Here is a 144,179-nt window from a genome sequence, read left to right as displayed (position 1 = left end):
CTAAAACCTACTGCGTCATTAGCGCTTTACTGAAAACCAATTTTGTGACAAATATTTTTTTTGTACTTATATCTGAAAATAAACATTAAAATTATAGTAGCATTTTGAACTGATGAGCCTTCAGCAATTAATATCATTATACATCAAATATTCAGTTTAATTTATTAGCTCTTTTTAAAGTTGTTAAAGACGAATATAGTTTCCCTAAAAACAAGTGATTGGATACTGCCTCCTTTCCTAACTGTAAATAAAAACCAAAAGCCTACTGCGTCATTGGCGCTTAACTGAAAACGGTTTACATTACAAATACTTTCTTTTCTAGTTCTTACAGCAGTAGTAACCTATCTTATACTCGTGTCACACACCCCTGCTGCCATCTACAATTTAGTCTAACTCTGTCAGCACACCAAATATTGGCATGGAATCCCCAGGGAGAATGATTGCATAATCGAAGTGGGTCAAGAACCTACATTTCCAAAGGTCGATTTATTTGCTGTTGTCGTTGTTTTGGCCATGTACATGCTTGAGGCGAATGTTATGCCGTCCAGGAATTAGGAAACAGTTAGATTACGTGTCTCTTTCTCAGCTAATCAGCGAGTTAGATATATCCCCTTTTTCAGCCAATCAGAGGCTTGATTGCATAAGATTTTCCCCGTTACATTACAATTCAACCTTGAGATTTCGTATATAACGGGAATGCATTGTAATTAAATTATCAGAAAGTATGGTGACTCAATGGATACAACTAAGAATATTATTGATGAGCTAGAAGCCTTGGCAACTTCAATTTACAATGTAAGTTCTGATTTAGTACATTTTCATTTTTTATTTTCAAAATAAAATTATTTTCCTTGGTCGCCCTCCAGTATATTCGGGTAAATCCCCTCCCCCTTCCACGCTAATACAAACATCACTATGCAATCTTTATACTCGCTAAAAAACATAAAATATGTTTTTTTTACCCTCAAAACCTAACCCCTTCCCCATTGTTTTACAACCAAAATTCTCGCAAATAGAAATAATTCCCTTTTCGATAAATTTTGGCTTTTCTCTATTGTGATTTAAAGTGTCCACTGACTTCTGTCAATTCTTTAGGCAATATGCCGCTCTGGTTTGACATAAGGCTCTCCAGCGCGAGATTATAATTAGCTCTGACCCTTTTTAAAGCACTTCCTGTTCGTTACCGTTAGCAGTTTAGTCAAATGTTTCTCAGATTCAAAAGGATGCTTAGTATATTTCGTGAAATTTTTACTTTTCGCTTTACTGAAATGAGATAAATGCTTTTCTAGACAAAATTATGGTTAGTGGGGATGGAGGTACTAGTTTTCCTCCTGTAAAAAGGGGGAATTATACCTTATTTTAACTTTTATTTAGCCCCATTCATATACGGAATACTCTTTGTTCATTTTAAATTTAAATGTCACTCCTGACATTCAATTAGAAAAAACTTATGTTTATTTATTGGATAACTGAGAAAGAACCACAACTTAGATCAATGCTTCGATGTTTGGCCAAATAAGTAAAGACTAAATATTCACATTTTCAACGTTTAGTATTAAGGAGATTTTCTTCAAACAGCTTAGAAACAAACTAGGCCGGCTTTTATAGGCTGAATTTTGAACGGCTAATAAGCCGTAATTCATTTGCATATGCAATATAAGATACATTAGTTCGTTCCTTAAAACACAATGAAAAATTAAATAAAAATTTTTGGCATTATCTTTTTTTTTCAAACTGAGATTTAATTTTTTTTTTTTTTCATGCTTATGGGATCAGGAAGGGTGTCTATGCAATATGGAGAACTATAAATCTCCAGGTTTAGACCATAGAAATTAGAATCATGCGTTTACTATGCTTCTCAGAGATGTCAGTCATGAAATGGCACCAAAAATGCCACCTTTGGTGCCATAAGGAACTATAAGGTGGCTTTATCAAGGTGAATCAAACAGTTTGCGGTGACGAACTGTAATAAGGAGCAACTCGGCCAAATACTAACTGAAACTCTTAGAAAAAGAACTTAAAATAATGCGTAAATATATGCGTTGCGTTGTTTGCGAAATTTTTACTTTTTGCTTTACTGAAATGAGATAAATGCTTTTCTAGACAAAATTATGGTTAGTGGGGATGGGGGTACTAATTTTCCCTCTGTAAAAAAGGGGGAATTATCTCTTATTTGAACTTTTATTTAGCCCCATTCATTTACGGAATAATTTCTGTTCGTTTTAAATTTTAATGGCACTCCTTAGTTTCAGTTACAAAAAACTTGTTTTTATTTATTGGATAACTGAAAAAGAACCACAACTTAGATCAATGCTTCGATGTTTGGCTAAACAAGTAAAGACTAAATATTCACATTTTCAACGTTTATTAAGGAGATTTTCTTCAAACAGCTTAGAAACAAACTAGACCGACTTTTATAGGCTGAATTTTGAACGGCTAATAAGCCGTAATTCATCTGCATATGCAATATAAGATACATTAGTTCGTTCCTTAAAACACAATGAAAAATTAAATAAAAATTTTTGGCATTATGTTTTTTTTCCAAACTGAGATTTAATTTTTTTTTTCATACTTAAAGGATCAGGAAGGGCGTCTGTGCAATAGGGAGAACTATAAACCTCCTGGTTTGAACATGGAAATTAGAATCGTGCGTTTATTATGATTCTCAGAGCTGTCAGTCCTGAAATGGCACCAAAAGTGCCACCTTTGGTGCCATAAAGAACTATAAGGTGGCTTTATCATGGTGAATCAAACAGTTTGCGGTGACGAACTCGGCCAAATATAAGGAGCAACTTGGCCAAATACTAACTGAAACTCATAGAAAACGAAATTAAACTAATGTGTAAATATATGCGTTGCGTTGTTCGCAAAATTTTTACTTTTTGCTTTACTGAAATGAGATAAATACTTTTCTTGACAAAATCATGGTTAGTTTCAGAAACATTACATATTTATTTAATTTAAGCACTTTTTTTTCAGATATAATAATGTTTGGTGTGATTGACACAGAATACATTGGTCTGAAAAATTCCTCACCTGGCATTATTTTCGAAGCAGCTTTCTTACTCCTAGACAATCAACGACGTGAAATTCATAGCCATAAATGGAACATCAGATACAATATGTATAATTACGAGAAAAACAGATTGAGTCCAACACTAAATTTTGTAAATCGAAATGGCTTTTACGTTAAAACCATAAGACCACATAATGAAAATGGCCATGAAATAAAACATATACAAGAGGAAATTCAGGAAATATGCAGTTTTTTCGGTGTGCAAGCTGTTTATGTTAAGGGAAACGTGCCAACTGATAAACTCATACTAAAAAAATGTGATAAAAACATAGCATTATTCAATTTAGAAGACTTCAAATGTGAGAAATACCTGCATTCAGTCCATGACTCAGAAGATGAAGTTAGATATTTCGCTCAATGGATACCGGAAAAGATACCTGACATGGAAAAATGCATCAGATATCCAAAGACCTAAACTTACTTTTCCTCATATCAATTGGATTAAGCTTCTTTTTTCTTTTTTTTTAAATATGTATTTTATCAAATGTTTTTAAATATGTTTAAGCAATAAATATCTTAAGCCTCAACCGTTTTTATTCTTTAGAATAGTCCATTCCCATGAAAATTATACTTTCAGATTCAACATGTCAGGGAACACACTTTCAAGTTCAGCATGTTGGAGAACTCTAAATAGTCACCCCTAAAAAGGTAAGTTAACTCTAAAAGGTTAAAGAATTTCTCTGAAATTACACTTTCAGATCCAACATATCAGGGAACAAACTTTCAGGTTCAGCGTGTAGGAGAACCCTAAATGCTCATCCCTAAAAAGGTAAGTTAATAATGGTTAAAGAATTTCTCTGAAATCACACTTTCAGGTTAGGTTAGGTAGGACCACGACCCCCCCCCCGGGCCCCCGTGGTCTCCCAAAGGGCCCCCAAGTGCCCCTGGGCCCAAAAGAGCCCGCCGAGCCCCCGTCACTCCGTACTTTCAGTTAAAAAAAAACTAGTTTTTTTTATTTAATCTATTAAAGCCCTAACAATTTAGGTTCTGCATAAATTCTTTTACAGAAGTTATTTAGTGAAATCACAAGACTTGATGCAATAAAAAAAGGACATAAAAAAATTGTCAGGTTTGGGGTTCGAACCCACGACCCCGTATGGGGACCAGATCCTAAGTCTATGGCCTTAACCACTCCCCCAACCTGCCTTGTAAACAATTCTCCCTAAAAATAAAAGTTGACCCTAAAATATTAAAGAATTTCTCTGAAATTACACTTTCATATCCAGCATTTCAGGGAACACACTTTCAGGTTCGACATGTTGGACTTCAACACCAAGCAATACTTTTCAAAGGGCATTTGAAGTACCCATCCTTTTCACCCCCAACATTACTTTACAGCTTTTTTGAATGCTCCAACACCAAGCAATACTTTTCAAATGCATTTCAGAACCAGCTCTTTTCTTAATGTCCCTCCTAAACCCATTTTACAAATTAAAGTACCCATCCTTTTTACAAAAAACTTTACTTTACTGCTTTTTTGAATGCTCCAACACCAAGCAATACTTTTCAAAGGGCATTTCAGAACAATTTCTTTTCTTAATGTCCTTCCTAAACCCATTTTACAAGATGAAGTACCCATCCTTTTCACACATAACTTTACTATACAGCCTTTTGAATGCTCCAACACCAAGCAATACTTTTCAAAGGCATTTCAGAACCAGTTCTTTTCTTAATGTCCCTCCTAAACCCATTTTACAAATTGAAGTACCCATCCTTTTTACACACAACTTTACAGCTTTTTGAATGCTCCAACACCAAGCAATACTTTTCAAAGGGCATTTCAGAACAATTTCTTTTCTTAATGTCCTTCCTAAACCCATTTTACAAGTTGAAGCATCCTTCTTTTCACACACAACTTTACTTTACAGCTTTTTGAATGCCCAACGCCAAGCAATACTTTTCAAAAGGCATTTCAGAACAAGTTCTTTTCTTAATGTCCTTCCTAAACCCATTTTACAAGTTGAAATACCCATCATTTCCCTCCTAAACCCATTTTACAAGTTGAAGCATCCTTCCTTTTCATCCACAATTTTACTTTACAGCTTTTTGGATACCTCAACACCAAGAAATACTTTTCAAAAGACATTTCGGAGCAAGTTCCTTTCTTATTTTCCCTCCTAAACCCCTTTTCCAACTTGAAGCATCCTTCCTTTTCACCCAAAACTTTACTTTACAGCTTTTTGGAAACCTCAACACCAAGAAATACTTTTCAAAAGACATTACAGACCAAGTTCCTTTCTTAATATCCCTCCTAAACCCATTTTACAAGTGGAAGCATCCTTCCATTTCACCCACAACTTTACTTTACAGCTTTTTGGATACCTCAACACCAAGAAATACTTTTCAAAAGACATTTCAGAGCAAGTTCCTTTCTTAATGTCCCCCCTAAACCCATTTTACAAGTTGAAGCATCCATCCTTTTCACCCACAATTTTACTTAACAGCTTTTTTGGATACCTCAACACTAAGAAATACCTTTCAAAAGACATTTCAGAGCAAGCTCCTTTTTTAATGTCCCTCCTAAACCCATTTTACAAGTTGAAGAATCCATTCTTTTCACCCACAACTTTACTTTACAGCCTTTTGGATATCCCAACACCATGAAATACATTTCAAAAGACATTTCAAAGCAAGTTGCTTTCTTAATGTCCCTCCTAAACCCAATTTACAAGTTGAAGAATCATTCTTTTTCACCCAAAACTTTACTTTACAGCTTTTGGATACCTCAACACCAAGAAATACTTTTCAAAAGACATTCCAGAGCAACTTCCTTTCTTAATGTCCCTCCTAAACCCATTTTACAAGTTGAAGCATCCTTCCTTTTCACCCACAACTTTACTTTACAGCTTTTTGGATATCTCAACACCAAGAAATACTTTTCAAAAGACATTTCAGAGCAAGTTCCTTTCTTAATGTCCCTCCTAAACCCATTTTACAAGTTGAAGCATCCTTCCTTTTCACCCACAACTTTACTTTACAGCTTTTTGGATACCTCAACACCAAGAAATACTTTTCAAAAGACATTTCAGAGCAAGTTCCTTTCTTAATTTCCCTCCTAAACCCATTTTCCAACTTGAAGCATCCTTCCTTTTCACCCACAACTTTACTTGACAGCTTTTTGGATATCTCAACACCAATAAATATTTTTCAATAGAAATTTCAGAGCAAATTCCTTTCTTAATGTCCCTCCTAAACCCATTTTACAAGTTGAAGGATCCTTCCGTTTCACTACAACTTTACTATACAGCTTTTTGGATACCTTAACACCAAGAAATACTTTTCGAAAGACATTTCAGAGCAAGTTCCTTTCTTAATGTCCCTCCTAAGCCCATTTTACAAGTTGAAGCATTCTTCATTTTCACCCACAACTTTACTTTACAGCTTTTTGGATACCTCAACACCAAGAAATAATTTTCAAAAGACATTTCAGAGCAAGTTCCTTTCTTAATGTCCCTCCGAAACCCATTTTACAAGTTGAAGCATCCTTCCTTTTCACCCACAAATTTACTTTACAGCTTTTTGGATACCTCAACACCAAGAAATACCTTTTAAAAGGTATTTCAGAGCAAGTACCTTTCTTAATGTCCCTCCTAAAACTGTTTTCCACGTTGAAGGTTTCATCCTTCTCACCCACAACTTTACTTTAAAGCTTTTTAGATACCACAGCACAAAGAAATGCAATCTAAAAGATATTTCAGAGCATGTTCCTTTCTTAATGTCCCTTCTAAACCTATTTTACAAGTTGAAGTTCCCATCCTTCTCACCCACAACTTTACTTTAAATCTTTTTAGATACCACAGCACAAAGAAATGACATCCAAAATGTATTTCAGAGCAAGTTCCTTTCTTAATGTCCCTCCTAAACCTATTTTCCAAGTTGAAGTTCCCATCCTTCTCACCCACAACTTTACTTTACAGCTTTTTGGACACCCCAACACCAAGAAATACTTTTCAAAATACATTTCAGAGCAAGTTCTTTTCTTAATATCCCTCCTAAACCCATTTTCCAACTTGAAGTACCCATCCGTTTCACCCACGACTTTACTTTACAGCTTTTTGGATACCTGAACACCAAGAAATACCTTTCAAAAGGCATTTCAGAGCAAGTTCCTTTCTTATTGTCCCTCCTAAACCCATTTTACAAGTTGAAGTTCCCTTCCTTTTCACCCACAACTTTACTTTACAGATTTTTTGGATACCTCAACACCCAAGAAATACTTTTCAAAAGACATTTCAGAGTAAGTTCCTTTCTTAATGTCCCTTCTAAACCCATTTTACAACTTGAAGTACCCATCCTTTTCAGTCACAACTTTACTTTACAGATTTTTGGATACCTCACCACCAAGAAATACTTTTCAAAAGGCATTTCAGAGCAACTTCTTTTCTTTATGTCCCTTCTAAACCCATTTTCCAACTTGAAGTACCCATCCTTTTCACTCACAACTTTACATTACAGCTTTTTGGATACCTAACCGTAGGCTAACCTAGCCTAACCTAAATTAACCTAACCTAACATAATCTAACCTAACCTAACCATACACCTAACTTTTTGCCTGTCTCTCACCTAATCTAATCTAACCTAAGTGATGCGTACGTAGGTTAACCTAAGCTAACTTAAACTAACCTTTTCCGGCGAGTATGGTTAGGTTAGGTTAGGATAGATTAAGTTAGGTTAGAATAGGTTAGGTTAAGTTAGCTTAGGTTAACCTACGTACGCATCACTTAGGTTAGATTAGATTAGGTGAGAGACAGGCAAAAAGTTAGGTGTATGTTTAGGTTAGGTTAGATTATGCTAGGTTAGGTTAATTTAGGTTAGGCTAGGTTAGCCTACGTACGCGTGGTTAGGTTAGGTTAGACTAGATTAAGTTAGGTTAGATTAGGTTAGGTTAAGTCAGGTTAGGTAAGTTAGGTTAGGTTAGCTAAGTTAGGTTAGGTTAGCTAGTAAACATCTCTCCATGTTTAAGTTAGGTTAGATTAGGCTAGATTAAGTTATGTTAGGTTAGGTTAAGTTAGGTTAGCTTAGGTTAGCCTACGTACGCGCGCGTACGTAAGCTAACCTAACATAACATAACTTAATCTAGCCTAACCTAACCTAACTTAAACATGGAGATAGGTTTACTAGCTAACCTACGCTAGCAAACTTAACCTAACTTAGCTAAAAGGAACTTGCTCTGAAATGTGAAATATGTTTTTGAAATCCCCCTTCCCCCCAAACTCAAAATTTTCCAATATTCTACTTCAGAAGCTTTTTTAAATATTTATAAAGCGCTAAGACATAGAACGCTACAAACAGCAGAATCGACTTTAGAGGACAATTTGTGTCATGGGAATTTGCTCTGTTAATGAAGCTTAGAGACAAAAATTTTTCTAAAGGCAATGGAAAAATTTATATAAATTAATGTAAAAGTATATAAAAATACAAAAGGTAATTAATTACAAAAACATACAAAAAGCAATTGCCTACTTCCAAATACTAACCCAGCAATCAGTTCTGCTGAGCAATGCCAAAGCGTTGGACGGATACTTTTTAACAGTATCGACAGTTTTGAACTTGGTTATCAGACACCAAAATATTTAATGCCTCTAGACTCAATTGTTTATAAAAAGTAGTGGATTATCAAAGTAGTTTGTTCAAAGTAAAACATTACAACTAAAATTAAGAAAATCAAATAAAATTTTTAATTCTATATTTTTAGAATACCAAACACCAATATATTTGACACCCTTAGGCTTCAGAAGTGTAAAAAATTAGATATTTTTTAAAGTGACAACTAGATAAATACAATCACTTCTGGAAAAAAACATGACAGTGAAACACAAAAAAACGCATCCGCTCAGTGGAAAAATACAAAATTCCCAGCATTTCGTTCAGGGGAAACATTTCTGATTATAGTGGCTTCATATATCAGCTCATGGGTAGTTTTTTTCCTTGTTTTTTTTCTGCAATTAAACGAACTTTCTGTGTATTAATAGCTGCACTAATTACTAATAAATAAATACATATTTAGGATCACCGTAAAAGCTGATTCTTTGATTGAATGTTATCAATAATTAGGTTCTTATACTTTCCTTACTGACAAGGATCGTTATTTACCTGCCATTCATTACTATGAAGAATTTGATTTTTTTATTGTTACTCCAACCAAGTCATATAGAAAAAATGTTTCTGAAAAACTGCAAACTGGTCACTCAGTCACAAATTAGAACTTATATTTTCCTTAACAAGGGTCAAAATCTATTGGGCAACACACATTTTTTCCATATTTTTCTTCGTATTCTGCTCTTTTTCCTTTAGTTTCCTTATAATTACTTTATAGTCCCAAATTTCCAGGAGACCATGCCCCCCCTGCCACCCCTTGCTGGTGCCCATGATCATCGCCTTCATAATTGAAACTTTTCTTTCTTTTCTGAAGCCTTTTATTTCAAAATTCTGTTGATACTTCCAAATCTTCTGCAACAGTTTTTGCCTGAACTAAAACTTGTTCAAATTTAGTATTTCTGTAGTTCTTTAGCCATTTTAAAAATTTTTCAAATGAAGAGAGTGCAATGGATACGTCTATAGGTTCACTTTGAAGTTTTTTGCTAGCATAGTTGACTTGGAACAGTAAATCGTACCAAAACCCCAGTAATACTAAAAAATTATAATCTTTCATTACATTTCCCAGAGATTTTGCTTCGCTTTTAATGTGTGAATCTTCGGAAATCTCTGATATTTCGAAAAGAGCATCAAAAAATTCACCTGCTGAATATTTTGTAAGCCTCTGTCAGCCTCTTTATTTATATATATATATATATATATATATATATATATATATATATATATATATATATATATATATATAAAATATATATATATATATATATATATATATATATATATATATATATATATATATATATATATATATATATATATATATATATATATATATATATATATATATATATATAACAAACTCTGTTAACATGAGACCCGGAAAAGGCTTCTCGAATTTATCACACATACTTTACAATTTCACTGCTTTTATGCTTTGAATTCGACATTCCCATCTGGTATCGCAAAGCGTCTTCACAGTATGGTCTTTTACACATATAAGAAGTACTAACCATCTTTTTGAAAATACCGAAAACAAAAGAATACCAAAGCTTCTGGGCAAATTTTTGCCACATCTCCCAATACTAGGTTATAATTGTGACAAACGCAAGGAGTAAAAAATGCCCTTGGATTTTCTTTTAAGAGTCTAGCTTGCACCCCGGAGACTTTTCCCTTCATATTCGAACCATTATCATAGCCTCTCCCTCTTATGTTGTTGATGTCATGTCATAAACCTTGTTTATCCTTTTTAATACACAAAATAGATTTTTTTCTCTGCTGCTCTCTACATGTAAAAATTTGATGAACTGTTCATATATAGCGATATTCGAGCCTGATAATGTCCCATCCGAAACATATCTGATGTTAAGATATTTGTTCCTGATGACTGATATCTGGAGTAGCCTACAATCAAGAATCACGGCAAAATATTTGCCATATTTTATTCTATCAATAATATTGGTTTTTACTTCGTTGCCTATTAAATTTATGATTTCATTTTGTATTGTTTTACTTATATTACTTTGGTTTATTTGTTTTGTGGCAATTCTTTGCATATGATCCTGCATTACTGGATCAAATTTTCCGAGGAATTCAAACTACCTAGAAAATTCCCTTTTCGTGCTTCGCCTAGGTTTTCGATGGCTCCTCTAAACACAATATTACGTTCTACTAGAAACTGAACTACAGAAACTGAGATTTTAAATACGAGTATCTTATCTCATCTCGTATCTTATGCAAACGAATTTTTTCTTGGTTCTACAACTTCTTTGCGGTGCCCGCATAATGCACCAGTACCGAAATACTTTTTTAAACAGAAAGTAAGGAGCATCATTAAAGATTAAAAAGGAGAGAAGTTGTTCTGTGTTTGGGGTGGGGGGTCTACCCCTCCCTAAACTCTCACTCTTTTCGCTAAAGATTGCCCTTTTGTCACATTTCCTTAAGAAAGACTGCTTAAACACAAAGACCGTTGAATTTTTATGACAAGTATTTTTAAATAGCTTTATGTCTATAGTGCAAAGAGCGAGGGATCAAGGAAGGGGTAGCCTCCCTCATATACCAAACAATTTCTGTTCGTTTTAAGTTTTGATGTCATTCCTTACTTATATTTGATTTTTTTTGTTTTTATTTAATTCAAACTTAAAGTGAACATAAATCCATCTTAAGGTCAATGTGTCATTTGCGTTTTACTGAAAACAAAATATATACCAGCTATTTTCTTTTAAAATAATATAAGGATATATAAAGGTAAAAATATAAGAGAGGGCACATGCCCTCGGCCCATGATAGACATCAATGAGTAACTTTTATTCGTTTTAAGCTTGAATCAATATACGACTTTATTTCTTTTCGTCTTGGGTTTCAATAGGACTCTTTACTTTTCATCGAAAAGCTTGTTTTTTTGAAAACATTTTTATGGTATTTTGTGTGCATTAACCAATTACACCAAAACTACAGGGTGGCCGGCTTCCCGCGATGCTTGGAAAGGTCGCCTGGGAGGGCAGGGGGAAGTTTCGCCCCCCCCCCAATAATATGAAGAAAAAATATAATAATTATCCCATGCCCCTTGACTATCCAAATATGGAACCCTCTTGCCCCCCCCCCCCAATAAAAATGCTGGAATTTCTCGGAGTCAGCCACCCCTCAGCTTAAATAGCCCACTTTGTTTTCAAACCACTGCAACTCAAATGTTAAATATCGATGTAAAGGGAGAAGGAAGGGATAAACATAAGCACAAGTGTTCCATTTCGAAACTGAATTTTTTTTCAAAATGAAAGAGTATACACGACCCAGGTTTTTTTTTCGGAGGGGGTTTTACTCAAAGATTTTTTTCGGGGGGGGGGGGTTACAGGGGGTTTTATTGTTTAAAAAAATAGATTTGTCAAAAAGAGTCAAGCTTTAGCGTAAAGAGTGAGAAGTTGAGGAGGGGACAGCCCCTTTCATATACTTAATAATTTCTGTCCGTTTTAAGTTTTAATGTCACTCCTTACTTTTAGTTAAAAAAAACTTGTTTTTTTTTATTTAATTTTTGAACGTTTTTTAATTAATACAGGTTTTGATTTTGGCTCACCGTAGATCAATAATTTAAAAAATTTGCATATTAATTTTATTTTTATTTTGTTAAATGACTTTCTCGAAAGTTGTTTGATTTTATTTACGAACGTTTTTATTAGTAATAAATATACGTAACTTAAGAATTAACATGGGTAACGAACTTCTACAATCATATATTTTTAATAAGTATATTAGGGGGTTCAACCCCTAGTCAATACTTTGCTCTTAACGCTGAAGTTCGAATTTTGTTCCAATTCTTTAAAAATTACCCCTTCATCACATAGGCCGTTAATTAGAATAAATAGCTCTTATGAAAGTACTACAAAAATCGTTGGCTTAAAGAGCGAGGTATTGACTAGGGGGCGAACCCAATCATACACGAAATAATTTTTGTTCGTTTTAAGTGTTGATGCTGCTCCTTACTTTCAGCTGAAAAACTTTTTTTTATTTAATTTCTGATCGTTTTTTAAATAATGCTGGGATACCCGATGCCCCCTTCATAGCAATGTCACTTCTTCCATGAAAACTTCTTCCATGGAAAGATTCACCCTCATAACCCCCCCTCCACCCCCGACTACCAGAAAAAATGCCCCCTTAAAATGTCTTATGCTTTCCAATAACCAATACTATATGTAAACACTGGGTAAAGCTCATAGCTTTCAGCCCTCCCCCTGGGAACTTTGGTGGATTAAGTTATCCCAAAAGACATAGTTATTATATTTTTGATCATGCTGAACAAAATGGCTATCTCAAAATTTTGATCGGGGGACTTTGGGAAAAAAATTAGCGTGGGAAGGGGCCTAGATGCCCTCCATTTTTTTTGGTCACTTAAAAAGGGCACTTGAACTTTTAATATTCGTTCTAATGAGCCCTCCCACGATATTCTAGCACCACTGGGTTAATACGATCACCCCTGAGAAAAAACGACAAAAAAAAACAAAAAAAACAAATAGACACGCATCCGTGATCTTTCTTCTGGCAAAACAAAATACAAATTTCCACATTTTTGCAGATAGCAGCTTGAAACATCTACAGTAAGGTTCTCTGATACGCTGAATCTGATGGTGCGATTTTCATTAAGGATTGATAATTTTTAGGGGGTGTTTCCACCTTTTTTCAAAAATAAGGCAAATGGGTAGGACTTAACTTGACGAAACTTATATATTTGAAATCAGTATTAAAATCTGATTCTTTTGATGTATATATTGGTATCAAATTTCCGTTTTTTAGAGTTTCGGTTACTATTGAGTCGGGTCGCTCCTTACTTACAGTTCGTTACCACGAACTGTTTGAAACATGAAGAAATTTTAAAAAACGGATCAAAATATGAAAAAGAAGAAAAAAAATCTCATTGAAATTCAGGCAAATGCGGAATGCTGGTAAAATTTCGGTCCCTTTTGTCTTTCTTTGAAAGTAGTTGAGGAAGCTGAGTGAAACTCTCAGGAATGAATCTAAGGCCTCGATGGTCACCTGAGAGGGTAATAACATCCCCTTCTCCCTCCTATAAGAGCGCAGACCCTTGATGACATTTTACAATCTTTCTGTTGTAAAAGCGACACCGAAAGAATTAAATGTACTGCTCGAATTAGGCACAAGAAAAGTTTGGGCATAATACCTTTGCTATGTCCTGAATTAAAATTTTTTAAATATTTGAAATTTATTTATTAAATTTAGGAAAAAATCTTAATATAGCCTAAAACCCTGCCGAAACAGTAGGAAAGGTATTTTCTACAGCTAGAGCTAATGAGGTAGACTAAAAACCCCCAATTAAGGAACTTTCTTTTGCAAAATTTAGATAGAAATAGAGCAAGGACGTATCCACAATTTTTACTTAAGGGGGAAAAGGGTTAAGGTGAAGTTTTCAAAGAATATTCAGGCAGATGTTTAACTAAAACAAAACGAATTATGAGCATGTAGATTTTCAAAAAGGTGACATAGCAATGTCTCAAGAGCGGCTTACATGATTAAGTTTGACCTTAAAGGGTAAGCTGTGCGGATTCTGAACCAGCCAGAAGGCAGTATGTGCATACTATTAATACTGAAACTACTGCTGCTGTTACCAATGATGCAGAAGTTATTAAGGTGAAATTTTTAGGAAACACTTAGGAGGGGGGCGGAGGGGGGGGGTTCAATTAAACAAAAAAACATATGCAGGCAGGTTTTTGAAAGGGCATTTAAGCAATATCATAGACAACGCAGTTCCATAATAGCTAGAAAAAATCATTGAAACTTTTGAAGCAGCCAATTTGACTGGAAAATAAAAGTTCTAGTTCCCTTTCTAAGATTCAAAAGAGTTTTACGGTAAGCTCCTCCTAAGCCCATTGATTTTCCAAACACATCCAGGCACAATTTTGAGACAGCCATTTTGTTCAGCATAGTAGAAGGGTTCAGTCATTATTTCTCTAGGGATATTGGGCAGGTCCACCCCCCACAATTATGCAGTTGGCCCATTATGCTTTAAAACTAAACGTCACTTCCTCTGACGGGGAATCTGACGGGGAATTTCCTCTGACAGGGAATCGAACCCGGGTCTTCCGCCTGACAGTCAGGAGTATCGACCGATGTACCAAAGAGACACAATTGTACTTGTATTTTTAGTATTTGGAATCTATTTTTGACGCAAGCAAATCCCCACAAAACTTGATATTTGGTTTTTGGAAAACAGGAGTGATCAGATTGAGCTGAAATTTCGAAGATAAGCTCCCAGGCCCCAGGAAAGCTTATCCTCTAAATTTCAGCCCGATCAGACAACGTTAAAGGGGGGCTGTGGTGGGAAAGTTTAACATGGGCTCTTATAGGAAAACGAGGTTTTTCGTAAATGTAAATTCGGGGGATAATTTTTTCGGTCTGAAAATATCAAAAGGCCCTAACAGGTCGAATTCTGCTTCGAATGAGTCCTCATTCAACCGGATCAGTTGCCAACTGTGGCCTGTAGGCGTGGCTAACAAAAAAAAAAGAGAAATGAGCATTAAGTAGCTATATCTGGTTTTTGGAAAACAGGGAAACAGGGAAGGAGTGATCGGATTGAGCTTAAATTTCGAGGATAAACTCCCGGGCCCTAGGAATACTTAACATCTAAACTTCAACCAGATCGGACAACGTTAAAGGGGGACTGAGGTGGGAATTTCGAAACTTCCGGCCCAGTTTACTCCATGAAGATAAAATGGGAGGAGGATGAAATTTTGCACGTTTCTTAGTTTGAGCTTGGGCTACAAAATGCAATCCCCGCCGTCTCTATGCGGCATCTAGGACCTGAAATCACTTAACACTGTGGTGGGTCGCCTCTTTATAGAGGCACAAGTGTGCCTCCTTGACAATGGCTTTCGGCTTCCAATAGTCAGGAAAAAGATCTATGTAAATATCAAGTATTGCTAACTGAAAATGAAAAGTTAGCAAAAGAAAATAATTAGATTCTTGATGATCTTTAATCAATTTTGATATCAATAGATGTACCAAAAAGTTAGCTTATTGTGCTGATTCCAAATATATGATATTTTTTAAGCACAGTGTTACCCATTATTGGGCCTGAGAAAATTTGCCAAATTTTCAAAAAAGGTGAAAAATACCCCATAAAAGTCAAAAATTTTCCATGAAAATCACGCCATCAGATTCAGCATATCAGAGAATCCCACTGTAAAGGTTCCATGCTCCTATCTATAAAAATGAAATTCAATAGTGATTGCCCGAAGAAGGGTCACGGATTTGTGTTTATTTGTTGTTGTTGCTTTTTCCAGGGGTGATCATATCGAACCGATGGTACTAGAATTTCGCAAGAGGGCTCGTTCAAACGAAAATTAAAAGATCTAGTTTCTGTTTTCAGTGACCAAAAATTTGGAGGACAACTATCCCCCGTCCCACGCCCTTTTTCCTAAAAGTCGTCTGGTCAAAATTTGGAGATAGCCATTTTGTTCAGTATTGTTGAAAGGTACAATAGATGTGTCTTTGGAGATGACATGACCCCTCAGAACCAACAGAGGAAGGGCCGCAAGTTATGAAATTTGCCCATTGTTTATATATAGTATTTGTTATAGGGAAGTATACCAACATTTTCCAAGGGAGGAAGAAGATCTTCTGGGGATGGATTATCTATGGGGAGAATTTTGCATTGGGATAGAGGTTTCTGGGGGTGAACTTTTCAGGGGAAATTTTACATGGGGAGAATTTACCAGAATTTGTATACATAATTTTTTTATTTGTCTTTTTTCTCGTTGTTGATCCCATTGTAAATGTAGAGACACTTTGAGGGAACTCTCAGGGGGAAGTTTTCAGCAGAGTTGGAATTCCCTAGGGATCTTTTTTTTTGGGGGGGGGGATTTTCCACGGGAGAAATTTCCATGGGGGAATTATCACCAGGGGATATCCTCCATGGAAAATTTCTGGGGGATAAACTTTCCAGGGGGGGGGTATTGTCCAAACAGGGATTTTCCCCAATGACCTTAAAGAGGATCAGAAACTAAATGAAAACAAGTCTTTCTTCAAATAAAAGTATGGTAAGGAGTATTTTTCAGGGAGAATCGTAAGAAACATTTTCTGGGAAGAATTCGCAGCAAGGATGGAATTGTCCGGGGTAATTTCCCGGTGGAAGAATTTTACAGGAGAGGATATTTATATAGAGGAATTTTTCATGGGGAAATTTTCCAGAGGGGGGGGGGGAATTTCCCGGGTTCATCTGAAAAACGATCAGAAATAACTACAAAAACTAGTTTTTTCTACCGAAAGTAAGGAGTGACATTAAAACTTAAAACGTACAGAAATTATTCCGTATATGACGGGGGCTACTCCCTCCTCAATACCCCCCTCTCTACGCTAATGTTCGACCTTTTGTCTCATTTTTTTAAGAATGAGTCTTGAACCACAGGGGCCGCGCTACCCTAGGAGCAAGCCTCCCCCTCCACCCATAGTGGAGAGGGACGGAGCCCCCCCCCTCCACCCACGTATTCATTTACTTCGATGCATCCAACAGAAATTTTTAGACATAAATTTTGTTAAAAATGGTCCAAACAACTTATAACAATGCCCTCAGCGTTTACACAACCCCTAAGACACCTGGGACAAGGGTTGTAAGTTATGCCCCAGGGGCATATAAGGTTCTGTGGAATGGGTAGTCGTATAAACTTCAGATGGGGCTCATTTGATTGAAGTCTAGTGCCCTTTATAAGATTCAAATGGTATTTGAGGGCAACCCCCTCCCCCTTCGCATCTATCAGTTCCGTAAACTAGCATCCAATCAAAACTGTATACATCTATTTTGTTCAACATTGTTCAAAGGTCCAGTAATTATGCCTTTCGGGATGTCATCCCCCTGATTAAAGGGCAACCCAGGTTACCTAGCGCTCCGCAACGTCGCTTGAATCCTGGATTGTACCTTATGACATGCGCAAGAAATACTCTGATTGGCAAGAAGCTACCAAAAGAAGTGAAAATGCTAACCCTCATGCCGAACATATTTGTCAAGCGGAACTCTCGTAGGAAGATGAGCCTTAAGCCCCCCAATTAGTTTTCTACTGTTTACATGTTTTTATAATTTTTGTGCTTTCAGACTAGTTCATTTTTTATGGATGTACTAAATGAATCTTTTTCGTTTTCACTACATTCGATATGTTAACTGACCACTTTGAAAGAGGTTTACAAGTCATTGAGACTAGTTTCTGAGATTTCAAGATGGACATATAATGAAGATATTATAGACAAATCATGGACATAATTTGGCTGAAAAGGACACATTTTTGGATGCTCAAGGGACATATTCATTGACCAAAAAGTTGGCAACTCTGCTGTAGGGGAATACCTTTTAAAACGTTTTGTTTTGCTGCGTCTTCTAAGAGTGAACTGCAGTCACGTAATTTCGTCTAAATCCTGGGAGGGGGGAGGGGCAAATTTGGAGCCAATTTGGTGCTCCTGCATTAAAAGTACTCTCTTACATACTGCTAGTTTGGTAAATAAAATAAAATAGGAGGAATATATGATAGTTTAGAAACAAATTTGGGCTATATATTTGCACATTATGGGGGGGGAGGGTGGGGAGTAACGCATAGCATATATTAATACTTAACCTAACCTAACCTAGGTGCCTTCCCCCCCCCCTACAAACCCCCAAAAACAACAGTTTAAATATCGTATACGCAATGAAAACCACGCTATGCATTGCATTACTCTATAGCAGTGTCTTGAATTAACCTGTCAAAAACGGGTTTCTCGTGACTGGTTCCCATTTCAGTATATAAAAGAGTATATTTAATGCAGAAGTACCGCCAATTTTCCCAAATCAATTGAAAATTACAATGAAAACTGAAAAATGAGTCATCATGGTTGCAGCGGTAGCTGCAACCTAGTGAAGAGTGAACCACAGCCCATAGTAAACAAAAGTTTATAAGTGCGTTTAGAGAAAAACTACCTAGTGAAAAAAAAAATTACCATCTGACTTTGATTCACGAATGGCAACTTTTATTTCGGTTTGTCTTGAAAGTAAAAGTTTATTGCGGAAAGAAATTTATATGGATTAAAAAAAAAACTACAACCCTTTTGGAAATGGCGTCAGATGAAAATGAAAATTGTACCATTAAAATCAGCATGGTCAAAAACCTTGAGTAAGTAAATTAAAGTCTCCCTCCTTGAACAACAAGGAAAATCACTTTTTTTTTTTATGGGTAGCACTTTTCTGTCTCCCGTTGTTGTTGTTTTTTTTTTTTTTTTTTGCCAGGGCTAGCGAAAGACAAGAACAACGTAGATAGATATTTAATGGCTCATTTGAACGGAAACAAAATTTGCTATTGCCATTTTAAGTGACGGAAAAGATTAGAGGGCAACTATGGTCTTTTTTTGAAATTTCGATTCATTTATAAGTAATGAGTGGCTTTTCTATATAGCAAAATAACTCCCTAAGCCTAAACGCACATGGATGCTGAGCTAGCAAAATTTTACAAAAGCATGTCGATATGCAAACCTGTCCGCTTAGTTAACGTTTTTTGTCGGAGCTGCTCAACTAGAGCTTTTTTCTTAAGTGCTACTAAATTTATTTTTTTAAACAAAGAATTATAAATCCATTTCTTCTTAAAAAAAAGAAGAAAAAAAAAAAAAGAAACGACACTATGTTTTGATTTTTCTTTCCACTCTTAAACTTATTTTTTCCTTCAATTATTGTACGGCTCCTTCATTTAGCTCCTTAATAAGGGTAGAGGTGTCTTATCTCCCCTAAATTGGAGTTGATTAGAAATTATATAAAAAAATAAGTTTTCAACTGAAATCTAGGAGCAACATTAAAACTTAAAACAAACAAAATTATTCCGTATAAAAAAAAATTCATGGCAGCGTTGTTTCCATGGGTGTAGGCAGCATCTTGTGTAGAGGGGGGCAGCCGCTTCTGAGATGGAGGGGGAGGGGTCTTACTAATACTTCCCGAGGTCCTTTGAATATAGGTGAAACTAGTTATTCTATATTTCGCTAAAACTCGGCCTTTAACATTTTCCATGTTCTACTTTTCCTGCAACAGTATAATATAAGAGACCCACTATCCAACTTCTAATTTCCAGAAAACATAAACACCAAAAAAGCGATTTGACACAAATCACATTATGGTTAGATAACACCTTCTTCTAAGAATTCAATTCAAAAGTTTACAGTTGGGCAAAATTAAATATCAACAGGGGGAGAGGCCTGGGCATCGGCACCATAGGGTCTCGGGGGGGGGGCAGTCGAGAGTGTGATGGAGGGCCTTTTAAAAACTGCTTTTCCAACCATCTCCTTTTTCAACCATATCTAATGTAAATTTGAAGGTCTAGGAGGGGGGGCAGCGCCCCCCCTGCCCCCCTCCCTACGCCCATGGGTATAGGGGAGACTGGCCCACGTTTAGCCAAAGCAAACAGTTTCAATATAAAAACCTATGGGGCTTCTAGTGGATTTTAAAAGCTCCGACAGATGGCAGTGTATGTTTTTAAAATGTCTGACCTTAATTAATACTTTTACCAAAAATATCAGATTGGATCACGTTTTAAGGTGATTAACTCTGAAAGCCTACGCCTAATTACGAATACTAGAAAACTCGCGTTGTAAACTCACATTGTATTCTCTTATTATTTGCCTGTTTTTGGCAGCTTCCCAGACTTCACCAGTTTGCTGTTAGTATTTTTTCATCCTGCGGGATAGCGAACTCCCATGTTCGGCCACAATACCTGTGGTAAATTCTGCATGCCGTACCAAGGTGTCCAAAAGTGGGCTATGCTTGTAAAGGCTGTGTAAGCAGCATATTTAAAGGTTGAAGTCAAGCTTAAAACCCAAAACTCTGTTAAATCTGGCGTTGTTTAATCCTGTCAGAATATTAGGTGAACTGAAGTTCCATTTTTTCCTGTTAAATTTCATTCAAAATAAAATGCTTAAAAGTAAAACAGAAGAGAAAAGAAAGAAAGATGGCTGTGATCCAGAAGAAAATAAAACAGCAATTTTTTCTGTCTTATTCTACAAGAAGTCAGTTGGATTCCTTAGAAGTGCCATGGCTGTCCCTAAAGGAACGCTGCAAGACTACATATAAAAAAGTTGAGAAGCTGAATATCTTTCTAAAAACTCTGGACCTAAGTTTCCTTACACCCTGTTACAACACATGATAAATATTTACAGAGGATTGAACAAGAAAAAGACTAAAAACCTATTTGAAAACGATAGCTGATATGCTTTTGACTGTATTCCCATAGAAGCGGGTAAATTTACATACACTTATGCCATTATTAAGAGCATAAAAGTACTGGATAACAGAACTGCAAAGGCAGTGGAGACAGTGGAGGAATTACAGGTAAAGATTGGTACCGTGGTTTTATGGATTGCCTTAAAACTCTATCAGTAAAAACACCAGAAAGTACAAGCCCATGACAGACAACTGCTTTCAACCGTCACAGTGTAGGAGCTTTCTTTAACCACTTGGAGCGAGGCCTATATAAACACATGTTCAGAGCACAAGACATTTGAAAAAGTAGCAACTGAAGAACTTAAGGTCCACTTTTGGAAGGATACTGGAGCAAGAGACTTTGTGATAACTGAAGAGATGGATATTGTCTTAAAGACAGAAGTTGAAACAAAACTGCCACCACTGACAGGCAGAACACCAAGATTAGCGGAGCGGCTTACTTTTGGTGTTGATCAGTCAATGTGTAATTAGAAATTAATACTCTTTAGTTTTTTTTTAACCTTAATGATATTCATTTTGTAACTTTTTATGCTGACCATATTGTTTCTTAATTTTATAGCCGAAAAACAAGCTTTAATGTTCCCCTGGTCACATTTCTTTCATTTTTGTCCGGTGGCAAAACATAAGCCAGAGACGGCCGAACCAGTGCCGGGATGGCCCAGGTTTGGCACTCTTGATCACTTGGATGGAGAGGCATCCAGGTAGAAAAATGGTGGAGTATTTCTAATTGTCTTTTGCAAGGATGGTATTGAATGAGTTACTTTTGCTTTGGCATGCTCAGCAACTTCTTATCGCTTGAATCAACTCATAGAGAATTATACAAGTCAAAATCAGCCGATCATGGGCCAGTCTCCTATCTATATATCGGACCGAAAATCAATATTGAAGATCGAAACGTAAATGTTGATATTGCAAACGATATTTGGAAATTTCTGTTTGTTTCCAGCTTTTTTAACCATCTACCAGTTAACATCCAACAAAAAATTCCAACATACGAAAAGTTCTAATTAATGTCTAGCGTAAATTTGAAGTTCTAGGGGGAACAGCTTCTCTCCCCTGCCCCCCTTCCCTACGCCCATGGTTGTTTCTAAATTAAATCATCTCTTTTGCATACTCCTTCAAATCGCTTTAGCTGAAAACATTGCTCCCAAATATTTGAATTTGTCACTTTCTATCTAAGTTTTCATCTTTAGAGTTACATTCACTTTTTAGTTCATCTCTCACCTTAAGGAACTTTTTTTAACTCAACTATCTCCTGCTTTTATTATATAATTAATTAAAAAAAAATTGGTGCTTCCGTATTAGCTAGCACACACTCGTGAAGTTTGCTTATAAGTTTGCTTCTGTAACTAGAGAAGTGAAGTCGGGTTAATCATAATGAAATATACCAAAATAGGATGAAAATATAATACTATAGAAACAAAATTATGATAACTACGACAAAGAATTATGGAAAGCAGGCCGCCCAGAACACATTATATTAAATACCTAACCTGACATAACTTAACTTTTTCCACAAAACAAGTTTTTCAAAGAAAAGTAAAGAGCTCCCTTAAACCAAAAATGAGCAGAAATAAAGTCAAATAATTTTCAAAGTGTAAAACTACCACAAATCGTTGTGAATAAATAAATGAAACGAAAACGAACAAAAATTACAATAAAAAACCGAGTCAAACTCAAAACGAGCAAAAATTATCATGAGTAGAAGTAACACCCCCCAAGTCTTCTCAAGACCACAACATAATTTGCACTTTACAGACAAGAAATTAATTTTAAATTTTTCACTTTTTCTACTTTAATAAATAAAAATTTTTTAAAACTTTAAGGAATAAATATCAGTGAAAATCCACGATCTTTTTTTTATCAGTAAAGTCCAAATTATGTTCTAGTCTTGAGAAGGTTCCATACGGGGGTTGTTAGTCTTACTCATGACAATTTTTGTTCGTTTGTACTTGGACGATAATTTTACTTTATTTTTGCTCATTTTTGGTTTAATGGAGCTCTTTAATTTTTTTTTGAAAAACTTGTTTTGTGAGAAAACTTTTTTTAAACTAATTTGTGTTCATTTTTTATTGGCATAGTCTTTTTCATGGAAAAAATATTTTATATCTTTTTGGTTTTTTGTATAAAAATCAATAGTTTGGCTTGCTATTTGTACGTTTGAGAAATTTTTTCAAGAATTTTTAATCCTAACACAAATAGTATTGTTTAATTCAATTTCATACCTCCTCAAGGTTACCAGAAAAATATGACTTAACAACCTGGACAACTTGGATACACTAGACTCTTTTGATTTATGTATTTTGTAAGGTCAAAAGTAGTAATAGTAGTAGTCCCAAAAGTTTAAGCTTAATACTCCCAGTTGTTTTCGACATATTAATGAGGTACCTTATTGGCAACCATACACACAGAGCCATTAAATTTAGTTTTAAAGTGACGTTTAGTTTTAAAGCATAATGGACCAACTGCATAATTGTGGGGGATGGACCTGCCCAATATCCCTAGAAAAATAACTACTGAACCCTCTTACTATGCTGAAAAAAATGGCTGTCTCAAAGTTATGCCTGGATGTGTTTGGAAAATGAGTGGGCTTGGGAGGAGGGCTGCTTACCCTTAAGTCTCTTTTGACTCTTAAAAAGGGAACTAGAACTTTTATTTTCCAATCGAATTAGCTGTTTCAAAAGTTTCAATGATTTTTTCTAGCTATTATGGAGCGGCGCTGTCAATGATATTGCTTAAATACCCTTTCGAAAACCTGCTTGCATATGTTTTTTTATTTAATTGAGCCCCCCCCCTCCTCCTAAACGTTTACTAAATATTCCACCATAATACCTTCAGCATCATTAGTAACAGTAACAGTAGTTGTAGTATTAATAGTATTCACATATATTCGTCTTCTGGCTAGTTCAGAATCCGCACAGCTTACCCTCTAAGGTCTAACTTAATCATGTAAGCCGCTCTTGAGATATTGCTTTGTCACCTTATTGAAAATCTACATGCTCACAGTTTGTTTTGATTTAGTGCAACATCCGCCTAAATATTTTTTGAAAACTTCAACTTAATACTCTAAGCTTGCATAGTAGCAACAGTTGTAGTAGAATTAATAGCAAAATACCTTTGGTTTCTTCAACATCCCTTTCGAGATACACTGAAAGTTTCAACTTAATACCATGAAACTTCCCTGAAGCATTTCTGAAATTTCCTGTAGCATTTCTTGACAACCTGTGTTGGCATAGTGTGTTTCGATTTAGTTCCATACAGTTTCAATATTTCCAAAATGTTTCGCCTTAATACCCTTAGTTTTAGTAGCGGCAGTATAGTACCAGCCATAACAGCAGTAGCAATAACATTTAAAGAAGTAACCTTAGATTTAGTGGCAGTAGTAGCAGTGGAATTACTAATAATAACAGTAGTAGTACTGTAAGTAGCAGCAGCATTAGGATGCAAATATCTTCTTTTGGTTAATTGAACATCCCCTACAACAAGCTGTGTTAGTTTCAACTGCAAACGCCAAATTGTTCCTAAGATATTGATGTTACGCTGTTTTGACTACCTGCACACAGTCGGTGTGTTGGGATTCAGTTCACCCTCACACCCTTTCCAAAAAATTCCTGATAATTTCAGCTTCACACCCTTAGGCATAGTTGTGCTACGAGTCATAGTAGTACTATTGGTATTACCAGTAGTAGTATTAATAGTAACACGATAGTACTAGTAGCAGCTGCAGTATTAATAGTTATCGTAGTATAGTTAACGTATTGCCTTTTGGCAATACACTAACTTAATCCCCTTGAAAACGTCTGTATACTTACCAATAACCAATACTATATGTAAACATTGGGCAAAGTTCATAACTTTCAGCCCTTCCCCCGGGGAGTGTGGAGAATTAAGTCGTCATCAAAGACATAGCTATCATATTTTTCGACCATACTGAACAAAATGGCTATCTAAAAATTTTGATCGGGTGACTTTGGGAAAAAAATGAGTTCGGGAGGGGGCCTAGTTAACCTCCATTTTTTTAGTCACTTAAAAAGGGCACTAGAACTTTTAATTTACGTTTAAATAAGCCCTTCCACGATATTCTAGGACCACTGGGTTGATATGATCACTCCTGGGAAAAAAAAACAACAAAAAAACAACAAAAAACAAACAAATAAACACGCATCCGTTATCTTTCTTGTGACAAAAAATACAAAATTCCACATTTTTGCAAATAGGAGTTTGAAACCTTTACAGAAGCCATTACCCTTTTCGAAGTTTCTACGACAACTCCTTGGATATGAAGTGCCATGGTCTAGAACAAAAAAAATAATAATACGTTGTGCCAACATCGTTCTTTACTTAGGCAGGGCGATTGCGCTGCCTATGATCACAGAATTGAAAATGAAAATTACACTTTTCAAATTTTACTCATTTAATTGTATTTATTATAAAAAGAATTTTACTTTTGCAATTTTATTTATTTAATAAGAATTGAACCTTTAGCCTCCTTATAGTATATTAAACGCTAAATGCATATTAAATGCGTTCAATACCTTGCGGCAATTAAATTTTTCTCCTTGTACTATAAATATGACATTTAGATGCCTACTGGTACAGAAATTTTAGCCCTCTACGCCACTGTGGGTGTGGGTGGCTCTAACAGATAACGAACTAAACATGAACGATGTAATCAGGTTCCTTCTGGATTTTTAGCCTGTTGATAAAATGGGTTCAAACTATAACTGATATCTTTATCACCATTTCATGAAAATAAAAGTAATTAGCAACAAAAATAAAATATTGCGATGATTTATACCCCTTTCAGTTGTTTCACGAACTCCAAGACATAAAGAAAATAATTCAACACCGACACTTTTCCTATAAATCTGTTGAGTGAATTGTGCAATTCGAAAATCAAGGGGTCTTAGCAAACGCAAGAGATGCCTATCAAATGCTATTAGTGGTTGCAGTGTCGGTGGTCTGTAATGAGAGGTCGTTTATCTTAAATCCTCTAGAGCCAGGTATTCTGTGTGGGGCATCTACGAAGCCTCACCCGACATCACTTAGTGAAGCCGCAGTCCTGACGTCCTCCCTCTGTGGTTGACGAGACATCTCCTTTCTAATCAGGTTTTGTTCGTACTATCGTCATAAGTTGTGTTTTGGATACCCTCTTTCGCGCCTGTCTTCAGGGCACCACTCAAGAAATGTACATGGGAGATGATATTCTGGCATACGAAGGACATGGCCAAGGTACGTCCATCTCCTATCTTTCAAAAGGTCAGTAACTAACTGTTTACAGGTTTTCTGGCAAACTCGTACATTCATGACCTTTTCCTGCCACTATATGTTTAATATTTTTCCAAAGCACATTTTTCCAAAAGCTAAGACACATTTGTCCATTTAGTTTCTAGCATTCACTTGCATAGAGATGAACGCACATCATTTGCTATTCATTAAATGGAATTTAAAGTGTATAGAGTATTAACTACTGTGCCATATCGGTTTCAACTTATCAAAGGCAAACTTAGCTTGTCCAATCCTCCTATGGATTGCGTTGTTTGCTTCACCATTATAATCAACTCAGCTCCTGATGTGATTAAATTCATTGACCGGATTAATTGCTTTATCTTTGAATTTCAGTGTCAACAGAGAGTCAGATGTAGCCACACTCTTGGTCTTACGGACATTCACTGTAAGTACCAATATTTTCGCCTTTTCATCTGTGGCGTCGAGTAGCAGCTGCAATTGCTTTTTTACTTCTTTGAGAAGTACAATGTCGTCAGCGATGTCCAGGTCAGAGATTTGTTGGCTGCAAAACTTAACTCCAGAGTCCGAAGACTGCCTTAGACATTAGTCTGTAACAACAACAAACAAGAGTGGGGATAAGGTTCATCAATGTTTTACATCAGATATAACCTGGCAGTAAGGCATATCCCTATTTTCAGGGGTCCCACAACATTCAGTTTTTTCATCAAGGGCGATTTCTATTTTGACTAGTGTATCAGGCCATCCGCAGTGCTTTAAAATCATCCATAAAATATTTTGGTCAACAGAATTGAACCCCTCTTCAAAATCAATGAAGCATGTAATTTTTTTTTCGTCCCATTCCCTGGACTCTTCATCCATTAGTCAAAGAATGAAAACAAGATCAGAGCAAGACCTACCAGGGTGAAAGTGGATACCCCTCCAGTTGTCACAGATCACCGCGTAGCCCTTCTCGAAGAGTTTGACCAGTATTCCCCTGGTCCAATCATTTGGATTCCGTTCATTATTATTACATATATGAGGTGGATTACCTCCCTCCTCAACACCTCGCTCTTTTTGGTAAAGTTTTTTAGTACTTTTAAAAGAGCTTCTTATTGTTCTAGTTAAACGGCCCCTGTGTTTTAGGAGTCGTTCTTAAAGAATTGGGACAAAATTCAAACTTTAGCGTAAAGAGCGAGGTGTTGAGGAGAGGGCAACCCATTTCATATACGTAATAATTTCTGTTCGTTTTAAGTTTTAATGCTGCTCCTTATTTTCTGTTGAAAAAACTTTTTTAATATTTAATTTCTGATCGCTTTTTAAATAATGTCAGGAAATATGGCTACGCCTCCACAGAGAAATACCCCTCCTCACGGAATTATCTTCTAGACAATTCAATCCCGGGGAAAATCTACCCCGGATAAAAACCCTTAACATCTCCACGCATAAAATTGAGACGGAAAACAGAAAGCAAGGCATAAGAACAATTTTTTATAGGAATTATGGCAAATTCTCCCATTATAAAATTTCCTCTGAAAAATTCACGCACTGGAAACTTCCCTTGTGGAAAACCCTCCAGCAGAAAATTCGCCCCCTCCCTCTCCCCTACGACTCGAAAATGTATTTATACTTCCCAATAACAAATACTATGTAAAAACAATAGGCAAATTTTATAACCTAAGCATATTTCCCTTGGTCTGGGGGGGGGTCATGTTAAATCCAAAGGCATAGTTATTAGGCCTTTCAACTATAATGAACAAAATGGCTATCTAAAAATTTTGATCAGACAATTTAAGAAGAAAAGGGGCAGGGGAGGTTGCCATCGAATCTTTTTGGTTACTTAATAAGGGCACTAGAACTTTTAATTTCTATTCGAATGGACCCTATCTGTTCTAATCAATCAACTTAGGACAGTTTTACAGTTTAAAATTATAGTTTAGGTTTATAAGGGTAATACAACTTTTAATTTATATTCAAATGAGCCCTATCTGTTCTAATCAATCAACTTAGGACAGTTTTACAATTTAAATCATAATTTAGGTTTGTAATTAAGTTTTATTATTAAATCGTATTGCCAATTTACTGGAATAATTTGCGAGATCCTGGAACATTTTTGTATCTTTTCGATTCAGAAACCTCTGAATCTAATGAATCAAAGAAACTTGTTTAGCTTTGGCAATTTACGTAGTAATATGGATTGGACTACTTCATTGTTCTTTACCAATTCTCTCTTTTGCGCACCTTATAAATTTTTTTTAGATCTTCACATTCAATGAAAATAAACTTTGTGAAAAAAAAAATTAATTCACCAAATCCCCAGACAAGTCACCACAGTACAAATTTACAAAACGCACCATTTTTGTTGCCAGTAATGTCAATATGCCAGTTTTAACAAATATTTTTACTTATTTATTGAGTTGGCCAAAGCAGTGAATGACCCAGACAGACATCACCCTATAAAAAGGATCTTTACGGTTTAATCTCCTACTATCTTGACCCCCTTTTGCCAATGCCAAAGTAACCCCAAAATAAAGAACCATTTATTTCATTTTCTTAAAGTTTTATTTCTTAAAGTGTAACTTATTTGTTGTGTAACTTTTGCCTGATTTTTCTCCATCTATTATTACTCTTTTTGCAATCTTGTTAAAAATGGAAATAAATTTCATTCACTCAATTAGAAGCTTGTGGGTGTGATGGAACCCTTTTGCCAATTAGAAGCATGAGCCAGCTAGTTTTATCAGGAATCAGTCCCCTACAGAGTTGTTCCTTACCACGAATCTTTACTAAGAGAATCTGCAAATACATCAGCTCTGGAAACGTCTATCTAATATCTACTCTGGTCTTTGATCTAAAGTTTTGTCAACAAGTCATTTATTACTCAAAATGAACTAAGCTTACAAATGAACTGAGCAAAATGAACTAAACTTTATTAAAATAGCAAGGGTATTGATTCCAAGTTCTTCCGTACCACAACTCTGAATAAACAATTTAACTATATGTACTATTGATATGCCACTGGTATGCCACTTGTATGCCACTGGTATTTTATGTTGTAACTACAAAAGTTATATTGAATGAAAATTTAGAATAATATTTCCTCATGACAAATATTTATTGAAAGGATTGATAAATCCATCAAATGATGTACAGATGATGTAATTGTTTGTGTTTAATTCAGCTGTTAATTTAAAGTTTTGTGTACAAATCATGTTTCAGTCATTTCAAAACAACAAGGGTATTGACTCTAAATTTCTGTAAGAAAACATGAAAAAAGGAAAAAAAAGGTTACTCGTGCCATTTAGGGCTGCTTGACAGAATAACTGATTTAACGGGAAGAGGGTGCTAATTTGAAATAAAGGAGAAATCATGTCTAGTATTTATTGTGAATGACTTTAGTTTCGAATTAGATGGCGGTGCATCTACTGTGAAATAGTTGTTATTTATTCTTTAATACAACAGCTTTCATCAACAAAATAATTTGGAATTTGATGTGAAAGATTAGATGAAATATTGGATTATTTTAGCATATAAGATTGTGCAAGATGTCCAGTTTGGAGAACTTTTTCTTGTAAATAATTGTGCTAAATGGATGTCACCTATTTTATTAATTTCAGTTTTTGTTGGGCAACCTTTAAAATTACTTATGCTATATTTTAAAGATCAGCTTTTTCAAAACAGGTTTTTATAAATTTTCTTAAGATAGTACTTGCATGTATTGAAATGCTAGCAAACATATCAAACAGTTCGTGGTAACGAACTGTAAGTAAGGAGCGACCCGGCTCAATGGTAACCGAAACTGTAGAAAACGGGATTTTGATACATCAGAATCAGATTTTAGTTCTGATTTCAAATACATAAGTTTCATCAAGTTTAGTCCTACCCATCAAAAGTAACGCGCCTGAGAAAATTTGGCTGATTTTCGAAAAAAGGGGGAAAGACCCCCTAAAAATTATAGAACCTTAATGAAAATCACACCCTCATATTCAGTGTATCAGAAAACCCTACTGTAGAGCATTGAAGCTCCTATCGACGAAAATGTGCAATTTTGCATTTTTTGCCAGAAAAAAGATCACGGATGCGTGTTTATTTGTTTTTTTTCCCACGGGTGATCGTATCGACCCAGAGGTCCTAGAATATCGTGGGAGGGCTCATTGGAGGGCTGTGAAAGATTAGATGAAATATTGGATTATTTTAGCATATAAGATTGTGCAAGATGTCCAGTTTGGAGAACTTTTTCTTGTAAATAATTGTGCTAAATGGATGTCACCTATTTTATTAATTTCAGTTTTTGTTGGGCAACCTTTAAAATTACTTATGCTATATTTTAAAGATCAGCTTTTTCAAAACAGGTTTTTATAAATTTTCTTAAGATAGTACTTGCATGTATTGAAATGCTAGCAAACATATCAAACAGTTCGTGATAACGAACTGTAAGTAAGGAGCGACCCGGCTCAATGGTAACCGAAACTCTCAGAAAACGGGAATTTGATACCAATAGATACATCAAAGGAATCAGATTTTAATACTGATTTCAAATATATAAGTTTCATCAAGTTTAGTCCTGTCCATCAAAAGTTAAGCGCCTCATAAAATTTGGCTGATTTTCGAAAAAAGGGGGAAAGACCCCTTAAAAATTATAGAACCCCTAAAAATTATAATGAAAATCACATCACTCATGATTCAGCGTATCAGAAAACCCTACTGTAGAGCATTGCAAGCTCCTATCTGACAAAAATGTGCAATTTTGGATTTTTTTGCCAGAAGAAAGATCACGGATGCGTGTTTATTTATTATTTTTTTTCCACGGGTGATCGTATCAACCCAGTGGTCCTAAAATATCGTGGGAGGGCTCACTTGAACGGAAATTAAAGTTATAGGGCCCTTTTTAAGTGACCAAAAAAATGGAGGGCAACTAGGCCCCCTCCCACGCTCGTGTTTTTCCCAAAGTCACTCGATCAAAATTTTGAGTTAGCCATTTAGTTCAGCATGGTCGAAAATATAGTAAATATGTCTTTTAGGATGACTTAATCCCCCAAAGTCCCCGGGGGGAGGGCGGAACGTTATGAGCTTTACCCAATGTGTAGGCTTACATATAGTATTGGTTATTGGGAAGTATACATGTGTTTTCAAGGTGGATTTTTTTCTTGTAGTGGGGGGAGGTCTGGGGTAATGTGGGAGAATATTTCCATGGAGAAAGTTTTCAAGGGGGAAGGGACATTGCTATGAAGGGGGCGCCATATTTCCCAGTATTATTAAAAAAAAACGATTAGAAATTAAATAAAAAATAAACAAGTTTTTCAACTGAGAGTTAGGGGTAACATCAAAAGTTAAAACAAACAGAAATTATTAAGTATATGATTGGGTTCGCCCCCTAGTCAATACCTTGCTCTTTAAGCCAACAAGTTTTTAATACTTTCATAAGAGCTATTTATTCTAATTAACGGCCTTTGTGATTAAGCGGTCATTTTTAAGAGAATTGTAACAAAATTCGAACTTTTGCATAAAGAGTGAGGTATTGACTAGGGGGCGAGCCCCCTAATTAAAAATTAAAACTATATGGATATAGAAGTTCGTTACGTAAGTTACGTATATTTATTACTAATAAAAATGTTCGTAAATAAAATTAAACAACTTACGAGAAAGCTATTTAACCAAATAAAAGTAAAATTAATATGCAAATTTTTTTTCAAATTATTCATGTACGGTGAGCCAAAATCAAAACCTCCATTAATTCAAAAAAGTTAAAAAATTAAATTAAAAAAAAAGTTTTTTTTAACTGAAAGTAAGGAGCAACATTAAAACCTAAAACGAACAGAAATTATTCCGTATATGAAAGGGGCTGTCCCCTCCTCAACGGCTCGCTCTTTACGCTAAAGTTAGACTCTTTCTCACAGCTCTATTTTTAAAACAATAGAAATCTTTGTTTTGTGTTTGACTTTGTTATTTATTTTAATTTCTGTTCGTTTTGGGTTTCATTTATTTATTAATTCTGATTTGTGGTAGTTGTATGCTTGGTAGATTATTTTATTCTATTTTTTTTCATTTTTGGTTTAATGGAGTTCTTTACTTTTTGTTTTCAAAAACTTATTTTGTCTAAAAAGTTTTTTTTTTTATTTAATTAAACAAAAAAACAAGTTTTTTCAGATGAAACTCAGAAGTAACATTAAAATTTAAAACAAACAGAAATTATTACGTATATAAGGAGGGTTCCCCCTTCCTTAGTACCTCACTGTTCACGATGAAGTTTTTTTAGTACTTTTAAAAATGATTCTTATTGTTCTAATTAACCGACCCTTATTTTAAGGAGTCGTTCTTGAAGAACTGGGACAAAAAGTCAAACTTTAGCGCAAAGAGCGAGGTAGAGAGGAGGGGGAAAACCCCCTCATATACGTAATAATTTTTGTTCGTTTTTAGAAAATCAAAGTCTATACCTATTCGCCTTAAAGACACAAATAGCAGATTAATTGACCCTTTACATGCACCTGACGCATTCAATAATTATTTTTCTAATGTTCCTCATACTGACTCCCGCTCCTCCTTACAGGCTGTACTCCCTTGCTTCAATTCTAGATCCATGTTTTTCTGCCCAACTGATAGCAATGAGGTACTTCAAATCATCGGTTCTCTCCCTATTAGTTTTACACCTGACTGTCTTGGATTATGTAATAACCTCCTGAAGACCATATCTCCTTTTGTTTATGAGCCCATCAAGCACATTGCCAACCTATCTTTAACCCACGGAGTTCTCCCTGATTTACTAAAGTCAGCCATTGTTATTCCAGTTCTTAAAAAGGGCGATCCAACTGAGATAGGTAATTATCGGCCAATCTCAATTCTTCGTGTTAGCCTATATCCAAAGTGCTCGAGAGAATCATCTTCAGACGTCTGTCTCCCTTTCTGTTTGGCAGTCAGCACTCCGTTTCCTTGATTTCTCCTCACCAATATGGTTTTCGGCCAAAATTTTCAACTTCTCATGCTCTAATTGACGCCACACACTTCATACGCTCACAACTCGACCTTAAAAAAAACTGTAGTGGGCTTATTTTTGGATTTCTCTAAGGCCTTTGACACGGTCGATCATAGTATTTTAATAAGTAAATTAAATAGTTACGGTATTCGTGGTGTTCCCCTCTCTTGGCTTGATTCTTACCTATCTGGAATGGTACAGAGTGTGAGCTTAGGTGGAGTATCCTCTCAGCCCTTACCTGTTCGGAGGGGTGTCCCGCAAGGCTCAGTTCTAGGCCCGATTTTATTTCTCCTATATATCAATGATCTTGTTATGAACCTGGGCCCTTCAGTGTATCCTGTACTATTTGCTGATGATAGCAACTTCTTCATCACTGGCACCAATTTACTATCGGCAATAACCTCTGCCCAAGTCCTTCTGAACAGAATCCAGGCGTGGTGCCTTACGCACAACATGACCATTAATAGCAAAAAAAGTCAAGTAGTATTATTCAGAACCCCCTACAACAAAGACGTAATCCATCCTGCTCTTGGTCTCAAGTACTCCTCCGACATCCTCCCACAAGTGGAGGTTGCCAAGTTTCTTGGTGTATTTATTGACTCATGCTTGTCATTCTCTGATCATATTTCTTACATCACAGCAATAATTTTGAGACAAGTAGCTATGATTAACCGTGTGAATTACTTTCTTCTTCCTGACATCCTAGTTACCCTCTATTATTCCTTTATTTTTTTTTACTTTTCTTATTGCGGATCTGTTTGGGGAAATACAAACCGGTGCTTCTCTAAAAAAACTCAAAGTTGCCCAAAACTGTGCCATTAAAGCAGTTTTTCGGCTTCCCCGTCTATATCCAACCCGTGATTTATACTCAGATTTTGGCATGGCTCCACTAGATCAAATCATACAAAAATTAAACTTATCGCTTGCTTACTCTGTTTTCCACAATAATCTTCCTCGTCAACTACTAACCTATTAAAATATTAATAATTCGGAAGCCCACTGTCTCCGTTCATCCAATAGAGCCTTTATAATTCTTAAATACGTTTCTAGTGCTGCCCAGCACTAGAAATCTCCCATTTACAAATATATTATTCAATGGAACAAAATACCCTCCAGTGTTGAGCTAGCCACAAGTTTCTGCAAGCTGTACAACAATGTAACAAAACTTGATAATATAGTTTAATCTTTCAATTTTTAACCAATTTGCTTTAATTACCCATGTTTTATTCTTCTATCTTTTTTTTTCAGTGTTACTTTAGTTTTTTTTTTGTCCTTAAAAAGTTCTCTTCTAGGATCTTTATTGTTATTGATGTTTGTGTTTTGTTTTTATTCGAATAATAAATTGAAATTGAATTGAAATTGAATTTTTAATTTTTAACGTTTCTTCTTACTTTAAGTTGAAACAACTATTTTTTTATTTGATTTCTGACCAGTTTTAAATGATTCCAGGAAATACGACACCCCTCCACGGAAAGACCATCTAGAAAATTCAATCTTGGTAAAAATTTACCTCGGACAATTACCATTAACATCTCCACTAGTAAAATTGAGTCGGCAGATAAAAAGCAAGACAAATAAAATAATTTTGTATATGGAATTTGGGAAATTCCCACAGTTTAAAATTTCCCCTGAAAAGTTCATCCTTCAGAAACTTCCCTCTCCATGGGAAATGCCTTCCGTGGAAAAGACCCCAGCAAAAAATTCACCCTAACCCCACCCCAAAAATGTATGCATACTTTCTAATAACAAAATACTATACATAAATAATGGGCAAATTTCAACTTATAGACATTTCCCCAGAGGCTGTTGGGGTCATGTTATCCCCAAAGCTATAATTATTCGACCTTTCAACTATGTTGAACAATATGGCCATCTCAAAGTTTTGATCGAACTACTTAGGCGAGGAAATGGTGTGAGACGTGGGTTAGCTGTCCCCCCCCCCCCAATATTTTTGATTTCTTTAAAAGAGCACGGGAGCTTTTAATTTCAATTCGAATGAGTTCTCTTCTGATATTCCAGGCACACTGGTTCGTTACGATCACCTCTGGATGAAAAATACAAAAACAAATAATTTGGCCAAAATGCAAAGTTTTACATTTTTGAAGATGGGCGCTTGAAACCTCTACAGTAAGATTTTCTGATTCGCTGGATCTGACTGTGTGACTAAACTTAATGAATCTCATATATTTGGGATCAGCATAATATGACAGTTCTTTTGGTATATCTATTAATATCAAAATTCCGTTTTTTAGAGTTTCGGTTACAATTGAGCCGTATCGCTCCTTACTTACACTTCATTACCACGAATTATTTGCTACTCAGCTGAAACTTATTATCAGCTGAAACTGTGAGAATCCTTGAGAGCACAAAATTAAAAAAAAAGTTTTTCTTTACTGAAAGTAAGAAGCGACATTAAAACTTAAGACGAACAGAGATTATTCGGTATATGAAAGGGGCTGTTCCCTCTTCAACGCCTCACTCTTTGCGCCTAAATTTGACTCTTTCTCACAATTCTACCTTTTAAGACAATAAAAACTCTAGCTTACAGAGCGAGGCGTGGAGGAGGGGACAAAGCCTTTCATATACGGGATAATTTCTGTTCGCTTTAAGTTTTAACACTGCTCCCTACTTTCATTTAAAAAAACTTGTTTTTTATATTTTATTTCTGAACGTTTTTCAACTAATGCAGATTCAAATTTGGCTAACCGTACATGACAAAATTAAAAAAAAATTTATATATTAATTTTGGCAGATTTATTCGGTATATGAAGGGATGCCCCCTCCTTAACACCTTGCTCTTTACGCTAAAGCTTTTACCTCTTTTTAAAAAGCTTCTTATTTTAATTAAATGGCCCCCGTTTTTCAGTTCGAAAATTGGGACAAACAGTCAAACTTATTAAGGAGCAAAACAATAAGAACTCTAGCGTAAAGATCGATGCGTTGAGGAGGGGACAACCCCTTTCATATACGGAATAATTTCTTTTCTCTTTAAGTTTTAATGTTGCTTCCTACTTTCATTTTAAAAAATCTTGTTTTTTTAAAATTTAACTTCTGAACCTTTTTTAACTAATAAAGGTTCAAATTTGGCTCACCGTTCATGAAAAATTAAAACAAAATTTACACATTAATTTTGGCAGATTTTGGCAGATGAAGGGTTGTACCCTCCTCAACACCTTGCTCTTTACGCTAAGGCTGTTAACGCTTTTAAAAAACCTTCCTACTCTAATTAAACTGTTCCCGTGTTTCAGTAGACGCTCTTATAAAATTGGGACAAACAGTCAAACTTTAGCGTGAAAAGCAAGGTATTGAGGAGGGGGCAACCTTTCATATAGTGAATAATTTCTGTTCGTTTTTCAGGTAATGCCGGTAAATCTGGCTCACCTACTATGAGATATACGCCTCCCCCTCACGGAAAACTCCTCCATGGAAATTTGATATAACTTAAAATGCACCCCCCCCCGTTGAATTCCCTCCAGACAGTTCCATCTTCGCTGAGAATCCCCCTCCCTGTAAAATTGCTTGCGGACAATTCAGCCTTAAAAATTCTCCTTGGCATTCTTTCATTTGAGTAACACTTTATTATCTAATCGATTTCTCAATTACTCCAGATATGCTCCCTTCCGTGTATATTATTTCCCAGAAATCAAAACACGCGGAAAAAAGCCCCTAGATAATTCCCTCAGATCATCTCCACATGAAAAATTTGGCAAAGAGAATGTAAGACAATTAAAAGAATTTCGTATAGTAATTCTGTCAAATTTCCCCTGTGTAATATTTCCCGAGGAATATTCACCCCCTCCCCCTTAATTTACCTCCCCAAGGAAGATTCTCCCTATAGAAATCCAGACTAAGCGACCCCCCCCCCCACAGAACATCTCTGTCTACATCCCAATAAACAATACTATACGTAAACAATGGGCGAACTTCATAACTTACGGGCCTCTCCCCACGGACTGTGGGGGGACATTTTACACATAAGGACATAATTATTTGATCTTTCCATTAAACTGAACAAAATGGCTATCTCAAAATATTGATAAGATAATTTTGGGGAAAAATAGACATGAAGAGGGGCCCAGTTACCATCCAATTTTTTTAGTTATATAAAAAGCGCACAAGAACTTTTAATTTCCGTTCGAATGCACCCTCTCTTGATCTTCTAAGAACATTATTTCGATACAATCACTCCTGGAAAAAAACAAAAAACAAACAAATAAATACGCATCCGTGATCTGTCTTCTGGCAAAAATAGCAAAATTTCACATTTTTGCAAATAGGATCTTGAAACTTCCGCAGAAGAGTTCTCTGGTACCCTTAATCTGATGGTGTGATTTCCATTAAGATTCCTTTAATTTAGAGGGTGTGTCCCCCCTATTTCAAAAATTAGACACATTTTCTCAGGCTCGTAACATCTGATGGGTAATACTAAGCTTGATGAATCTTATATACATGGAATCAGCATAATAAGCTGATTCTTTTGATGTATCTGTTGATATTAAAATTTTGTTTTTCTGAGTTTCGGTTACTATTGAGCCGCGTCGCTCCTTATTTACAGTTCGTTACCATGAACTGTTTGATCTGGAGTCAGTACGTAGCACCTTATCACCTGCCGATGTATTGTCCATGGTATCTTTCAGTCAAATCAATTCAGCTTCTATGTACAGTGTTGTCAAGCACTATGTAACTAGCTGGATCGTAAAACAAAAACTCAATTAAATTTTGCTGCTGTAGAGTTTGGTAACACACGTGCCGATGCGAAGAGCAATCAATAGTCCCATGGAAAATTGCATGTTTGCTTTTAGTATTAAATAGAAATGCACTGAAGCTTGAATTTCCCTCGTGGAAACTATCAGAACGATTAAAAGTCTAGTGTAATAAATGACAATAAAGTGGTTCTTTTTTGTAACCTTTGTTTCAAGTTTGACCCATTTTACAGTCTAGAACACTTTCTAATTTTTGGGGAGAATGGATATCTGAATATTGAATATAAGGTTAAAGTGTGAGTGTGGTGAATAAAGGTGTCAACAGCAAAGTTTCCGCCCGGTAAGAAAAAAATCACTAGATTTTATCGATGTTTTGGTGGATTTTGTGATTTTCTTAAAATATCTAGTGATTTATGTGCTGATTTAGTGACTTTTTGCTTAGGCTATATAAAAATATCACTAGAAAAAGTGATAAATTACTAGAGGGTGGCTTCCCTGGCCAATAGTGAGACTTTGGTATGACACACGGTCAACGGCCTTAATAACGGAAGTGGTAATAAGGGTAATAACCCGTGATGAAATTATAAAAATCACAGCAATAAAAAACAAAATAACAAGCAATAAAAAGTAAGAACTTGTAATTTTTCTGAATTTAATTCTCGTGCGAGAGTACGGTATGCATCGGATAAGATGGAAAAGATTCCTACTGTATGTTCAGTGTTTCCGGGTTAGGTTGAGAATATCGTCAGCATATGAGGCAAAGGATGTTTTTCCTCCTCCTTTCTCGTTTTCCTCTTATGCTCGAGCATTCATTCTTGTGGTATTGAGGTAAAGAAGTTAAATTCCATATTAAAAAATCTTGGGAGGAGGAGGGAGGAGTTTTAGCCTCCCCATTTATAGAATAATTTTTGTCCAATTTAGGTTTGGACGACACTGTCTAACTTTCTTTTAAGCAGAAAAAATATTTTTATTTTCTCTGCTTTTATATCATATTCACAGTTATGCTAAATAAGAGGTGTAGTCTGGACGCTTTAGCCCAGCCTCTATATCACTACCTAACAATTTTAAAGATCAAACTCAACAAAATTGAAATGCCTGTTTTGGTTGAAATAAAACAAGTTTGTGAAATATGAACTTAGCTGGATGTAGTCGGATGTTTTTGCTATGATTGTTTGTTTAATTTCTGTTCGGTTTGGGTTTCATTTATTCTTTAATAGTAATTTCTGGTCGTTTTGAGATTGAATTTTAAAAGGTATTTGTATCGGCTGAGCTTAAGTTTAAAATGGCCTTTACTTTTCTTTTAAAAACTTATTTTTCGGAAACTTTTTTTTTAATTAATTCTTGTTCGTTTTTTTTATGCAAAAAATTTTAAGTTTTTAAAAATTCCTTATTTCAAAATTAAAATTAAAAAAAAATCAAATATTCATCAAAGTAACAAAACTGATATCAAAGTAACAATATCAAAGTGAAAAAATTGTTATTATGTGATGTTTGAACTATTTTTAACAAAATTGCTATCTCAAAATTTTTATTGGATGGGTTTGGGGAAAAAGACCGTGGGGGGACTAGATTAAGCCTTTGTCTCTTTTGACTCTTTAAAAGTGAACTAGAACTTTCTATTTTCAATCAAATGAACCCTCTCTGACGTTTATACGAGTATCGCTTCTATAAGAACCATATATATCCCCAGAGTATAACGTACAACGCCTATCCCTGGGCCTTGGGGGGTTGTGTCGACCCTGGAGTTTTAATATCTGATCGTTGAACTATTTTTAACCAAATGGTCACCTGAAATTTTCATCGGCTGGGTTTATCCATCCGATACATCCTAAGGTGTGGAGGGCGGGAGGGGCTATTTGCCCTCTGATCTTTTTTCACTTTGAGAAAATGAACTACAACTTTTAATTTCCATTCATATGAACCCTCTCTGAAGTTTATACGAGCATACTTTCCATAAGAACCATATATGCACCCAGAGCAATACTTACAACTCCTGCCCTAGGGGGAGGGGGGTGTCGCCAAAGGAGTTTTTCTTATCTGATCTTTGAACTATTTTTAACGAAGTGACCATACGTAAAGGAGTTTTTCTTATATGATCTTTGAACTATATTTAACAAAATGGCTACCTAAAAGTTTTTATCAGATGTATTTGGGGAAAAAGGGCTTTGGAGGTGGGGCAGTTGCCCTCTGATCACTTTTGACTCTTAAAAAGAGCACTAGAACTCTCAATTTCTAATCGAATGAGCCCCCTTTGAAGTTTATACGACGACCCCTTCTGTATGAAGGGCCTCTGGGAAAAAAATAAATGGAGTGTGGGGGAAAACTAGCTGCCCTGCAATCACTTTTGACTCTTAAAAAGTGAATTACATCTATCAATTTCCAATCAAATGAGCCCTCTAGGAGTTTTATACGAGCATCTCTTCCATTACAACCATATATGCCCCCAGGGCATAACTTCCAACGCCTACCCCTTGTCCCTGGGGGGCTGTGTTGACACTGGAGTTTTTTTCTTATCAGAACTTTGAACTATTTTTAACAAAATATCTATCTCAAAATTTTTATCTGATGCATTTAGGGCGTGGAGGAGGGGAGGGGCTAGTTGCCCTCCGGTCTCTTTTGACTCTTAAAAAGTGAACAAGAACTTTCAATTTCCAATAAAATGAGCCATCTCCGAAGTTTATACGAGCATCCCTTCCATAAGAACAATATATGTCCCTAGAGCATTACTCATAACGACTGCCTCCGGGCCCTAGTGGGTTACGTCGACACAGGAATTTTTCTTATCTGTCCTTTGATTTATTTTTAATGAAATTGCTATTATAAACATTTTATCGGATGGGCTTGGGGAAAAAAGGGTGTGTGTGGGGGGGGGGGCTAGTTACCCTCGGATATCTTTTGACGCTTGAAAATTGGACATTTTTAACAAAGTAGCTATCTTAAAGTTTTATTGAATGAATTTTTTTTGGGGGGGGAGCTGGTTACCCTCCAATATCTTTTGACTCTTAAAAAGTGAACTAGAACTTTCAATTTCCAATCAAATGAGCCCTCTATAAATTATATACGAGCATCTCTTCCATAAGAACCATATATGACCCCAGGGCATAACCTATAACCCTTGCCCCTGAGGACTGTGGGGGGACTCTCCTTCTCAAACATATAATTTTCAGAAATTTCAACTACGTTCAACAAAATGTCTATATCAAAATTTTTATTGGATGGGTTTGGAGAAAGGGTGGGCGTGGAAGGGGTCTCAGTTGCCTCCGAATCACTTTCGACTATTAAAAAAGGAACTAGCCATTTAAATTTCCAATCCAATGAGCCCTTTCTGAAATTTCTACGACAACGTTGTCTATACAAAACCTTATATGCCCCCGGGGCATAACTTACAACCCCTGCCCTGATGGCTGTGGGGGAGATGTTATCCTCAAAGACCCAATTTCCAGGACTTAAAACTACGTTTAGTAAAATTGCTGTCTCAAAATTTTGATTGGATGTGTTGGGGAAAAGGTGGGCGTGAGAGGGGGGTTAGTTGCCCTCACATCACTTTCGACTATTAAAAAGAGCACTATCCCTTTGAATTTCCAATCGAATGAGTCTTTTTTGAAGTTTCTACGACAACGTCTTCTATGAAAATCTTATATGCCCCCAGGGTATAACTTAAAACCCTTGCCTTGAGGGTTTTGGGGGCGTGTCTTCCTCAAAAACATATTTTCTATCTGAAAATCAACTACGCTGAACAAAATGGATATCTCAAAGTTTTGATTGGATGTGTTTGGGGGAATGATGGGTGGAGGGGGGGCTAGTTGCCCTCCAATCACTTTTGACTATTAAAAAGACCACTAGCCCTTTAATTTCCAATCAAATGAGCCTTTTTTGAAGTTTCTACGACAACGCCTTCTATATAAAAAAACCTTATATGCCCCCGTGGCACAACTTAAAACCCTGGCCCTGAGGGTTGAGGGGGAGTGTCCTCCTCTAAAATATATTTTCTATCCGGAAATCAACTACGCTGAACAAAATGGCCATCTCAAAATTTTGATTGGAAGTGTTTGGGGGAATTATGGACGTGGGGGGGACTAGTTGCCCTCCAATCACTTTCGACTATTAAAAAGGGCACTAACCCTTTGAACTTCAAATCGAATGAGCCTTTTTTGAAGTTTCTACGACAATGCCTTCTATAAAAACCTTATATGCCCACAAGGCATAACTTAAAACCCTTGCCCTGAGGGTTGTGGGGAGTGTCCTCCTCAAAAACATATTTTCTGTCTGGAAATCAACTACGCTGAGCAAAATGACTATCTCAAAATTTTGATTGGATGTCTTTGGGGAAATGATTGGCGTTGGGGGGGGGGGGCTAGTTGCCCTCCAATCACTTTCGAATATTAAAAAGGGCACTAGCCATTTAATTTCCAATCGAATGAGCCTTTTTTGAAGTTTCTACGACAAAACCTTCTATAAAAACCTTATATGCCCCCAGGGCATAACTTAAAACCCTTGCCCTGAGGAGTGTCCTCCTCAAAAACACATTTTCTATCTGGAAATTATCTACGCTGAACAAAAAGGCTATATCAAAATTTTGATTGGATGTGTTTGGGGGAATGATGGGCGTGGGGGGTTGGTTGCCCTCCAATTACTCTCGACTATTAAAAAGAGCACTAGATCTTTCGATTTCCAATCAAATGAGCCCCCTTTGAAGTTTATACGACGATCCCTTCCATATGAGGTGCCTCTAGGAAAGAAAAAATAACAATAAATAATAAAACATTGGAGCCGTATGACCTTTACTATACGCAACGCTATAGCGTTGGATTCTTTAAAATTGATTCTTACGCTATATTATCAGTGTTTCTACTTAAAATTTTTTCCATCCCTTAAAGGCTGGAGGAAAATCCCTAAAAATCCCTATTTTCAATACCAAATTCCTCAAAGTTTCCCCATTTTCTAACTTCTTTCCAAGTTACAAGTAAAGACCTATTAAGCTGACTTTTAATAGCATTTGTTCAAGTCGACTTATTTTGCAATTCAAGAACTTTTACGTGTACCAAAATATCTTCTTTTGACGTTTCAAACAATGCTTTGTATTTATCGACTAGTTAAGTTTGGTTTTGATTTATACATTCCGGGTCCGGATCTCAAATTCTGGACCATATGAATATATTTTATTTATTTTCTTTTTTTACATTGTTTTTTCCTTCTCTATCACTACTTTTGCAACACCCTCGATTTTATTTGAATTGGTACGAAGGATTAGCATGAATGATATCCAACCGGTCGCTTTTTAACGTAATATTTTTTTTTTTTTACTTTTTTTTGTATTGAGTTGTTAATTTGAAGCAGAGTATAGTAGCAAAAAGGAATCACATCAAGCTTGATTTAAGGACAGCGCCTGCATTTTGATTTTTTGAATTATTTGATTTTAACTAGTGTAGACTGCTACCTGCCTCCCAGTTTTCCCGAAAATGCCGAATGTAGACGCACTTTAATTTGTATTCAAGAAAATTTAATGAGAATTACCAGATAATAAGATTTAAAAGAAAACATGAAATACTAAGATTAATAGCCCAAGTCAGCGTTGTCGTCGCCATCCCCATCGTCTTTTAAAATGCCTAAAAAAGTGACGCATTTGGACGCAGTCACATCGAATTTCACGGACTTCATTTTTTTTTCTTTAAACTTTCGGTGAACGTAGGGGGGCCTTTACGCTTCATCCCATACTTGACAGAAATCGTTGCAGCCAAAGTTACGTTTTTGAGCTCATTCCTCTTGCCATGCCGTTTTTGAGCTCATGCCACTCAATTCCAACAAACCTTCAATCCTTCCTCGTTGGTTATTTGTTTCAAATGTCACGGATCTATCCAAGTCCAAGAAAAAGTAGAACGTTTGTCAATCGCTCTTGCCGAATTCCCGTCGTTGTATCCAAATTTCCTATTTCCTTAACAAAAATCCATAAGCTTCGCAAGGAAAAAAGGAGAAAACCCAAATTAAAATTAGAAATAAAGTACTAAAGTAGGTCTAACAATATTAGAGGAGAAACATTCAAAATAAAGTAGCCTACTCTAAAATATAGTAGAAATGGAAGCACTGGTAGCCGTAGATGAGCTTAAGTACCACCTTAACTTAAATATACAAATAACCCTAAAAAAAAACATGATTGCACCAACCTTAGCCCCAGATGAAGAATAAGGCTCGTCAAAAAGTGACCATAGCTTTGGCTTCGTCTTTTGCCACCAGTTTAAACTACCATTGTAGTAACTTTCTTCGAATCCAAATTTCCGTGCTAGTTCTTCATCACTTGGCTTGTCTGTATCTAAATCTAGACGATCAAGCACAGCCAAAGTTTCTTGTGTATCTCTATGCTGAAAAAAGAAAACTTTAATTGAATTAGCGGAGATCAGAGCCCTGATTTAGGCCATTTAATTGTACTTAATACCAATTTATTGAAAAAAAAATCGGTAGCAAACCAAAAGTGGTGCTTGCGAGTTTGTTGTGTTGCTACTACCCAAAAAAGTGTTGCTACTAACAAAAAAAATATATATAATAACAACAAGACATATATGATGTAAGGATTTGGAGTTTAAAACCATGCACTGATAAGTAAAAACATGAGTATTGGATACTCAATAAAATTCTGTAATGACAAGGTCCCAAAGCAACAATAACCGTACACAAATAAATTAAATAATGTATATAATATACACAAATAACCCATAAAAAAATTATTTTTATAGGCCTAAAAGTCATTAATAATTACTATTTCAATAAGGTTTAACATGTGTATGCATTAATAAAGGCTCCGATTTTTAAAACCAGAAAAAAATTGAGAGCGTTAAATATTCTATTTCTTTCGGCTCGTAATTTTAGATGGTAGATTTTAGTTTTAAATTGTTAACTTTTAAAACGGTAATTGTAAAATCTGCTAAATACACAAAATAAATTTTAAATATTTTACTTAAAAATGCAGGAAAATAGTTATAAAGTTAAGCCAACTAGATGAAACAAAAATTATTAAAAATCTAAAACCAATTATTGAATATTTTGTGTAAAAATATTCCCTGTAGCTGAAATAACGCCAAGATATGTAGTCATACATCCGTTTAATTACGGTTAATAATTCCACAGACTTGTACTATGGTCCATATACTTTCAAGTTAATTTTTGAAAATCAAGAGCTAGTAGTAATAAAACTATATAAAAATTACAGTAAAGCACTGTTTAAAAAAGTTCGGTACTTCGGTTTAATTAAATAAAAAAAACGAGTTTTTTAAACTGAAAGTAAGGAGCGACATTAAAACTTAAAACGAACAGAAATTATTCCGTATATGAAAGGGGCTGTCCCCTCCTCAACGCCTCGCTCTTTATTCCGTATATGAAAGGGGCTGTCCCCTCCTCAACGCCTCGCTCTTTACGCTAAAGTTTGACTCTGTCTCACAATTTTTTTTTAAAACAATAAAAAACTTTAGCGTAAAGAGCGAGGCGTTGAGGAGGGGACAGCCCCTTTCATATACGGAATAAAGAGCGAGCGTTGAGGAGGGGACAGCCCCTTTCATATAGGGAATAATTTCTGTTCGTTTTAATGTCGCTCCTTACTTTCAGTTTAAAAACTTGTTTTTCTTATTTAATTTCTGATCGATTTTTAGTTAATGCAGCTTTTATTAGCATAAAAATTTTACTTTTCTTTTGCTAAATGAATGTCTTTACAAATTAACTTACGTAACTAACTTCTATATTCGTATATTTTTCTTCTGGCAAAAATTCAAAGTTGCAGATTTTTGCAGATATGAGCTTGAAACCTATGTAATAGGGTTTTCTGATACGCTGAATCTGACGTTGTGATTTTCATTAAAATTCTTTCACTTGTAGGGGATGTTTCCCCCTCTTTAAAAAATCGAGTAAATTTCCTCAGGCTTGTTGCCTTTGATGAGTAATACTAAACTTAATAAAATTTATATATTTAGAATCAGCATTATAAACACATTCTTTTGATACATTTATTGACATCAAAATTTCGTTTTTAAAAGTTTCGATTACTATTGAGCCGTATCGCTTGTTTTTTTATTGTTTTTTTTTATTACGTATATGTTATTACGTATATGAGGGGGTTCTGCCCTTAGTCAATACCACGCTCTTTACGTTAAAAGTTAAAAAAAAATTTGATTCACAAACCCCTGAATCACAAAGGCCGTTTAGTTAGAATAGATAGCTCTTTTGAAAGCCCTAAAAAAAACTGTAGCGTAAAGAGCGAGGTATTGACTTGGGGGAGAACCCCCTCACATACGTTATAGTTTCTGTTCGTTTTAAGTTCTAATATTCCTTCTTACATTTCAGTTGAAAAAACTTGGTTTTTTTTATTTAATTTCTGATCGTTTTTTAAATAATGCTTGGAAATCCGGCGCCCCCTTCATAGAAATGTCCCTTGCCCCAAAGAAACATCCTCCATAGAAATATTCTCCAGCGTAACTCCCTCCTCGCGCCCCCCCGCCCGACCCAATCCTTCCGGAACTTGCGTGTATACTTCCCCAGACCCAATAAATAATGCTGGATAGTCCGGCGCACCCTTCATGGCGATGTCCCTTCCCCCATGAACACTTCCTTCATGAACAGATCGTCCAACATAACCCCCGACCCACCCTTCCCTCCCACTAGCAGAAAAAATACCTCCTGAAAACTTCTGTATACTTCCGAATAACCAATACTATATGTTAACATTGGGTAAAGTTCATATCTTTTAGCCCTCCCTCTGGGTACTTCGGGGGATTAAGTCATCCTAAAAGACATATTTATCATATTTTCGACCATGCTGAACAAAATGGCTATCTCAAAATTTTGATCGGGTGACTTTGGGAAAAAAATAAGCGTGGGAGGGGGCCTAGTTGCCCTCCATTTTTTTGGTCACTTAAAAAGGGCACTAGAACTTTTAATTTCCATTCCAATGAGCCCTCCCACGATATTCTAGGACCACTGGGTCGATACGATCACCCCTGGGGAAAAAAAACAACAAAACAAAACAAACAAACAAACAAATAAACACGCATCCGTGATCTTTCTTGTGGCAAAAAATGCAAAATTCCACATTTTTGTAGATAGGAGCTTGAAACCTCTGCAGTAGGGTTCTCTGATACGCTGAATATGATGGTGTGATTTTCATTAAGGTTCTATAGCTTTTAGGGGGTCTTTCCCCCTTTTTTTGAAAATCAGCCAAGTTTTCTCAGCTGTGTAACTTTTGATGGGTTGCATTAAACTTGATGAAAGTTATATATTTGAAATCAGCATTGAAATTTGATTCTTTTGAGATATCTATTGGTATCAAAAACCCGTTTTCTAGAGTTTCGGTTACCATTGAGCCGGGTCGCTCATTACTTACAGTTCGTTACCACGAACTGTTTGATAAAATCTCTATGGCAACTACAGTGAACTTTTATCTTAGATTAATTAAAAAAAACTTTTTCCACAAAATAAGTTTGTCAAAGAAAGGTAAAGAACTCCATTAAACAGAACAAGAACAAAAATAAAATAAAATAATCTACCAAGCGTCGAACTACCACAAATCAGCATCGATAAATAAATGAAACCCAAAAGAAATTACAATAAATAACCGATTCAAACTCAAAACGAGCAGAAATTAACATAAGTTGGGCGCAAAACCCCTATGCCTTCCCAAGGCCAGAACAAATTTGCACTTTACTGAAAAAAATATAATTTTTTTACTTTTATAACTTTAATAAATTAAATAATGTAATCATTTTGATTACTAAATATCAGTATATGTATATTAAACTGACAATGCACAATTATTTGTAAATAAATGTGCATTGTCAAAAACATATTTTCTATCTGGAAATCAACTACGCTGACCAAGATGGCTATCTCAAAATTTTAATTGGATGTGTTTGGGGGAACGATGGGCGCGGGGGGGGGGCTAGTTTCCCTCCAATCACTTTATACTATTAAAACGGGCACTAGAACTCTCAATTTCCAATTTAATGAGCCCCATTTGAAGTTTCTACGACGACCCCTTCTATATGAAGTGCCCTGCTCTAAAGGAAAAAAATAATAAATGATACATTGTGCCGACATCGTTTGTATATGCCCTCAGGGCATAACTTAAAACCCTTGCCCCGAGTTTGTGGGGGAGTGTCTTCCTCAAAAAGATATTTTCTATCCGGAAATCAACAACGCTGAACAAAATAGCTATCTCAAAATTTTGATTGAATGTGTTTGAGGGAATGATGGGTGTGGGAGGGCTAGTTGCCCTCCAATCACTTTCGACTATTAGAAAGGGCACTAGCCACTCCCATTTCCAATTTAATGAGCCCTTTTCGAAGCTTCTATGACAACTCCTTCGATACGAAGTACCCCACATTGTTCTTTACTTAGGCAGCGCTAGCGCGCTGCCTATGATACACATCAATTATTGTATACCCCTCTCAGAGTCACTGCACAAGCGTTAATTTTATAAAGAACTATGTTGACACTGCAAAAATAAAATTTAGATAAAAATACTTATAATAGCATAATTGACTTTGGCACAAAAACAGGTTTGCAACGGCAGATATTATTAGCAACATCATTGCGCGTCTATAGGAACTTGGTATTAATGCTACTAACTAGGGGCGGTACTTAGCAGTTATTAAATAAAAAAAAGAAGTTTTTTTTAACTGAAAGTAAGGAACGACGTTAAAACTTAAAAGGAACAGAAATTATTCCGTATATGAAAGGGGCGATCCCCTCCTCAACTCCTAGCTCTTTACGCTAAAGTTTTCTATTGTTAAAAAAAAATAAAGTTGTGAGAAAGTCAAACTTTAGCGTAAAGAGCGAGGCGTTGAGGAGGGGACAGCCCCTTTCATATACGGAATAATTTCTGTTCAATTTAAGTTTTAACTTCGTTCCTTACTTTCAGCCAGAAAAAACCTGTTTTTTTTTTATTTAATTTTTGAACGTTTCTGAATTAATGCAGGTTTTGATTTTGGCTCACCGTACATGAATAATTAAAACAAAATTTGGATATTAATTTTACTTTTATTTGGTTAAATGGTTTTCTCGAAACTTGTTTAATTTTATTTACCAACGTTTTTATTAGTAATAAATATACGTAGGCCTAACTTACAAATTAACTTATGTAACGAACTTCTATATTCATGTATTTTTAATACGTATATTAGGGGGTTCGGCCCCAGTCGATACCTCGCTCTTTAAGCTAAAGTTCGAATTTTGTTCCAATTCTTTAAAAATGACCCCTTAATAAAAAAGGCCGTTATTTAGAATATATAGCTCTTAAGAAAGTACTAAAAAATCTTTGACTTGAAGAGGGAGGTATTGACTAGGGGGTGAACCCAAGCATATACGTAATATTTTCTGTTCGTTTTAAGTTTTGATGTTGCTCCTTACTTTCAGTTCAAAAACTTGTTTTTTTTATATTTAATTTCTGATCTTTTTTTAAATAATGCTGGGAAATCCAGCACCTCCTTCATAGTAATTTTCCTTCCCCCATGAAAACTTCCTTCATGGAAAGATCCTCCCACATAACCCCTGACCCCCCTCCTACCAGAAAAAATCCCCCCTGAAAACACCTGTGTAGTTCCCAATAACCAATACTATATGTTAACATTGGGTAAAGTTCTTAGGTTTCAGCCCTCTCCCCAGGGACTTTGGGGGATTAAGTCATCCTAAAAGACATAGTTATCATATTTTCGACCATGCTGAACATAATGGCTATCTCAAAATTTTGTTCAGGTGACTTTGATTAAAAAAAAGGAGAGTAGGAGGGGGCCTAGTTGCCCTCCATTTTTTGGTCACTTAAAAAGGGCACTAGAACTTTTAATTTCCGTTCTAATGAGCATTCTCAGTATATTCTAGGAGTACTGGGTTGATACGATCACCCCTGGGAAAAAAAAAAGAAAAACAAATAAACACGCATCCGTGATCTTTCTTCTGGCAAAAAAAATGCAAAATTCCACATTTTTGTAGATAAGAGCTTGAACCTCTACAGTAGAGTTCTCTGATACGCTGAATATGATGGTGTGATTTTCATTAAGGTTCTATAACTTTTAGGGGGCCTTTCCCCGAAAATCAGCCAAATTTTCTCAGGTGCGTAACTTTTGGTGGGTAGGACTAAACTTGACTGAACTTATATATTTGAAATCAGCATCAAAATCTGATTCTTTTTATGTATCTATTGGTATCAAAATCCCGTTTTCTAGAGTTTTGGTTACCATTGAGCCGTGTCGCTCCTGACTTACAGTTCGCTACCACGAACTGTTTGACTCAGAACAAACTCAAGTTTTTGATCTGAATGTAAATTCTGAGAAAACCGGGCTCATAGGAGGACTTGAGATTATCTGCGGATGATGTGATGGATTCAATAGTTCTTGAAAATGTTCCTTCCGTCTTGATACTGTCGCAGATGGGCCATTATAATCTGCCCGTTCTTCAGGCGAATGAGCTCAGAGAATTGTTGCTTCCTCCCTGTTGCCTGTTTCAGTAGCTGATAGAGTTTACGGGTGTTGTTTGCCTTAGATATGGCTTCCATGGAATCTGTCATTTACGTCCTGTAGTTTTGTCTATCTATTTCTGGATGATTTCATAACTTCTGCTCTTCACTTCTTACGCTCTGATTTAGAGCAAGACAATTGTCAGCTAACTCAATGGTTTCTTGGCTGATCCAGCATTTTCTTTTGGGTTTTGACGTACCAAGGACTTTTTTCACTAATTCCTGTATTACTGAAGCAAACCTCTTCCACTTTCGCTCTACGGAACTATAGGAAAGCTCCTCAACTTTTTCTTCATCATTCATGGTGAAAAGGGCGCTGAACGTGTTTGACCAGGCCAGGTGGAACATAGCCTTGGCTCCAGGGTTATTCAAACCCGTGATATCTATTCTTGGGGGTGTACTGCTTCTACGCTTAGTTGATAACCAAACTAAATTCTAGTGATTATCAGGTTGTGATTAGCACCGGACTTGGAGCCTGTGTTGGTACCAAGATATTAGCAGGAACCCAGCACAGAACTTCTGAAGCTAGACTTGACAAGCACATTGTCTATCTGGGCTTTGCTAATTCTATCATTGGACTACCACGTGGATACATAACTTTTCTTTTGCTTTAGCCTCGTAATGCAGGTGACCAAATTCTTATCTAGAGCGAAACCAATGAGCCTTACACCATTGTCACAACGGGTTCATAGGTCGAAAGGTCCAACTAAAAATTAAGTTGAGTCATCATTTGGTTCAACTCTGACATTCCAATCTCTCGCAAGGACAAGGAAGTTCCGGGACAGAAATTGCACCAGAAGTCCTTTCAAGTCGTTATGAAAGGCATACTTTGCGTCATTCGTCGCAATTAAGGTCAGGGCGTAAAAATTCACATTTTATCTTTACACTCTCTTACAGATTTTCTTTACACATTTATTCATTACAATATGCCTCTTTGGTTCAATTTTTATATATTTTAATCCCAGGAAATACCTAATCCTCCAAGCCCCAAATACGTAACTGTCTATAGGGAAGTAAGCAGGAGAACTGGCTAACAGCTATTTCTCCAATAGGCCTTGCGAAGTTTGTTCTCTTCATCTACTCAAAAGTAGGTTTTTTACCAAACATCTTTAAATGCTAAAAAAATATATTTTAGAGATTTCACTTCATCCTTGAAATTATATAAAATTTTGTCCATAAGCTTACGCCAAAAGCAAGGAACCTAACGAAAATTTCGAACTGTAGAAGTTCAATAATATTCTCTTTTCTTCCTTTTTCTGTTCTTCATTTTTTGGGTTTCTTTCTTTTCGTCTTCTTACTTAAAACTGTGTCTGGTTTTTATCTTCTCTTAGTACTTTTATTTCTTTTTTTTTGTATCTTGCTGTTTTAGTTTCTTGTTTTGTTTTTTTTTGCTTTCCATCTGTGCTGGAGACACCTCATTTGATGCAGCCACAATGTCCTGGATAGTATAAACGTGCAAAACCATTTAAAAGCTGCTGATCTAATAGACCTCCAGGCAGTTTTTGAAAAAAAATACTTAAAAAAAATACTTTTGTATACATACTACAAGCTTTTAGCCTAACTAAAACCAGCTAATCTTCAATTATATCGATTCATAGTTTATACATCTAATTTCAGGACCTACTACATCCATAATTGTCCTCAAGATTTTTTTAGATAAGTGCATCACAAGAGAAAATCATAAAAGGACTTTTAATCATGTATGTTCCTGTTTTTACAGTTTAGAAATCAAGCTTCAAAAAATATCCCAAGCAAAATAGGATCTCCACTTTCAAACTAAGTAGTTCTAACTGATTTTTGGCAAAGTAAAGAGCATTCTATCATATCTTGAGCACGTCCAAAATATTTTAAATTTACATTTCTTTCCACTTTTCAAGAGAATTTTATCTAGCGGAAGATTTTGTAATTTCGCTTAGATACTTATGTCAGTTTTACTCATGCATGAAAAGGGATTAGTATAGAAAGCTTAGAATCTAGAAGAGATATTAAAACTCACAATGGAGGGGTCTTAGCTAGACTAGAGAAAGATTGGGAAAAGGCTGATAAAGGGTTTCCAAATATTGTAAAGGGGTTTTTGACTAAGCTAGGAAAATATCTCTAAAGTGATTTCCCTTTTATGAAAGGATCTATTTTTGTCATTTGATGTTTAAAACTTGGAACTTAAGTACTTCGATAAATATCGGATTTTCATTTATGCATGAAAAGAGGACCGTATAATTACTTAAAATAAATTATAAATTACGTAAAAATTGTCTAAGCAACACCAAAAAAAAGAACAAAAAAGCCTTAAAATTTATTTAGGGCTGTTATAAGTACGTATCGTTTCCAAAACGTATCGCAAAGTCTATTAATCACGCATAGGTATGTAGCTTTGAAACAGCACTTCTTCATTCAGTGTATCTATCAAACAGTTCGTGGTAACAAACTGCAAGTAAGGAGTAACCCGCTCAATAGTAACGGAAACTCTAAAAAATTGAATCTTGATATCAATAGATATATTAAAAGAATTGTCTTATTATGCTAATTCCAAATACATAAGTTTCATTAATTTTAGTCTTTCTCATCAAAAGGTACAAGCCGGAGAAAATTTGTCTGATTTTCGAAAAAAGGGGGAAAGATCCCTTAGAATTCATTGAATTTTAATGAAAATCACACCATCAGATTCAGCGTATCAAAGAACCCTACTGTTCAAGATCATATATCTAAACATGTGGAATTTTGTAATTTTCGCAGAAGAAAGATCACGGATGCGTGTTGATTTTTTTATTTTTTTTTTCCAGAGGAGATCATTTTGATCCAGTGGGCCTAGAATGTCAAAATAATTGGAGGGAAACTAGGCCCCCTCCCACGTCACTTTTCTCCCAAAATTGCCCGATCGAATTTTGAGGTAGCTATTTTGTTCAGCACAGTTGAAAGACCCAATAACCATGTCTTTGGAGATAAAATGATCCCCCAAAACCCATGGGGAAAGGTCTTTAAGTTACAAAATTTGCCCATTGTTTACGTATTATACTGGGGGAATGTGGCAGAATTCATGTGCGAAATTTCTTTATATGTCTTGCTTTCTATTTACCGATTCAATTTTACGACTGGAAATGTTAAGGATAATTGTCTGGGATAAGTTTTCGCCAGGATTGAATTGTCCAAAGGATATTTCCGTGGGGAGGAGGATTTTTCCGTCGAGGTGGAGCCTTCACGATGGTTCCATGGAGGTGGAACCATCCAGGCGTTACTTAAAAAATGATCAAACATTTAATAAAAAAAAAAGCTTTTTCCAACTGAAATTCAAGGAGCAACATTAAAACTGAAAACGAACAGAAATTATTACGTATATGAGGGGGGTTGCCCCCTCCACAACACCTCGCTCTTTACGCTAAACTTTAAATTTCGTCCCAATTCTTGCCACCCCCCTCATATACGTAATAATTTCTGTTTGTTTTAAGTTTTAATGTTGCTCCTTACTTTCAGTTGAAAAAACTTGTTTTTTATATTTAATTTCTTTATAGATGGACAGGATTAGACACTATAGGGAAGACGGATACATTCAGGAAGGACCAAAAACAAAAATATGTAGCATATGGAAAACATCTAAAATCAAACTGTTTGTAGTAACGAACTGTAAGTAAGGAGCAGCTCGGCCCAATATTAACCGATATTCAAACAAACAAAATTTTGATAACAATAGACACATCAAAAGAGTTGGTTTCTTGTGCTTATTCCAAATATTTCAAATTAACTAATTTTAATCTTACCCATCAAACGTTACAAACCAATGAAAGTTTGCCTCATTTTCGAAAGAGGGGTGAAACACCACCAAAAAGTCAAGAAATCCTAATGGAAATAACACCGTTAGATTCAGCATATCCGAGAACCATGCTAAGGTGAATTCAAGATCCCATCTGCAAAAATGTGGAATTTTGTAAATTTTGCCTAAAGATCGGGAGAGGCCATGAAAGTAAATGCTAATTCACGAGAACCATGCTAAGGTGAATTCAAGATCCCTCTGCAAAAATGTGGAATTTTGTAAATTTAGCCCTAAAAGATCGGGAGAGGGCTTATTTGAAAGTAAATTAAAAGTTCTAATGTCCTTTTTAAGTAGCCAAAAGATAAGAGCGCAATTAGAACCCCTTCCACGCCTTTTCCCCCAAAGTTGGCCAATCAAAATTTTGAGATAGCCATTTTATTAGCATAGTTGAAATGTTCAATAATATGCCTTTAGGGATGACATGATCCCCCACAGCCCCCGGGGGACGGATGGCAAATTTTTAAATTTGGCCATTGATCACATATTGTATTTATTATTGGGAAGTATACAGACATTTTACGGGAGGGGAATTTTCTGCGGTGGGGATTCTCTACGGGAAGAACTTTCCGTTGTGAAGAAAATTGCTGGGGGTGAGCTTTCAAAGGAAAACTTTACATAGGGGGGGGGGGGGGATTTTCAGAATTCTTACATTCAATTTGTTTTATTTGTCAGGCTTTCTCTTTGGTAACTTAATTTTACATGTGGAGATTTTCTGGGGGGAATTGTCGGGTTTAAATTTTCAGTGGGGTTGAAATTCTCTTGGTCATTTTTCATGGAGTGGAATTTTTCATGGGAGAAGCTCTCTATAGGAAATAATCCCAAGGAGAAATTTTCCCTGGGGAAACTTTTCACGAAAGAAACTTTCCATTGGAGGGGGTGTGGGGTGGCAAAAATTTCCCACATAGGGGAATTTCCGATATGAATACAAAAACAATGATAAATTAAATAAAAACGATTGTTTTTTCGAATGACAGAATGCTAAGGATAATCTTTCAAATGGAATCGTCCGCAAGAAAATTTCTGGAGAGATTTCACAGCAAGGATGGAATTGTCCATGGGTAATTTCCAGGGGGGGGGCATTTTAAGCGGTAGAGGTTTCCATGGAATAATTTTTTTTGGGGAGGGGGGAATTTCCCTGAGAGGGAAGGTGGGTTTTTTGGCATTATTTGGGAAATGATCAGAGATTTAAAAAAAATCAACAGAAAGTAAGGAGCAAGATTAAAACTTAAAACGAACAAAATTATTCTGTATTTAAAGAGGGCTGCCTCCACCCCAATACCCCGCTCTTTACATTGAAGCTACAAATTTTGTTCGAATTCTCAAAGAACAAATCCTGAAACATAAGGACCGTTTAATTAAAATAAGAAATGTTTTTAAGAGTGCTTGAAAACTTTAGCGTGAAGAGAGTGACGTTGAGGAGGTGGCAGCCTCTCTCATATACTGAATAATCTCTGTTCGTCTTAGGTTTCAATATTGCTCCTTACTTTCAGTTGCAAGAACTTGCTTTTTTGTATATAATTATGATAAAAAAAAGGACTGGAGCTTGGAACAAACCTGAGGTCTCCTCGTTCTTTATATTTAGCCCAAGTTGTACGTTTATATAAATGAAGAAGTTTTGTATCTTGTAAAATGAGCCTTTAATACCGAGTCACGATTTGACTCATTTCCCACTGAGTTCGGACTTCAGTTGGAGTCTGCCGTTTGGACATAGCTCGTTTTTGAACTGCTTCATCATTTAACAGGAATGCGCACAGCGGTACCAAGATTCTGCCACTTTAACAGAGACTGTCACTTTCCCAAGTCAGGACACATCCCGTTTTTATAATGAGCAGTGACTTGGCTCGTTTTTGCTGTTAGAACATTTTCCCCTCAAGTCAGAACTTAGCTAAATTTTGATTTGATGTAGGGCTTAGCTCAATTACTTAACACGCAACCAGAATTCCGCTGCTGTGACTAAATTATTTTAGGACATTGCTCGTTCTTGCATTAGCATTGATAACCCTTGCATGACTCCGGTTTAAACAAGGTACGCATGTTTGCTTTTCTGCTAAAAAGTTAGATAGTGAAAAGGATGCTATTGAGAGGTTTCTTCTGTGAATAGTTCTCAGGTGAAAAGTTCTCCATAACTAAAAAAACAAGGTGAATTGGGGAACATGAAGTAAATTCTTATTAGTCAAAGAAGGCTCTATTAAGTTTGATTTGCACTTGTTTTAGCCTTGTCTGAACGGCCAAAGGTCTCATTTCCTTTGACTACATTTTTGCAAGAAAATATGTCATATGTAACTTGGGTCAAAGGGAGAAATTTTAAGAGGACAATTGTTTCATCGTCAAACTTTCCAAACGATGTACTATGAAATAACAGCCCCTTCATTGTCTTCAATTAAGCTATCTGTTTAATGCTTTCACTAAATGGGGTATCCAGACATTTCATCGGGAGGGAGGGCTTAATTTGGTCTAAGAATGACTAAAATGCAGATTTTGTTCTTTGGAGGAGAAATTTCATTAGTTAATTTCAGAATAATTTAACAAGCAAAATGAGCTGTAATTTAGGTTGTAACAAGCCTTCATGATTGTGAACTCCCTATTATAACGCAAAGCTTTAAGCCACCAGTACTATCTTTCTAAAAAGGGGTTAGCCCGCCGATGCCACCAATATTATCTTACGAAGTGAAAGGGTACTGGTGAAGTTAGCCCACGCTTAATATGATAAATAAAAAAAACAAGTTTTTTTTAACTGAAAGTAAGGAACGACGTTAAAACTTAACGAACAGAAATTATTCCGTATATGAAAGGGACTGTCCCCTCCTCAACGCCTCGCTCTTTACGCTAAAGTTTTTTATTGTTTTAAAAAAAATAAGAGTTATGAGAAAGTCAAACTTTAGCGTAAAGAGCAAGTCGGTGAGGAGGGGACAGCCCTTTTCATATACGGAATAATTTGCGTTCGTTTTAAGTTTTAACGTTGTTCCTTACTTTCAGTTAAAAAACTTATTTGTATTTTTATTTAACTTTTAGGAATTTTTGAATTAATAGAGATATTGATTTTTGTTAATAGTATTTAAACGATTGAAACAAAATTTGCATATTAATTTTACTTTTTTTTGGTTAAATGGCTTTCTCGAAACTTGTTTAGTTTTATTTACGAACGCTTTTATTAGTAATAGATATAAGTAACTTAAGAATTAACTTACGTAACGAACTTCTATATTCATAGATTTTTAATCCGTATATTAGGGGGTCCACCCCCTAGTCAATACATCGCTCTTTAAGCCAAAGATTTTTTAGTACTTTTATAAGAGCTATTTATTCTAATTAACGTCCTTTGTGATTTAGGGGTCATTTTTTAAGAATTGGAACAAAATTCAAACTTAGCAATCATATACGTAATATTTACTGTTTGTTTTAATTTTTGATGTTGCTCCTTACTTTCAGTTGACAAACTTGTTTTGTTCTTTTTTAATTTCTGATCTTTTTCTTTAATAACCATGGGAAATCCGGAGCCCCCTGCATAGCAATGTCCCTTCCCCCATCAAAACTTTCACTATGGAAAGATCCTCCAATATAACCTTCGAGCCACCCCCCGCAACTACCAGAAAAAATCCCCCCTGAAAACGTCTGTATACTTCCCAATAACCAATACTATATGTTAACATTGGGTAAAGTTCAGAACTTTCAGCCCTCCCCCGGGGGACTTCGGGGGATTAAGTCATCCTAATAGACATATTTATCGTATTTTTGACCATGCTGAACAAAATGGCTATCTCAAAATTATGATCGGGTGACTTTGGGGAAAAAATGAGTGTGGGAGGTGCCTAGTTGCCCTCCATTCTAGTTGGGCACTAGAATTTTTAATTTCCGTTCCAATGAGCCCCCCTACGATATTCTAGGACCACTGGGTCGATACGATCACCCCTGGGAAAAAAACAACAACAACAAAAAACAATAAACACGTATCCGTGATCTTTCTTCTGGCAAAAAATGCAAAATTCCACATTTTTGCAGATAGGTGCTTGAAACTTCTACAGTAGGGTTCTCTTATACGCTGAATATGATGGTGTGATTTTCATTAAGGTTCTATAACTTTTAGGGGGTCCTTTCCCCTTTTTTCTAAAATCAGCCAAATTTTCTCAGGCACGTAACTTTTGATGGGTAAGTCTAAACTTGATGAAACTTATATATTTGAAATTAGCATTAAAATTTGATTCTTTTTATGTATCTATTGGTATCAAAATTCTGTCTTTTAGAGTTTCGGTTACCATTGAGCCGGGTCGCTCCTTACTTACAGTTCGTTACCACAAACTGTTTGACAACCAATAAAACTTATCTAATGTCTATATTTATAGGCTAACGACTTTAACCTATAAAACACCAATAATATTACTCTCCTGGGGGGGGGAGGCCAAGAGGATGTGACCAGTAAGAAGAAGGGTGAAACGAATGGGTTCATTTTTAGCCAACTCTAGCAATTCACCAACTCTAATAACACGATCCCGAAGGGTTAACTTTTCTTTCACCAAAATAGCATGCAGTAAAATGACTCACTATTCAAAGATGTAAGACGAAAATAATCAGGCATTGATTTTAAAGCAGAGTTCAAGGTTAAGAATTTTGCTGCAGTCAAGACATTTAAAGAACAACAGAAACCAAATTTGAGCAAAAAGAGTAAAGGACTTTTATCTGATGCTCAAATGGGTATGTCGATACCCAGCACTCGCTATGTGCAGCAACTTCATACGGATGTTCTTTCTCTGAACATGACGAGGAATTTAACTTTAAGCTAGATCTCTTCAAGCATGGTGTAGACCTAGGAATTATTGATGGAACATTTGAAAATACTTTGTCTTTTTAAAAGGAATCACAAGAAAAGGCTCCGCGTCGTCCCATTTTTATTTAATTAAAATTTTCGTTGAATTATTTAGTTCTAGGTTTAATTTCAGGAATTTCTAATTAAATGAAAGAAACCCAAAGAAAGCTTCTTTAAAATTTAAAGAAATGTTGCTTTCACTGCCGAGACCCGCTTGTTCTTTTTGCATTTTATCTTTAAGGGTGATGGATTTGATAAATTTATCTTATTGTTTTCTTTTCCAACATTAAATGCTTCAAAGAAAATTTACATTGCGGAGCAAGAAGAAAAGTTGGACGATCATGAGCCTGCAAAGCCTTTAAGAACTTTCACGGCTAGATATGTTGATTCTGTTCGGATTTGATACCAGGAAATTGGAAAAGAAGCGAATTATTTGCATCGTATTAGACAGCAGCTATTTTTTTCTTTTGTGTTTATTTTATGGTCTCTAAGAAAAGGATCAAAGATTCGGCATCTTTTTTAACATCAAAGAATCCCATTGTAGAATAAAAGTAAACAAACATAAAAGGTTTAAATGAGGCCGCGGTTTCTGAAGTTTTCAACGAGAGGGATTGTCTACTATCAAAAATAGTTAACACCAAGTGACTCGAGTCATGCGTACCAGATGTGTGCCACATATAGAAAAAGGAGGCTTGCCCCATTGGGATTGTGCCTGGTATAAAGTGTTACCAGAAGCGTGCCATGTGTCGTGGAATAGAAGGAACTCCAAAATGCAAGCCAGGTGGCAGAAATAGGCAGCCCCTCGGCTCTAGGACCTTATAGACTTATTTTGTGTGTTTATTGTTCTTAAAGCCAGCATAACGTGTTTTCTTTTCAAATGAGAACTTCAATGATTATGCTCAAAAAATTCCCCAGCACAATCTGCGTGAAACAGTCGTTGCGGAACATTACTACTAGAGGATGATTCAAGCAAGCTTCGTTTTTTTCAGTATGGACTAGGGTCACTGCATTTACTGTTCATCACCATTTGGAAAATCGTTTTACATTTCTGTCAGTAGCCAATATTGTCACGTGTCAAAGAATTTATTATATTTGCCAAGGATAAATTAAAACCAAAACGGATTCAAAATGTGAAAAATTAAGAAAAAGTGTAAATTGTAAACTGGTTTAAAGGTAGATTAAGTCTTTGTAATTCCAGCCACTACACTTACAACCGAAGTACAACTTACAACTCATCTCAAATGAGTATGCTGCCATTGAATAGCAGCATACTTCTCTTACAATATGAAACGTGTTTTTTTTTCAAATGAGAACTTCAATGATTATGCTAAAAAAAATTCCCCTGCACAAACTGCGTGAAACAGTCGTTGCGGAACATTACTACTAGAGGATGATTCAAGCAAGCTTCGTTTTTTTTCGCTTCGGTGTTCGAAGCAAGCAAGCTTCGGTGTTTAAAATGAAGTCGTACTCGAATCCATGACCAATGTTCACCAATGTGTCCACCTCGAGTGGTTTTAAAGCTGTGCTCATGACAAAAGTCAAATTCTAGTTTAGCAGGTAGATAGGTTTCCTAGAAAATTTCTAGAAGTGTTTGTGAGAATTTTGTTTTCGGTAATACCTATCAACCGTAAGTCACATACCACTACTGCTTATTTTCTTTTGCATAACATATTTTTGCCGTCTTCCGACGGAACTTAGCGTAATTCTACGACGCTTTGAAGTGGTAGTAGTAAGCGATGTAGGGTAATAGATTCTAAAATAAGATTTTGTTTAACAAGGACTGTTGATCGTACAGTTTTTTAGTTGCCCATTGATTTAACTGCAGAAATTCTATGAAGATTTAATTTTCTTGGGGGGGGGGGGATCTTCTCTCCCATTTTAGAAAATTAAGTGTACTTTCTTATACTAAAAAAGTTTTTGAGGTACGATAAATATAATCTTGACAAAACTTGGATATTTGGAATTAGCGTGAATGTATAAATAGGTTTTTTCTTTGTATTTCCCTTCTAGACCCAATTTTTTTAGTTTATTAGATCAGGTTGCTCCTTACTAAGTATTCACCTGCCAGTACACCTTGATTGAATGGCAAGGAGGATTGGTCCATTCTGTCGAATAATCAATGCTTTGACAGCTGGACCAAAGCCGTAAAGCTTAAACCTTTGGTTTGGGCTATTGCACCGTGGTTTGTTTTCATTTTTCGACAGGTGTGGTATTACAAATGGGCTAATTTTCAGGTGACAATATCAGTGTAACGTACTTTACAAAACTTTTTATAGGGTTAGAAACATTTCTATTAGTGCCCCGGCAGATAGTAAAGAGTACGTTGAGTGCACGCTATCAGCCAGAGTGGATCAAGTATGGAGTGTACGTACTGCTAATTAAACAAAATCGGAGATGGGGCAAATGCACTGTTTACTAGATTTTGTGGGAGGTTAAATACGAAATATTCGTAATTCGAATGAAAATGTAGTTATAATTTCGTTTCGCAGAGTTCGTGGTAGCGAACCGTAAAAAAGGAGGGACTCGGCTCAATAGTAACCGAACCTCCTAAAAACGAATTTTTATGTCAATAGATACAACAAAAGAATTAGGATTTTTATGCTGATTCCTGATATATAAGATTCACTAAGTTTAGTGTTAGTCACCAAAAGCTACGAGCCTGAGAAAATTTGCCTGATTTTTGAAAAAGAGGATAAAAACCCCAAAGGGTCAAGGAATTTCTATGAATATCACACATTCAGATTCAGTGCATCAGGGAGCCTTGCTGTAGAGGTTTCACGTCCCCATGTGCAAAAACGTGAAATTCTACATTTTTTCTTTCTAAAGAACGATCACGGATTCGTGTTTTTTGGGGGGAAGGGGGGAGCTTTCTATTTTCCCCAGGGGTTATCGTACCAAACAAATGGTACTAGAGTATTGGAACAGGTTTATTAAAACGGAAATTAAAAGTTCTATTAGGCTATACTTTTTAAGTGACCAAAAAGATTGGAAGGCAAATTACCCCCTTTACACACCCCCTTTCCCCCAAATTCGTCCATTTAAAATTGTGAGATAGCTATTTTTTCAGCATACTTGAGAGGGCCACAAATTGTGTCTTTGACGATTATATGATCCACTACATCCCCCCCCCCCAGGGGAAAGGGCTGTAAGTTATGAAACTTGATCCGTTGTTTACGCATAATAGTTGTTATTCGGAAGTATACAGACATTTTTTTACGTGGGGGGGGTATATTTTCTGCTGGGAAGATTTTTTTAGGGAAGAATTTTTCGTGGGGAAGGAAGTTTCCGGGGGGTGAACTTTCCAGGGATAATTTTACAGTGGAGGAATTTGCCAGGATTTCTATGCGAAGTTCGTTTTAGTTGTCTTACGTTCTATTTGCCGACTCAATTTTACATGCAGAGATGTTTTTGGGAAATTGTCCGGTGGAAATTTTCATTAGGGTTGGAATTGCCTTGAAGATTTTTCCGTGAATTAGATTTTCTGCGAGAGAAATGGGGGCATTTTCCGCGGGAGAAATCCTCCATGGGGTAATTTTTCGTAGGGGAAATTCTCCATGGGGGAATTATCGTCGAAAGCAGCTTTTCACTGGGGAGATTTACAGGGGAAAATGTCCATGGAGGGGAGTTACACTAAAGATTTGAAAAACAATCAGAAATTAGAGTCTTTTTCGAATTAAAGTGTGCTAAAAAGAATTTTTCAGGTGTTATTGTCAGCAAGAATTTTCCGGGGTAATTTTCAGCCACGAGGGAATTGTCCGGGGAAAATTTTCCATGGGCGGGGGGATTTTACATGGGAAGAAATTTTCATGGAGTAGTTTCCTAAGGGTGAGGGTATTCTCCATGGAGGAGGAACTGTACTTCCATGGCATTATTTGAAAAACGATTAGAAATTAAATAAGAAAAACAATTTTTTCAGCTGAAAGTAAGGAGCAACTTTAAAACTTAAGAAGAAAAGAAATTACTATCTCTGTAAGGGGGTTTGCCCCCTCCACAATACCTTTTTCTATGCGCTAAAGTTTGACTGTTGTCACGGTCTTTAAGAACGACTCCTGAAACACAAGGGCCGATTAATTAGAATAAAAAGCATTTTTTGAAGTACTAAAAAACTTTAGAATGAGAAGTGAAGGGTTAAGAAGGGGGTAATTCCATCATATACATAACAATGGCCTTTTCAATGGCCATTTGAACCCTGTGATTTATGTACTTGTCCAATTAGTCTACTTATGGACCCCTTATCATGCATATTGAAATTATTACATGATGTCTTAATCAAGATGGTGTTATAAATACATTTTTCGTGAAGGAAGAATGACGAAGAAAAGAGAGTGAGACCTTAAGGGCCTTACTTCGGTCCGTCAATCATACAGGTTAAAAATATTTACATGCCTTTAATATTCATGACGTATAACAGTTTCATCTTTTATTTCAAAACTACCTATGAAGCCCCTCTTTTATAAGGGCTATTTGTATCATTAAGGGCACTTGCCCCTATACTTGCATATACATTTCACCCCGTCGACTACTCTTTTGGTTCTTTCGAAAGCTTTGGTTAAAATGACTCTCTCAAAAGTTTGATCAGATGCCATGTGGGATGCAGATGTGCACAGGGGTACCTAAGGTGTCTAAAGGATAGCAGGGTATCCTCCGATTACTTTTGACACTTAAGAAGGGCACTAGCACTAAAAAGTTGCTACTTTATGAATTTTTCACCAGCCTTCAATGGCTGTTTTTTTCCAAGATGATGGTTCTCGAGCAAAACCAATAAATGAAAGACCCATCACTTTTTACCAAGTAATTTGTGATTAATGTGATATATATTAGACTGCACTTTTTACCAAGTCATTTGTGATTACTATGATAGAGCGTTTTCAAAGAGATTTTATTGAGAGACTTCAAGAATTTTGCTTATAATCTGATATAGGGCCTACTAGCCGGAGCTTACATGGCAAGGTTGCCTGGTCATTATTATCGACAATTTACCATCTAATATCGGTAAAATAAAGCCATTATGAGTTTGACAATAAAACAAACGACATCCATTAGCAATACTGTCCACTTTTAGCAACAATTTTACTCACTAGAAAGAAATAAGATAATTCTGCGCCTTAGTATTGACTTACTTAGGCGGACGATATATCAAGCTAATGTAAATGCTTCCTGGTGGCAGCACTTTGCTTTCAATTTATTTCTCTTTCCTTGTCATGCACCATTAGAAATATAAAAAATGGACAAAAGTGAGTTTACATCCGTAAGTCACTGATTGCTAGGGTTGCATTCACTCTATTCGATGGATACAGCTAATGACAAGCAAATACGATTTATGATGCAACTTAACGGAAAAGTTAGAATAGGACTTAGAATAGGAATCCTATTCTTCTATAAGAATGATTACCAGAAAAAGATCTTATTGAATAAGTTGATATGAGTACAATATTAAACATAGAAACATAACACCACCATTTATGACAAAGAAGGCCTAAAGTTAGATTAAAAACTCCTACTATTCGGACGAAACGCTTCTTAAGTTCATATTTACCGTATTATGCGTCAATTCTAAGAACAATATTTATTTATTGTTTTTACATTTTTTCTTGTCATTTCATTAACATATAGGCTATAATCAAAGAGGAAAAGAAAAACAATGGTAAAATAGTGTGGTTGAAATTCCTACTTTATATCTGTGACCCATTCTGGTGACCCTATTGCGCTTGACTTTAAGTTTATGTCGTATACCCTTAATATGAGAAGCCGATAACTCAGCATTTAAAAACTGAGCTGGTTTCCATACATAAAAAAAACAATAAAAAAGCCGAAAATAGTGACACATCAGCGCTAGATGTGTTAAAATAGGATTTTCTCAGACTTTCATGATGGGGAAATAAACATTTCCTGAAAATAATCTTCATCCATGGTAGTTTCCATAGCGTAGAACTTCTTTTTTCACCTGCTGCATATTCTAAGAAGTTTTCAACTCTTTTTTGAAATTACAGAAAATTTGTTTCAATAATATTTTCTACTGTTAAGTGTAGGAAAATTGTTATCAGGTCAGAATAAGCTTCAACGATCATTTTTAATCTCACGCTTTTTTTAAATATAATTTTTCATTTACTAAGGTCCATAGTAGTGGAATGCATCTATTGAATTCCATGGAAGCTATAGGAAAACATTTCTACGAGACCTATACACCTTTTCAAAGAGAGTGAGTACCCTATCACACCTATGTCCCTTGGTACCTTTCCAAGCAAAGTGATCAAATACGTCATAACGTGTTTTTTTTTTTTTTTTAACCAAAAACTAGAAATTTTCAAATTGCGTAATCAAAGAATGGTCTCATTCTACAAATACCGGTTTACAGCAAGTTATAATCATGTTTTTTTGCTATATATATCGAACAAATTGATCATTCTGGGTCAGTTGATTAATAGAAGTTGTAATAAGCCTATAAGAATCAATTTATTGCCTCGTTCTAGTGGACAATAAAAGAATTATAATGGTAAGTAAATATACATTATTCTTGGACTAATATAAGAAATAACCTTTTTTATTCCTATCTATCATTTGAGTTTCACACAGAAAGTGAACTTCTGTAATTATGCCAGCTTTCGAAGTATACATCTATGATAAAATTCGCATGTTCATAAAAGCTGTTTAGATATTTTGATTAGAAAGGCTACGTGCTTTCTCGTGAGATTACATTTCACTGCTCTCTTAATTAAGCAAACTTAATGAGAGGATCATTGTCTAACTCAGCCAATAATCAAGGGTAATTATTGTAGAGAAAAAAAGAGGAGGAGTTGGGGGAAGGGGTGCCACCCTATCAATATTCTGAATAAAATTATAGTTGAAATTGTATTTTTTTTCATGTATCGTATTTTAAAAATGTGTTTTATGGCATTCCAATGCACTAAATATTAGTTGAAATTGTATTTTTTCATGTATCGTATCTAAAAATATGTTTTATGACATTCCAATACAGTTATAGGCTATTTGAGTCTAAATATTTTTTTCTGAGAGTTTTAGGATGATTTAAGCCTATAAGCCTACAAGTTACCTAGTGAATAACTAAAAATGGATTTTTATTTCCAGGACTCTGATATTCAAGGGTCGAGTCAAAAACAACCAAACCTCAATGACACAGAAGAGTTCAATTTTGAAGATATTTTAGAGGAAGGTGGCATACCGTCTCCTGATAATTCGGATATATCGACATTAGACAATTTATTGGTTATGCTAGACAAAATTCAAAATCTTCAAGAATTTTATTCTTCCCACGAGGACCTGTCGTATAAAACACTAAAACCCATTGGGGGACTAGCATGAACTTGAGGAGAGATAGTGTAATCCACTATGCGCCACGAAAAGTTTATACCGAGCGAGCTGTGAGTTCCACGGTAAACACGATTTAACTTTTACATTTGACTCAGAGATGGAGTTCATGTACTAAAGTTAAAAAAAACGGGTCAGCACGCTCCTCTTAGCCTAATCAAATGCAGATTCCTTCAAGGTCTAACAAAACTTAGCATATGAAAAAAAAACCGCCTTTGCTTTGTTTATTCTTCAAAGGAATAAGGACCTTCTCGTGAAATTTATTTGTCTATATTTCATTTGAAGTCTTAATTTAAGCAAAATTAAACGATCTTCGTTTGTTCAGCTAACAATTTATAATCTGCTACTTGTATGCGCGTGTGTGTATTTACTAAAGGGGGTAATTATTGACGAAAAAAATGGGAGAGGATGGCCAAAAAAAACCTTAAGCAGATAGTGCCTTAATATTGATACATGACTTTAGTAGGTGGTAAACATCTGACTAGACATGAAATGCTTCATGAAAAGTAGGTTATTGCTTCTTACTGAACTAATGGCAAATATTTTCATAATGTACTTTACTTTATTGCTATTACAAATAGTAGATTTGTAAACGGTTAGATTTATAGGAAAAGGAATCTGCTTCTAGTCTGAACGCTATTTTTTATGGATGGATAGATTTGTAGGAAAAAGATTAAGTTTTTTTAATGAGGTATTAAGATAATTATTGAGTTGATTTTTTTTACAGTATTTTAATTCTATTAGTCAAAAGTTGCGATGTGTGTGTGTGTGTGAGCGAGTGCTTGTTTGTGTGTGAGCGTGTGCGTGTGTGTGTGAGTGTGTGTGTGCGTGTGTGTGGGTGTGTGTGTATGTGTGTGTGTGTGTGTGTGTTTGTGTGTGTATATATATATATATATATGTGTGTGTGTGTGTGTGTGTGTGTGTGTGTGTGTGTGTCAGTGTGTGTGTCCGTGTGTGTGTGTTTGCGTTTGTGTGTGTTTGCGTGTGTATTTGTGTGTGTTTGTGTATGTGTGTGTGTGTGTATGTGTGTGTGTGAGTGTGTGCGCGTGAGCGTGCGCGTGAGCGTGTGTGTGTGTGTGCTATTAACCAAATTTATAATTTATTATGCACTTGTTTTATAAATAATGCTATAAGCAAAATTTGTAATTTATTATGCATTTGTTTGATAAATACGAATCCAATTAAAAAAAAACATTTGTTTGATAAATAATATGAATACAAATCCGACTAAGAAAAAAAAATAATGTGTTATAATTGTGATAAAACTTTCCTCAAAGAAAAAAAAACTCAATCCATTCATTTTAGTTTCAGGGAGAAGCTACAAAAAAACAACTGCCTTCCCTGGCCCAGGACTTCAGAATATCATGGGTAATTGTCCCCTCTCGCCGGAACAATCGGAAGATGTTAGTGAAGGTGCGTCGTTTGCTATCCCCCCGGATTTCCAGTTTACAATGGAAGAAATGAATAGTCTTATGGAAATTGTTGGATCTGATGTTTCCGAGGACATTTTTGACGATGACTTTATTATTAGTGAATTAGGTCTTGTGCAAATAGGTGCAGGACATGAAAATAGCGTCGCGTCCCTGGAAGAACGTGAATTTTATTTGTTGGAATCTACTCTAGGACACTTACAAACACATAGGATAGATTTTAATCACCCTGATGAAAACTTGCTTAATGTGGTTGTAATTTTAACAGATCTATTAAATATTTTTCATACCTATATTAACTAAGTTCAAGCACTCTTTAAGATTCAGATTCATACATGGGGGTGTCAGGGGGGGGTTGGGGGGATTAAGGAATCAGTCAATCAACAAATTTATTTACACAAGGGGACATCTGGGGACATTTTTTATTTTCATTTTTCAACTGGCAACCAAACTTTTTACCCTGGTCTAAATGAATTTGAGGGTAACTTTTTTAATTGGGTCAATAAATTAGTATCAACTTTGGACACATTAACGAGAGGGGAAGCGGGTCCACCATTTTATACATTGAACATATGGATCTGAATCTCAATAGATTTAAATATGTATTTTTAGCAGCAGCCCATAAAACACTGAAAGATGATTCAACAATGAAAAATCTCGACAGACTTGCACGTACCGGTAGAGACAATTTCCCTAAAGTAAATTTTGATTGTTTAGAGGGAAAATATCCGGTGTCCTTAAAATAAATAACCATATTTGAAAAAGCAAATGAAAATCTCGGGTTGGGGGTGGTTGTTCTACAGTATGACACAGAATTTGTAAATGGGGGAAAGAAACCGAATAAAAAAGGGGTTTTATATTCAGTTCGGAAACCGTTAGTAGATAAAGTTAAAATTTGGGTTTGGATTGTCTACGAGCCCCCCAAAGATGTAAATTCCTAAGGTCATTTTTTCCTCGTTATGGCAATAAGTCGACTCTTATCTCAAGCCACAAAGAAAGGGGAATGTCACTATTGCCCCATGTGCCTTTCCTCATTTAGATCTGAAAGAACATTCACGGATCACACGAGATATTGCAAACTGCAAGGCAATCAAAGAATAGAAATGCCGGCAGAAGGCAAAGATATTTTACAATTTAAAAACTTCCAAAATTCCCTGCCACAGGCTGATAAAGTATCTTTGGACTGTGAATCAAGACTGTTGGAGGTATCGCACCCATCAAGACCAAATATAGTCAAGGAACACCAAATAGTTGCGTGTTCCTATGCATATGCCCGTCGCGATTCCAACAATTAAATATAATTGGAAAGTTTTCTTACTATGGATGAGGAAGGTAGCATGGAGAAGTTATTAGTGTGTTTAATAAAAATAGCAAATAAATCTATTTCACGATTGCGTCACACCAACTACCCAATGTCATTATCAGATAAGGAGCAACTGGCACTAGAAAAGGGGACAATTTGTTGGGTTTTTAGGGGTGCTCTTGCCTCAAAAGGCGCTGTCCAAGATCACATTCATCTTATTGACCACAATTCAACGGGGAAAAGTAACTTTCGTGGGTGGGCTCACAGTTCATGTAATTTAAAAATTAAACAGCAACTCTTTCTTCTGGTTTTTATATATAATTCTAACTACGATCTAAAGTATGTGCTACCAGCAACGGCACATCTTCAAAGAAATGGAGTCGTGGATGATACATGGGTGATAGACAGCTTTTCCTACATAATCATTCCTAAATCATCGGAAAAGTTGCTTGTTTTGGAATTTATGTGGAGATATGCTGAAGATGACATTGAGTACACGAATAGAATTCGGTTTTTAGATTCCTACAGTTTTTTCCCCAAATCTTTGAGCGAATTAATTCAAGTGCAGAAAAACGATGACGGCTGCAGCGCTTTCCCCCTTCTCAAGCAACAATTTCCAAATGATTTATACGATTTTTTGACGGTCAAGGGCCTATATCCTTATGATTATTACTGCTCCATGTCGAGATTCGCCTAGGAAACTATTCCCTCGATCAAATCGTTTTACGACAGTCTACACGATTGTATGTGCACCCCTGATGAATACAGTTTTACCAAAAAAGTGTGGGCATAGGGAGGATGTAAAATGGGTTTGACTACTACAAGCTGTATTTGTCGAGTGATGTGTTAACTTTGTTAGACATTATGTGTAAAAATACAGACAAAATATATGGGGAATTTAATCTTGATTTAGGATATTATTATTCATCTCCTCATCTGGTAATGGACCTCATCCTAAAAATTAGCGGGGAGAAAATCGGGCTGATCACCGCCATCGATCAGCACTTGTTCATCGAGAGGTCAATGAGGGGTGGATACGTTTTTGACGGGGATCGTATCTTGGAAACTGATCAAACTGGAGAGAAGACGGGGACAAAATCAGATGCAGTTTTCCTTGATATGAATTCTCTCTACCCCTCGGCCATGTCCCATTATGCGCTACCCTGCGATGACTATAAATGGCTCAATGACCCTCAAGCCTCCAATTTTCCCAACATTGACAGTGTTGAGGAGAATAGACCGGTTGGATGGTTTTTTGAAATTGATGGGGAGATACCAGTTGAGCTTCACGATTTGGTAAAGGATTTTGCTTTTCCATGCATCAATAGACCTGTGTCTATTCACTCTTTGAGTCCCCACAACAGACGTTTGGTCGAGGTGGAGGGATTGCATTGGTCACCTTCAAAACAAAAACTTATTGCCGACCTTCTGCCGAAGAAAAATATTGTTATACATCATGTGGCTTTAAAATGGATGTGCAACAACGGTTTCAATGTCAAAAGGTTCATAGAGCCCTCCAGTTTAGTCAAAAACCCTATTTGAAAACGTTTGTTGACACTTTTGTCAAGAAACGTTATGAAGCGCAGACACAAGCCGAAAAAGAAATCTATAAGCTCATTTTAAATTCGGCTTTTGGTAAAATGTGCGAAATTGTTCGCAATAGGAATCGTTGTGACGTCGTGACCGATCCTGAACAATGTGCTTGAATTATTGGCGATCCAAATTACACTTCCTTTGCAATCATTGGCCCGGAAATGGTACTATTGAATAGAAAAAAAAGAAGCATTGTCCTGAATAAAAATATTGCTGCAAGCAGTACCATCTTGGAGATATCTAAAAAGCTCAAGTTGGAATTCTACTACAATGTGGCTAGGGTACAGTGGCTGGAGAAGGGGGCAAGTAGAGGTCTGCTACGGGGACACAGACTCTCTACTACTATAAGTAAAAACTCCAAACCTACTTGATGATATGGCACAAGGTGAAATTAGCAGCTCGTGGATGGACTACACCAATTGGAGTGGGCTTTTCCCAGAGCTAGTAAAACGTCGGGCGCCAAATCAGCTTTTATTTTTAAAATCAGAAACGGGAAGCGACATGATTTCCCGTGGTATTTTTGTAAGCCCGAAGGTGTACTTCATACTGACACATGACAAGGAAATCAAAAAACGTTGCAAAGGAGTACCCACGCGCTATGTGGATAAGAATTTCGACATGGACGTTTATAGGAATTGTATTGTTGAAAATACAATTTCCACGAGCAAAATTGTTGGCAATTCGTTCGTTAAACTACAGGAACTTCACTGTAAATATAGAAAAAATTGCCAAGAGTACCATTTCCGACAAGGTCTATGTTTGTTAAGACGGTGTGACTACCCTCCCCCTGGGGCACTATTTAACTTCCGACCGAGCCGAATGTACTAGCCATAGGGAAAGTCTCGGTTGGAGTAAAGTCCAATTGGTTTCCCGAAAACTTGCGAGGGGGGGGGAGGCTCACGGCCCAGGGGGGGGGGGGGCGCCCGACCGGTCACCAGCTGGGGGGGCCGCAACTACAAAAGGTATCTTCTTTTTTTTTACTTAGAGCAGATTTTTTATGTTAATATACATGTTGTTGTTGCATTCAAATTAAAAATGACGTAAAAAAGTGATATTATTTTAAGTGTAGCGGCCCGGGGGGGGGGGGGGCCGGCCGGCCGCCAGCGGGGGTGCCGCCACTACCAACAGTATCTTTTATTTTGACTTAGAGCTGATTTTTTTGTAAATATACATGTTGTTGTTGCATTCAAATTAAAAATGGTTTAAAAAAGTGATATTATTTTAAGTGTGTTTTTTCCTTAAATGTTGTATTTTTTCTATAAATAAATAAAGTATATTTATTAAAGTGCTTTTTCTAGTGCATTTTTATCACTTTTTTACATTGGCGGCCGGTCAGGTGCCCCCCCCCCGGGCCGAGAGGCCCCTCCCCCCTGGCTGCGAAGCCCCCCTTCTGAATAAAATAATAGTTGAAATTGTATTTTTTTCATGTAACGTATTTAAATATGTGTTTTATGGCATTCCAATACACTTATAGGCTATTCGGCTCTAAATGTTTCTTAGGCACCTTAAAGAAGTATCACGTTTTTAAGAGTATAATTGGACAATATCACTCCTTTAAATACAAACAATAGATTTAATGTATTTGGAGTGGGCTTTGGGGTGGTGGGAAGGGGGGCACCCCTTCTCACCACCCCTCGCTTCCCACCTCGCTGGCCAGGCGCCCCCCCCCCCCGGGCCGCGAGCCTCCCTCTCCCAGCCGTGAGCCCCCCCCCCCCGACCGCGAGGCCCCCCCCAAGGTTTTGGGAAATTTATTGGACTTTACTCAAACCGAGACTTTCCCTATGGCTAACACATTCGGCTCGGTCGGAAGTTAAATAGTGCCCCAGGGGAAGGGTAGTCACACCATCTTGACAAACATAGACCTTGTCAGAAATGGTACTCATGGCAATTTTGTCTATATTTAAAGCGAAGTTCCTGTAGTTCAGCGAACGAATTGCCAACAATTTTGCTCGTGGAATTGTATTTTCAACAATACAATTCCTATAGACGTCAATGTCGAAATTTTTATCCACATAGTGCGTGGGCCGCTACACTTAAAATAATATCACTTTTTTATATTATTTTTAATTTTAATGCAACAACAACATGTATATTTAAAAAAAATCTGCTCTAAGTAAAAAAAAGATACCTTTGGTGGTGAAGGTGCCCCTCCCCCGCTGGTGGCCAGCCGGGAGCATCCCCCCTCCCCAGACCACGAGGCCACCCCCCCCCCCCCCCCGAGGCGGCGAGCCCCCCAAACCGGGCAACGATGCTCCCCCAAGGATTTGGGAAATTTAATCGGGCGGGGATCAGCCCGATTTTTTCCCCGCTAATTTTTAGGATGAGGTCCATTACCAGATGAGAAGATGAAAAATAATATCCTAAATCAAGATTAAATTCCCCATATATTTTGTCAGTATTTTTACACATAATATCTAACAAAATTAACACATCACTCGACAAATACAGCTTGCAGTAGTCAAACCCATTTTTACACCCTCCCTCTGTCCACACTTTTTTGGCAAAACTGTATTCACAAGGGGTACACCTACGATCATGTAGAATGTTGTAAAGCAACTTAATTGAGAGTCTAATTTCCTTGATAGATCTCAAGTCTGAACTATGCGAATCAAAGAAATATGCCAAATTGGACGGGAGCAAATCACATAAGTCATCGGGGCCCCGCTGCCGTAAAAGGGGAAAGCACCACAGGCCTATTTATTTTTCTGCTTTTAAATTAATTCGCTCAATGATTTGGAGAAAACACTGTAGGAATCTAAAAAGCGAATTTTATTCGTGTACTCAATGTCGTCTTCAACATATCTCCTCATAAATTCCGAAACAAGCAACTTTTCCGACGATTTAGGAATGATTTTGTAGGAAAAGCTGTCTATCATCCATGCATCATCAACAACTCCATTTCTTTGAAGATGTGCCATTGCTGGTAGCACATGCTTCAGATCGTAGTTAGAATTATGTATAAAAACCGGAAGAAAGAGTTGCTGTTTAAAAGTCACCCGATCATAATTTTGAGATAGCCATTTTGTTCAGCATGGTCAAAAATACGATAAATATGTCTATTAGGATGACTTAATCCCCCGAAGTCCCCAGGGGGAGGGCTGAAAGTTCTGAACTTTACCCACTGTTAACATATAGTATTGGTTATTGGGAAGTATACAGACGTTTTCAGGGGGGATTTTTTCTGGTAGTTGCGGGGGGTGGCTCGAAGGTTATATTGGAGGATCTTTCCATAGTGAAAGTTTTGATGGGGGAAGGGACATTGCTATGCAGGGGGCTCGTGATTTCCCATGGTTATTAAAGAAAAAGATCAGAAATTAAAAAAGAACAAAACAAGTTTGTCAACTGAAAGTAAGGAGCAACATCAAAAATTAAAACAAACAGTAAATATTACGTATATGATTGCTAAGTTTGAATTTTGTTCCAATTCTTAAAAAATGACCCCTAAATCACAAAGGACGTTAATTAGAATAAATAGCTCTTATAAAAGTACTAAAAAATCTTTGGCTTAAAGAGCGATGTATTGACTAGGGGGTGGACCCCCTAATATACGGATTAAAAATCTATGAATATAGAAGTTCGTTACGTAAGTTAATTCGTAAGTTACGTATATTTATTACTAATCAAAACGTTCGTAAATAAAATTAAACAAGTTTCGAGAAAGCCATTTAACCAAATAAAAGTAAAATTAATATACAAATTTTGTTTTAATTATTCATGTACGGTGAGCCAAAATCAAAACCTGCATTAATTCAAAAACGTTCAAAAATTAAATAAAAATACAAATAAGTTTTTTAACTGAAAGTAAGGAACAACGTTAAAACTTAAAACGAACGCAAATTATTCCGTATATGAAAAGGGCTGTCCCCTCCTCAACGACTTGCTCTTTACGCTAAAGTTTGACTTTCTCATAACTCTATTTTTTTTTAAACAATAAAAAACTTTAGCGTAAAGAGCGAGGCGTTGAGGAGGGGACAGTCCCTTTCATATACGGAATAATTTCTGTTCGTTAAGTTTTAACGTCGTTCCTTACTTTCAGTTAAAAAAAACTTGTTTTTTTTATTTATCATATTAAGCGTGGGCTAACTTCACCAGTACCCTTTCACTTCGTAAGATAATATTGGTGGCATCGGCGGGCTAACCCCTTTTTAGAAAGATAGTACTGGTGGCTTAAAGCTTTGCGTTATAATAGGGAGTTCACAATCATGAAGGCTTGTTACAACCTAAATTACAGCTCATTTTGCTTGTTAAATTATTCTGAAATTAACTAATGAAATTTCTCCTCCAAAGAACAAAATCTGCATTTTAGTCATTCTTAGACCAAATTAAGCCCTCCCTCCCGATGAAATGTCTGGATACCCCATTTAGTGAAAGCATTAAACAGATAGCTTAATTGAAGACAATGAAGGGGCTGTTATTTCATAGTACATCGTTTGGAAAGTTTGACGATGAAACAATTGTCCTCTTAAAATTTCTCCCTTTGACCCAAGTTACATATGACATATTTTCTTGCAAAAATGTAGTCAAAGGAAATGAGACCTTTGGCCGTTCAGACAAGGCTAAAACAAGTGCAAATCAAACTTAATAGAGCCTTCTTTGACTAATAAGAATTTACTTCATGTTCCCCAATTCACCTTGTTTTTTTAGTTATGGAGAACTTTTCACCTGAGAACTATTCACAGAAGAAACCTCTCAATAGCATCCTTTTCACTATCTAACTTTTTAGCAGAAAAGCAAACATGCGTACCTTGTTTAAACCGGAGTCATGCAAGGGTTATCAATGCTAATGCAAGAACGAGCAATGTCCTAAAATAATTTAGTCACAGCAGCGGAATTCTGGTTGCGTGTTAAGTAATTGAGCTAAGCCCTACATCAAATCAAAATTTAGCTAAGTTCTGACTTGAGGGGAAAATGTTCTAACAGCAAAAACGAGCCAAGTCACTGCTCATTATAAAAACGGGATGTGTCCTGACTTGGGAAAGTGACAGTCTCTGTTAAAGTGGCAGAATCTTGGTACCGCTGTGCGCATTCCTGTTAAATGATGAAGCAGTTCAAAAACGAGCTATGTCCAAACGGCAGACTCCAACTCCAACTAAAAAAGTTTTTGAGGTACGATAAATATAATCTTGACAAAACTTGGATATTTGGAATTAGCGTGAATGTATAAATAGGTTTTTTCTTTGTATTTCCCTTCTAGACCCAATTTTTTTAGTTTATTAGATCAGGTTGCTCCTTACTAAGTATTCACCTGCCAGTACACCTTGATTGAATGGCAAGGAGGATTGGTCCATTCTGTCGAATAATCAATGCTTTGACAGCTGGACCAAAGCCGTAAAGCTTAAACCTTTGGTTTGGGCTATTGCACCGTGGTTTGTTTTCATTTTTCGACAGGTGTGGTATTACAAATGGGCTAATTTTCAGGTGACAATATCAGTGTAACGTACTTTACAAAACTTTTTATAGGGTTAGAAACATTTCTATTAGTGCCCCGGCAGATAGTAAAGAGTACGTTGAGTGCACGCTATCAGCCAGAGTGGATCAAGTATGGAGTGTACGTACTGCTAATTAAACAAAATCGGAGATGGGGCAAATGCACTGTTTACTAGATTTTGTGGGAGGTTAAATACGAAATATTCGTAATTCGAATGAAAATGTAGTTATAATTTCGTTTCGCAGAGTTCGTGGTAGCGAACCGTAAAAAAGGAGGGACTCGGCTCAATAGTAACCGAACCTCCTAAAAACGAATTTTTATGTCAATAGATACAACAAAAGAATTAGGATTTTTATGCTGATTCCTGATATATAAGATTCACTAAGTTTAGTGTTAGTCACCAAAAGCTACGAGCCTGAGAAAATTTGCCTGATTTTTGAAAAAGAGGATAAAAACCCCAAAGGGTCAAGGAATTTCTATGAATATCACACATTCAGATTCAGTGCATCAGGGAGCCTTGCTGTAGAGGTTTCACGTCCCCATGTGCAAAAACGTGAAATTCTGCATTTTTTCTTTCTAAAGAACGATCACGGATTCGTGTTTTTGGGGGGAAGGGGGAGCTTTCTATTTTCCCCAGGGGTTATCGTACCAAACAAATGGTACTAGAGTATTGGAACAGGTTTATTAAAACGGAAATTAAAAGTTCTATTAGGCTATACTTTTTAAGTGACCAAAAAGATTGGAAGGCAAATTACCCCCTTTACACACCCCCGTTCCCCCAAATTCGTCCATTTAAAATTGTGAGATAGCTATTTTTTCAGCATACTTGAGAGGGCCACAAATTGTGTCTTTGACGATTATATGATCCACTACATCCCCCCCCCCCCAGGGGAAAGGGCTGTAAGTTATGAAACTTGATCCGTTGTTTACGCATAATAGTTGTTATTCGGAAGTATACAGACATTTTTTTACGTGGGGGGGGGTATATTTTCTGCTGGGAAGATTTTTTTAGGGAAGAATTTTTCGTGGGGAAGGAAGTTTCCGGGGGGTGAACTTTCCAGGGATAATTTTACAGTGGAGGAATTTGCCAGGATTTCTATGCGAAGTTCGTTTTAGTTGTCTTACGTTCTATTTGCCGACTCAATTTTACATGCAGAGATGTTTTTGGGAAATTGTCCGGTGGAAATTTTCATTAGGGTTGGAATTGCCTTGAAGATTTTTCCGTGAATTAGATTTTCTGCGAGAGAAATGGGGGCATTTTCCGCGGGAGAAATCCTCCATGGGGTAATTTTTCGTAGGGGAAATTCTCCATGGGGGAATTATCGTCGAAAGCAGCTTTTCACTGGGGAGATTTACAGGGGAAAATGTCCATGGAGGGGAGTTACACTAAAGATTTGAAAAACAATCAGAAATTAGAGTCTTTTTCGAATTAAAGTGTGCTAAAAAGAATTTTTCAGGTGTTATTGTCAGCAAGAATTTTCCGGGGTAATTTTCAGCCACGAGGGAATTGTCCGGGGAAAATTTTCCATGGGCGGGGGGATTTTACATGGGAAGAAATTTTCATGGAGTAGTTTCCTAAGGGTGAGGGTATTCTCCATGGAGGAGGAACTGTACTTCCATGGCATTATTTGAAAAACGATTAGAAATTAAATAAGAAAAACAATTTTTTCAGCTGAAAGTAAGGAGCAACTTTAAAACTTAAGAAGAAAAGAAATTACTATCTCTGTAAGGGGGTTTGCCCCCTCCACAATACCTTTTTCTATGCGCTAAAGTTTGACTGTTGTCACGGTCTTTAAGAACGACTCCTGAAACACAAGGGCCGATTAATTAGAATAAAAAGCATTTTTTGAAGTACTAAAAAACTTTAGAATGAGAAGTGAAGGGTTAAGAAGGGGGTAATTCCATCATATACATAACAATGGCCTTTTCAATGGCCATTTGAACCCTGTGATTTATGTACTTGTCCAATTAGTCTACTTATGGACCCCTTATCATGCATATTGAAATTATTACATGATGTCTTAATCAAGATGGTGTTATAAATACATTTTTCGTGAAGGAAGAATGACGAAGAAAAGAGAGTGAGACCTTAAGGGCCTTACTTCGGTCCGTCAATCATACAGGTTAAAAATATTTACATGCCTTTAATATTCATGACGTATAACAGTTTCATCTTTTATTTCAAAACTACCTATGAAGCCCCTCTTTTATAAGGGCTATTTGTATCATTAAGGGCACTTGCCCCTATACTTGCATATACATTTCACCCCGTCGACTACTCTTTTGGTTCTTTCGAAAGCTTTGGTTAAAATGACTCTCTCAAAAGTTTGATCAGATGCCATATGGGATGCAGATGTGCACAGGGGTACCTAAGGTGTCTAAAGGATAGCAGGGTATCCTCCGATTACTTTTGACACTTAAGAAGGGCACTAGCACTAAAAAGTTGCTACTTTATGAATATTTCACCAGCCTTCAATGGCTGTTTTTTTCCAAGATGATGGTTCTCGAGCAAAACCAATAAATGAAAGACCCATCACTTTTTACCAAGTAATTTGTGATTAATGTGATATATATTAGACTGCACTTTTTACCAAGTCATTTGTGATTACTATGATAGAGCGTTTTCAAAGAGATTTTATTGAGAGACTTCAAGAATTTTGCTTATAATCTGATATAGGGCCTACTAGCCGGAGCTTACATGGCAAGGTTGCCTGGTCATTATTATCGACAATTTACCATCTAATATCGGTAAAATAAAGCCATTATGAGTTTGACAATAAAACAAACGACATCCATTAGCAATACTGTCCACTTTTAGCAACAATTTTACTCACTAGAAAGAAATAAGATAATTCTGCGCCTTAGTATTGACTTACTTAGGCGGACGATATATCAAGCTAATGTAAATGCTTCCTGGTGGCAGCACTTTGCTTTCAATTTATTTCTCTTTCCTTGTCATGCACCATTAGAAATATAAAAAATGGACAAAAGTGAGTTTACATCCGTAAGTCACTGATTGCTAGGGTTGCATTCACTCTATTCGATGGATACAGCTAATGACAAGCAAATACGATTTATGATGCAACTTAACGGAAAAGTTAGAATAGGACTTAGAATAGGAATCCTATTCTTCTATAAGAATGATTACCAGAAAAAGATCTTATTGAATAAGTTGATATGAGTACAATATTAAACATAGAAACATAACACCACCATTTATGACAAAGAAGGCCTAAAGTTAGATTAAAAACTCCTACTATTCGGACGAAACGCTTCTTAAGTTCATATTTACCGTATTATGCGTCAATTCTAAGAACAATATTTATTTATTGTTTTTACATTTTTTCTTGTCATTTCATTAACATATAGGCTATAATCAAAGAGGAAAAGAAAAACAATGGTAAAATAGTGTGGTTGAAATTCCTACTTTATATCTGTGACCCATTCTGGTGACCCTATTGCGCTTGACTTTAAGTTTATGTCGTATACCCTTAATATGAGAAGCCGATAACTCAGCATTTAAAAACTGAGCTGGTTTCCATACATAAAAAAAACAATAAAAAAGCCGAAAATAGTGACACATCAGCGCTAGATGTGTTAAAATAGGATTTTCTCAGACTTTCATGATGGGGAAATAAACATTTCCTGAAAATAATCTTCATCCATGGTAGTTTCCATAGCGTAGAACTTCTTTTTTCACCTGCTGCATATTCTAAGAAGTTTTCAACTCTTTTTTGAAATTACAGAAAATTTGTTTCAATAATATTTTCTACTGTTAAGTGTAGGAAAATTGTTATCAGGTCAGAATAAGCTTCAACGATCATTTTTAATCTCACGCTTTTTTTAAATATAATTTTTCATTTACTAAGGTCCATAGTAGTGGAATGCATCTATTGAATTCCATGGAAGCTATAGGAAAACATTTCTACGAGACCTATACACCTTTTCAAAGAGAGTGAGTACCCTATCACACCTATGTCCCTTGGTACCTTTCCAAGCAAAGTGATCAAATACGTCATAACGTGTTTTTTTTTTTTTTTTTTTTTAACCAAAAACTAGAAATTGTCAAATTGCGTAATCAAAGAATGGTCTCATTCTACAAATACCGGTTTACAGCAAGTTATAATCAAGTTTTTTTGCTATATATATCGAACAAATTGATCATTCTGGGTCAGTTGATAAATAGAAGTTGTAATAAGCCTATAAGAATCGATTTATTGACTCGTTCTAGTGGACAATAAAAGAATTATAATGGTATGTAAATATACATTATTCTTGGACTAATATAAGAAATAACCTTTTTTATTCCTATCTATCATTTGAGTTTCACACAGAAAGTGAACTTCTGTAATTATGCCAGCTTTCGAAGTATACATCTATGATAAAATTCGCATGTTCATAAAAGCTGTTTAGATATTTTGATTAGAAAGGCTACGTGCTTTCTCGTGAGATTACATTTCACTGCTCTCTTAATTAAGCAAACTTAATGAGAGGATCATTGTCTAACTCAGCCAATAATCAAGGGTAATTATTGTAGAGAAAAAAAGAGGAGGAATTGGGGGAAGGGGTGCCACCCTATCAATATTCTGAATAAAATTATAGTTGAAATTGTATTTTTTTTCATGTATCGTATTTTAAAAATGTGTTTTATGGCATTCCAATGCACTAAATATTAGTTGAAATTGTATTTTTTCATGTATCGTATCTAAAAATATGTTTTATGACATTCCAATACAGTTATAGGCTATTTGAGTCTAAATATTTTTTTCTGAGAGTTTTAGGATGATTTAAGCCTATAAGCCTACAAGTTACCTAGTGAATAACTAAAAATGGATTTTTATTTCCAGGACTCTGATATTCAAGGGTCGAGTCAAAAACAACCAAACCTCAATGACACAGAAGAGTTCAATTTTGAAGATATTTTAGAGGAAGGTGGCATACCGTCTCCTGATAATTCGGATATATCGACATTAGACAATTTATTGGTTATGCTAGACAAAATTCAAAATCTTCAAGAATTTTATTCTTCCCACGAGGACCCGTCGTAAAAAAGACTAAAACCCATTGGGGGACTAGCATGAACTTGAGGAGAGATAGTGTAATCCACTATGCGCCACGAAAAGTTTATACCGAGCGAGCTGTGAGTTCCACGGTAAGCACGATTTAACTTATACATTTGACTCAGAGATGGCGTTCATGTACTAAAGTTAAAAAAAACGGGTCAGTACGCGCCTCTTAGCCTAATCAAATACAGATTCCTTCAAGGTGTAACAAAACTTAGCATATGAATAAACCTGCCTTTGCTTCGTGTATTCTTCAATGGAATAAGTACATTCTCGTGAAATTTTTTGTCCATATTTCATTTGAAGTCTTAATTTAAGCAAAATTAAACGATCATCGTTTGTTCGGATAACAATTTATAATCTGCTACTTGTATGCGCGTGTGTGTATTTACTAAAGGGGGTAATTATTGACGAAAAAAATGGGAGAGGATGGCCAAAAAAACCTTAAGCAGATAGTGCCTTAATATTGATACATGACTTTAGTAGGTGGTAAACATCTGACTAGACATGAAATGCTTCATGAGAAGTAGGTTATTGCTTCTTACTGAACTAATGGCAAATATTTTTATAATGTACTTTACTTTATTGCTATTACATATAGTAGATTTGTAAACGGGTAGATTTGTAGGAAAAGGAATCTGCTTCTAGTCTGATCGCTATTTTTTTGGATGGCTAGATTTGTAGGAAAAAGAGTCAGTTTTTTTTAAATGAGGTATTAAGACAATTATTGAGTTGATTTTTTTTACTGTATTGTATTGCTATTAGTCAAACGTTGCGATATGTGTGTGTGTGTGAGCGAGTGCTTGTTTGTGTGTGAGCGTGTGCGGGTGTGTGTGAGTGTGTGTGTGTGTGTGTGTGTGTATGTGTGTGTGTGTGTGTGTTTGTGTGTGTGTGTGTTTGTGTGTGTATATATATATATATATATATGTGTGTGTGTGTGTGTGTGTGTGTGTGTGTGTGTGTCAGTGTGTGTGTCCGTGTGTGTGTGTTTGCGTTTGTGTGTGTTTGCGTGTGTATTTGTGTGTGTTTGTGTATGTGTGTGTGTGTGTATGTGTGTGTGTGAGTGTGTGCGCGTGAGCGTGCGCGTGAGCATGTGTGTGTGTGTGTGCTATTAACCAAATTTATAATTTATTATGTACTTGTTTTATAAATAATGCTATAAGCAAAATTTGTAATTTATTATGCATTTGTTCGATAAATACGAATCCAATTAAAAAAAACATTTGTTTGATAAATAATATGAATACAAATCCGACTAAGAAAAAAAAATAATGTGTTATAATTGTGATAAAACTTTCCTCAAAGAAAAAAAACTCAATCCATTCATTTTAGTTTCAGGGAGAAGCTACAAAAAAACAACTGCCTTCCCTGGCCCAGGACTTCAGAATATCATGGGTAATTGTCCCCTCTCGCCGGAACAATCGGAAGATGTTAGTGAAGGTACGTCGTTTACTATTCCCCCGGATTTCCAGTTTACAATGGAAGAAATGAATAGTCTTATGGAAATTGTTGGATCTAATGTTTCCGGGGACATTTTTGACGATGACTTTATTATTAGTGAATTAGGTCCTGTGTAAATAGGTGCAGGACATGCAAATAGTGTCGCGTCCCCGGAACTACGTGAATTTTATTTGCTAGAATGTGCTTTAGGTCACTTGCAAACACATACGGTAGATTTTACTCCTCCCGAGGAAAACCTGGTTGACGGGAGTGTCATTTTAACAGACCCTGTAAATGTTCTTCATACATACATCGACCGAATTCGAGCACTTATTGAGATTCAGATTCAGAATTGGGGAGGGGGGGGGTTGGGGGGATTAAGGAATCAGTCAATCAACAAATTTATTTACACAAGGGGACATCTGGGGACATTTTTTATTTTCATTTTTCAACTGGCAACCAAACTTTTTACCCTGGTCTAAATGAATTTGACGGTAACTTTTTTAATTGGGTCAATAAATTAGTATCAACTTTGGACACGTTCAACGAGAGGGGAAGCGGGTCCACCATTTTATACATTGAACATATGGATCTGAATCTCAATAGATTTAAATATGTATTTTTAGCAGCAGCCCATAAAACACTGAAAGATGATTCAACAATGAAAAATCTTGACAGACTTGCACGTAACGGTGGAGACAATTTCCCTAAAGTAAATTTTGATTGTTTAGAGGGGAAATATCCGGTGTATTTAAAAAAAATAACTAAATTTGAAAAAGTTAATGAAAATCTTGGGTTGGGGGTGGTTGTTCTCCAGTATGACACATAATTTGTAAATTAGGGAAGGAAATCGAATAAAAAAGGGGTTTTATATTCAGTTAGGACACCGTCGGTAGATAATGTTAAAAATTGGGTTTGGATTATCTATGAGCCTCCCAAAGATGTAAACTCCTACGGTCATTTTTTCCCCGTTACGGCAATAAGTCGACTCTTATCTCAAGGCACGAAGAAAGGGGAATGTCACTATTGCCCCATGTGTTTCCTCATTTAGATCTGAAAGAACATTCACGGATCACACGAGATATTGCAAACTGCAAGGCAATCAAAGAATAGAAATGCCGGCAGAAGGCAAAGATATTTTACAATTTAAAAACTTCCAAAATTCCCTGCCACAGGCTGATAAAGTATCTTTGGACTGTGAATCAAGACTGTTGGAGGTATCGCACCCATCAAGACCAAATATAGTCAAGGAACACCAAATAGTTGCGTGTTCCTATGCATATGCCCGTCGCGATTCCAACAATTAAATATAATTGGAAAGTTTTCTTACTATGGATGAGGAAGGTAGCATGGAGAAATTATTGGTGTGTTTAATAAAAACAGCAAATAAATCAATTTCACGATTTTATCACAGTAACGTATCGAATCCCGCATCAGATACGGTGCAGCTAGTACTTGAAAAGGGGTCAATTTTTTGGGTATGTAGGGGTGCCCTTTCTCCATAAGCTGCTGTCAATGGCCTTAATCACCTAATTGGATTAGGAACCACGGGAAAAAGGGACTTTTGGGGACTAAATCACCATTCATGTAATTTAAAAATTAAACAGCAACTTTTTCTTCTATTGTTATCACATGATTTCAACTATAATCTGAAATATGTGCTACCAGCAATGGCACATCTTCAAAGAAATGGAGTCGTGGATGATACATGGGTGATAGACAGCTTTTCCTACATAATCATTCCTAATCGGAAAAATTGCTTGTTTTGTAATTTTTGTCGGGATTTACTTAAGGCAAAGTTGGGTGCGTAAATGGTATCCGCTTTCGCGATTCATAAAGTTTTTTTCCCAAATTTGTAAGTGAATTAATTTATATACAGAATAACGATGATGATAGCAATACTTTCCCCCTTCTAAAGCAACAATTCTGTAGTGTGGTAGCCTATGTTCTGATAGTCAAAGACATCTCTCATTATGACTATTATTGTTCCATTTCGAGATTCGCCGAGAAAACTATTCCCTCGTTCAAATCGTTTTACGACAGTCTACACGATCGTATGTGCACCCCTGATGAATACAGTTTTACCAAAAAAGTGTGGGCATAGGGAGGATGTAAAATGGGTTTGACTACTACAAGCTGTATTTGTCGAGTGATGTGTTAACTTTGTTAGACATTATGTGTAAAAATACAGACAAAATATATGGGGAATTTAATCTTGATTTAGGATATTATTATTCATCTCCTCATCTGGTAATGGACCTCATCCTAAAAATTAGCGGGGAGAAAATCGGGCTGATCACCGCCATCGATCAGCACTTGTTCATCGAGAGGTCAATGAGGGGTGGATACGTTTTTGACGGGGATCGTATCTTGGAAACTGATCAAACTGGAGAGAAGACGGGGACAAAATCAGATGCAGTTTTCCTTGATATGAATTCTCTCTACCCCTCTGCCATGTCCCATTATGCGCTACCCTGCGATGACTATAAATGGCTCAATGACCCTCAAGCCTCCAATTTTCCCAACATTGACAGTGTTGAGGAGAATAGACCGGTTGGATGGTTTTTTGAAATTGATGGGGAGATACCAGTTGAGCTTCACGATTTGGTAAAGGATTTTGCTTTTCCATGCATCAATAGACCTGTGTCTATTCACTCTTTGAGTCCCCACAACAGACGTTTGGTCGAGGTGGAGGGATTGCATTGGTCACCTTCAAAACAAAAACTTATTGCCGACCTTCTGCCGAAGAAAAATATTGTTATACATCATGTGGCTTTAAAATGGATGTGCAACAACGGTTTCAATGTCAAAAGGTTCATAGAGCCCTCCAGTTTAGTCAAAAACCCTATCTGAAAATGTTTGTTGATACTTTTGTCAAGAAACGTTCTGAAGCGCAGACAAAACCGAAAAAGAAATCTATAAGCTCATTTTAAATTCGGCTTTTGGTAAAATGTGTGAATGTGTTCGCAATAGGAATCGTTGTGACGTCGTGACCGATCCCGAACAATGTGCTCGAATTATTGGCGATCCAAATTACACTTCCTTTGCAATCATTGGCCCGGAAATGGTACTATTGAATAGAAAAAAAAGAAGCATTGTCCTGAATAAAAATATTGCTGCAAGCAGTACCATCTTGGAGATATCTAAAAAGCTCAAGTTGGAATTCTACTACAATGTGGCTAGGGTACAGTGGCTGGAGAAGGGGGCAAGTAGAGGTCTGCTACGGGGACACAGACTCTCTACTACTATAAGTAAAAACTCCAAACCTACTTGATGATATGGCACAAGGTGAAATTAGCAGCTCGTGGATGGACTACACCAATTGGAGTGGGCTTTTCCCAGAGCTAGTAAAACGTCGGGCGCCAAATCAGCTTTTATTTTTAAAATCAGAAACGGGAAGCGACATGATTTCCCGTGGTATTTTTGTAAGCCCGAAGGTGTACTTCATACTGACACATGACAAGGAAATCAAAAAACGTTGCAAAGGAGTACCCACGCGCTATGTGGATAAGAATTTCGACATGGACGTCTATAGGAATTGTATTATTGAAAATACAATTCCATGAGCAAAATTGTTGGCAATTCGTTCGCTAAACTACAGGAACTTCACTGTAAATATAGAAAAAATTGCCAAGAGTACCATTTCCGACAAGGTCTATGTTTGTTAAGACGGTGTGACTACCCTCCCCCTGGGGCACTATTTAACTTCCGACCGAGCCGAATGTACTAGCCATAGGGAAAGTCTCGGTTGGAGTAAAGTCCAATTGGTTTCCCGAAAACTTGTGAGGGGGGGGGAGGCTCACGGCCCAGGGGGGGGGGGGCGCCCGACCGGTCACCAGCTAGGGGGGCCGCAACTACAAAAGGTATCTTCTTTTTTTTACTTAGAGCAGATTTTTTATGTTAATATACATGTTGTTGTTGCATTCAAATTAAAAATGACGTAAAAAAGTGATATTATTTTAAGTGTAGCGGCCCGGGGGGGGGGGGGGGCCGGCCGGCCGCCAGCGGGGGTGCCGCCACTACCAACAGTATCTTTTATTTTGACTTAGAGCTGATTTTTTTTTTAAATATACATGTTGTTGTTGTTGCATTCAAATTAAAAATGGTGTAAAAAAGTGATATTATTCTAAGTGTATTTTTTCATTAAATGTTGTATTTTTTTTATAAATAAATAAAGTATATTTATTAAAGTGCTTTTTCTAGTGCATTTTTATCACTTTTTTACATTGGCGGCCGGTCAGGTGCCCCCCCCCGGGCCGAGAGGCCCCTCCCCCCTGGCCGCGAAGCCCCCCTTCTGAATAAAATAATAGTTGAAATTGTATTTTTTTCATGTAACGTATTTAAATATGTGTTTTATGGCATTCCAATACACTTATAGGCTATTCGGCTCTAAATGTTTCTTAGGCACCTTAAAGAAGTATCACGTTTTTAAGAGTATAATTGGACAATATCACTCCTTTAAATACAAACAATAGATTTAATGTATTTGGAGTGGGCTTTGGGGTGGTGGGAAGGGGGGCACCCCTTCTCACCACCCCTCGCTTCCCACCTCGCTGGCCAGGCGCCCCCCCCCCCCGGGCCGCGAGCCTCCCTCTCCCAGCCGTGAGCCCCCCCCCCCGACCGCGAGGCCCCCCCCTAGGTTTTGGGAAATTTATTGGACTTTACTCAAACCGAGACTTCCCTATGGCTAGCACATTCGGGTCGGTCGGAAGTTAAATAGTGCCCCAGGGGGAGGGTAGTCACACCGTCTTGACAAACATAGACCTTGTCAGAAATGGTACTCATGGCAATTTTGTCTATATTTAAAGCGAAGTTCCTGTAGTTCAGCGAACGAATTGCCAACAATTTTGCTCGTGGAATTGTATTTTCAACAATACAATTCCTATAGACGTCAATGTCGAAATTTTTATCCACATAGCGCGTGGGCCGCTACACTTAAAATAATATCACTTTTTTTATATTATTTTTAATTTTAATGCAACAACAACATGTATATTTAAAAAAAATCTGCTCTAAGTAAAAAAAAGATACCTTTGGTGGTGAAGGTGCCCCTCCCCCGCTGGTGGCCAGCCGGGAGCATCCCCCCTCCCCAGACCACGAGGCCACCCCCCCCCCCCCCCCCCGAGGCGGCGAGCCCCCCAAACCGGGCAACGATGCTCCCCCAAGGATTTGGGAAATTTAATCGGGCGGGGATCAGCCCGATTTTTTCCCCGCTAATTCTTAGGATGAGGTCCATTACTAGATGAGAAGATGAAAAATAATATCCTAAATCAAGATTAAATTCCCCATATATTTTGTCAGTATTTTTACACATAATGTCTAACAAAATTAACACATCGCTCGACAAATACAGCTTGCAGTAGTCAAACCCATTTTTACACCCTCCCTCTGCCCAAACTTTTTTGGCAAAACTGTATTCATCAGGGATGCACCTACGATCATGTAGACTGTTGTAAAACGATTCGATCGAGGGAATAGTTTCCTCGGCGAATCTTGACATGGAGCAGTAATAATCATAGGGATATATGCCCTTGACCGGCAACAAATCATATAAATCATTTGGAAATTGTTGCTTGAGAAGGGGGAAAGCGTTGCAGCCGTCATCGTTTTTCTGCACTTGAATTAAATCGCTCAAAGATTTGGAGAAAAAACTGTAGGAATCTAAAAAGCGAATTTTATTCGTGTACTCAATGTCGTCTTCAACATATCTCCTCATAAATTCCGAAACAAGCAACTTTTCCGAGGATTTAGGAATGATTTTGTAGGAAAAGCTGTCTATCATCCATGCATCATCAACAACTCCATTTCTTTGAAGATGTGCCATTGCTGGTAGCACATACTTCAGATCGTAGTTAGAATTATGTATAAAAACCGGAAGAAAGAGTTGCCGTATAATTTTTAAATTACAAGAATTGTGAGCCCACCCCCAAAAGTTACTTTTTCCCATTCAATTGGGGTCGATAAGGTGATTGTGATCCTGGACAGCGTCTTTTGGGGCAAGAGCACCCCTACAAACCCAAAAAATTGTCCCCTTTTCTAGCACCCGTTGCTCCTTATCAGACAATGACATTGGGCAGATGGTTCTGACGCAATCGTGAAATAGATTTATTTGCTGTTTTTATTAAACACACCAATAACTTCTCCATGCTACCCTCCTTATCCATAGTAAAAAAAACTCTTCGAATTGCATTTTATTGTTGGAATCGCGACGGGCATGTGCATAGAAACACGCAACTAGTTTGTGTTCCTTGACTATATTTGGTCTTTATGGGTCCGATACCTCCAACAGTCTTGATTCACAGTCCAAAAATACTTTATCAACCTGTAGCAGGGAATTTTGGAAGTTTTTAAATTGTAAAGTATCTTTGCCTTCTGCCGGCATTTCTATTCTTTGATTGCCATGAAGTTTGCAATAACTCATGTGATCCGTGAATGTTCTTTCAGATCTAAATGAGGAAAGATACATGAGGCAATAGCAATATTCCCCTTTCTTTGTGCCTTGAGATAAGAGTCGACTTAGTGCCGTAACGGGGAAAAAATGACCATAGGAGTTTACATCTTTGGGAGGCTCATAGATAATCCAAACCCAATTTTTAACATTATCTACTAACGGTGTCCTAACTGAATATAAAACTCCTTTTTTATTTGGTTTCTTTCCCCCATTTACAAATTCTGTGTCATACTGGAGAACAACTATCCCCAACCCAAGATTTTCATTTGCTTTTTCAAATATGGTTATTTCTTTTAAGGACACCGGATACTTTCCCTCTAAACAATCAAAATTTACTTTAGGGAAATTGTCTCCACGGTTACGTGCAAGTCTGTCGAGATTTTTCATTGTTGAATCATCTTTCAATGTTCTATGGGCTGCTGCTAAAAATGTATATTTAAAGCATTGCAGCCCTGTTTCAAATTCTAAACTCTGTACCCCTCCTGTAGCCGACAAATCTGGGTGGCATTTGATTCGTCGACTACTACCCGCCCCTTTTAAACTAAAGTTTTTTTTTTAATCTATGGATATTCAGCTTCATATATTCAATGTATAAAATAATGGACCCGCTTCCCCTCTCGTTAAATGTGTACAAAGTTGATATTAATTTATTGACCCAATTGAAAAAGTTACCCTCAAATTCATTTAGACCAGGATAAAAAGTTTGGTTGCCAGTTGAAAAATGAAAATAAAAAATGTCCCCAAATGTACCCTTTTTTAAATAAAATTTTTTATTAACTGATGACTTAATCTCCCCCTGACCCCCCCCCCCCCCCAATTTTGAATCTGAATCTCAATAACTGCTCAAATTCGGTCGATGTATGTATGAAGAACATTTACAGGGTCTGTTAAAATGACACTCCCGTCAACCAGGTTTTCTTGGGGAGGATTAAAATCTATCCTATGTGTTAGCAAGTGACCTAGAGCAGATTCTAGTGAATAAAATTCACGTAGTTCCGGGGACACGACACTATTTTCATTCCATGCACCTATTTGCACAGGACCTAATTCACTAATAATAAAGTCATCGTCAAAAATGTCCCCGGAAACATTAGATCCAACAATTTCTATAAGACTATTCATTTCTTCCATTGTAAACTGGAAATCCGGGGGAATACCAACCGACGTACATTCACTAACATCATCCGATTGTTCTCGCGAGAGGGGACAATTACCCATGATATTCTGAAGTCCCGGGCGACGGAAGGCAGTTGTTTTTGTACCTTCTCCCTGAAACTAAAATGAATTGATTGAGTTTTTTTCTTTGAGGAAAGTTTTATCACAATTATAACGCATTATTTTTTTTTCTTAGTCAGATTTGTATTCATATTATTTATCAAACAAATGTTTTTTTCTTAATTGGATTCGTATTTATCGAACAAACTCATAATAAATTACAAATTTTGCTTATAGCATTATTTATAAAACAAATGCATAATAAATTACAAATTTTGTTAATAGCAAACCCACACACATGCTCACGCTCGCGCACACACAAACACACACACACACACACACACACACACACACACACACACACACACACACACACACACACACACACACACACACACACACACACACACACACACACACACACACACACACACACACACACACACACACACACACACACACACACACACACACACACACACACACACACACACACACACACACACACACACACACACACACACACACACACACACACACACACACACACACACACACACACACACACACACACACACACACACACACACACACACACACACACACACACACACACACACACACACACACACACACACACACACACACACACACACACACACACACACACACACACACACACACACACACACACACACACACACACACACACACACACACACACACACACACACACACACACACACACACACACACACACACACACACACACACACACACACATACAAACATACACATACACATATACACACACATACACACACACACATACACACACACACGTGCACACACACATACAAACACCCTTATACACACGCTCACACACACATACGCACACACACACACGCACACGCACACACGCACACGCACATACGCATACGCACACACACAAACACGTTCACACACACACACACACGCACACACACACACATCGCAACGTTTGACTAATAGCAATAAAATACAGTAAAAAGAATCAACTCAATAATTGTCTTAATAGCTCAATAAAAAAAACTGAATCTTTTTTCTACAAATCTAGCCATCCATAAAAAATAGCGATCAGACTAGAAGCAGATTCCTTTTCCTACAAATCTATCCGTTTACAAATCTACTATTTGTAATAGCAATAAAGTAAAGTACATTATAAAAATATTTGCCATTAGTTCAGTAAGAAGCAATAACCTACTTTTCATGAAGCATTTCATGTCTAGTCAGATGTTTACCACCTACTAAAGTCATGTATCAATATTAAGGCACTATCTGATTAAGGTTTTTTTTGGCCCCCCTCCCTCTATTTTTTTTCTTCAATAATTACCCACTTTAGTAAATACACACACGCGCATACAAGTAGCTGATTATAAATTGTTACCCGAACAAATAATGATCGTTTAATTTTGCTTAAATTAAGACTTCAAATGAAATATGGACAAAAAATTTCACGAAAAGGTCCTAATTCCATTGAAGAATACACGAAGCAAAGGCGGGTTATTTCATATGCTAAGTTTTGTTACACCTTGAAGGAACCTGTTTTTATTACTTTAGTACATGAACGCCATCTCTGAGTCGAAAGTAAAAGTTAAATCGTGTTTACCGTGGAACTTACAGCTAGCTCGATATAAACTTTTCATAGCACATAGGGGATTACACTATCTCTCCTCAAGTTGATACTAGTCCCCCCAATGGGTTTTAGTTTTTTATAAGACGGTTCCTCGTGGGAAGAATGGAATTCTTGAGGATTTTGAATATTGTCTAGCATAACTAATAAATCTTTTAATGTCGATATATCCAAATTATCAGGAGACGGTATGCCACCTTCCGCTAAAATATCTTCAAAATTGAACTCGTCTGTGTAATTGAGTTTTGGTCGTTTTTGACCTGACCCTTGAATATCAGAGTCCTGGAAATAAAAATCAATTTTTAGTTATTCACTAGGTAACTTGTATGCTTATAGGCAAATCATCCTAAAACACAGAAAAAAAAACATTTAGACTCAAATAGCCTATAACTGTATTGGAATGTCATAAAACACATTTTTAAATACGATACATGAAAAAATACAATTTCAACTATTATTTAGTGTATTGGAATGCCATAAAACACATTTTTTAAATACGATACATGAAAAAATAAATACAATTTCAACTATTATTTTATTCAGAATATTAATAGGGGGCGCCCCTTCCCCCAATTCCTCCTCTTTTTTTTCTCTACAATAATTACCCTTGATTATTGGCTGAGTTAGACAATGATCCTCTCATTAAGTTTGCTTAATTAAGAGAGCAGTGAAATGTAATCTCACGAGAAAGCACGTAGCCTTTCTAATCAAAATATCTAAACAGCTGTTATGAACATGCGAATTTTATCATAGATGTATGCTTCGAAAGCCTGCATAATTACAGAAGTTCCCTTTTTGTGTGAAACTCAAATGATAGATAGGAATAAAATAGGTTATTTCTTATATTAGTCCACGAATAATTTGTATTTACATACCATTATAATTCTTTTATTGTCCACTAGAACGAGTGAATAAATCGATTCTAATAGGCTTATTATAACTTCTATTTATCAACTGACACAGAATGATCAATTTGTTCGATATATATATAGAAAAAAAAAACATGACTGTAACTAGCTGTAAACCGGTATTTCTAGAATGACACCATTCTTTGATTACGCAATTTGACAATTTCTAGTTTTTGATTAAAAAAAAAACACGTTATGACGTGTTTGATCACTTTGCTTGGAAAGGTACCAAGGGAAATAGGTGTGAGAGGGTACTCACTCTCTTTGAAAAGGTGTATAGGTCTTGTAGAAATGTTTTCCTATAGCTTCCATGGAATTCAATAGATGTATTCTACTCATAGTGACTCTTTACTAGGTTGCCGCTATCTGTGGAAGGTTTTAAGCCCGTAAAATACACAAAAATGTAGATTCAACCTGGATTCTGGTAAAATTTTAAGCAGGAAAAAAAACTTTTTAATGTTTCTTTCAGGTAAATTCTCTGTTTCCCTGTGTTTTAGCATTAAAAAAAATATTTTTTTCCACGCAAGAAAAAAAAGATATGCTTTGCGAAAAAAAACTCAATAATATAAAGTTTCAAGAAGGATTCGAAATATTTGCAAGGATTGGAAAAGAAAATTTCAAGGGTTGAAAATATTTGTATTTCCTAGGAACTGTAGGAATCAGATGTAAAACTGTTCAGAGGTAAAACAGAAAAATAATAGTCATATTAATAGTAGTATTAGTAAGTATTGGTACGGGGGTATTACCATTTTGGGCCCCCTAAAAAGTGGTATCCGCAAGCGTTTATTACAAGTCATTGAGACCCTTCAACATTGTATGTGTTCTCTGCGGAGCCCTCCTTTTTCACGACGAAAGAGTAGCAAACAAAGGTGATTCATTTTGAGATTGCTGCTTGAATGGATGAATTTCATGACCACCTCCATAATTTCCAAATGAATTGGTTTGTCCTTTTTTTAGTTTGTTACTTGATTTTTACGACATCTCGCTAATTCAAGCAGTGCTAGATGTGGACGACTTGTTCATGTTTTCCTTTAGCTTCATTCCACGTAAGCAATGATTGTACCATCAGTAGTCGTAATGTTTTTAGCTTTAAAGTAGCTGGACAAATTTATCACAAAATCAATTTAGCAGCACATCCATCACAAGCCAGTGAAGTTGAATTTGAACCAACTTAGTATGCCCGAATGTACTTTTTAGACCCCAGTGAAGCTATTGAAGAACGCCTTGCACATCCTTTACATTATGGGATCTCTCGTAACCTAACAGATTTATTGGAAGAAATACTGCGAGACACAAACAACTATGCCATTAAAATGCAAGAATTAGAGGATGATGTAGATCAGTGTGCCTCTTTACTGAGACAACAGCATCCAAACGAGCAGCTCATTTTCACTGTGCCAGATGGTGTCGATTATAGATGGTTCAATCCTCCTGCATGTAATGAGGTATGCGCTCTTCTTACTTTTATTTCTGACAATAGTGTTCCGTCAAATGAAATCGTTGTAAAACAGCGTGGCAAAAATGTTATCAGTTAAAAAAAATACCGATAATCGTCTTAAAAAATACCGATAACCCTTTAACACCAATTGTTTTATCTAGCTTGAACGTTAGGATGGATAGTGGATATACCGCTTGAAACACCATATGTAAGTCGTCCATATGAGATGTCGTATTGCTTTTCACCAACTTGTCAACCAATGTATCACCTTCTCATCAAATTCCCAACCAGCCTCTGGTGACTGGATCCAAGGTTCAAGGTAAAGTAACACATCACTTTTCAACCTGCATATTTCGCAATCCTTTGATCGAATTGCAAAACAAAACTTTGCTGAAAATAATCAATGATCTTGATAAAAAAAAATATTTTTCACGACAGATTGAATGTGCTATCTGTCTTGCTATTGGTCACGAGTCTTTTTGGTCGAATCCCTAATCCAGTCGAATTTAATAATCTTATTTTGGCGGAAACTCAAATAATGAAGATCCTTTATTAAGAAAGTTATTCTTAAAGTGGATGATTCATAATCCGTGCTGGGAGTTAAATCCAAATACGAGTTGTATGATTAATAAAATGAAAAAGTTGCATTGTTGCATTGGCTTTCCAATGCAATAAACTTCAGTTACATCTCTAGCGGATGAGGAAAAACCAAAGTATTGGGGTCGTTATGATTCCAAATCAGACAAAATGAACAAAGATTCATTTTGACGAATTTCATCAGACAAATTTAACATGACGTTGCTGTTTATCGAAGAGACTCCAGTAGTTACAAACTCAAAACGAGCAGAAATTAACATAAGTTGGGCTCAAAACCCCTCTGCCTTCCCAAGGCCAGAGCATAATTTGCATTTTACTAAAAAAAATATAAATGTTTTTAATTTTATAACTTTAATAAATCAAATAATATTAACATTTTGATTACTGAATATCAGTATATGTACATTAAACTGACAATGCACATTCATTTGTATTTTTTTCAGTAAAGTGCAAATTATGTTCTGGCTTTGGGAAGGCATAGGGGTTATAAGACCTATTCATGTTAGTCTCCACTCATTTTGGAGTTTGATTCAGTTATTTGATGTAATTTTTGTTCGTTTTGATTTTCATTTATTTATCGATGCTGATTTGTGGTAGTTTCAAGCTTGGTAGATTATTTGATCCTATTTTTGCTCATTTTTGTTAATGGAGTTCTTTATTTTTCTTTGAAAAACATATTTTGTGGAAAAATTTTTTTTAATTAATTTCTGTTCGTTTTATATTGACATAGTCTTTTCAGAGAAAAAGAAAATAATACTTTAAATCTTTTCGTTTTTTTTAAATTTATAGTTTGGCCTGCTATTTGTATGCTGGAGAAAATATTTCAGCGATTTTTAACAATATACACCCTCTTAAAAATCTGGACACAAATAGAAGTGTTTAATTTTGTTTCATACCTCGTCTAGTTGACCTGAAATGGAAAACTTGATACCATTCGCAAGATATTCTTTGATAGCTTGGATACACTTACGCTATTTTGATTTGGTTAAATTTTAAGAGCAGAAGTAGCCCCAAAAGTTTGAACCTAAAACCCTCAGTCGTTCTTGGGATATTGCTGAGATGCCTTATTGGGAATTAGCATTGATTTAATCTTATGGCAACATTTAGTTTTTAAACATAAAGTCAAATGGGAGAGTAGGCGTAAGAGGGGGATTAGTTTTCCTCCAATCACTTTCGACTATTAAAAAGGGCATCAGCCCTTTCTATTTTCAATCGAATGATGCCTTTTTGTAGTTCCTAAGACAACTCCTTCGATACAAAGTGCCCTGGGCTAAACAACAACAACAACAAGCCTTTCAATCACTTTCGACTATTAAAAAGGGCACTAGGCCTTTCGATTTCCAATCAAATAGCCCTTTTTTAGTTTCTACGACAACACTTCCTATAAACACCTTATATACCCCCAGGGCATAAATTACAACCCTTACCCTAAGGGCTGTGAGGGTGGTTGTCATCCCCTAAGACCTGATTTCCAGAAATTTCAACTACGTTAAACAAAATGGCTATCTCAAAATTTTGATTGGATGTGTCTGGGAAAATGGTGAGCCTGAGAGGGGCGTTAGTCTTTCTCCAATCACTTTTAACTATTAAAAAAGGCACTAGCCATTTCAATTTCCAATGAAATGGGCCCTTTTGATGTTTCTACGACAACGCTTTCAATAAAAACCTTATATGCCCCCAGGGGATAACTTACAACCCTCGCCCTGAGGGCTGTGGGGGGGGGGTTCATCCTCACAGACCTAATTTCCAGAACTTTCTACTACGTTGAACAAAATGGCTATCTGAAAATTTTGATTGGATGTGTTTGGGGGAATGGTGGGCGTGAGAGAGGGGCTAGTTAACATCCAATCACTTGTAACTGTTAAAAAGGGCACTGGCCCTCTCAATTTCCAATTGAATGAGCCCCTTTTGAAGTTTTTACGACAACTATATCATTAATAACCTTATATGCCCCCAGGGTAAAACTTACAACCTTCGCCCTGGGGACTCTGGGGGGTTTGTCATCCGTAAATACATAATTTCCAGAACTTTCAACTACGTTGAACAAAATGGCTATCTCTAAACTTTGATTTAATGTGTTTGGGGAAATGGAGGGCGTAAGAGGGGGTGGGGGGATGGGTAATTACTTTCCACTCAGTTTTGACTATTAAAAAAGGTAATTTCAATTCCCAATCAAATGAGCCCCTTTTGAAATTTCTACAACAACTTTCTATATAAACCCTATATCCCCCCAGGGCATAACTTACAACCCGTGAACTTACAGCCCGTGAAGCTCTGATGGGGTTATCATCCTCAAAAACATATTTTCTATCTGGAAATCAACTACGCTGAACATAATGGCTATCTCGAAACTTTGATTGGATGTGCTTGGGGGAATGATGGGCGTGGGGGGGGGCTAGCTGCCATCCAATCCCTTTCGACTATTAAAAAGGGCACTAACCCTTTGAATTTTGAATCGAATGAGCCTTTTTTGAAGTTTCTACGACGACGCTTTCTATAAGAACCTTATGTGCCCCCAGGGCATAACTTATAACCCTTGCGTCGATGGCTGTGGGGGAGTGTCCTCCTCAAAAAAATATTTTCTATGTAAAAATCAACTACGCGGAACATAATGGCTATCTCAAAATTTTGATTGTATGTGTTTGGGGGAATGATGGGCGTGGGGGAGGGGAGCTAGTTGCCCTCCAATCACTTTCGACTATTAAAAAGGGCACTAGTCCTTTGAATTTCCAATTGAATGAGCCTTTTTTGAAGTTTCTATGACAACGCCTTCTTTAAAAACCATATATACCCCCAGGGCATAGCTCAAAACCCTTGCCCTGAGGATTTTGGGGAAGTATCCTCCTCTAAAAGATATTTTCTATGTGGAAATCAACTACGCTGAACAAAATGACTATCTCAAAATTTTGATTGGATGTGTTTAGGGGAATGATGGGCGTGGGGGAGGGGAGCTAATTGCCCTCCAATCACTTTCGACTATTAAAAAAGGGCACTAGCCACTCCAATTTGCAATCGAATGAGCCCTCTTCAAACTTTCTACGACAACTCCTTTGATAAGAGGTGCCCGGTTATGGAGAACCAAAAAACAACACATTGTGCCCACATCGTTCTTTACTCAGGCAGCGCTAGCGCGCTGCCTATGACTATATATCTACAAAGGCATCATTCCCTAAAGATTCTCGAAAATCAACGATGTTTGGCTTACAATGAAGCAGACACCTGTGTATATGGACGCTGCATTGAAACAACTGAAGCATGCTGGCAACAGTTTAAGATTTTTTTTCAGACCAACCACGTCTAACTCAGACTTCGACACGGGTTATGCTGATTATCGGTTTGCGTTCCGTGTTCAACACGGGTGAATATTTTCTCAGAATCCGTGTTCAACCATGCTATTCTGGTGCATTTTAATTTTGAGAAGCCGTGTTCAACAGGCTCGGAGCCCGTAAGATGTAAACGCTTTAAAGTTTTACTGGATGTAACACGGAGTACGTGATTACTATTTTTGTCGAACCCCCCAAAATACACGCTTCAAAACTGGTGCCTGAAAAGACAGCTTTAGTTACGATATTCAGAGACGAATTTTCTCGTTCAACATTGAAAAATTCAATTACCTGGCAATACCGATTGCACAATATCAGCCAAGCCCAAAAAGATTGTGTAGCTTTTCCAACATAACAAGGCGTTGAAAAAGAAAAGAAAATTAAACTGGAATTTCTAAATTAGGGGAAATGCCCTAAAACTTTAAATGGAATGGAAAAACAAGTACATGGGAACCACAAATCCATCGATTGCTGGTCAATGGTCAAATTCACAACGTAAATTTTGTAGCTAAGCCATAGTTCTTATATTTGTGAGTAGGTCTCTATCACGTGAAGGATGCAGAAAGTTTTGAAGATTTCCTTACTGTCAATAACATTCGTTATACGACATACACAAAAGCATGTCTATCTTATGGCCTTGATTTCGATGATAAACAGAGATAAGATTTTCTAGAAGAATCGGACTGTCTAAAATACCTTCTGTATTGCGAATACTCTTCGCACACGTTCTTGTTTTTGGAAATCCTGCAAATCCAAAGATCCATGGAAAAGATTAAAAAACCAGTTGGCAGAGGATTTTATTCGGCTAGTGCAACGAAATAATGTATCTGAAAATACAGCAATAAAATCTTGTCTCATTGCATCGAAGTTAAATACGATGACAACAGAAGATCAGAATTTTTGTTTTGGTTGGGACGATATGAAACGAACACCATTGAGACCTACGAATATGACCAAAACTTGGAATTTCTAAATGCTAGTGAGTCAGCTGCTACTGGAGAAAGGACGTATCGCCTTCTGCAAGAAAACAGCTTGAAATTGCCGATAATATTTTAAAGGCTGTCAATGACCCTAATTATGTTGGGATTTTTTTTTCATAGATGGACAAGACGGTAAAAATAAGACACTTGTGCATAAGACCATTGACATTATATCCCATTCCGTATGTGAAAACCGCAAAGTAAAATGTATGACTTTTACTGGAATTGTATTGACTTTATTGCCTCTTAGACAAACGACACGCAAGACCTTTGGCTTGAAAGTTCTGCTTTCCTCAGATTCAATTTTCGGTACAAGACCTGGTTCAAAAAAGCTTTAAAATTAGCTTAAGTAGAAATTTTCTTAGTTGACAAAGTACCAATGTTGCCTAAGTATGCCTTACAAAACAAATATCAATTGTTGCAGTTCATAGCAAATCTAAACTTGTCATTTGGAAGGGAAATCCTTGTTGATGGAGGTGATTTCCAACAGTCTTTATCAGTTCAGATCAGAAACAACGGCAGTACAACATTTGGTCTGTCTATAAAAAAGGTCACCTTTGAAATTATTTCTATCATTTTTCTTTAGAAAACAAATATGCGTGTCAATCCTGAACAGGAAGTATTTTTGAAGTACCTCCTGGACTTGGGAAGCTAAAATCTTTTCCCAAAAACGATTTCACTGAAATCGAATTACCGGAAGATGTGATTTCCAGTGGTAATTTAATTGAGGAAGTTTTTTGAGAATGTCTGGCAAATCAAAATTTCAACTCAATGAAAGATCACTTTATTTTAACTTCGCTCAACAAAAAAGTTAGTGAAATATACTCGAAAATGTCGATCACCTCCCAGGAGAATACAAATATTTTAAAAATTACAATTCTGTAAAAGATAAACAGGAAGGTGGAATTGAATTCGGTCCAGAATTCCTCAATTCAATTGATACTGCAGATTTACCATCCCATGACTTAAAATAAAGAAAAATAAAATAGCTATACTTTTCAGTAGTTTAGGTATTACAGGAGAGATGTGTAATGAAAGCCACATTGTCTTTACTGAATTATGTAACAACATTATTAAAGCAAATATAATTACTGGGAAAAAATCAGGAATAAAATTTCTCATTACTCGAGTTACGCTCAACTCCAGTAAAGGTCAGCTTGTTTGTTCTGTTCAACGACATCAATTTTCACTTCGACCATTATTTTCAATGACAACAGATAAATCGCAAGGCCAAATCTTCAAATGTTTCAATCATAGTGCGTTGTGCCTGGTATTTTATCGTGTTAAAAGAGAACGTAACCTAAAGATTCTGCTACCACCTGAAAATGAACGACGAACATATAATGCTGGGCGGAAGGAAGCATTGACAACTACTAATAAAACATCTTGTTGTTAGAACAACATGCCTTTTTTAAAATTAATTAAACGAGTAACAATTGTGTATATATGCGTTTATTTTTCTTCAAAATCGGCTATATATTTTGTTTGTCTTAAAACTGGCATATCAAAATTTTTGTTCAAAAAACTGATTTAAATAGGTGATAACTTAAAGAAGAACACCTATTTTCCCAAGTTAGTTGAATCGAACCTATGGTGATGCCATAACGTCAAGAAGAAGTGCACATTGTCTGCGGTTAGAAGACAAGCGACAATGAGGATTAATATCTACAATCCTGCCGCTTATCTGTGCCGAGGCCCAATTCCCGGCCCTTGATACTGGTTATAGGCTATGTGCTAGCTATATGATTATAATTTTTAGCTACCCTCTTGTTTTGACTTGGAAGATTTTTAATAATATTTCATGGTTGAATTCTGTCTATGTGTGGTTTCCTTACGCTCTGACATGTAAAATTATTTTCCTAGCTAGTGTTTAGCCTTGCTTTTACTGTGTTTTTCCGTGGCAAATAATTTCGTATTTCAAAAATTCCCAGTTGTGAAACAGACCTTGAAATGCAATTATTATTTTCACTAAAGCTCGTCTTCATAAACAGAGAAAAAAATTCACAAAAGCCAAGATCTTCTACTTTTAAATTTTATAGATCTTAATTCCTTACAGTTTTTATGTCTTAGACAATGCAAACATAATTTGCGGGAAAATTTTAATGTTTAATAACTCTGTTACCACAAGAATAATTTCTAATTATTCTTGTGTTCTAGTTATTCTTAATTCATAATTTTTGAAAACAAATGTAAAAGCGCATTTTTTTTTCATCTGTCTCGAAGTTTGGTAACTTTCTAAATTCTGGGAAAGATGGGGTGTACAGCATTTTTTGCTCGTGCGATAAATTTTACACCGGTTGAGCACACCAACAATTTGCGGAGCGTTTTATTGAGCACCGAAATACAATAGATAATGCTCTCAAATTTACAGTCTGCCAAAATCCTTGCTTCAGCTTTAGCAGAACATATTTTTTATCATTCCAACCATTTTGCACAGTTCGAGGAAGAAACGTTCATTTTCAACGATAAAGGTTTCACACAATGGGCTATGTGAACCTTAGAAATAAAAAAACATATTACCGCAAATTTAGCAATTAATAGGGATACTGGTAATTTAAATATTTATTCTATTTAAAACACTAAATAAAAAAACAAGTTTTTTTAACTGAAAGTAAGGAGTGACTTATAAAACTTAAAACGAACAGAAATTATTCCGTATATGAATGGGGCTGTCCCCTCCTCAAATCCTCGCTCTGTAGGCTAAAGTTTGACTCTGTCTCACAACTTTATTCTTTAAAACAATAAAAAAAATTTAGCGTTAAGAACGAGGCGTCGAGGAGGGGACAGACCCTTCTATATACGGAATAATTTCTGTTCGTTTTAAGTTTTAATGTCGCTCCTTACTTTCACTAGAACACTTTTTTTTATATTTAATCTCTGAAAGTTTTTAAATTAATGCAGGTTTTGATTTTGGCTAACCGTACATGAACAATTCAAACGCAATTTGCATATTCATTTTACTTTTTTTTTGCTAAATGTTTTTTTTGAAATTTTGATCGGACTATTTTGAGAAAAGGGGGCAAAGGAGGGGGCCTAGCTGGCCTCAAATTTTTTAGTTATTTAAAAAAGGCACTAGAACTTTTAAATTTATTTACGAACGTTTTTATTACGTAACGAACTTCAATATTCGTATATTTTTATTACGTATATTAGGGGGTTCACCCCTTAGTCAATACCGCGCTCTTTACGCTAAAGTTCGAATTTTGTTCCAATTCTATAAGAATGTCTCCTTAATTCCAAAGGCCGTTTAATTAGAATAAATAGCTTTTATGAAAGCACTAATAAAAACTTTAACGTAAACAGCGAGGTATTGACTAGGGGGCCAACCCCTTCATATAGGTAATAATTTCTGTTTGCTTTAAGTTTTGATGTTGCTCCTTACTTTCAGCTGAAAAAAACTTGTTTTTTTATTTAATTTCTGATAGTTTTTTAAATATTGCTGGGAAATCCAGCGCTCCCTTCATACCAGTGTCCATTCCACCATGAAAACTTCCTGCATGGAAAGATTCTCCCACGTAACCCCCGACCCCCCCCTCCCCCCCACCTATTACCAGAAAAATCCCCCTGAAAACGTCTGTATACTTCCCAATAATCAACACTATATGTAAACATTGGGCAAAGTTCATGATTTGCAGTCCTTCCCCCGGGGACTGCGGGGGATTATGTCATCCTCAAAGACACAGTTATTATATTTTTCGACCATGCTGAACAAAATGGACATCTCAGAATTTTGATCGGGTGACTTTGGAGAAAAAGGGGCGGGGGAGGAGGCCAGGTCGCCCTCCAATCTTTTTGGTCACTTAAAAAGGGCGCTAGAACTTTTAATTTCCATTCAAAAGAGCGCTCGATCACCTCTGAAAAAAAAAAAAAAAAATAAACACGCACCCGTGATCTCTCTTCTGGCAAAAAATATAATATTATACATTTTTGCAGATAGAAGCAAAAATTTAATCTTTATCGACCAGAACATAACTTCGACTTTACTGAAAAAAAATAACCTTGTATTGTCAGTTTAATATACCTATACTGAAATTTATTCCTTAAAATAAAAAATAAGTAAAAAAGTGAATAAAAAGTATTTTACTTCTTTAAGTAAAAAAGTGAAAACATTTAAACATATTTTGTTTTCAGTAAAGCGGAAATTATGTTCTGGTTTTGAGAAGGCATGGGGGTTATTAGCCCTACTATTGTTAATATTTGCTCGTTTCGAGTTTGACTCGGCCATTTATTCTAATTTCGGATCATTTTGAGTTTCATTTACTTATTGATAGTGATTTGTGGTAGTTTTACGCTTTGATAATTACTTGACTTCATTTCTGCTCATTTTTTGCTTAATGCCCATTTTGAGCTCTTTACTTTTCTTTGAGAAGCTTGTTTTGTGTAAAAAGTTTTTTTTTTTTTTTTAGATGGATTTCTGTTCGTTTTTTATTGACAAAGTCATTTTCACGAAAAAAAAAATATTTTATATCTTTTCGGTTTTTTCATAAAAATCCATAGTTTGGCATATTTGTGGTGGTTTGACATGCCCAATATCCCTAAAGACATAGTTGCTGGACCGTTCTACTATGCTGAACAAAATAGTTGTCTCAAAATTTTGACTAGATGTGTTTGGGAAATAAATCGGCTTGACAGACAGGCTGATTGCCCTCCAATCTCTTTTTACTCTTAGAAAGGACCCCAGAACGTTTAATTTTGAATCGAATTAGCTTCTTTAAATGTTTCAATGATATTTCTAGCTATAATAGAGTGGTGCTGCCTATGATATTATATACCTTTTTGAAAACTTGCATGCATACCTTTTTTTTTTTTTGTTTAATTGGAACACCCCCTAAACACTACCTAGAAGTTTCACCTTAACACTCTTACCGTCATTAGTTACAGTAACTGTAGTTGTAGTACTAAAAGTATACACAAAGTGCCTTCTGGCTAGTTCAAAATCCCCCACAACTTAATCTTAAGAATCTAACTTAATTTTTATAAGTTGTTCTTGAGATATTACTTTGTCACCTTTTTGAAAGTTTACATGCTCATAGTTTGTTTTGGTTTAGTTCGAAGTCCGCCTAAATATTTCTTTTATTTGATTACTGAAGACACTGTTATATTCTCTTTGGGCAACAAAATGGCTGTCTCACAATTTTGATTGAATGTGTTTTGGGAAAAGAGGATATCCGGGAGAGGGGGGGGGTCTATTTTCTCTCCATCACGCTTGACTCTTATGGAACTAGAACTATGTATTTCCAATAAAATGAGCCTCCTTTAAAGTTCACATGCCAACCTCTTCATAAAAACCTTCCATCCTCCTGGGGCATAACATAAAACCCTTATCACCATAATTGGGGGGGGGGGCTATGTCAACCCCAAAAGCCGGGTTATGAGATCTTTGGACTATTTTTGAGCAAATGGCTATATTAAAGTTTCTATCGCATGCATTGAGGGAAAATATGACGTATGGGGGGGGTATAGCCGCCCTCTGATAAATTTGACTCTTAAAAATGGCTCTTCAACTTCCGATTTCCAATTCAATGAGCCCCCTCTGAACTTTACAAGACCGCCGTTTCCATAAAAACCTTAATGCCCTCGGGACATACCTTACAACCCTTTCCCTTGCCCTGAGGACTGTGAGGGGTCTTATCCTCAAAGGCTAAATTTCTGGACTTTTAAACTACGTCAAACAAAATAATTACCTCGAAATTTTAATTAGAAGTGTTTGGGGAAATAATTGGAGTGGGGGGGAGGGTGGTTGCCCTCCAATCACTTTTGACTATTAAAAAAGGCACTAGCGCTTTCAATTACCAACCGACTGAGCCCTTTTCAAAGTTTCTACGACAACAAATGTGATTTTTAAAGTTCTATCAGATACGTTTCGGGAAAATACGACGTGTGTGTGTGTGGGGGGGGGGGCTATTCGCCTTCTGATCACTTTGACTCTCAAAAAGAGCACTATAGCTTCTGATTATCAATCCAATGAGCCCTCTTTGAAGTTTATAAGACCACCATTTCTATAAAAACCTTACATGCCCCCAGGGCGTAACTTACAACCCTTGAACTGAGGGCTATATGAGGAGGGGGGTGGAATTTATCCTTAAAAAACAATTTCTGGACTTTTCAACTACACTGAACAAAATGGCTATCTTAAAAATTGTGATTGAATGTGTTTTGGGAAGTGGTTGGTGTACAAGGGGGGGGGGGCTGGATAACCTCCGATCACTTTTGACTTTTAAAAAGACCAGTTGAACTTCTGATTGCCAATCAAATGAATCCTCCCTGTGGCTTATACGACCACCCTTTCTATAAAAAAAAATTTATATCCCCACAGGGCATAACTTACGACCCTTGCTCTGAGGGTTGTGGGGGGGGGGGGCTGTCATTCTCAAATTCATAATTTCCGGACCTTAAAACTACACTGAACAAAATGGCTATCTCAAAATTTTGGATTGGATGTGTTTGAATGTGTGATTGGATGTGTTTGGTGAAGTGATTGACTTGGGGGAGGGGGACCTGGTTGCCCTCCATGAGCTCTTTTTAAATTTTCAATGACTTTTTTTTCTATAAGAAGTGCTCTGGTCTAAAAAAAATATATATATTGTGCCCAGATCACTCTTCATTTAGGCAGCGCTATCGCACTACCTATGATATTTTGTCTTGAGATTTCAATTAAACAGCACTGGAAGTGCCGATTAGTCCAGGTAAGCCCCCTCCTAAAAGTCAGCCTATGGGTGCCCATGGAAGGATTGATGGTAAAAGTTAAAGTTAGGTTAGGCTACGTTAAAATAGGTTATAAATATCAGAAATGGCTTAAACCGTAACCCAACCTAGTCCTGTCACCATCAAACCTAGCATAAAATAAAAAAAACTGACTGGCAGAGCTGACTAAATCCGAGGAGAAAAAAAATTAATTTCGGACATTCACCGGTGAATGTCAACATTCTCCAGAACGTTTGAGAATTTAAGTCATGACTGCTTGGCTTTTTCTAAAGAAATTGCTTTACCTTGCTTAATCCAGTGAATTACCTTTGCTGTTTTGATGGGCATCTTTGGGCTGAAAAACCTTTTCCTAGCTAATTTATCTATTATGGGTTGCCTCCCCGTAGTAGCATAATATTTGTAGGCATGAATATATAATGAGTCGGAGGTAATAGGCTTGAGCCTGTCTGTGCAGGATTTCGACTCTTGTTGATAGAAGAGCATCGCCAAGTGCTGAAAACCATGTTGGGACCAAGATGGGTCCAGGATTGCACAAAGCCTCCATTCATGGAGGTCCCAGGGACTTCTTGCTGTCCGGTTCTAAGCCGGCTTAAGCACTTCGGTGTAGGCTTGAGAAGATATGTGAACCCCGTCCTGCACTGGTATCCGGGATCATTGCTTTTCCTGAGGCGAAAATAATTTCAATGATTTAACGAACATGAAAATTGGAACTTGGAATGTTGCGAAATTAAAAAATGACTATCGTATCGACATTTTGACTGACGAATTCAGAAGATTCGAAATGGATTTATTAGGAGTTTCAGAAACTCATATCCCAGGGGTAGGAAGCATGAAATTAGGTGATATAGAATTTGTTTACTCAGGCAGGAAGGATGGGGTACATAGACAGGAAGTAGGGCTCATGATGAATAAGGAAACTGCTAAGTCTTGTTTAGGCTGGGAAAGTATTAATAATAGAATACTAATTGTTCATTTTATGACTAGAAAGTTCTGGGTATCAGTTATAGTAGTATACGCCCCTGTAGAACCGACTGACGGAGATACTAGTGACTCAGATGAATTTTACTTACAGTTACAGGAGCAAATAGACAAGGTCCCAGGCACAAATTTGATGTTATTACTGGGAGATTTTAACACCCAGGCTGGTAGAAATAGGGATAGATGGTATCCAAGCCTAGGTAAATTTGGTGTAGGAAAAGAAAACAGTAATGGATACAGACTTTTGCAATTTTGTAGGTATAACAATCTAGTTATAACCAATACGGTGTTTGGTCATAAAATGGCTCATAAGTTAACATGGTATTCACTTGATGGTAAGACAGCAAACCTTATTGATTATGTTATAGTAAACCGAAGACTGGCAGGATCAATACAGGATACTAGGGTATACAGGAGTGGTGTTATTGATGTTAAAAGTAAAGATTACCATCTAGTAGTGTCAAGGGTTAATTTAAAACTCAAATCTCGGAAGGGTAACTACCTCCCGGGGAGTTACGATGTTGGTAGACTCCAGGATGAGAATTTGAGAGAAAATTTTCCAGGAACAGTTGAATACTAAATTTGGGAGTTTAAAATTTGATAATGTTGAAAATGGTTGGAATAATTTTAGAAAAACAATTTGTGAAGTTGTTGAAGGTGTACTAGGGAAGAAAGCTAGAACTGCAGCTAAGAATATTAGTGCAAAATCTTTATGTTTAATAGAAAGGAGAAAGGACTTGTACAAGAATTATCTGAGTGATAAATCGTATGAAAACAAAAGAAATGTAAAGAAAGTGGAGAAAGCTTTAAAATATGAACTAAGGAGGTGTGAAGTGGAGGCCATGGATAAAATTGCCAAGGATCTGGAAGATGCAGCTAGATGGCATAATAGTAAATTTTTGTACTGGCACGTTAACAAATTGAGAGGGAGTAGTCAATCCGGACTTGTCCCAGTTAAAGATAGGAATGGGGCCGCAATTAGCGATAAGGAAAAAACTAAAGAGAGATGGGTCGAATATTTTGAGAACTTGCATAACCGAGATAGAGTTGCAGGAAAAAATATAGAGGAAAATGAAAAAAGTTTGTGATACCTTGGTTGTGAAGGAAGATTTGTTTTGTGAGGAGGAATTAGCAACAGTACTAAAAAGATTAGTAAAGGCTCCAGGTTCTGATAGGGTGGTAAATGAGTTTCTTAAATGTGGTGGCTCTGAGGTTAGAAATAATTTATTGAAGATTATGAATATGATTTTTGAAAAAGGGGAAGTACCTAACTATTTTAGGAAAACCTTAGTTAAGCCACTTTATAAGAAAGGTAATAAAAGTGAGTGTGGTACTTATCGAGGCATTAATCTGGTCTCTGCAGGTAGTAAATTATTTAGTAATATGATACTTTTTAGACTGAGAGATGCCGTAGACAAAGTTTTAAGAGAAGAGCAGTGCGGTTTTAGAAAAGGTAGTGGAAGTGTTGACTAAATTTTCGCTCTCAGGTTAATAATTGAGAAGTGCCTGAGTTTTCAAACACCATTGGTCCTCATTATTTTAGATTATGAGTAAGCGTTCAACTATGTTGATAGGAGAGTTTTAGTAAAGGTTTTATGCATGTATGGTATACCAGACAAATACATTAAAGTGGTTAGTGCTATGTACGAGAATAACACTGCTGCGGAAATGAGGTTAGCAGCTGGTTTTGTAATAAATCAGGAGTTAAGCAGGGTTGTGTTCTATCCCCCTTTATATGGATTATTTTGATGGACTTTGTTTAAAGGAGCACAGGAAAGGCACTGGGACACCACGGAGTGTAATGGGGAGGGAACAGTACCCTTGACTTAGATTATACTGATGATTGAAGCACCCTAGATGAAAGTGTCAGCAAAATAAATGACGTTTAAGTGGTTTTGCGAGTTCAAGATGCTACAATAAGTTTGAAAATTAATGTTAAGAAGACTAAGTCACTAAGGCTAGAAATAAGTGAAGCTGAAAAAGTGACGTTTGGTAATGAAAAGATAGATCAGGTGGAAAGCTTCACTTATTTTGATAGTATTACTAGTAAAGATGGTGGGAGCTGTGAAGATGTTAAAAATAGAATAGCCAAGGCTCAGGGTGTTTTTTCACAGTTAAAAACAGTCTCGAAGAATAGGAAGATAAATCTGCAAACCAAGATTAGAATATTAGAAGCTACAGTGATGACAGTGGTCAAATATGGCTCTGAAGCATGGACGCTCCGAAAAGCGGATGAAGCTTTGCTAGATGTTTTCCAGAGAAATTGTTTAAGGATTGTTCTGGGTACCCGGCTGACTGACCGTATTTCAAATAATAGGCTATACGAAAAATGTGGTTCAATACCGCTCTCTAGGGCTATAATGAAAGAAAGGTTGAGGTGGTGACGTTGTGCGGATGAAGGATGACAGATTGCCTAAGACTGTTCTTTTCGGTACACCATCTAGGGCTAAACGAAAACCAGGTCGTCCCCGTCTGGGGTGGGAGGACGGCATAAAGAAAGATTTAAAGGAAATGGGAACTTCGTGGGCGGGTGTAAAAAGGGAGGCTTTGAATAGATTGGGGTGGTGGAGGAGCGTGCGTAGCTGTGTTGGCCTCAGGCGGCTTGGTGCTGCGGTGAGTTGTTAGTAGTAGTAGTAGTAGTAATGTGAGTGTGTGATTTTAATTAAGGTTCTATAACTTTTAGGGGGTCTTTCCCCCTTTTTTCTAAAATCAGCCAAATATTCTCAGGCACTTAACTTTTGATAGGTAAGACTAAACTTGATGAAACTTTTATATTTGAAATCAGCATTAGAATCTAATTCTTTTGATGTATCTATTGGTATCAAAATTCCGTTTTTTATTTTTTCGGTTACCATTGAGCCCGGTCGCTCCTTACTTACAGTTCGTTACCACGAACTGTTTGATCACCTTCCATAAAATATCTATAAGTGTACAATAGGCAACTCGCATAACTTATAGCCCATGCCCTGGGGGCTGTGGAGGTTATGTCAATTCTAGAGGCGTAGATTTTTCCCTCTGGACTATTTTTGAACAAAATGGCTGTGTAAAAATGTTTATCGGATCTGTTTAGGAAAACAGGATGGGGGATGGCTGATTGCCCTCCAATCACTTTTAACTCTTAAAAAGGGTACTAGAGCTTCTGATTCCCAATCGAGCCTCTCATAAGCTTTTACTACCATCCCTTTCATAAAGACCTTATGTGTTAACAATAAGCAACTTGCATTACTTACAGTCCTTGCCCCGGGGGCTCTCTGGGGGGTGTGTGTCAAACACGGAAGCATAGCTGCTTGGCCCTTGGACTGTTTTGAACAAAATGGCTATCTGAATATTTTGATCGGAAGCACGTGGGGAAAACGGAGAGGGAAGAGGTGGGTTTCCTTTTGAGTACTTTCGACTCTTATAAATAAAAATAGAACTTTCATTTAAGAATTGAATGAGCCTCCTCTGAAGTTTATACGACCGCTTTTTCCATAAAAACATTATACTTTAAGAATGGGCTACTTGCATAAGTTAAAATTCTTGCTCCCAGGCTTTGGAGGGGCTTTGTCAATCTCGAAATGACAGTTATTTGACCTTTGGACTATTTTAAACAAATTTGCTGTCTCACAATTTTAATCGGATGCATTTGGGGAAAATAGGACGTTGGGGGGAGGTTGTTGCCCTCTGATAACTTTTGACTCTCCTGGACTGTGGATGGTACTTCCTAAGTACTTGAACTCTACAACTTGCTCTATCGTCTGGTTATTGCATCGTAGGTCGGGTGGAGATCTAGTGTTCGCCATACTTATTTTTGTTGGAATTTATCTTAAGGCCAAAAGGTTCGGCAGCGTCTTTGACTCTGGAACCTTTCAGATATTAACCTAAGACTGAAAATTTAGTAAAAGCATCCCCCCTTCTCCTAAGACCAAGCTGTTTTTCTATTAGAACTTTATCTATGGCATCCCTGGAGGCATAGATATTTGAGCATTTGACTGTTTAGAACAAAATTGCTTTTTAAAAATTTTGATCAGTGATGAGGGCAGGGAGCATCTAGTAAGGGTACAAAGGGGGGGGGGACAAATTGTCCCCCGATAGTTCTTTAACGTCTCCGCTCTGATATAAATTAGCAACTTAATATCCTTAGCCGTTCCTTAAATATTGATGATACGTCCTTCTGGCAACCAGCACCCACACAGTGTGTTTTATTGTGTTCGGTACCCCTCTCCCAAGCTAAGGGGGGTTTCGTTATCACCATAGGCATAGTTGTCGTAGGTTTTAACTATTTTGAACAAAATTTCTATTAGCAAATCTTGATCAAACTTCATTAGTAGGAGGGTAACTAAAAGGACATGGGGGGACTGGCGGTCCACCAACCACTTTACAACCCCCCCCCCCCAACATACCCGTAAAGTTTTAACTTACTACCCTCAGCCGTTAATCAAATATTGCAGATCCTCCTTTTTGATAAAGTAGATACACATAGTACCTTTTGATTTAGCATAAATACCTCTTAACAGTCTTCAAATTTTCCCCTTTATGCTCTTATTCTTTTTGGATACACCCAGAACCAAATATTTCCCCTTTTCCTAATGGTAAATCCTGCACGTAAACATTAGGCGAATTCCATAGTTTACAATCCTTGCCCCAGGGCTATGAAGCATAGCTATTAGACCTTTTGACTAGTTTGAACAAAAGGACAATTTTAATATTTCGATCGTTGTTGAGCAGAGTGGGCACCTAAGATAAGCAAGAAGGGGGGGGGGTGCTTGTTACCCTCCAAAATTCTTCAAAATATCCTCAACACACCATGAAAGTTTAAACTTAATACTCTTAGTCATTACTTAGATATTGCTGATGTTCCCTTTTCACAACCATCAAGCACATTGTGTTTTTTGATTGTCTTTGGCATCCCTCTCACCATTTCCTTAAAGTTTCACCTTAATTACCTAAGGCTTTTTAGAAACACAGGATTAAACATGCCCTCTTTCCCAAATGAAAATTCGTATATGTTAACAATGCGCAATTTGCATTACTTATAGCCCTTGCCCCGAGAGTAGGAAGGGATTTTCAATACCGGAAGCATGGTTATTTGACGTTTGAACTATTTTGGATCAAATGACCATCTAAAAATTTTGATCTGATGCACTTGGGGGAAAGGGAAGGGGGAGGGTGGCTGGTTCCCCTCCAATCACTTCTGGTTCTCAAAAAGGGCACTGAGATTTTCAATTTCAATTCGAATAAGCCTCCTCCGAAGTTTATACGACCTTTCTTTTCATAAAACCCCTATATATTAACAAGAGGCTGCTGGCATAACTTACAATTTTTGCCTTAGAGGCTGGAGAGGAGGTTTGACTCTGGAAGCATAGTTATTCAATCTTCGGATTATTTTGAACAAAATAGCCACTGCAAAATTTTTTATGATATACATTGGGGGGAAAAGGACAGGGGGATGGGGGCTGGTGGCCCACCGATCACTTTTAACTCTCAAAAAAGAAACTAGAACTTCCAATCGAATAAGTCTCGTCCAAAGTCTATACGACCAGTCCTTCCATAGAGCCTTATATGTTAACAATAGGCAGCATGCATACTTTACAGCTCTTTTCCCAAGGGTTTGCGGGGGAGGGATTTCAAACTGGGAAGCATAGTTATTTGACTTTTGAGCTGTTTGAACAACATGAGTGTCTCAAAATTCTGATCGGATGCATTTGGGGGAAAATTACCTCTCGATCACTTGACTCTTAAAAAGGGAATTAGAACTTTTGATTTCCAAATGAATGAGCTCACCCCGAAGTCTTTGCGACATTAAATAAAAAAAAACAAGTTTTTTTGACTGAAAGTAAGGAACGACGTTAAAACTTAAAACGAACAGAAATTATCCCGTATATGAAAGGGGCTGTCCCCTCCTCAACGCCTCGCTGTTTACGTAAAGTTTTTTATTGCTTAAAAAAATAGAGTTGTGAGAAAGTCAAACTTTAGTGAAAAGAGCGAGGCGTTGAGGAGGGGACAGCCCCTTTCATATACGGAATAATTTCTGTTTGTTTTAAGTTTTAACGTCGTTCCTTACTTTCAGTTAAAAAACTGTTTTTTTTTTATTTTTGAACGTTTTTGAATTAATTGTGAATTGTCGGTGAATGTCAACATTCTTCCCAATTGAAAACATGTGTTTAAGGCGCATTCGAAATTTCCACTGGTACCAAAAAGTAACAAACACTACTATAAGACACAAGACATCTCAGCCACTGACAACCAAATTGGTCAAATACAGTAAGTGGAGACGCCTCGGTCATATGATCCATATGCCCGAAACTCAACTACCGAAGGTCGTTCTTCAGGGGTAGCCACGTGATACCAGAAGAAGAGGAAGCCCCAAAAACACCCTACGACGCAGCTACCAGACTTACCTAACAAATATCAATGCCTCAATTCATCCTGAATAGGAAAACGTCTGGGCGATCGCAGCGATGAAAGATGACTGGCGACTCTTCTTGGAGGCCTCAAGTGCCTCTGGAGGCACAAGAGGATCTAATTCTTAGATAAGGCCTGAGTCATAATAACCCTTCAGTACTCAGTTTTATACACAATGAACAAGCGTATGATTTATGTACGAGAACAACATTGCTACGGTTAAGGGGACAATGAGGTTTGTATCTTCTTTTATATTCAATTAAATAAAAAAAACAAGTTTTTTAAACTGAAAGTAAGGAGCGACATTAAAACTTCAAACGAACAGAAATTATTCTGTACATGAAAGGGGCTGTCCCCTCCTCAACGTCTCACTCTTTACGCTAAAGTTTGACTCTGTCTCACTACTTTATTTTTTAAAAGAATGAAAAACTTTAGCGTAAAGAGCGAGGCGTTGAGGAGGGGACAGCCCCTTTCATATACGGAATAATTTCTGTTCGTTTTAAGTTTTAATGTCGCTCCTTACTTTCAGTTTAAAAAACTTGTTTTTTTTATTTAATTTCTGATCGTTTTTTAGTTAATGCAGCTTTTATTTGCATAAAAATTTTACTTTTCTTTTGCTAAATGGATGTCTTTACAAATTAACTTACGTAACTAACTTCTATATTCGTGTATTTTTCTTCTGGCAAAAAATACGAAGTTGCAGATTTTTGTAGATATGAGCTTGAAACCTATGTAATAGGGTTTTCTGATACGCTGCATCTGACGGTGTGATTTTCATTAAAATTCTTTCACTTGTAGGGGATGTTTCCCCCCTCTTTAAAAAATCGAGTAAATTTTCTCAGGCTCGTAGCCTTTGATAAGTAATACTAAACTTAATAAGATTTATATATTTAGGATCAGCATTATAAACACATTCTTTTGATACATTTATTGACATCAAAATTTCGTTTTTAAAAGTTTCGATTACTATTGAGCCGTATCGCTTGTTTTTTTATTGTTTTTTTTTTATTACGTATATGTTATTACTTATATGAAGGGGTTCTCCCCTTAGTCAATAACACGCTCTTTAAGTTAAAATTTAAAAATTTTGATTAACAAACCCCAGAATCACACAGGCCGTTTAATTAGAATAGATAGCTCTTTTGAAAGAACTAAAAAAAAACTGTAGCTTACAGAGCGTGGTATTGACTTGGGGGAGAACCCCCTCACATACGTTATAATTTCTGTTCGTTTTAAGTTCTAATATTCCTTCTTACATTTCAGTTGAAAAAACTTGTTTTTTTTATTTAACTTCTCATCGTTTCTTAAATAATGCTTGGAAATCCGGCGCCCCCTTCATAGAAATGTCCCTTACCCCAAAGAAACATCCTCCACGGAAATATTCTCCAGAGTAATCCCCTCCTCTAGCCCCCCCCTCCAGAAAAAATCCTTCCTGAAAATGGTTGTATACTTCCCAATAACCAATAAATAATGCTGGCAAGTCCGGCGCCCCCTTCATGGCAATTTCCCTTCCCCCATGAAAACTTCCTTCATGGAAAGATCCTTCCATATAGGCCCCGACCCTCTCCTACCCCCCCCAACCCGAAAAAAACACCGCTGAAAAAGACTGTATACTACACAAAAAAAAAAACAATAAGTTAACATTGAGTAAAGTTCATAACTTTCAGCCCTCCCCTGGGGACTTTGGGGGATCAAGTCATCCTAAAAGACATTTTTATCATATTTTCGACCATGCTGAACAAAATGGCTAGCTCAAAATTTTGATCGGGTGACTTTGGGAAAAAAATGAGCGTGGGAGGGGGCCTAGTTGCCCTCCATTTTTTTTTTGTGACTTAAAAATGGCACTATAACTATTAATGTCCGTTAAAATGAGTCCTCTCACGTTATTTTAGGACCATTGGGTCGATACTATCATCCCTGGGAACAAAAACAAAAACAAAAAAACAAATGAACACGCATCCGTCATCTTTATTCTGGCAAAATATGCAAACTTACAAATTTTTTTAGATAGGTGCTTGAAGTCTCTATAGCAGGGTTTTCGAATACGCTTAATCTGATGGTGTGATTTATATTATGTTTCTATAACTTTTAAGGGGTCTTTCCCCCTTTTTTCGAAAATCAGCCAAATTTTCTCAGGCGCGTAACTTTTGATGAGTAGCACTAAACTTGATGAAAGTTATATATTTGAAATCAGCATTGAAGTCTGATTCTTTTGATATATCTATTAGTATCAAAAACCCGTTTTCTTGAGTTTTGCTTACCATTCAGGCAGGTCGCTCCTTACTTACAGTTCGTTACCACGAACTGTTTGATCAGGAGTTAACCAGTGTTGTGTTCTATTCCCATTTACAGGGATAATTTTGATTAACTTTGCTCTAATTACCACGGCAAAAACTATGCCTGGAATCAAATGGAAAGATAGAACTCTCCTAGACTTGAGAGCTCAGGTTTTGAGAGTTCATGGTGTAAGAATAGGTTTAAAAATAAATCTTGAAAAGACTAAGTCGCTTGGAGTAGGAATAAATGAAGGTGAAGAGCTGATGCCGGGTAACGGGAAGATCAATTAAGTGATTAGCTTTACTTATCCAGGCAAAATTATTAGTGAAGATGGTGGATGCAGTGAAAATCATAAAAAGTGGGCCTATTGTACGGCCCTGGGTATTTTTTCACAGTTTGAGAAAGTTTAGAAGAATAGGAAGATACGTCTGGGAGCCAAGATCTGAACATTGGAAGCTCCACTGGTGACACTAGTCAATTATGGTTCTGAGAAGTGGGTACTTCGGAAGATTCAATAAAACAAAACAAGTTTTTTCAACTGAAAGTAAGAAGCAACATTAAAACTTACAATGAACAGAAATTATTACATATATGAGGGGGTTGTTCCTCCTCAACACCACGCTCTTTACGCTAAAGGTTTTCCTAGTACTTTTAAAAACAGTTTCTTATTATTCTAATTAAAAGAACATAGTGTTTCAGGAGTCTTTCTTAAAAAATTTGGACAGAATTCAAACTTTAGCGCAAAGAGTGAGGTGTTGAGGAGGAGCAACCCCCCTTAAATTTTAATGTTGCTCCTTACTTTCAGATTGAAAACATTTTTTTATTTAATTTCTGATCGTTTTTTTAATGCCTGGAAATCTGGCTACACCTCACAGGAAAAATCCTTCCTCTCCACAGATTTATTCTCTAGACAATTCAATCCTGGTAAAAATTTACCCTGGACACTTACCCTAAACATCTCCACGCTTAAAATTGAATTGGCAAAGAGAAGGCAAGACATAAGAAGAATTTTGTATAGGAATTATGGCAAATTCCCCGAGGGTAAAATTTCCCCTGAAAATTGATCCCCTACAAACTTCCTTCCCCATGGAAAACTCTCCCCTTGGAAAATCTCACCAGTGGAAAATCCAACCAGCAGAAAATTAGCCCCCTCATCCAAAAAATGTATGCATACTTCCCAATAACAAATACTTCATGCAAACAATGGTAAAATTTTGGAACTTAAAGACCTTTCCCCAAGACCTATGGGTGGTCTTGATGCATCCAAAGGCATAGTTATTCGGCCTTTCAACTATGCTGAACAAAATGGCTATCTAAAATTTTTGATAGGACGATTTTTATAAGAAAGGAGCATGGGAGGGGCCTAGTTAAAAGGGACACTAGACATTTAAAAGAGTCACTATAACTTTCAATTTCCGTTCGAATGAGCCCTCTTCCGATGTCTTAGGACCACTGGGTCGATACGATCACGCCTAGAAAAACAAAAAAAACTTTTTCGAAGCCTAAAAAATTCAATTGCTACAAATTATATTCTCCTTCTTTCTGTCCTTTTTTTTATTAGCTGGATGTGGAACGGTAATAAAGAGGTGAATATCTCTGAAAATGTGAGTACATTGATATTCACAGTACTGGATATTATTTTGTGTCAAAATATAGCCTATAGGCTAGGCATTAGTTTTTTTTTTTTTTTTTTTTTTACTTTACCTGTGTGTAAGTCATCCAAAAGCAGGGTTCAACTTGATTCGAGTCTAAGCCCCAGAATTCCAGTTCTTCTTCAAATAGTGGACCACAGACATCCGTTGGGTAATGCAACTTACCAGTTCGATAATAATTCAATACTTGTGCAAAAACTCCCGGATGACGATCGAAAAAATATTCGTTCAATATCGGATCATAATTTGCGAGTGCCTCAGTAAGCCTTGATAAACGCGTGGCAGGAATTTTTTTCAATGTGGCCTTATAAGTTTCATGTCGAATGCCACCACAGTTTAGAACCACACGGTTCTCAGAATCCATATTGAGTAGATTCATGCTGCCGTAAAAGGTCTCTTTTTTTAATATTCTTCTTCTTCTAAATATCCATTGACCTTCTTCTTTCAAACATTCTCATAATCTACAAAAAAGAATTATAAAATAGAATGGATTTTAATTGAAAAGGTTCCCAAATTTTGCTGAATTCTAGGAAATACAATCTATGGATGTCAAAAAGAACAATTCCCATTCTATTGTTTCCTCTAGGAAAGGGAAGAACTAAGGAAAATAAATTTTAACATCAAATTGATCATTGAAAAGATGCTACATTTCAGCGGAATCATTGTAAAAGCTTAAACATTACCTAGGCCTCAAAAATTTACACTTTTTTTGGAAAATAAACAATAATTCATGGCCAACACGAAGAGAAATTTTTCTGGCACTGGTTTGAGATTTGTTTAGTATTTGAATGTTAATTAACCACAATTAAGACTTTGTCTTTTTACCTTTTAATGTGCTTTCATTTTACTTTTTAATGTTTTTTCAGAATTAAGGTTACCCAATCAAGTTCTACATATAAGACACTGTATATAAATAATATAACAGTAAGATCACAGGTCAGTGATTTTTGGCACTACATCCTCGGCGTGTACAAGCAGCTCCTCCCATTTAATCTGTCATTAGCGGGTCAGTGTACAATGTTGAAGCAAAATTTTGCGTTCAAGAGAAACCTGAATTGTCTACCCGTGATAAAAATCGAATGTCGCTTATGTTTATAGCTGTTTAAATGTTGTTCGGAGCACTTGCATCTCGGTCCGGGTTTGTATAATGGTTGAGATAGGTAATGATTGTACTGTATTATATCTATATACAGTGATATAAGAGGACGATTTTTTTTCGAGACGGATAATGACGGATGCATGTTTATTTGGTTTTTTTTTCACCAAGGGAAATATTATCGAACAAATTGACCTAGAACATCAAAAGAAGTCCAAATGGAACAGAAATATAAAGTTCTAGTTTTCATCTTAAAAAAATTCTTCTTATTTGGCGGTAGCCCTCCTCATATTTAGGGCAACTTTTGTGTAGGGTATTCAAACAAAGACAAATTCAATAAAAAAGCCTTCTTCAAATGAAAGTAAAGAGTGGACATTAAATATCAAATAGAACAGAAATTACTTCATATATTAGGAGTTTTGTCCCATCCTCAACTCTCACCTTATAATTCTAAAGTTTGAATATCTTTCTCCAATGCTTTAACACCGAATTTTCGAACACAAGGGAAGTTGGAATAGGACAAGAAATATTTTCTTGCTGGTGCCCATTTGGTCATAAGAATAAAATTTTCAGTTAAATTTTTTTAAAGGCAATCGGCAAAGAAAATACTTGCAACTACCCGCTAACTACATTTGTTGCACTTACTAGTGCTGTCACTAAAGCCTTATATAAAATTTCAGCGTGAAGAACGGAGGTGCATATACGGACTAATTTCTTTTTGCTCTGATTTTCAATGTCACTTTTGCGTTCACTTGAAAACAAGTAATTTTTTTAGTTTAATAACCAAAAGAATAACGGACACAGCTCTATAAAATTCAGTTATGGTTAAACATTCATGCGAAACATATTCGTTATTTCATTAGTTGATATGTCAGTTTTCGTCAGTTCTCGTTACTCCAAACATACTCCAAACGTTACTCCAAACGTTACACCAAACATACTCGTTATTTCATTAGTTGATATGTTAGTCTTCGTCAGTTCTTGTTACTCCAAACATACTCCAAACGTTACTCCAAACGTTACACCAAACATACTCGTTATTTCATTAGTTGATATGTCAGTCTTCGTCAGTTCTCGTTACTCCAAACATACTCCAAAGGTTACACCAAACATACTCGTTATTTCATTAGTTGACATGTTAGTCTTCGTCAGTTCTCGTTACTCCAAACATACTCCAAACGTTACACCAAACATACTCGTTATTTCATTAGTTGATATGTCAGTCTTCGTCAGTTCTCGTTACTCCAAACATACTCCAAACGTTACTCCAAACGTTACACCAAACATACTCATTATTTCATTAGTTGATATGTTAGTCTTCGTCAGTTCTCGTTACTCCAAACATACTTCAAATGTTACTCCAGACGTTACACCAAACATACTCGTTATTTCATTAGTTGATATGTCATTCTTCGTCAGTTCTCCTTAGTCTAAAATCAGTAAAGTTAACACTAAACCGTATTACTTTTGTATCATATTTTGACAGCTGACTAGAAATAGGCAAGGTAATAGAATGTAGAGCTGCTGAAGTGCTTATTCTTTTTTCGATACCTTTCAATTAATTCAATTAAATTTATTTAAACAAAAACAATTCTAAAAATGAACCCAATAATAATATGTATACGTTAAGATATACTGTTTATTAACATAAAAACAAAAAATTGAAATTTAAAAATATAAAAAAAAAAGAAAATACAGACAATAATAGAACACCATGATCAATTACTTTACATTTATTAACAATGTAGATATTTATAATATCAAAGTTTAGTAACATTGTTATACACCGTGCGACAAATTGTGGATAGCTAAATACTAGGGGGTATCATATTCCATTGAAGTATAGATTTATAAATGGGAGATCGCTGGGCGGAGCTAGAGACACACTTGGGGACAATAAAGGAACGGTTGGATGAACGGAGACATAGGCCTTCAGAATTATTGCAATTAAAATAAGATAATAATTGGGAAGGAAGGTTTTTATGGTAAGCGGAGTATGCAAGGGATAAATTTAATTTTTTAATAATTTGTTCAAAAGGAATAATACCAAAATCAGAGAACAAGTCCTGGGTGGGATATAGTCGGGGCAGCCGAAAAACTGCTTTGATGGCACGGTTTTGGGCAGTTTTTTATTTATTGGTAACTGAGAGATAAGTGTTGCCCCAAACAGATCCGCAGAATGAGATATATGGGTAAATAAAATAGTAATAAAGGGTGACAAGGATATCAGAGGGAAGAAAATTATTCACACGATTAATCATACTTACCTGTCGCAAAATTATGGCTCTGATGCAGGATACATGAGTTGCAAATGATAGGGAGGAGTCTATGTGGACATCAAGAAACTTGGCAACGTCGACCTATGGGAGGAGATTGGTGGAATATTTTAGGTCAAGTGCTTGTTGAGCTTCATTTTTTTTGTAAGGGATTCGAAATAATACAACCTGACTTTTATTGCTGTTAATGGTCATGCACATAACGAGAGACCATTCCTGTACCATCCAGAATAATTTGAGCAGAGGTGACGACGGATGGTAAATTAGGGCCGGTGATGAAAAAGTTGGTATCGTCAGCAAAAAGTGCTGGGTGCACTGATGGACCCAGGCCTGTAACCAAATCATTAATATAAAGGAGAAAAAGTTTTGGACCGAGAACAGAGCCCTGCGGGACGCCCCTCTGGACAGGTAGGGGATACGAAGTCGTGCCGCCCAGACTCTCACTCTGTATCTTTACCAGAGAGATAGGAGTCGAACCATGAGGGAGGATTTCCACGAATTCCTATGTTCTTAAGTTTACTTAATAGAACACTGTGATCAACCATGTCCAAGGCCTTAGAAAAATCTACAAATTAGCCAATTACAGTATTTTTATGGTCAGGTTGGGAACGGATTAACTGTATGGCGTCGATTGGTGCAAGAGCAGTTGAAAGTTAGGAACGGAAGCCATATTGATGAGAATTAACGAATCTGAAGGATTAATCCCAAATAAAAAGGAAGAAAGACGTCGGAAAATAATTCTCTCAAGCACTTTGGATACAACTGGGAAAAGTGAGATTGGACGATAATTACGTATCTCAGACGGATCGGACGGCCTTTCGTGTCAATCAAGGTAGTCTGTGTTTATCTAATTATGCAATGGTAGACTCCATTGATCATAGACAGGTTATCTGTGTGAACAATTGTCTCAAAAATATTTTAAAATAAAATTCTAATATACTTCTTACTCACACCGAGGACGTCAGATGTACTACTATTAAAGAGAGAGTCGATAACTTGAAGCACCTCATTACTATCAGTTGGAGAGAAAAACATGGATCTGGGATTCTTGCTAGGGTGTACTGACTCAGAGGGGGGACAGGAGTTAGCATTTGGAACATTGGTGAAATAATTATTAAAATCATCCGGTACTGAAATTGGGTCAATTAATCTGCCACTGATGTCCTTAAGGTTAATAGGTATAGATCTTGAATTCCTTTTTTTTGAAAGAATTTCATTTATTGTTGACCAAATTTTTTGCAAGTTCCCTTTGCAGTGAGCTATTTTTGAATAGTAATAATTTTTGTTTTGCTTCACGGATGAGTTTGGTAAATAAGTTTTTGTAATTTTTATAATTAGTTAGGTCAGTAACGCAACTTGTTTTGCAAGCCAACTTATATAGGTTATTTTTACAATATGAATAGATTATCAGGCTATTGGACATCCAGGTGGGTATATATTTATATTGTCGGTGTTTATTAATATTAGGATAGGTTAAACTGATTAGATGTCTGCTATACTGTGATATACCGAATTTGGATGAACCTAGTTCATAGGACAAGAAAAAGTTTATTAGACGATCCGTAACTCAATGCAGATTAATACTATAACCTAGCATTGTCAACGACGGGATCGGCGTTCTAGGGTGTGTGATAGTTGGTTGGAAGGGTAGCGAGAGATAGATTGGAAAGTGGTCTGACAGGTCAGAGAATATTATTTTGGAGGACAGGTGATTTCCCAGGGAAGTGAATACAAAAATATTATCAACGACAGTAGTGGTAGACCTCTTATGTTCAACTCTAGTAGGAAAAAAGATTGTTGGCAGAAGACCACTTGAGGAAAATGTTTCAAAGAAGGTATCACAATCATTATTACTGCTAACATTTAGTAAATTACAATTAAAGTCCCCAAAAACTATTTCATTCTTTTGGTGTAAATTAATAAAACTAGAAAAGTAATCAAAAAGATTACAAAGAATATTTATAGGAACTGAGGGTGGCTTATAAAACAATGAAAAAATAAAAGAATTGTCGTCAACTCTTATATCAACAATTATTGAACAAATGCATCTTTTATTTACAGGTTGCGAGAATAAGGATTCACAGTCCAATAGCCGGGTGAATTTTAGACTTGACCGGATGTAAAGAGAAATGCGACCAGAGGACTTAGTCAAATTTCTTTCGATATGAATAGCTTGAAAGCCAGGGAGGGAAAATTCATTAGTATCATCAATTTCTGAAAGGCACGTCTCCGTTATTCCAATTACGTCGAAAGGGCAGTAACCGTTAATTAAAATTAAATCTTTAAAATTAGTCCACTAATCTCTTATGCTTTTGATGTTAAAGAAGATTATATTAAGTTTTGTCTCTTCCATTAGATTAGGTTTTACAATTTTTACAAAATCAAAAGTGTCGAGATATTCACAGCTAATATGGCTTAAGGGGCTATCAGGGCTATCTAAAGGGTTGTTGCGCAAATTATTTTGGTCATCGTAATAGTTAAAAACAACATTATTGCACAGTGATAATTTCGTGAGAAACGCAAAATCTTGCATAGTATGCATTTAAAAATCCATTATGATCGAAGTCTCATCGTTTGCTTGATTTGAATACTAAAATTCTTCTTCAGCCGATGAATTATCGTTGGTGGAACTTTTGGACTGGGATGTAAAGTTTGCTGTTTTTTTATTAGATTCATTGCCTTTTACTAGGGCAATGGCACCGATTTGATTTGCAGTTAAGTCAACAGGCTTAACTAGTTTCGATGTGGAATCTATGTCCTTTTTGATGGAAGATAGTTGAGCTATAGCTGTTTGCAAGATGTCATCACCAAGGAGTTTGGTGATAGTTTTCTTCTTGAGAATATTTTTGGTTTCTCCTGGTTCATTACTAACCACAATGCAGTGACTGACTGGGAGAGAGGGTGCAAGTCGTTGCCATTCTTGGCAACGGTCGGAAGACTCTTTTGGGAGGCACAATGATGAAGTCCACTTAGGTCAGGGATAGGGTTACTGAGTGACGCCTTGGGAATGAAGATTGTTTGCCTCTTTAGGAAATGATACTGTATTTGCATCTTCTACAACAACTGTTGCTTGGCTTCTACTGGGTCGATGGGATGTGGGTTGCCGAGGGATTCTTGCAGCTACAACTGAGTAGGGTAGGTTCATTTTATCCGATGTTCTAAGGATTACGACGTGTTTTCTCACACTTAAGGCAAGACGGATGGAACTGTTTGCAGTGTTTTTTGCTGTGGCCGTGGGCCAGACAAGTTGAGCATTGTAGGGGCTTAGGCTTATAAATCTTATAAAAAAGGGACATACCGTAAAAGAATATTTCTCTGTTTAGCTCAACTTTGTAGGAAATGAGGATTGAACGGCTTGGGTGAAGAACTCCTTCTTTGTTTAAACTGAGTGTTATGGCATTTTAATGATTTATGAGCCTGCCATATTAATATGTGATTTCGGTGTGGAGGTCCGCAACTTGGAAACTGTTAAAATTAGAGTACATAAGATATGTGTTTTAAATTTCATCATTTTTTTTTGTAGCTAAAGATTAAGCGAAATAAATAATTCAATATCTTGAATTTGAAATGATATTATATAAAACCTGAGAATAAGCCAAGAGAACATAAATCTACTATTCCTGCTTGAAAACAAGTTCAAAATTTACCTTGGCGATCAGAAAAACAGCTTTTCTAATTTGCATTATTCGATCTTTTGAAAAGGGTTGGCCATTGATTTTCTTGATTGAGACAGTATAATAATTAGGGTAATCTGATCTACTAGTTTCTGGGACATTTGAAGGGAGGGGTTGCACTATCACTGGCGATCGAGTTTCATCCTTTTTCTTCTTTTTTCCAGGCGTCTCACCTCTTTCATTAGAGTTAGTTGTGGCTAATGCCTGAATTCCTGACAGGTGGCTAACTGTTTTTGACCGCGTACTTGGGGGGGGGGGTTCTAGAAAGAGTTTTAGAAGTAGGTTGGAAGGGCGACTGGCCAAGGGTTTCAGTGGGAGTATCCTTCTCGGGTGGTAGCCTTGGGGGCTGCTTTTTTCCCGACATTTTTTCTGACGAGACACTACAGATTCACGAACTGTTAATCAGTCTTAATTCAAAGTTACTTGACCAATAGTAAATATTCAGTTATGGAACTAAATTATTCACTATGATAAATAATAACTCACGTTGTGTGAAGTGAACAATCCCTCACAATTAAATCCACAAGTTAATTGCGCAATCTAACACAGTACAGTACAAAAGATAATCCGATTAGGTTCATAAGTTAGTTCCTTTTAGTTCAGATACTAAACTCATACTGACATTTCTCTTAATGATTCAACCACAGCTTTCTTTTTTTTGGGGGGGGAGGAGGGGGTAAGGTCTTCCCACAAATTATAGGATACGATTATTTCAAAAGATTTTCCCAGTGGTGGCAGTAAAGTTTTCAAGCTTGGGCAAGGAGCTAAGCATCCCCTGTATGCGACAAGAAGAAGTGAAGAAGTTTTTTGTGAAGCACAAAAAATATACTTTTGGGCCATTATTGGGTAAAGGCCTATCATACTAATATTGGGGTGGGGATAAACTCTAAGTGAGTGAAGATAAAATTTTGATTAAGCCCACAAAACATTCATAATGGTATTTATAAAATTTTTACCAAAAACAATCTGCAAGTCTTCTGGTTTCCCATATACAATAAAGTTTGCGCAATTGAATTACTAATTAAAAGTAAAAAGGGAATGTAACCAAAAAATCGAAAGTACAGATTCTATGTCTTCAAATTTACGGAGGATTTCGGTTTGAGACAGATCCCACTTTCTTTATCCAGAATGAAGGAAAACCTTTCTCTGGCTTTTTTATTCTCTCCTAATAACCCTCTCTTTTGAAAGAAATTCTCGAGTGAGTTTCAGAACTCGTGTCTTCTGACAATTTGGAATATCTAGTTTTTTTTTAACCTTTTAAAAAATATTTTAAAATATAGATTCCTTGAAGAGTCGCAGTTACGATGAACGCTATCAATGAGAAGAATAAGGGGAAATAGATAAGTAAGTCCTCAAAACTTCTTTGAAATTTAAGATACAAATATGAAACAACAAAACAAAATGGGTCAAGTCACAATTGGAAAAATACTATATTCACTTTCCTACATCGGAATGTCACAATTAATTAGAATTCTTTTACAAAGTGGAATGGATAGATAAAACAAAATATTTTTGTGAGGATTCTTATAGTGTCAGGCAGCTAAAAACTTTGAGTCTGATGTTCCATTAGTCCATTGACTTAGGATTTTGTTTTCTAGACTAATTCTAAAAGATGTTTTCAAATTTTTTCTTTCAAAGAAAAGTAAAGAGCCAAATTAAAACCTAAGACAAGCAGAAATAAATTCCTATAATGGTTCGAAATTAAACACAACAGAAACTACTACCAATGAATAATTGAAACCCATAACACAGAAAAATATCATAAATAATCACATCACAAAAACGATAGCAAATACCTCTCTGGATGAATAAATAACTCCTGAAATGAAAAATAAAGATGGATAATCAAGTCAAACTGGAAACGAACAGAAATTACCGCAAATAGGAATATGGCTACTACCAGCTTAACCTTCAAAAGTTTCAGAACCTTCCAATCCTGTTTTATATAATTCCTATTCATTTTAAGTCTAAATTACTGCAGGACTTAATTTCGGATCGTAATAGGTTTCAATATGGCTCTTTACTTATGTTTGATAAATTTCTCTTTTCGATTTGTTTTTAAATCAATGCAACTAAGGATTTTGTTTCAAACCAAAAATTTTGCCAAATCCCCGGGCTCACCTAGGTCTTTGTTTTGATTAAAAAAAAAAGTTTTTTTTTTACTGAAACTAAGGAGCGATATTAAAACTTAACACGAACCAAAATTATTCCGTATATGAAAGGGGCTATCCCCTCCTCAACGCCTTGTTCTTTACGCTAAAGTTTTTTATTGTTTAAAAAATAGAGTTGTGAGAAAGAGTCAGACTTTAGCGAAAGAACAAGGAGTTGATGAGGAGACAGCCCCTTTCATATACGGAATAATTTCTGTTCGTTTTAAGTTTTAATGTCGCTCCTTACTTTCAGTTAAAAAACTTGTTTTTTTTATTTAATATCTGAAGGTTTTTGAATTAATACAGGTTTTGATTTTGGCTCACCGTACATGGATAATTAAAACTCAGAAGATTGAAGGTATGCGTATTCATAGCAATATCCCTTCCCCCATGAAAACTTCCTCCATGAAAAGATCCTCCCATGTAACCTCCGACCCCCCCCCTGCACTACCAGAACAAGTCCCCCCTGAAAACGTTTGTGTGCTTCCCAATAACCAATTCTATATGTAAACATTGGGCGAAGTTCATAACTTGCAGCCCTTTCCCCGGGGACTGTGGTGGATTAAATTATTCTAAAAGACATAGTTATTATATTTTTGACCATGCTGAACAAAATTACTATCTTAAAATTTTGATCGAGTGACTATGGGGAAAAATGAGCGTGGGAGGGGGCCTAGTTACCCTCCATTTTTTGGTCACTTAAAAAAGGCACTAGAACTTTTAATTTCCGTTCAAATGAGTCCTACTGCGATATTCTAGGACCTCTGGATCGATATGATCACCCCTGGAAAAAAAAACACAACAAAACAAAAAACAAATAAACACGCATCCGTGATCTTTCTTCTGGCAAAAAATACAAAATTTCACGTTTTTGCAGATAGCAGCTTGAAACCTCTACAGTAGGGAACTCTGATATGCTGAATCTGACGGTATTTTTACTAAGGTTCTGTAACTTTTAGGGGTTGTTTCCCCCTTTTTTCAAAAATAAGGCAAATTTTTTCAGGTGGGTTACTTTTGATGGGTACGATTAAACTTGATGAAACTTATGTATTTGAAATCAGCATACAAATCTGATTCTTTTGATGTATCTATTGGTATCAAAATTTCGTTTTTTAGAGTTTCGGTTACCATTGAGCCGGGTTACTCCTTACTTACAGTTCGTTACCACGAACTGTTTGAAAGGTTAGAGGAGTAGATTTAAATGCATAGAAGAATCTGGAGAAGCAATATTGCCATAGAAAACAATACTATAGACTATTACAGGATATGCTAAAATTATAATTTCATGGAGGTAGATTTTTAGGCCGCTCCTTACCCTCTTCCCACCGTAGAATGTCTTTGACTTTGATAAGCGAGTAGCCTGCTATCAATGTGATTCACATTGCAATGGACAGGTGCAATGGTGATGAATTCAAGCACTTTAGTTCTGCTTTAATATTTTTATTTTAATGAGATTGTTATACTTTATATAAAATCAAAGACAAGGAGGGTAAATACACAGTAACCTATGTCCCAAAGTATTTTCCTTCCTTTTTTCGAAAATTTTTTCGAAAATTTTAGCCCTAAATTTTTAGTCATTAATCAAATGGGAAACACAGCTTCGCTTGCTTCTCCTCCACCCCAATTATATATTAGATGCGTATTTATCTAATCTGCATTACCAATTAATTGACACTTAAGCCTTTTGGGGGGTTTGAGGAGCGACAACATCACTTCTATTTATGATAAGTTATGTTCTTAATTTTAGTATATGGCCGTTTAAGGTTCCATTTCCGCAATGTTAGCAATTTTGTATCGGTTTGACATCTTGCATAAGCTAATGTATGCTTGGATATACTTTTCATGGACATACCATTTTTTACTTTTAAAAAGCCGTAAGTCTCTCATGTTAGTTATTTCTTTGTTTTTCCATTCCACTCCGTTTACAATTACTCTATTCTTTTTATATTTAGAATATGATGTAATAAAAATATTCCAGGTAAAAAGAGGCAATATCGAAAAATACAATTACCTTAAATTAGCTAATTTTAGCACGAGATATTTGGAAAATACTCACAGAAATATTTGTTTGCTAAGCGAGAAATTCCTGTTTATAATTTTTTTTTTCATTCTAATAACTAAGGATCTACTCCCATACTAGAAATTTCTTCCTATCCCTGGGATCGGTTTGCTCACCTCGGTTGAGTGCGCAAGTATTACATCCTATCGGATTCAGTTGCCTTAGAAACGAAAGCTCAATTGTTATTCGGTTTTGTTTCCCTACATCAACATGTTAAGTAAGAATAACAGAATACTTCAGAAAAAGTGTAATGAGGAAATACAAGAAAAGAGAGTTTCTTTTGCGCTCACAAACACGAGAAGAGAAATATAAAGGAATCTTAGATCATTTTTCATTTTAGCGTCTCATATTGTTTCGGAAAAGATGAGCAGGCTTTAAAACGGAAGACTAACTGGATTCTACATGAAAACAATTGCTCAAAGTTGGTTTAGGAAATTAACGAGAGAAACAACTAGCAGAAAAATGTAAAATGAAAATTTCATAAAATAATCGCCCATACACCAAGAAATGTTTTCAAGTGAACTTCATTTCTTTCTCTTTTCTGTTTTCTTCTTCTGTCTCTCTCTTTCTCAAACCGTTCGTGGTAATGAACTTTAACGAAGGAGTGACAAATAGTAACCAAACTCTAAAAAAAGTAGTTTTGATAACAGTAAGTACATCAAAGGAATCAGATTTTTTATGGTGATTCCCAGCTTTTTTGGGGGGGGGGGGGGAGATAAAAAACTAGGAGATTAAATGATCTTGGTGAAAATTAAACCATCAAAACCACCACATAAGTAGACCCTATAATCGAAGTTAAAAAATAGATAAAATAAAAATAATTTTTAAATGATGTATAATGATATTAATTGATGAAAGCTCATCAATCCAAAATGTTACTATAGTTTTAATGTTTCTTTTCAATATTAAGTACAAAAGAAAATATTTGTCATAAAATTGGTTTTCAGTAAAGCGCCAGTGACGCAGTAGATTGGAGGTGATACCCAAACTCTTGTTTGTAGTGATTTTTGTTCGTTTCAAGCTTGATTTGTATTTTCAATTTAAGTTTCACTCGTTTTAAGATTTATTTATTAATTTACATGAATATCTATTGTGTGTTTGTTTGCATTGATTGTTAATTTAATTTCTGTTCGTTTTAAGTTTCATTTATACTTCAATAGGAAAATATTTTTTTTCGTTTTAAGCTTGATCTTTATATTCAACCTAAGCATTACTCGCTTTAAGATCTATTTTTTCATTTATGGTATTACTTGTTGGATGTTTTTTGCTGTGATTGTTTATTTAATTTCTGTTCGTTTTGGGTTTCATTTATTCTTTAATAGTAATTTCTGGTCGTTTTGAGTTTAATTTTTAACAGGTATGGTATTTGTATCTACTGAGCTTAAGTTTAAAATGACCTTTGCTTTTCTTTGAAAAACTTGTTTTTCGGAAAGTTTATTTTTAAATAATTCACTTAAAAAGGCCACTAGAACTTTTAATTTCTCGTTCGAATGAGCACTTGTGATACTCTAGGATTATTTATATATTTGGAATTAGTATAATAATCCAATTCTTTTGATGTCTTTATTGGTACCAAATTTTTTTTTTTTAGAATTTCGGTTGCTATTGATATTCAACCTAAGCATTACTCGCTTTAAGATCTATTTATTCATTTATGCTATTACTTGTTGGATGTTTTTTGCTATGATTGTTTATTTAATTTCTGTTCGTTTCGGGTTTCATTTATTCTTTAATAGTAATTTCTGGTCGTTTTTAGCTTGAATTTTAACAGGTATGTGTATCTGCTGGGCGTAAGTTTATAATGGCCTTTACTTTTCTTTGAAAAACTTATTTTTCAGAAAGTTTTTTTTTTAATTAATTCACTTAAAAAGGCAACTAGAACTTTTAATTTCCCGTTCGAATGAGCACTCTTTCGATGTTCTAGGGTTATTTATATATTTGGAATCAGTATAATAAGCCAATTCTTTTGATGTCTCAATTGGTACCAATTTTTTTTTTAGAATTTCGGTTACCATTAAGCTGGGTCACTCCTTACTTACAGTTTGCTACCACGAACTTTGTGATAAACCCAAAATTGCTCATACTATCAGGAATGAATATGAATATATATTAAACTCTAAATTTATATTTTTCGGTACGTTTAATTAATTTTGGTTATTAAAAAAAAAAAGTTTTTTTCCAATTGAAAATAATGAGCTACATCAAATATTAAGCGAACATAAACTATTACGTACATGAGGGGGGATCCTCCCTCCTTAATACCTAGATCTTCGGGGTAAAGCTTTTTAAGTATTTTCAGAAAATGCTTCTTATTGTTCTAATTAAAAAGCCCTTGTGTTTGAGGGGTCCTTATTAAAGAATTGGGATAAAAAGTCAAACTTTAGCGCAAAGAGCGAGGTATTGAGAAGTATGCAACCCCCTCATATTTTTAATAATTTCTATTCATTTTGTGTTCTGATGTTGCTCCTTACTTTCAGTTGAAAAAACTTGTATTTTATTTAATTTCTGATCGTCTTTTCAATAATGCTGGGAAATCCGGCTACCTCTCCGTGGGAAATTCCTATTCCCCATAAGAAATTCTTCCAAGGAAAGTTCCTCCCCCGTAAAATAATTCTTCTCCCATAGAACCCCCCCCCCCCAACCAGGAAAAGCTAGGATTCTGGCTGAAATTATTTTTTTACCACACTTTCATTTGAAAAAGACTTTAATATCTTATTGTTTTTCAAATAATGCCGAAATTCCTCTTCCCTGTGAAAATTCTCTTGCAAATCTTCCACCCCTAGTAGAAAATTGTTTTCGCCAAAAATTCCCCCTGGGGAATTTCTCACATAGAAAATACCCCTCCCATACGGAAAGACCCTGTAGACAATTGTAACCCGATGAACATTTCCCCCGGACATTTTCCCTTAACGTTTCCACATGTAAAATTGATGTGACAAAGAGAGAGCAAGACAAATAAAGATAATTTCGCATAGGAAATCTGGCAAATTTCCCCTGTGTAAAAGCTTTCCTGGAAAGTCCATCTCAGAAAACTTCCTTCCTCACATAAAATTCTTCCCGTGGAACATGCCCCCCCCCCCACCAGAAGAAAATTATCCCCTCCTCCCCGAAAAATGTGTGTATACTTCACAAAAATAAATACTCTACTTAAACTATGGTCAATTTTCCTGACTTACAGACCTTTCCCAAGGAGCTGCGGGAGGTCATGTTACACCCAACGGCATATTTATAGGTTTTTTCAACTATACTCACTAAAATGGCTATCTCAAAATTTTGATTGGGTGACTTTGAGGGGAAAGGGCGTGGGAGAGGGCCTAGTTGCCCTCTAATCTTTTTGGTCACTTAAAAAGGGCACGAGAACTTCTAATTTTCGTCAAAATGAACCCTCTCCGGATATGTAGGACTGTTGGTTTGATATGATTACCCCCAAAGAAAAAAAAGAAGAAAAAAACAAATAAACATGCAGCCGTGATCTTTATCTGGCAAAAAATACAAATTCCATATTTTTTAGATGGGAGCTTGAAACCTCTAAAATAGGGTTTCCCGGTGTGCTGAATCTGATGGTGTGATTTTCAGCAAGATTCTTGGATTTTTGAGAGGTGTTTTCCCCCTTTTTGAAAAATCTGGCAAAATTTTTCAGGCTCGTATCTTTTGAGAGGTAACACTAAACTTAATGGTTCTTAAATATTTGGAATCAGCCAATTCTGTTGATGCATCTATTGATAGCAAAATTCTATTTTTTAAAGTTTTGGTTAATATTGAGCCGTATCGCTGCTTACCAACAATGTTTGTGACATAATTATAGTATTCTAAATCAGTTTCCATCTAACCAACAAAAATACTAGAAAAACTGAAAAGAATGCATGTTTTTTTTCCAAATACACCTTCTCGATTTCTCAGGAACCAATTTTAATCGCCGTTTCTTCGTGCGATGATAAGTTTGAAATTTGTTGAGAGATCTTTTTGTGTTGAGTTTCTGCTCGACGAAACATTCCCTTTCTTCTGCTTATATTCTTAAGAGCTGACTGGAGGAAAGGCTCAAAAAAGAAACTGGCGAATGTAATCAAATGTACCAAAATGTAAAAGAAATTTTGGATTGTACCACAAAAATGTATGGTACAATCCAAAATTTCCGAGTACATTTTGGTATGTTTGATTCTGACATTAAGTCTCCGAATATATAGAATTGTACCAGGATATTTGAATTGCAACAGAAACAGTACAATCGTACAGGGCTAGGAACGCTGGTTTGAGCGTTTATGGAATGAGAATTCGTTTGAAAATTAATGTTAAGAAGACATGCTGAAATTGTGAGTCAATGAGGATAGAGAGGTGATTCTACACATCTGCTAAGTTGACTAAGCTAATAGCTGCACATCTCAGCTAGTATATATATTAATAATGATGGTGGATGTAGAGAAAGTTTACAAAGTGAAATAGCTGAGGTGCAGTTAGTTTTTTAGTCTTTAAAGGAAGTTTCAAAGAATACAAAAATAAGTGTCAGAACTAATATTAGGATACGGAAAGTCACATCAATGACATAGGGCAAGTACGTTTTTGAAACTTGAGTGGATCGAAAGACTAGTGATAGCTGAGGTGAATGTTTCAATGCTTGGAAATCAAAGAATAAGCTAAAGGAACTTGGGGCACAATCCTACAGTTGTAAGCTATATCAAAGAAGAATTAAGACAGCTAGCTCATATTTTATTAATGAAGGATAAAAGGTTGCAAAAACTCAATTTGGCAAACCAAGTATAACAAGCGGCATTCATCATACAGAATGAATTTAAAGGAAAAGTAAAATGGAGAGAAACCTACTGAAAATTAAGGGTTGGAAAAGCGTCTAATAGTAAGTAAATTTAAAGAAGGATATATCAGTGATCATAAGGATATACTGATGTGTAGTTTGTGCAAGAATATCAACAGCTGAACGCATGGGCGTAGGCAGCATATTGTCTAGGGGGGGGGGGCAGTCGATAGTGTGATGGAGTTTTATCAACTGCTTTTTTCCAAACCATCTGCTTTTTCAGCCATATCTAATGTAAATTTGAAGGTCTAGGAGGGGGCAGCTGCTCCTCCCTGCCCCCCTCCCTACGCCCATGGCTGAACGTTGTTGGACGTGCAGACTACTTTTCCTGTCAGTGAATCGTAACAACATGAACCTTATAATATAATATATTATATTAATAAATGTATAATATTAATATGCTATTACAAATTTATAATATATATTAATTCAAATTATTATTAATTTGATTAATAGTCAATTAATAATAAGTTAGTAATGTATCAATAAATTACATTATAAATATAATAGCTTCATTTCTAGTGGGCTTCTGACAGTGTTTTTGAAATCATGCATGGAAACGAAACTAAAATGCTAAATTATAGACAAAAGTTACGACCCGATTCTAAACCATTTACAACTGATATTCTAAATAATAAAACACAGAAAAGTTGTTAAACTTTTCATTTTGCTAAGGTTCGACAGCTTTAATGGCAAAGATCATACCTTTAACTGTTCCCATGTCAGCTTAAAGGATATTTATATATTCTGTGAAATGCACCAAAAAGCTCTTTAAAATACTTGCCCATTATTTCTTAGCCTTCTCATTAAATTTTAGAGCTAACCCTTTCAATTTTATTTTTGAAATATCATGGATGCAACAATAGTTGGAACCTAGTAAAAAGCAAACCAAGGCTCATAGTAACAGAAGGCTTATAAACAATTTCTGAAAAAAAACTAGACAGTGAAATTGTTTATTTAGAGATGATCGAGGAATAGTAACTGTTATTTCAGTTTACCTTAATAATAAAAAGTATTGCAAAAAATAATTTTCAGGAATTTTTAAATAGACCTTGAACCCCTTTGGAAAGGTTCAGGGATCTTATGATTACTATTATTATTAGGAGGGGTGGAACCCTCTATCAGTGGGTCGAGGCTCAGGGCTTCAAGGCTTACTGCCTCTACACCCCATAAAGTATGCTCCATTTATGGTTTGGGGAGGCAATGATGAGTATGGCCTCCCCACTCTTACCATTTATCTTGCCAGCTGTCGGAATTCTACTTCCCCTAGTATTTCCTCAAGCTTAATAATAACATTATGAATATCTCAAGCCGGTGTCCTATCGTAGCTGGACATTCTTCTATAAGATGCTTTCTTGTTTCCACAGTGGCCATCTCGCATTTTTGGCATGATAGGAATTTACTCCTCCCTATTCGGGAAAGAAGTTTTCCGAAATTTCCAATTCCTGTTATGGCTTGTGTTACCATTCTCGTCTCGGACCATTTCAGTCGTAAAAAATGTTCAGACAGGGTGGGATTGAACTTTGGGAGCCATTCCGTCCTTCTCTTATATCTTACCTTTTTATGCCGATTTTTTCCCACTCTCTCATTGCTCCAACTCTTCTCTGCCGCGTTGCAGCAACTCTAAGAAATCGGGATGAAAGGCTCTGGACCAAAATATCATAGGGATATCTCAGTTATAGCTGCTTCATCTTCCATCACATCACCCTCTATTTCAGAGTGCCCTGCGACCCACATCGGGGTAATTTAGTTTCCTTTGGATACCAAGCTATTCAGGACTTCGTAGCATTCCAATTCATTATTTTGCCGGCTCTTTACATTCTGAAGATTCTTTAGGCATGCTTGAATTTCAGTTAAGATGCATATTTCTTTTCATGTACTTTCCATTTCCAACAGTCTTCCAGCTGCCAGTTCTATTCCGAACATTTCAGTCTGAAAAAACTGTAGAAAATTATCCCAGGTGAAAACTGATTACCTCCTTGTCCACATCAGGAGTATTCTGATATACTTTTGCTCATGTTCCCTATCTTCCTTCAAACCGTGAACGATTAGTATAGCAGGTTGTTGCGTTACTTTGGCGGAGAACCTCTATCTCCTGCTCCACATCCTTTGTGTCGTTTATGAAAATTTGGAATTGCCTTTTCGGTTATTATTGGGATATGCACTGAAGCTATGAACTGCAGATGCCAACATGGTCTTTACTTTTCCCATTTCGTATCTGCTGTCTTTGGGTCTATTGACCGTTTATCTGTAGTCTGACAGCACTTCTTACTGCTTCATCCTGTAGAAAATTTACTTCAGGTAGAAGTCCCAAGATAAGCTACATGGATGCCTTAGTGGTTCCATGATTTGCTGATGTAATCATGGCTAGTGCCCTTTTTAATAGTCGAAAGTGATTGGAAGGCAACTAACACCCCTTCCACGCCCACCATTTATCCAAACACATCCAATCCAAATTTTGAGATGGCCATTTTATTACACGTAGTTGAAAGGTCCGAAAATTATAACTTTGAGGATGACAACCCCCTCACAGCCCCCAGGTCAAGGATTGTAAGTTAAGCCTTGGGGCATATAAGGTTTTTACAGAAAGCATTGTCGTAAAAACTTAAAAAAGATCTCATTCGATTGGAAGTTGAAAGGGCTAGTGCCCTTTTTAATAGTCGGAAGTGATTTAGGGCAATTAACCCTCCTCTCACACCCACCATTTCCCCAAACATATCCAGTCTAAATTTTGAGATAGCGATTTTCTTCAACGTAGTTGAAAATTCTGGAAATAAGGTCTTTGAGGATGACACTCCCCCCAGCCCTCAGGCAAGGGTTGTAAGTTATGCCCTGGGGGCATATGAGGTTTTTATTGAAAGCCTTGTCGTAGAAACTTCAGAAGGGCTCATTCGATTGGAAATTAGAAAAGCTAGTGCCTTTTTTAATAATTGAAAGTAATTGGAGAGCAACTAACGCCCCTCTCATGCCCACCATTTCCCCAAATACATCCAATCAATATATTGAGATAGCCATTTTGTTTAACGTAGTTGAAAGTTCTGAAAATTAGGTCTTTAAGGATGACAACCCCCTCATAGCCCTCAGGGCAAGGGTTTTAATTTATGTGCTTGGGGTATATAAGGTGTTTATAGAAAGGGTTGTCGTAGAAACTGAAAAAGGGCTCATTCGATAGGATATTCAAATATCAAGTGGCCTTTTTAACAGTCGAAAGTTATTGGAAGGCTTGACATTTTTATGATAAACATCGATGTGGGTACAATATATTATTATAATTTTTTTTTTTTTTTTTTTTTTTTTTTTTTTAGAACAGGGCACTTCGTATCGAAGGAGTTCTCTCAGGAACTTCGAAAAGGGCTCATTCCACTGAAAATAGAAATGGATAAAAGGGCTAACAGTCAAAAGTGGTTGAAGGGAAACTAGTCCCCCTCCCACGCCCACCCTCCCATTTGCCTATTATGTTGAAAAACTAAATGTTGCCTTAAGATTAAATCAAAATGCACTGTGTTAATGCTAATTCCCATGCATCTGAGCAGTATCCCAAGAATGACTGAGGGTATTATGTCCAAACTTTCGGGGCTACTTCTGCTCTTAAAATTTAACCGAATCAAAATAGCGCAAGTGTATGCAAGCTATCAAAGAAAGTAAACAGATTTTTTTTGCGAATGGTATCAAGTTTTCTATTTCATGTCAACTAGAGGAGGTATGAAACTTAATTAAACACTGCTATTTGTGTAAAAATTTTTAAAAGGGTGTATGTTGTTGAAAATTGCTGAAAATTAATCTCCAGCATACAAATAGCAGGCCAAACTATAAAGTCTTAAAAAACAAAAATATTTAAAGAATTATTTTCTTTTTCCCTGAAAAGACTCTGTCAATATAAAACGAACAGAAATTAATTAAAACAATTTTTTCCACAAAATAAGTTTTTCAAAGAAATATTAATTACCCCATTAAACCAAAAAGGAGCAAAAATTAAATAAAATAATCTACCAAGCGTGAAACTACCACAAATCAGCATCGATAAATAAATGAGTAGTAAGCTTGTATAAGATTTGAATGGGACAAGAAAACCCACGCCTAAGACACTACAGTTTGACATGCACATTTTAAAAAAGCTGGCAGACCTATAAAGTGTTCAAACACGTTTTGAGAGTATAATCTTAATTATATAATGCAACCAGACTGGTTATTGCTATATATTTCAACCATACATGGAATTGCACAAGAATGTGCAGCGTAGCTTCAGGTGCACATTTTAAAAAGCTGGCAAACCTATAAAGTGGTCAAATATGTTTTGAGAGTAGAGTCGAGATTATATAACACAACCATAATGGTTTTTGAGGCAACACCCATTTTTAAGGCCAATCAGAGACAGCGGAGGTTGCTCCATATACGATAACTTGATTGGTGATTGGGTTCAAATAAAAAGGAGTGATTTACATTCGTCCTTGAGATTTTGTATATAATGGCCATGCATTAGGATTAAATTTTCATAATGTTTTAACATATCATGGATAATACATTAAATATTATTGACTTTGAAGCTATGCCTGCTTCGATTTATAATGTGAGTACAGTTTAGTAAATTTCTTAATTTATTCCCAAATAGAATAATTTTACATTGTCATCACTCCAGTAAATTCAATTTTCAGGGGAAAAAGCCCTCCACCCAACAATACAAACTGTACAATATTATGATTATAGTCGCTAGAAAACGTAAAATACGCTTTTTTTTCCATTATGTAAATCCCATCCCCCCTCCAATCCTCTGTTTACAAGTTTAATTCTTTAGAAATAGTTATTTTGTTCAAAATGTCACTTTTCCCATTATCAAAAATAGACTGTGCTGTCTTTTTCCTGTCTAAAAGCATCTGTGTTTAATCCTGTTAGCAAGAGGGACAATTTCAAAACAACCTTTTACATGTCCATTATCTGAAATTTTTAATACCACATGTTTATGGATAGCGGCAAGGGTTTCCTTGACAAAGATATTCTTTTTTTGGTCAAATTAAACGGGACAAGAAAGCCTTTGAAATGCAAAGCACAAGTGATGTTTGAACATGAAACTGTGCATAAAAAAGACATAGAGCGCTCCAAATATCAGAATCGACTTTAGAGGATAATTTACATTATGGGAAGATGTTGTTGAAATACCCCCCCCCCCTTCCCCCCAAACTCAAAATTTTCTAAAATTTTACTTTAGAAGCTTTTTTAAATATTTCTAAAGTGCTAATAGATAGAGCACTACTAATATCACAATCGACTTTAGAGGATAATTTACATTATGGGAATATGTTTTTGAAATCCCCCTTCCCCCCAAAGTCAAAATTTTCCAAAATTTTACTTTAGAAGCTTTTTTAAATATTTCTAAAGTGCTAATAGATAAAGTGCTACAAATATCAGAATCGACTTTAGAGGAAAATTTATATTATGGGAAGATGTTTTTGAAATCCCCCCTTCCCCCCAAACTCAAAATTTTAAAAAAATTTTACTTTAGTAGCTTTTTTAAATATTTCTAAAGTGCTAATAGATAGAGCGCTACAAATATCAGAATCAACTTTAGACGATAATTTATATAATGGGAAGATGTTTTTGAAATACCCCCCCCTTCCCCCCCAACTCATAATTTTCCAAGATTTTACTTTAGAAGCTTTTTTAAATATTTATAGAGTGCTAATAGATAGAGCTATACAAATATCAGGATCGACTTCAGAGGACAGATTATTTTTTGGGAAAATGTTTTTTAAATCCCCCCTTCCCCCCAAACTACAAATTTTCCGAAGTTTTACTTTAGAAGCTTTTTTAAATATTTCTAAAGCACTAATAGATAGAGCACTACAAACATCAGAATCAACTTTAGAGGGCAATTTATCTGTAAAAGAGGGGTCATTATTTCAATCTAAATTAATCTTCTCTTTTAAGGAGGAGGATTCCTACAATTACTCTCCCTCTGAAAAGAGAGCAAGATGGAACGATGCCACATTGATGCAAGCTGCAAGGCCTTCCATCATTAGATATGCTGATTCAATTACACATGCTCTGGACCAGCCAATGACCACACAACTTTGAATGTCAGGAGCCTCTCACACCAGTGTCAGCTCTGCGCAAACCTCTATGCAACCTGGCAGAAAATTCAAAAGGGAGTGGATGACTTCTCATAATGCATCAGCCCCGTCTACTCAAGAGCATGAGGTCACCCCCCTTCAAGCTTTGCCAGGGGCTTCAGGCATACAAGTGCAGTCTGAATTTGGAAATGTATGTATTTTACCTATACCTTCCACCTGATTATAGAAATATCTACCTATTAGTTTCCAACTTTTTTTTTGGTCTTTTCTTTTCGCCTTTTTTTCAACACTCTAAGAGTGTATGTCAGAGATATTAAAATATTAATCCTCCGCCCCCAACCATTGTTTTAAATTTCTCTGCTCCCCTCAGAGATAGCTAAATATAATGTAATTTTTTTGATTGTCAAAGAAAGCACTCTTCTGCTTCTTTTTGAACTTTCTGGGGGAGGGGGTGGAGACAAGTATTTACTTAAATAATGCTAGGAGGGGGAAATTGAGTTTTGAGGATGAGGTGAAAAATGGTACTTATATAATATCCCGGTAAACATACAACTAGAAATGCTTCAGGATAAATAGGGTATTGCGTCTTTCGGAACTTTCTGGGGAGGGGGGTGGGGTGGAGGCAAGTATTTAGTTTAAATAAAGCTAGGAGAGGTAAAATTGAGTTTTGAGGATGGGGTGAAAAATGAAAATGGTTTTTTAACTTTATAAAATAATGGTTATTTCACATAGAAAATAAACCTTTTTTTTTATAGATTAATGAATTAGCAGCACCATCTTCATCAGGTCATGAATCATTCATTTTTGGTGGACCTGAACCAGTCCCAGCACCACCAATGGAGTTTAGGGATGAACCTACATTAGTTCTAGACAATATGGAATGGCATAGGGGTTTTCTAAATGATTGTTTTGGGGACATAGCCAGCCTAGACGATTTAACTTGTGACAATGACATGGTTGAGGACTCGGAATGGACAGATAGATTTATGCGAGAACATTTAGGCGCTGTTAGTAGTAGTAGTGCATCTGAACGGGTCCTCATAAACAAATTACGTTACAGGACAATACAGGCTGGCTTGATCATATATCCCCAAACACCCTGGAAGACATACTATCTAGCTTAGATGATTTCATGCCACCTCCATCCAATGCAATTGAACAGACTGGGGGTGGTGCTATTGACAATTCTATGTCACCCCCCACCATTCTGGTTAATGATACAACTAGTAGTACTAGTAACGATACAGCAACATCACAAGTACCCCCACTTCACGATTTTTTTCTTTCCAACTCTGCCTTGCACCCACCAAAGGTCTACAGCGCCAAATTCGGTGGTCCATTTACCTCTCTAGTGTCAGGGGATATAATAACAGATACCCTGGCCATTAAACATTTATATACTAATAAAATTTGAGCCATTCCTGAACAACAGATGGGGATGTTGGGGGTGGGGGTCAGTTTAAAAGCATCAATAGCACTAAAAATATTTTTTTTAAATGAAAATCCGGGCCAGCTGTATTCGAAATACTTGCAAATGGAGATGTTGGCAATTCACCCGATTTTGTCAAATTATGAGGAGGTTTTTATAAATTGGGTTAATAGCATTAAAAGTAAATGGGAAAATTTTAAGGAGGGGGGTAGTGAACCGGTGGTTTTATCTGTTAAAAGTTTAAATGTTAATATTTGTAGATTTAAAAAGGATTTTATTTTAAGAGGTGGACATGGTGATAGGGCAATTGAATTAAAATATCATTCAGGTTTAGGGGGATGTAAGGGGATATAACAAATCTCTTTCGATACGAGGCTACAGTGTTTCAAGTTCAAAGTTCCCCATAGTAGATTTTAATTGTTTAAATGGTCAATTTCCCGTGACACTAAAAGGAATAGATATTTTCGAGTGGGCTAATGCACTTTTAAAGATTGGTGTGACGGTGTTACAGTATGGAACAGAATTTGAGGAGGGTCACCGTTCCGATACGAAGGGGGTATTATTTCCAGTGAGGGCTCCTTCAATTGAATCAGTGAAACATTGGGTGTGGCTTCTATACACGCCACCCACAGAGCCTGATTTAATTGGTCATTTTAATCCAATTACTGATATTAGTAGGGTTTTGGGGGAGGGTAAAAAGGGGAATGTATGTTATTACTGTCCAACATGCCTCTCAAGATTTCGCTCTGATTTAAAGTTAAAGCATCACATGAAACACTGTAAACGTCATGGATACCAGGCTGTGGAAACGGTAAGCGGAGATAGAGCGATCTTACGTTTTAAAAATTTCCAAAACACGCTCCTTCAGAGCAATAAGATCACATTAGACTGCGAAGCGAAACTCACAGACGTGTACGATTTGTCAAATCCAAATCGTGTTAAAACACATAAAGCCACAGGGGTCTCTTACGCTCACGTGCAACGAGATTCCAATAATACCATGCATGTGTTGGATATAGTTGAGATGTTGGGTGACGGCAAAGACTGCAAGCGCTCGGCATTGGTCAGTCTAATCAAAACAGCGAACGGTAGAATTTCGCGCCTTCGTTACACAAACTAACCTATGCTCCTATCACCAGACGACAGATTGGCCATTAAAAATCATAAAATATGTTGGATTTGCAAGGGAGAATTTGATGATGGTGTTGGGAATGGGGGGAGGAGGAAGGTGATCGACCATGATCATTTGTGGCAGGAAATTACCTCGGGGGGGGGGGAGTAACTTTAGGGGGTAGCAAATCAGTCGTGCAATTTAAACGTTACACAGCAATATTTCGTACCTATTTTTATACCCAATTCCAATTACGACTTAAAGTTTGCTCTACCAGCGTTGGCCCGCATTGCCAAGGGTGGAGTTGTAGATGACGCATGGATAGATAGTTCTTTTTCATATAATCTGATACCCAAATCATCGGAAAAGCTACTGTTGCTAGAATTCATGTGGAAAACAGTTGACAAGGATAACACGTGCCTGAATAAAATCTGTTTTTTAGACTCTTTCAGCTTCTTCCCCCAATCTTTATGTCAATTGATTCAGGTACAAAAAAGTGAAAATTTTGATAGCTTCCCCCTCCTCAAACAACATTTACCTGATGATGAAATGTATGATTTATTAACGTGGAAGGGAATATGTCCATACGATTATTACAACTCTGGCTCGAGGCTAGATGAGGTGTCACTACCACCCATTGAAGCTTTTTACAATTCTCTTACTGAGAGTGAGTGCACCACTAGTGACTACGAATTTGCTAAGAGGGTTCGGGCAAATGGCGGGTGTAAAAATGGGTGGGACTATTGTAAAATATACTTAGCCAGTGACGTACTCACTCTTCTGGACATTGTGTGCAAAAATACGGATAAAATCTATGGGGAATTTGGGTTGGATTTAGGTTATTATTTTTCCACTCCTCATCTGGTGATGGAGTTGATACTTAAAATCACAATACAAGAAATAGGTCTGATCGCCTATGTGGATCAGCATCTTTTTGTAGAGAGATCAATGAGGGGTGGGTATATTTTTCACGGGGACCGTATCATGAAAACTGATCCGACCGGGCAGCAAACCGATGAAAAGTTGGACGCAATGTTTTTGGATATGAATTTCCTTTACCCATCGGCAATGTCTCACTACTGTTTGTCGTGTGGCAATTATAAATGACTTGACAATCCGTGTGCTTCGAATTTCTCCGACATTGCTAGTGTTGAGTAGAATGCGGCGCAGGGATGGTTTTTTGAAATTGACGATGAAATACCCGTGGAAATCCATGACTCGGTAAAAGACTTTGTTTTTCCGTGCATAAATAGACCGGTGGGTAGGGATTCTCTGAGTCTCTACAATTTATCTTTAGTAGAGGACGGGAGTATGCACTGGATACCTTCAAACCAAAACCTAATTGCCGATCTCAACCCGAAACAGAATATCGTTGTTCATCACGTGCTATTGAAATTGATGGTGTCCAATGGTTTCAAGGTCACAAAGATTCATAGAGCCCTCCAATTTGATCAAAAGCCTTACATGAAAACGTTTATTGACACCCCGGTCAGTAAGTACTCACAAGCGAAAACAAAAGTTGAAAAAGAAGTCTATACACTTATTTGGAACTCAGCCTCCGGTAAAATGTGCGAGAGCGTAAAACACAGAACTCGATGTGATATAGTAACCAGCCCCGAAGATTGCAGTCGAATCATTGCAGATCGAAACTTCACATCGCTTACAATCATAGACTCTGATATGGTGCTCCTACATCGCAAGAAAAGATCCATTGTTTTAAATAAAAATATTGCAAGTGGAAGTGCAATAACTGAAATATCTAAGAAACTCATGTTGTCATTTCATTACAATGTATGCAAGGTGCACTGGCCGATTGAGGGACAAATTCAAGCGTACTAAGGGGACACAGATTCAATCTTGTTAAAAGTAAAAACTGAAAATATTTGGAATGACTTTGAAAATGGCGAGTATATTAGCTCACGAATGGACTACACTAACTGGGATGAATCCCCCTACCTAGAGCTAGTGAACCGCCAGGTCCCAAATCAATTGTTAATGTTAAAATCTGAAACGGGTAGGGATCTGATATCCAGTGATGTGTTTCCTAGACCGAAGGTATACTGTGTGGAAACGCACAACAAGGATAGCAAACAAGTTTGCAAGGGGGTACTTACAGACTTTGTACAAAATAATTTTGACATGTGTGAACATAGAAACTGCGCAGAACGTGTTTCATTGCAAGGGGTGAAGGTTATCATAATTCAAAATATATAATTTAAGGATTATGACGTCAGAACTGCGAAAAATGGCGTGCTGGCCATATTGAACAATGTCTAAGTGATTGTGGTCACTTCGGAGGTACAACAACGCATTAACTTTCTATTTTAACACCAAGTTTAATGAGTAGAGTACAGAAAATAGCTCGGTCTAGAAAAATTAACTTAAATTCATTAGAAAAAAGTACAAATTGGGCAGGAGGGTTTTTTTGGGTAATGGGTGTTTTTAAATTCTTTTTTTATCACA

The 144,179-nt window shown here is 36.3% G+C and overlaps 1 protein-coding gene across 1 annotated transcript; it reads right to left on the bottom strand.

The window, feature by feature from the left end:
* Positions 1-26,459: 26,459 nt before the first annotated feature.
* LOC148949004 (potassium voltage-gated channel protein Shaw-like) lies at positions 26,460-128,360 on the bottom strand. Its single transcript, XM_089095084.1, has 5 exons — positions 128,302-128,360; positions 117,102-117,510; positions 43,955-44,149; positions 29,022-29,179; positions 26,460-26,721 (listed from the first exon to the last, which is right to left on the bottom strand). The coding sequence occupies exons 2-5, from the start codon at positions 117,426-117,428 to the stop codon at positions 26,460-26,462; spliced, it is 942 nt and encodes a 313-aa protein (XP_088951210.1). The 5' UTR covers positions 117,429-117,510; positions 128,302-128,360.
* Between the last annotated feature and the right edge of the window lie 15,819 nt (positions 128,361-144,179).

This window comes from Artemia sp. Qi Xiang Cuo, chromosome 9 (assembly GCF_049724085.1).
Source record: "Artemia sp. Qi Xiang Cuo chromosome 9, ASM4972408v1, whole genome shotgun sequence".
Classification (NCBI taxonomy): domain Eukaryota; kingdom Metazoa; phylum Arthropoda; class Branchiopoda; order Anostraca; family Artemiidae; genus Artemia; species Artemia sp. Qi Xiang Cuo.
The sequence above is the reverse complement of the archived record's forward strand: the minus strand, read 5'-3'. Positions and strand labels throughout refer to the sequence as shown.

Bases quoted from the DNA above. Each gene is read 5' to 3' on its own strand.
- LOC148949004 (XM_089095084.1), bottom strand. From the start codon at position 117,428: ATGAATCTACTCAATATGGATTCTGAGAACCGTGTGGTTCTAAACTGT. The intron at 44,150-117,101 runs GTAAAGTAAAAA...TTCTTTTTTCAG, and splicing joins TTTGGATGACTTACACACAG to CATAGAGATACACAAGAAAC. The intron at 29,180-43,954 runs GTTGGTGCAATC...TAACTTTTGTAG, and splicing joins ATTCTTCATCTGGGGCTAAG to TTACAACATAAAATACCAGT.